At 38.5% G+C, this 144,179-nt stretch overlaps 1 pseudogene; it reads left to right on the top strand.

Moving 5' to 3' along the window:
• Positions 1-36,478: 36,478 nt before the first annotated feature.
• On the top strand, positions 36,479-117,896 carry LOC149194644 (actin-like; annotated as a pseudogene).
• Positions 117,897-144,179: the final 26,283 nt, after the last annotated feature.

Below are 144,179 nucleotides of genomic sequence, written 5' to 3'. Positions count from 1 at the left end.
AAACTAGAAGAAGAGGTGCACTCCCTCCACTCTGTGGTGGAAAGGATCGAAAATCATATTAAAGGATTAGAGTGCCTAATACAGGACAAGGGCAAGGAGCCAGCCCACGAGGAGGCGTATAAGGGTCATGAATACCATGAGGGGGAGTCTAGCCACTCTCCTCACGTCTGGCACACCCATCCACCACCCAATCAGAGACCTCCCAAGTTGGATATGCATAAATTTGACGGTTCTCACACGTCCACATGGCTAGCACAAATGGAGCAGTATTTTCAATTGAATCATATCATAGATGAGGGGACTAAGCTTATGGTGGGCACCATGTACTTGGACAGTGAACGATGGCAATGGAAGGAATGGTATCAGCGTTGCAATGGACAATTTCAGAATTGGGGCCAATTTACCAAAGCTCTTCGAAATCGCTTTGAACAGGAAGACTCTTTTTTGGGGCGTCTCACTAAGCTCCGACAGACGAGTACAGTGGATGAATATATTACCGCTTTTGAAGCCTTAGCCTTCCGCACTAAGGGTCTCACAGATGAATTCTACATGGAATGCTTTATCAGCGGTCTTAAAGAAGCCATCAAAGCTCAGGTTCTACTCCACCATCCCCCCACATGGAACGAGGCTTGCCAGGTAGCCCGTAAGGTGGAACGGGCATTAACAGCTCAATCCAGCCGCCCCAACTTTCCCGCTAAAGGTCGTCCCTCACAGGCTCCTAATATGACCCAAACACTTAAGATTCAAAAGGTGTCAGCTGCAGAAATGGCCGAAAGAAGGAAGCAAGGACTATGTTACTACTGTGATGAAAAATATTCCCCGGGTCATAAATGCAAAGAGCACAAGTTTTTTCAAATAGATGCCACTGACTACAGCTCCACCGAGGAAGATCCACCACTTAAGGAACCAGAGGCGACCGAAGAAGATAACCAACAGGAGATGGTATCTGATGAACTAATGATTTCGCTACATGCATTGGCAGGAATTTCTTCACCTCAAACTCTCAAAATCAGGGGTTTTCTTAAACATCGGCCAGTAATAGTTTTGATTGATAGTGGAAGTACCCATAATTTAGTCCACCAAAAGATCGCTGACGCAGCACATTGTTATGTCCGAGCAGTTTCTAACTTCCAAGTCCAGATTGCAGATGGAGGCACAATGAAATGTGAAGGTCGCTGTGAAAATGTCAAAATTCAAATGGGGGATTATCAATTGAAAACCCACATGTTTGCAATACACATGGGGGGTTGCGACATTGTCTTAGGGGCGAAATGGCTCCGCACTCTTGGGCCAATCACAATGGATTTCCAGGAGTTATATATGAGTTTTAAGCAGAACGACTACACACATACCCTCCGTGGGCTACAAGCGGGAGCCCCTTCTATCATAAGCTCGCATCGTATGGAAAAATTGTTAAAAAAGGGCCATCATGGAGTAGTAGCTCAATTTAATGCCATACAGGTAGTAGATACCATGTCTTCGCCAATTCATCCTGAGATGCAACAGATTTTGAATAAACATCGGACGGTCTTTGACAAACCTCATGAACTTCCACCCTCGCGAGGGGAACATGATCATAGCATCACATTGGTCCCAGGGGCCCAACCCCCAAATGTGCGGCCATACAGACATCCGTTCACCCAAAAGAATGAAATAGAAAAAATCATCAAGGAATTGTTGGAAGCAGGTGTCATTCGTCCTAGTATTAGTCCTTACTCATCTCCAGTCGTCATGGTCCTCAAGAAAGATGGGGAGTGGAGGATGTGTCCAGACTTCAGGGCCCTCAATAAGTTAACAGTCAAAGATAAATTTCCCATCCCAGTGGTTGACGATTTGCTGGACGAACTCAATGGGGCTCAATTCTTCACTAAATTGGATCTTCGCTCAGGCTACCACCAAATTCGCATGAAGGAAGTTGACATTCCCAAGACAACTTTCAGAACTCATGAAGGCCATTATGAGTTCTTGGTCATGCCATTTGGTCTCTGTAATGCCCCCTCTACTTTTCAGAGCCTTATGAATCACCTCCTCAAACCATATCTCAGAAAATTTGTCCTGGTCTTCTTCGATGACATCCTCATCTATAGTGGCACTTGGGCGACACATCTTAAGCATGTAGATATCCTCTTCCAACTACTCAACAAGCATAAACTATTTGTCAAAATGTCTAAGTGTGCGTTTGGCATGGAAGAAGTTGAGTATTTAGGCCACATTGTGGGCCGTGAAGGTGTCAAGGTTGATCCCAAAAAGATCCAGGCAATGCAAGAATGGCCTCAACCTAAGACCTTGAAAAGCTTGAGAGGATTTTTGGGTCTCACAGGCTATTATCGTAAATTTGTCCGCAACTATGGCCGCATAGCGAAGCCCCTGACGCAACTTCTCAAGAAAAATTCCTTCTTCTGGAACGAAGAAGCACAACAGGCATTTACCGCTCTCAAAACCGCCATGTGTTCCACTCCGGTCTTAGCACTACCGGACTTCACCAAAACATTTGTCATTGAATCTGATGCTTCGGGAATAGGTATTGGAGCAGTCTTAATGCAGGAAGGACGACCATTGGCCTTCACCAGCCAACAACTAAGTGGGAAGAACTTGGGCCAATCTACCTATGAGAAGGAAATGATGGCCATCTTACATGCAGTTGAGACCTGGCGACCTTACTTGTTGGGGCGACGTTTCCAAATCCGCACAGATCATCACAGTCTTAAATATTTTTTGGAGCAACGCCTATCTTCCCCCCAACAAAATAAATGGTTAGCCAAAATGCTGGGTTATGATTATGAGATCATTTACAAGAAAGGGAAAGACAACAGGGTAGCAGATGCATTGTCACGACAATTTGAGGAGAAAAGTACTTTGCTCGCAATATCCCTCCCCATTCCAGACTGGATTGAAGAGGCTCGCGGGGAATGGTTTTCACATCCTGAGCTCTCCCAACTCATTTCTCAATTACAGGCAGATCCTAATTCCAGCAAGGGCTACTCATGGCAGAATGATATTCTTCGCTACAAGGACAGAGTCGTCATATCACCAACTTCCACCCTCAAAAGTCGCATTTTGGCAGAATTGCACTCCTCTCCCATTGCAGGACATTCGGGCTTTCAGAAGACATACGCTCACACCAAAAGATCATTTTTTTGGACTGGCATGAAACAAGACATCCTTACTTTTGTAGCAGAATGAGACGTCTGTCAACGCCACAAGGGGGAAACCGTCAACACACCAGGCACATTACAACCATTGCCCATTCCGGCGTCAATTTGGATGGAGGTCTCCATGGATTTCATTACAGGTCTTCCAAAGTCTGGGAACAAATCAGTCATCATGGTGGTTGTGGACCGACTATCGAAGTATGCTCATTTCTGCGCTCTACCCCAACCATTCACACCTACTTTGGTTTCTCAAACTTTCATGGATCAAATCTTCAAATTGCATGGCATGCCCACTTCGATTGTGTCCGACCGCGACCCAATCTTCACCAGTAATTTTTGGCAGGAGCTCTTCAGAATACAAGGCACTCAACTCAAACTCAGTACTTCATATCATCCGCAAACAGATGGTCAAACCAAAGCAGTCAACAAATGTCTAGAAACCTACCTTAGGTGTTTCACTTCAGAAAAACAACACCTTTGGGCACAGTGGTTACCTCTGGCGGAATGGTGGTATAACACCAACTATCATGCCACCACCAAAATGACTCCCTATGAAGCAGTCTATGGACAACTTCTGCCGTCCCCTACTTCTTATCTCACGGGGTGCTCCAAAGTACAAGCAGTGGATCAACTCTTACAACACCGTGCAACCATGCTGGCCCACTTGCGCGAGAATCTTCATCAAGCTCAGAACCGTATGAAGCAACAGGCTGACCAACATTGCTCAGAGCGCCAATTTCAAGAAGGGGATCAGGTCTTTTTGAAGTTGCAACCATGTGATATAGGGCTTTCAAAATCTCTCTCCAAAATTCTACGGACCATATCAAGTACTTCAGCGCATTGGAGAAGTGGCTTACAAGTTGGCTTTGCCACCTACAGCAAAAATCCACCCAGTTTTCCATGTATCGTGCCTCAAGAAAGTGATTGGGAACAATTGCCGAGTTCAAACCAGTCTACCTGAATTGGATGAAGAAGGATCAATCTGGCTTCAACCTGAACAGGTTCTAGACACACGAGACAAGCACCTGCGTGGCCGCGTGATTAAGGAGGTCCTAGTCAAATGGAAAGACACCTCGCTGGAAGATGCAACTTGGGAACCAGCCGCTATTCTTCAGCAGTTTCCGCAGCTTCAGCCTTGAGGACAAGGCTAGTCTTAAGGGGGAGGGCATGTTAGGGTCCCACCCTAACCCCCTTATTTATGTCAGGGGATCACGTCATAGTCAAGAGTCAATAAAGCCCATATTAATAATTGTAAGTGGTTAACCCGCAATTAATGACGGGACCACAGTTAGTTGCAAATGGGCGGTAGTATTAGTTAGATGGTAAATGGGTGGTAGTATTAGATAGATGGTATTAATAAAACCCACGATAGTGGCTCGTGGTATTGCATGTATGAGTCATATATAAAGGATAGAGACTCCCTGCGAGGAGCATTGTGTCTTGTTTTGTAATCGAGCTCTGCTCTATTGGAGGTTGCCCCCTCGAAGAGGCCTGTGAACATTTCTCTCTGGATAATAAAATCATTGCTATTCTGTGCTCTAGGTATATTTTCTTCGCATATTTTGTGTTCTCGGTATCTTTTCTTCGCAAATTCTATGTTTGGGTATCGCTTTGCAGGTTAAGAGCATAACAGAAAGTCATGATAATGATATGACATTTTATGCAACAGACAAGTTTGACAGCATGGAAACAAAGAAACTAAATATAATAATCAAATTACCCACAAAATTGTAAAGTGATTCACTGAATAATGAAAAACTACAACTGAAAAGACTGTCCAGATCCAACCTAAAATGTTCCTAAATCTATGCCAAGCCTTTTCACAATGGCCTTTCTCGTTTCATTTGATTTGACCAGCGGCATATAGTTACAGTAATAATTACCAGAAAACCAGAATTCATATTGTTGATGATAGAGCATCTCCAAATGTGTTGTGTTTAGAATGTGGGAGATCTACAGAGAGGACAAGTGCACCTCTGAATGGAATCACATCCTGCGTTGGAGAAGAAACCAAAAAAACAATCAGAAATGGTAACCCATTAGGTCAAAACAATAATGAAAACAACGGCTAAAACTAAACCCTAGTTATTTACCTGTAGCTCTGCGGGGATTCATTCATGGTGTCGAGCTGCGCAGGTTGAGTAAATGCTGACGATCCGTCCCTGCAACTTGGGAAAGCATTCGCAGAACGACTAGGAGGAGCATGCCGGCCGAGGTATCTGTATACATGTTCATACGAAGGGGGAGGAGGAATGGTGAGAATGCCAATAGTCAAGCGTTTCATGATTAAATGATGGGATAACTACATGTTGCCAGGTTGCGCATATGTAGGGAAAACTGTTGTTCCATCCTATATTGTTTCATATTCCTTTTATTTTATTTTTTAATATTATTTTTGTTAATCCTTATACATGGAGATAAATGAGAGGCACAGTAAAATTTTAATCTCATTTGGTAAAAAATTAATTTAAGTAGGGTTTAAACACCCCTTTTAGATATGCAAGGAAGTTATGGATTTTAATTTCAGTCATTGATCTAGTGGAGACTACAAGAATATACTGGCATCTTTGAACTGTTGGTCGTACTCGTTTCAATCGAGAAATGGAAGAAGCCATACAAGGGTTTGCCTATTCTGAACACCCAAATAAATCACTACCAGCTCTCAGGATCTAATGTTATTGATCTTATGATTTTTTCATTAGTGCAGATATAGAGATCAAGGAAGCCTTCGAATAACCGGCTTGAACCCATTGCTTAATCCTGCTCATGAAAATATGGAGATTTTTCCTTATGAAGGAATGAACTAGATTGCCGGGGAGAACCAGCTAGCTCTGGGTTCGAGTGGCATTTCACCCCTAACCACAACTCATCCGCTGATTTTTCAACATCAGTCGGTTTTGGGTAAGAATAAACTCGCTATTATCAATTCTTGGATCCAAGAATTCTTCTATAGTCTGAGCGATACAATGAAAGCTTTTCTAATTATTTTAGCAACTGATCTATGTATTGGGTTTCATTCACCCCATGGTTGGGAACTGATGATCGATTCGATCTCCGAAAGTTATGGATTTGCCCATAATGAACGAATCATATCTGGTCTTGTTTCAACTTTTCCAGTCATCTTAGATACGATTCTTAAATATTGGATCTTCCGTCGTTTCAATCGTATATCTCCTTCACTTGTAGTAATTTATCATTCGATGAATGAATAAAGAATAGGTAGGTTGTTTTCTCCGACCGAAACAATTGAAACAGAATAATAAAGTGTTTTCCGTGTTCAGGAATTAGCTATTCCTCCCCTTCATTCTTCTCCTGGTGCGAGACTTCCGATTTCTTATTTTTAGGTTTGGTTGAATCAATATAGTAGTAGAATTTTTGACAGGTAACTATGATAGCTACCTACTCTCACCCCAAAAATGATTTGGAACCAATAATTGAACCATGCAAAATAGAAATACTTATGAATGGGCGAAAAAGATGACTCGGTTAATTTCTGTCCTGGTCATGATACATATCATAACTCGGACATCCATTTCGAATGCATATCCCATTTTTGCAGAGAAGGGTTATGAAAATCCCCGAGAAGCCACTGGACGTATTGTATGTGACAATTGTCACTTGGCAAAAAAACCTGTGGATATTGAGGTTCCACAATCTGTGCTTCCCAATACCGTATTTGAAGCAGTTGTTAAGATCCCCTATGATATGCAGATGAAACAATTTCTTGCTAATGGCAAGAAAGGGGCTTTAAATGTAGGAGCTGTTCTAATTTTACCCGAGGGCTTTGAATTAGCCCCTCCGGATCGTATTTCCCCTGAGATTAGACAAAAGACGGGTAATCTTTATTTTCAGAACTATCGTCCCAATAAAAAAAACATTATTGTAATAGGTCCTGTTCCCGGTCAAAAATATAGTGAACTTGTGTTCCCCATCTTTTCACGAGATCCTTCTACTGATAAAGAAGCTCACTTCCTGAAATATCCCATATATGTGGGTGGTAATAGAGGAAGAGGACAAATTTATCCCGACGGGAGTAAGAGCAACAATACGGTTTATAGTGCTTCAGCAACAGGAAGAGTGAGCAAAATTTTACGTAAAGAAAAGGGTGGATATGAGATAACTATCGATAATACATCAGACAGTAGGCAAGTGGTTGAGATTGTACCTCCAGGACCGGAGCTTCTTATTTCAGAAGGCAAATTGATCAAGGTCGATCAGCCATTAACGAATAACCCTAATTTGGGTGGATTTGGTCAAGGAGATGCAGAGATAGTACTTCAAGATCCATTACGTGTTAAAGGTATTTTATTATTCTTAGCATCTGTCATTCTGGCACAGATATTTTTGGTCCCTAAGAAGAAACAATTTGAGAAAGTTCAATTGGCCGAGATGAATCTTTAGGTCCATAGATTTTTGAACATGAAGTTTACTTATTGATTCAAAAATTAATACCCCTTCGGAGCCTTTTATCCTTCTTCTCCCTTATATATTCTTGATAAAATGTTCATTTAAATCTAAATTGGAATAAAATTGAAATAGGGAGTGACTCCATAAGCACTGGAACAGATCAACTTGTTGAACGATCCCCGATATGCTATATCGTGTACTCTATACATGCCATTCCCTCCTTTCCTTGTCCAAATGATCCGGAAAATAGAGATAGATCGTAGGGAGGAGAGATGAGGAGAATAACTAAGCAATCTTGGAGAAGATTCCTATTTTCTCTGATCCCATTCTCCTATTTCATTATTCGAAGAACTAATTGGGTTTCCGATCTTGTCCTATTCGTCAATTCCTTCGTAATTTGAAGATTATTTTGTACGTTATACTGAAAATTCCTAAAGAAGGAAGAGCAGACAACTAAGGGGCAATATCACTCATAAAAAAAAACCTATAAAACTTTTGATAGGGTTTGTTCCTAATGAGAGAAAATGAATAAAAGGTGTTTTTCCTCCTCTTTTATTTTGTAAGCCAAAAAAATAGAAGAAAATATTCTATATGCACATTTAGATTCTCATAGTTCGGGTTTTTACAAAAACTTCGCATAATCTTCCATCAGATAAATGAGAAAATATTTAGTACTTAATATTATCCGTTTTTCTGTTGTTCCTTCAACAGATATTTAAATTTGATCGATCCAAATTTTTTCCGATCATATAGCGGAAGAATAGATTGGCTCATCACTTGACTGAAAGGCATTGAATGAAGTAAATGACAGAGTCATTTTATTTGTACGAATCTTCTCTTCTAATTCAGATTAATATAGAAAGAATCTCAAAAAGAGATTTCGATAAGGCCTTACCCTTCTTTGAAGGGTAAGGCCTTATCGATTTTTCACTTTCGCATGTATACTATTTCCCACAGACAGTAATTGCATTTCCCCTACTATATGGATGACCCTAATCCGGAATATGAACCATAGAAAAAGACACCCAGTAGACCAATCACGATAATACCAGTTACAGTACCTATCAACCAAAGAGGGATCCTTCCAGTGGTATCGGCCATTTCTCTTACTCCCTTTCACATTTTCTTAAGTGGTCATACTCGAGACATAAACAGTCATAGCATAGATAATTATGCGTATTGGATCTCTTCGAATGGAGTGAGAATATTATCATTGTTCCTAATTGAAAAAATAATTGGAGAATGGAACAACAAGTACAAAAATTAGTAGCAACCCCCAGTAGAGACTGGTACGATTCAATTCAACATTTTGGTCGTTCGGATTCGGTCGTGTCATATCTACATACTTCCTCTTCCTTTAGTATAGAGTTTATCGTTGGATGAACTGCATTGCCGATATTGATCCCAAGAAAAGAATTGTAGGGATAGCTAGCCCGTGAACGGCCAACCATCTAACTGTAAAAATTGGATAAGTTCTATCTATAGTCATTAGTGCCTCCTAAAAAGATCTAGTAAATTCATCGAGTTGCTCTAACGGATCAAAACGGCCAGTTACTAATGGAACCTCTTGTCGACTTTCTGTGAAATACTCATTTGGCCGGGGGCTCCCGAACACATCATAAGCCAAACCCGTGCTTACAAATAACCAACCTGCAATGAATAGAGAAGGTATGGTAATGCTATGGATAACCCAGTATCTAATACTAGTAATAATGTCAGCAAAGGAGCATTCTCCCGTATTCCCAGACATGCTCAGCTCCATATATTATTGTAAAGTCAGTCAAGGGGGAATTGATCCCATGAAAGATAGAGATCATGAAATGGAAAACTACTGATATCTTCTCCAATCCTTGTTCGATTGTCAATGTTATACCAAGGGTATCTTTAACGTCTACTGGACCAGTATAGCTAGCTTTCTTCTGACACAACAATACAATTTTGATGAGTATCGAGAAGGAACAGGATAGAATGATTCTGTTCCTGCCAGCAGTTATTGCATGTTCCGAGGTCCGTCTGGGCGTAAGGAACCCCAAATCCCTCAATCGATGTTGTAACAATAGCATAGTGGAAATTTTCGATTGGAATTAGCTTCTGCATAAGGGTGACTTTAGAACCGGAAAAGAGGATGAGTGCCGCTTGCAAAGGATATCAATCACTATCAATAAAACTCATCCAGAATATTATTCTTTTATATTCTTCCTTTTTCATTCCGACGTGACATTATGCCTGTCTAGATGAACCCAGTAATTCAAATTGCATGGGGATCATTGGTGCTACGCAGATGTATGTTGCTTTTCCAATAGTATTATTATATAGTACCTTGTATTAACGAGTAGGTGTTACTTATTAGATAAAACCAAGTGGATAGTGCAATAGAACCTAGTCAATTTTAGGTATGTGAAATTACAAGTTACTCTTTGCAATAGGTGGAATTTTTGTAATATCGGGCTCCACTCGCTCTAATAATTAATATTGAAAAACCCTAATCCGTCTAGAGGGTCGAATGATTGGATCAATAAGATCGAGAAATGAAAGGACAAACTGGATATTCATATTCTTTCTTACACCTAAACGTGAAATTCACAAAACTTTGGCTATGTCTGTGGAGAGTTTTCTTCCGGTCTAGTCTCTGGACCGATAGCTACTGGTAAAAAGATAATGCCAGGTGATCCAATCGTACTGATTGAGAATTCATTCACCCTGTAAGATGATTACAGGCGACAATTTGTGGTTTGTCCGTGCTATTCATTAGTTTCTCGATGAATGATTTCTAGGATAATGAAGAGATTTCTACTATAGATCTCCTCTCATCCATGTCCATTCATACATATCCTATAGTAGATATATGATCATGAATTGGTACGAATTGGGACAATTGATCTTTTGTATTCTGATCTCAAGGTTACAAAAAGAAAAATTTAGGTAATTGTTTCATGAAGATATGTATAAACCATATTTCATTCAGTCCTTCCACGCCTACTATAACTATAATTAGTTATTTCGGTTTCTTATTGGCTTCTATCATTTTCACCCTAGTCCTATTTATTAGTTCGAGCAAGATACAACTTATTCAAAATGAAGGAAGGGGAAACCCTCTCAGTTCACTATTTCAATTTCAATAATTTTGTTTATTCCATCTATATAAATTTCTGATCATTGAGATTGATAGCAAATTAAGGGTACTATCCAGTATAACTATTATCCCTACTTATTCCGTTGAATAGAAATGATTGAGGCTTTGCCATCTGGAATTGTGTTAGGTCTAATTCCTATAACTTTGGCCGGATTATTCGTAACTGCATATTCACAATACCGACGTGGTGATCAATTGGATATTTGATCCTGGAATATCCTCCAATTTCATTGGCCTCCTACTTTTCCTGGGAGGTCAGATTCCATTGCTTGTTCTAGTTGGAATGAATTATTGATAATTTTGACGGTTGGATTTGATAGGAACAGAATCACTCTCTGTAGGATTTGAACCTACGGCATCAGGTTTTGGAGACCTACGTTCTACCGAACTGAACTAAGAGCGCTTTCTTTAATATTCGGAGATGAAGGAAAAATACCTTTTGTTGATACTCTTAGAGAAAAACACTTTTGCATCTGATACGATTCAATTATTTGATGTTCCCGTCGAATCGATATCAAATGATCTTTCATTCCTTTCTTTCCATAGAAAAGAAGGGAAAGGTAGGGATGACAGGATTTGAACCTGCAACATTTTGTACCCAAAACAAACACGCTACCAAGCTGCGCTACATCCCTTCTAATCATTATACAATGTTATTTTAATTTTATTTTATAGAATTCGAAATATGTTTCCCACATTTTTCCACCTTCATTTCTCTTCGGTCTCGTGAGTGAAAAGACTTTATACATGTAAGGTCTATTATCTAGAATATCACTATGAATTATGGTGATGAAACATCTTTTTCCTTTTCTATAAATAGGACCACAGCCCGGATCACATTATATATATATTCATCAGTTCCGAGTTTTCTCTAGGATTCATAACTATTGATACGGTTGAATCACTTACACATTATGATCAATAAGGAGAATTTACAATGCAAGATCTAAAGACCTATCTTTCCACAGCGCCTGTGTTAGCTATTTTATGCGTCAGTTTTTTAGCTGCCCTATTGATAGAAATCAATCGTTTTTTTCCAGATGCTCTTATTCTTTCCTTTTTTTAATTTTTTTCCTCCCCTTAAAGCCAAGGGAAAAAAGATTGTGCTAGATTGACTTCTCCTACCTCTTGGAGAAATTAGTGCATTCAACCCCAAAAAGGATCTAAGTTTAGGACTGGAAGGGGGTAGAATTCAAGTAGAAATATCGATCTAAAGATTCTTTCCACATTAAATTTTGTAAGTAAAACTGAAAACTCACTCCTGATCAATCATTTTTTTACTTTCAAATGTTTCACCGTACGATCTCCGGCTATCAACTTCTATCCCTTTTTCCCTTTTTATTTTTGAGGTCGAAAAGAAAAACCAATATTCAGAGTAAGTTTATGGCCAAGAGTGGAGATATAAGAGTAACAATTACTTTGGAGTGCACTAGTTGTACCCAAGATAGTGTTTATAAAAGATTCCCGGGGATTTCTAGATATACGACTCGGAAAAATTGACGCAATACACCTATTCGATTGGAATCAAATAAATTTTGTCCCTATTGTTACAAGCATACCATTCATGGAGAGATAGAAAAAGAGATTAAATGTACTACCCATGGATAGGAATAAATCACAGATATAAAAATAAATGGTATTTCAACAAGATATTTAATGGAACAATATTTTAAAAAGATTTGGAATAAATAGTATTCAAAAGGTTCATGAAACAAACTATGGATAAACCCAAGCAATCTTTTTGTAGACATTTGAAACCAATTCGCAGACGTTTGAAACCAATTCGTAGATATTTGAAACCAATTCGTAGACATTTGTCACCTATTAGGTCGGGAGATCGGATCGATTATAAAAATATGAGCCTAATTAGTCGATTTATTAGTGAGCAAGGAAAAATATTATCCGGCTGAGTAAATAGATTAACTTCAAAACAACAACGTCTAATGACTAACGCTATTAAACGAGCTCGTATTCTATCTTTGTTACCTTTTCTTTATAATGAAAACTAATTTGATCCATGGGAAATAAGCCTACTCCTTAATCAAATCGGAGCTGGAATATATGTTCGATAAAGATGCAGATCTTGAGTCTATTGTTGAAAAAGTCAACAGGATTTCATTTTTGGAAAAGAATTGGATTGAATTCTTTTCGTTCATTTCCAATCCAATATGAAAAAACTTTTCAATATTTCGACCTTCCCGGAGGGAATTCTCCGGGAGAATCTGTTCTATCCATTCCATCTTTACCTATTTATTTCATCTATACCTAACCTATTTCATCATACGATAAGTTGTTAAAGATGGTGGAAAAGCAATTACTATCTAATACAGCTATTTGTGCAAGTGTTTTACGATTTGGAAGCAACTGCCTCTTGTACAAATATTGGATGAATCTATTAGAAGAAACCCCATTGGCATGAGCTGCTGCATTGATCCGAGTAATCCACAAACGACGAAGATCTCTCTTGCGTTTACCTTTATCTCGGTGGGCGGAAACTAAGGCTCTAGCTTTCCGTTGGTTAGCAGTTCGAAAAAGTTTTGAATGGGCCCCTCGAGAGCCTGATACAAATGCAAGAATTTTTTTCCGATGTTTTCGAGCTATATATCCACGTTTCACTCTGGTCATTGAAGTTTACTCTCATGAATCGCTAATATTTTTCTCGGTTAGTCATTTGTTTTGTTTGGTCCATTGAGAATAACACTGATTCTTCTTATTTAGAAAATAAAAGTTCCAATGGCTTTTGCTATTGCAACCTTCCCAACCATAATTCCCTTTGGATAGGCATCTTCCTGGTAGGCAAGGACTGGGACCTTGTACTGATAATGAGAAAAAATCATGGGTTTCATCGTTTCTATGGTTCTTTCTCCAATGGTAAGGTCCTCTCTATACGCCGGAGCCTTTTATTCATTTCCGAAATATGAGATGAGTATGTTATCGGTAACTTGTACGGTTTACCATCTCCAGCTCTACTCTTGAATCATTAAGTAATAAATACTCTCATTACAAGATCTATTAATACAGTAACGACATGTAATTCTGGGGTTGGCCAGGTAGCTGACCCTGTTGTTCCGTTCTCGCGGCAATATGAGCATAAACTTTATGCTTCTTCAATTTGCATGATTTCCCCGCTCAATGGATTGATGACCATTCGCTACCAATGAGGAATTGCTTTTCATCCCACATCAAGGTGATTGGATTTGCACCAATGGAAACCATAAATTTCATCCCCGGTAAGGTTAGATGATGGATCTTTACTTGATTACAATGGGAAAATTCTTCTGTTATTCCATTGTAAGAATTTCCCAGTCTGTTTAAGTTTCTAATCCAAACGAGTCGCACATACACCCTAGCACATACTCCTCTACGCTGAGGACATCCTCGAAGAGCAGGAGATTTTTTTCTATTCTCTATTGGCTGTCTTGCATTTCTAATAAGTTGTTGAATAGTGGGCATTCTAGCTGTATTGTATGTGGAATCAACTGGTTCGGATTGATCCTAACCATACCATATCAGGTGATTATTAAATGAATCACTTCCCCCCCCCCCTTTTTTTTTGAAAAGGAACAAAGAGATCACAGTTTACAGTTCATTATAAAAATAAATTAAAAAGAGGATCTTCCGTTATGAGATCAACCTTCCGCTACGACATCAACAATGCCATAAGCTTGGGCTTTTGTTGCTGACATAAAAACATCTCTGTTCAGGTCCTGTTGAATTACCTCTCCGGGTTGGTCCGTTCTTTCTATATAACATCTGGTTATGTAATCGCGAAGCATCGTTATGTGTTTCGATTCGTTATGAAAATCTGCAGCCGATCCGTCATAATAGGAACTAGCAGGTTGGTGGATCATAACCCTAGTGTGAGGTAATGCTATACGTTTAGGCATTTCTCCCCCGATTAGGATGAAAGATCCCATTGAAGCAGCTACCCCCATGCATATTGTATGTACATCTGGTACTATTGCTTGCATCATATCGAAAAGACCTATTTAGGCCATCCGATCAAAAAGATTAATTAAGAAAATGATTAACTTGCCGATTCTGATAGGGGGGATGCCTATCGGTGTAACAAGTTGACTGGATCCTTTGAATATCAAATTCTTCATGTGTCTCTTTGACTTTTGTCATCGCAGAAATATTGAAAAGTAACTGCATTAAAAATATTTCATGCATAAAACAAATTGATTGTAAATGCAATGTAGCGAAGAATTATATTTAGAATTAATGCTCTTTCCTCAAAAAATTTGTAGGTATTCCAACATTAGACTTGGTAACATCCCCAAACAAAATGACGAATTCTCAATCTCAACATCGCATGTCAATATTAGCAGCATCGAGAAACTTTTACAATATTCTCCTTGCATCTCTTAGTAAAATTTGAATTTGTAGTTTTCTCATTCATGCAACCTTCTCGTTCAAAAACTTATTGAACAAAATTTCACTTATAGTTTAACCTTTTCAGCTTCCTTCTGCATATTTTCTTGATTTTAGTCTTCTTTTGCAGTGTTGGAAAAATCCACAAACTTTTTCAAACATCAACACATATTTTATTGGATTTCTGGAAAAATTGAAGTTGCAACATTTTCATACTTGCAAACTTCTGATTTAATTTCATCATCTTCACTTTTTTTTTGCAAGTTCAAACCACTCCATTTGCTGCTCCTATCACCCAGCCAAATGAAGAAGGCAATGTCACGAGATCTTAAAAATATACATTATGAAAAACAACAACATACATGTACATACAGAAAGAACAAGAAATATTGGGAAGGGAATTCCAATCCAAGTTTGTATCAGCCTTAGTGTATATTTATACATGATATGTGTGGTTGGAGCAGTTACCCACTCTCAACCACCTATTTACTTTAATTTACACATTTACTAAGTATTACTAACATTTACATGATACATAATGTATGATAACGAAATGGATCTAAATAACCTTACAAAACTCCCATTGTGGCTCTAACCAACTATTGAACCGATCTATCGACTCTCTTTTCTACACCATTATGTTGTGGAGTCTCTACTATGGTAAACTTCCTTTGAATGCCATGTTGTTTGCAAAAATAATCAAATTCTTTTGAAGTAAATTCACCTCCATTATCATACATTATGCAATTTATTTTACGACTTGTCTCATTTTCAACCATGGCCTTAAATTTTTTAAACTTCTCAAATTCTAATGATTTTTCTTTAAGAAACCATACCCACATCATTTTTCTGAAATCAAGATCAATGATAAGTAGGAAATATAATTTAATTGAAGGTTACTGAGCTCATGAACGACCACATAATTCCATATGTATCAATTGCAATAGTTTGGTTGATGAGTTCTCCTTGGACTTGAATGGTACTCACTTGTTTTCTAATCTGATAGGATTTGAAAATAATATTCTCTAGTTTTGAAAGATTTGGAAGATCTCTAACACCATTCTTCTTGCCCAAATTGACAACTTGATAAAAATTTAGTTGTTCGAGTCTTCTATGCCACAACCATCACTCATCAATCTTTTACAAACACCTCTTCATCTTCTCATTTAGCACATAGACATTATTTTATATCCTAACAACTTCAACTATTATTTCTCCTATGCCTATGGACTTGATTTGACAATTTTTAGCATTAAACAACACATCATTGCTTTGGTCACACATTTGAGACACAGTAACTAAATTTTGATTTAGCATATGAAAAAACAACACATCCTTCTCTTTACCTGTGCCATCATCTAGGCTACAACTTCTTTACCCACAATCTTACGAGGTGCATTATTCCCAAAGGTTAAATTACCTTTTTTGATTGGTTTCCATGAAAAAAATTACTTTTATCTCCTCACATGTGCCTCAAATAAACATTGTCAACATAACAATGGCTTCCTTCATTTTAAGCATATAAAGCCACATTACAGTTCACTATGTTTTCCTTTTCCTTCCAGGATTTAATTTGTTGGAATGTTTTCTTGATTTTTGGGTCAAGCCTTTTATTTGTAATTCTACAATTAGCTTATCTATGGCTAAAATTATGATAGGCATAACAATGAATGAATTTGTTTAAAGGAGAGAATGAATTTTTGAGGGTGATAGTGCTCCTCTATCTGGAATTATGATTTGTAGGCTAATAAATTCTTCCTTATGACCTCAATTTTATAAATTACATATTCACCCTATAATTTGTTGCCTTATGTCCATAATGCTTACAAGTAAAACAATAACCTAGAAATATGTCTTCATACTTAGAAGAGAATCGATTTTTGAAGATTGGATATTATGTTCTCTGTGAAATTTGATTTTCCTCTACTGCATTTTTTAACCTTTTCCAAGTCTATTTCCTCCGTCTATTTTGAAACAAATGATTTGTATTTCGATGACTATTAGACCATGTACTCCCTTTATCTCTTTTCCATTGCATTATATCATCTCTAGTTGCTGCGTTGTCTCTATTTTTTGATATGTTCCCAAAAATAATGGCTTTGTTTCTGTTCACATCAGTTGTTGTGGTTGACTCAGCCTCAAATCCAAGACCTCCTCCTTTATTTAAGACTCTTGAGCTTCAAGAAGTTCATTTAAACTTTCAATCCCTTTTCCAAATTTCTCATTAAAGCTAGCTAGGTTTTATCTTTTTCAAGCTCTTTCCTTGGAAAGACAATTTCTCCTTCAAGCCTTTATGCTTGAATTGTTTCATTGAGCTTCTAATTTAGAGTTTCTTGAGTCTTATTAACTTCTTCAATTTGTAAGAGCAAAAGTTTAATAGCTTCAACTTTCTCGTTGATCAAAAATTCCCTTTTTGTTTGATTTTTCTTCATCGGCCTCTATTTCTCTTCAATAGCATTGACCATCTCTCCTTCTAAGTCAACTTCAGCCTCTTCTCCATCGGAATCAACAACTTCTACTTCCATATTTTCTATGGTCATGAGCATAAATTCCTTTGAGCTACCATAGGTTTTGTCATATTCTTAATATTGGCTACCTTCATTTTCATAGGAGTTGGAGTATTGGGTGTAGAATCTTCTGTTCATAGTCTTGTTTTTCTCCTTTTTCACTTATCTAAACTTCTCTCTATGGTCTTATTCATTCTTCTTATTTTTTGGACACTTGGAAGCATAGTGACCTACTTTACCACAGTTAAAGCACTTGAAAGGTAGCTTACCTTTGTATTGTCTGAGCTTCTCTTGATATTCCTCACAAACTCAACTTCCTCTTCATCTAATTCACAACATGAATTATTATGTTCTTCCTTGGGCTTCTTATCTGCTTTGAAGGTTGACTCCTTTGTTTTTGGTTTGCCAATCAAAGTTCGCATCTCATAGGTAGTGAGATTACCAAGTAATTGATCCAGAGAGAGAGTGTTTAGATATGTCATCTCCTTAATGTATGAAACCTTGGGATTAAACCTCTCAGGGAGATATCTCAACACCTTTTGAGCTACTACTGGTTATTTTAACTCTTCATCAAGACCTATTATAGTCTTTATAACCTCATCAACTCTAATAAAGTATTTAACAATATCTTCATCATCATACATTTTCAAAGACTTAAAATTGCATTCTAAAACCTTGAAAATTTGTCTTGCTTTTCCTTGTTGTCACCTTCATGGTAGATACTCATCTTGTCCCAAATAGATTTTGTAGTAATGCAATCCATGACCTTAACTTGTTTTTATTTAGGTAGGCCATTGAGCATTACATTCATGGCTTTAGCATTGCATGTAAAATCCATCTTCTAATCTCTAGTAATCAACGCTTGAGACTTTTGATATTATTTTTCGACTACATTCCATACATCAACACTAAGTGATTGAATATAACTTTTCATTCTTACTTTCTAGAACACATAGTTTGTTACATTAAGCATTGGTTCCTTATTTGTGTATCCTCCTGTTGTAGCAGCTACAACCACGCTCCAAAATTCTGCCTTAGCTGCATTTTGGAGCCTCCTTACCAACCATCCTCGATAGCATAAGTACACAAGCTTCAGTGGTTTTATAGTAGCATGATAGCTTTGCATGAAGGCTAGTTGCATTCCCCTCACAGTATGCTTCCCCCGACCTAGTCCAGCTACAAGTTGAGAAGCTCCCTCAAGAAATTGCACAGTTATGGAGGGGAACCAACCTTCCCTCCAGAAATTGTGCAATCTTAATTGGCAGCCTGCTGGGCTCAGAAATTGCCCAATTCTTCCTGTCAACCTTCCTAGAGAAAACTACGCAATCTGGCCCAACAAGACTGCTCAGCCCAGAAATTGCGCAATCCCGGGCAAGAGTCATCTACTTAGCTCAGAAATTGTGCAATCCCTTTGGGCAGCCAGCTCCACTTCCTCCCAGAAACTGCGCAAAAGTTACCCTCAGTCAGGCAGGCTCTTGCATGTGCCATCGGGTTGACCGCTTCCACCTAGGACCGAGAAAACTTAACTTGCATGCATGGGCTACTTTTTATCAAAATAGAAAAAAGAAACATGAAAAAAACATCCCTAGAATTTAGGGAGCTATTTATAGCGGCTGGAGATCACATGTAAAGACCGTTTTAGAATATTTCCTCCCAGTGTCGCTTTTTCCTAGATTTGTGGCATGTGTGTCATGAGCTTCAAACTTATTTATTCGACGCTTTAGAGCTCACTTCTTCACATTGATCTTGGAGCTCTGAAATCCCACAACACATCCAGGAGTCTTTGACACATCCAGCTCAGCTATTTCCAGGTAAGTCTACTTAAGTTGTCTTTTGTAGCATTTCTATCGCTTTTTGTGTTTTGGCTTGTGTGAGTGCTGTCTACTTGATTTTTTTGAACCATTGTTGTTTTTTGCATGCATATTAGCTTGTACTAGCACTATTTAAATTTTTGTTAGCATCTCAGTATTCTCACATGCATGACACTGTTTTGCATGAATGGTCTCCGATTCGACGACTTGCTTCACACACATGCATGTTGTTCCATTTTCTTAATCTTGCATTCACTTGTTGCATGCATGATCATTCACCTGTCCTTACACTCAGTATCCCCATGCATTCACATTCACATTTGCTTTCAGTTTCCCATCGACAGGTCTAGGCAACCATGGCCCGGACTCTACCTCACCAAGACAGGATTGCACAATCCTGAGAGGAAGGCTTTTCCTTCCTCCCAGAAAATGCACATTTCTGCCCAGTGACCGTCCTCCAGTCTTATGTTATGAAATTCTAAGAGGCAGTGACTATTGGCCTAGGAAATTGTGCAATGCAGTCACTGGGCATGCAACCCTTGCCAGATGAAATTGCGCATTGCTCAATCCCAGCAACTAATAGGCCAGTATGGATTGCGCATTATACAATTCCGCAGCCAACCAGCCTCCCAGTAGCCTGGACTGCCTTTTGTGCAATTCTGGTAGCTAGTCTCCTGACCTATCAAGAAAAATTGCGCAATCCTTACTAGTCAATCCCCAGGTATGTTGCATGTCGTTCCTCAAGTTTCATTTGGTTTTAGCTGAAAAATTTCTTTCCATGCATGTCACCATGTCTCTAGATCTAGAAGGTGCTCATCTGGCTCTCAGCAGTTCAGGATCAATGACCTCCAAGAGAATAGGATCAAAGGACACTAACGGAAGTGCAACTGGAGCAGTAGTTGAGCGAGTGTCTACAAGTTTGTTGATCTATGAGGATACCAAGCTGATTATGGACAAGGGCATCAAATTGAAGTGGAAAGAGGTCAATGATGCATTTGCAGGCACATTTGGTGAAGACCTCGAAGACCGCCAAGTCTATGTGAACATTCACAAGTTTGGCTTGTACCGGATTGCATGCAGGTATCCCGTGTTCCCATGCGCAGGCAAGATACATTAGATCATCTCGCACGTTAATGTCGAGATGATGACATTGAGCATTGCCAACGAGACAAAGATTTCTACCTTCAGGGCACAGGATTATGAACATATGTATCATATGTCGAACCCGATGATCACCATGGAGACACCCTTTAGTATACCCAACAACAATTCCAACTCTAGGGATATCTTGAAGAACTGGGTGAAGGAGCTTCCCTAACTCAGGATGACAACCAACTAGGTTTACAAGACAAAGACATTGTGAAAGGCGTATCAATACTCGGTCATCTTTCCATGTTGCCTGTATGGCCAAGAGAGCATGGAAACCTTCCCATAGTGTTCGGTGATTGCGCTGGACCAATTGGCGAGTGAAGGCAAAGCATGCAACTAGTTCGACATGCTTTCTCACAGGATGAAGGAACAGGTAACAAGAGCTCGACAGTCGCCCAAAGGTTAGCAAGTGGAAATCTACATGTCCACATACATCTTGGATGTAATTTGTGCCCGTTAGGAGTTCCCAGTATTGAAGTGGGCATGGACATCGGTGGAGACCTCTGTGAACACTTATTGTAAAATTTTGTCTGAATGCAGCTTTAGAGGAGTTATCACACAACTGTCAGATTATTTTGTCACCCGATGTACAAGATGATATTTGAACAAGATCCACCGTGCATGTCAAAGGCAGCAATGGAGGCACTGATCGATATAACAGATTGGTATGCCTCACCGTCTAACACCTTCATACAGATGTACAGTGTGAAGAAGCCTCCTCATGTTCTAACAAAATTTTCCTTTGACAAGCTCGTCATGCAGGAAGTATCATACCACATCTCGGCAGGACTATCAGCTCATCAGAAGAAGAAGGCACCTTGGCCCATTCTTCCAATGTAGATCGGGTTAAACGAGATATGAAATTTCAAGAATGTAGGTGTAGAAGCAAAGGAGATCAAGAAATATCCATTCGACACTCGAAGGTACAATGTGTATGACCCGCATTGTTTTGTAAACGATCACAGTGTGAGAGTATAGTTTCAGTGGATCCACGGGGCGTGTCATTTGGCAAAGGAAGACCCATGGAGATATTGTTACAACTTATCCACGCCCAATGAACTGGTTGGAATCATTGTGGAATGGTTAGTGAAGCAGCATCTGGAAGAGCACCAGCAGCAGAGGTAAACACACCAGCGCATGAAAAAGGAAAGAGGAAGATTGCCGACAACATGGAGGAGGAAAAAAGCTATAGAAAGCATCTTTGGCAATAGAGGTGAAGAGGCAACAATGTGAAAAAGAGGAATGCACAAAGGCAGAAGGAAAAATGGAAAATGAAGGAAACAGAGAAGGAGTTGCATGAGTTGAAGGAGAAACTCTGGAAGGAACAAGTGTTGTGCAAATAGGAGAAGGAATCATAGGAAGAATAGGTATAGTAGGGGGCACAAAATGTACAGAAAGATGAAAGTGTGCCCATACATGTAGTCGACTCATTTGAATAGCTAGCACCAAGTAGATAGGGTGAGCAGTCACAGGAGGATGACTTCACTCAAGAGATTGAGTAAGAACTTGAGCAGATGGATACAGACATGGACCAATAAGAGTTAGAGCAAGACATCAACCTCATGCCTCACTACCAAGAGGTCGACTCACTAGCTTCACCAGATCCAGAGGCGGAGCAAGTCCCAAGCAACCAAGGAGACATTGAAATCCTTGGAGACAATCTGAAGGGAGAGATGCACAACATCTCATTCGATGAGTCCCAACATAGACTTGTGAAATCTCACAGAGTGTCAAATCTAGATGATCACACATCTCTTGTGCAGTTTGAGCAACGAGTGATTGTGTATGATGTGCACAAGCATCCAGGAGCATTGGCCGATGCTACCAGAGAACATGCCGAATTCACTATTTCGAGTGTTCACTTCTTGATAGCTAAGAATGAGTGAATGGCTAAGGATTTATAGATGGACAAGTAGGGAGGAGAACTAGTTATAGCATCCACCCGAGCAGAGTTGAAGAAGTAAATGTTGGATGAAGTATTGTCCCTTGACATAGTCATGTAGGCGTTGTATTCCAAGTTTTGTACCATGCATAAGGTAGTTGTCCATCTCAAAGGTTGGCAGCTTCAATGTGGTATGAGAGAACGTATCTTATCGAATGTGCATGATATTGTTGATTACATGTAAATATGGACAATGAGATACAAGGGAGCCTCGTTACACTTGCCCAAGGTGATGAATCCCAAAGCGCTCGAGCTGAAAGCACGCATCTGGAGTTGGGTACGAAAATATGAATATCTCCCGCAGCTCATCACTACTCTAGAGGCTTCACATGCATGGGTATTCAAGAGTATGGATGTTGCTGTGTGCGCACATGCGATCCAATCTATTGGGAAACTCACCTAGGCAAATTTGAAGGCATAGGTCCAACTAGATCTTGACTCGTACTTTGATGAGTTGATGCGCATAGCCACCAGCCAAGACTTGGTGATCATTTCAGAAAGCATGCATCAGTATGTCGCTGGTCTAGCTGCACTTGAGACAACGATTCACATGTTATTAGATGAGTTGGACAAAGGAGCTCGAGCAGTGTACCTAGATTCTATGGAGGCAAGAGTTTGTTTCTAGAAGGATATCACCTTAGAGTACACGGAAAACATCACGGACTACCAAGCTTGGCATTAGTTTTCTATTGTTGAACACCATGAGGATGTTGAAGAGCTAGTCTTGTCATATTTTTCTAAGTCATAGTGATCTCTTGCATGGCTTGCTCAAACCTATTTTGTCTCATATGTGTACATGTGCAGATTGTATGTAATTTCTTGTCAAGTGTAAGTTCAAGTGTCAATAGTTGGATGTAACAGTCTGAGAGTAGATGAAGAGTCATGATGGTAGATGAATTGTTACAAAGGGGAATGTCAAGGGCCACCCTACCATTTTCTATATATAGTCCCTCATAACTCATTGTAAAGGATTTTGGCCAACCAAGCTTCTGATAGGAGTATCTTAGAGAGAGCTTTGACAATATTTTAACAAGCCTTAGCTTCTCCAATGTGCAGAGCTAGTTTATCTCCTTGGAGGAGTAGGCGTCGTTGACTTTAACATTCCATTGTCGGAACTAGTGGTTGGTCATGGTTGTATTGTATAACTCGAATTTATGCTTCTTAATATAATATAGCCAACACGTTTCATGCATATGTCGTATTGTATCTCAACTATCTTGTTTAATCTAAATGATATATGTATCTATTTGATTACACATGGATGTGTAGCTATTTTTTGTATATGTATGTATGAATCTTACTGAAATGTGATGTTGGTTTAACCATCACTTTGGATTGCTAGCTTACTTTCCTTCCATGTTGTGATGCATCTTTTCTCATGTATTCCCTTATTAACTCCGTGCTTTCACAAGTTTCCAAGGGGTGCACTCACCTCACTCTCTATGTTTGTTGGCCTATATGGGCTTGACCCAAGTTCAGAAGAATTATTTAGCCAAAAAAATCCTGCAGCTACTAGCCCTTTCGGCAACAGCCCGCGAGGCGTGCACTGAGGTCTCACTCGAGGTAGCTAGGGAGGGTGCTGGAACCAGGTTTCCGCACCCTAGGGATGTCTTGGATGTGGTTTGGGGCTCACGTGCTATTCTGCTGCCTTGCGCTACGCTAGATCCGTGCAACTCCGAATACCCTTATCGCGTTTATTACAGATTGAATCAGTTATTAATGATTTGATCTAGTTTAAATGGTCTTTAAGCAAGCATTTATTACTTTTGGTTACTTTGCGCATCAAGATTAATCCAGTTCACATGTATTCAACCGTAGCAAATGCAAAAATCATAACAATTCATTTATCATAAAAGAATAAAGCTGCAACCAACACAGAATTTAGAAGAAAATTATCTTTATTATCAATCTTCCACAATACATCCAGATCCACCATGTGCACTCAGCTGCAGGGGTCCGTGCACATAGATGCGAACTTTTTAGGCCTCTGTTACACAGTTGTAGAGGCTCTACCTTCTACCCTACTCCCTTGACTTGGACTTACAGACGCTTTCAAGCTATTACCTTCAAGGACCCATTACATTTCATCTTTTTCAAGAACTACTTTCACTCATAGAGCCCCGCTCTATTTATACTTTCCCTTGGCCCGCAATCCCTCCGCGAGCTGACTCTATTACTATTTCTTTAAATTATTTTTGGGCACACTACCCTTTGACTCAACCTACTATAGTTCACGCTCCGCGATTTCCACGGAGTCTTTTACCCTAATATTACCCAAAATTCTGGGCTTTGCACCCCATACTTGTTCCGCGAGGCTTGCACTACCCAACAGTCCCCCAACACAATCATCATGACTCGTCGCGAGTCACTTAGCTAGTGCATCCATCTTTGCGTGAAGGTCGTTTAACAATTTTTGCACCCTGTGTGTCTCTTCAACAAATTCCGCGGCAGTCTGTTGTACCAGTGCCACTCGGGTCGTTGACGTATCTATGTCTAATGGGTTTTCTTGCTCAGAATCACAGACTGCCTGCATCTGTGCTATGTTGCCCTCCATCATTGTAGAAATGGTTAAGCCTCGCTCTATTTACATAATCCCATGGTCCGCGGTCCTTGGGTAGGCCGACATGACATTACATTACATTACAAAACTTAGGGCAGACAACCCTATGACTCAACCTATACTTCGCGCTCCGCGCTCGCAATTTGTGGAGTCTTACAATACATTTGACCAAAGCTTGGGATTTGAGCCCAAAACATGTTGTGGGGGGATTCCATGCCCAACAAGCCCCAAACAAAAACATCGTGGCTCACCCTCGAGTCACTCTGTTGGCGCGGTGATCTTCGTGCGGAGTCCCTCTAACTAGTCCCGAACGCCCTGAATGTTGGCATCGCACTGATTGGCTGCCTACTGTACCTGCTACATTTTTGCTTCTGAATCATCTGTGTATGAACTGTGTCCTTACCTTGGTACCGACATTTGTTGCATGTGTTTATAGTCCCATGCCCTTATCCAGCTCCTCGGGTCGCAAAGACTGTACTTCAGCTAGTTAGTCAGATAGCTGACCCACCCATGTAGGGCTTCAAGTGACTTTGTTTACTTTGCCTAGGAAGGGTTCTCCATTTAGTTTGACTAGCTAGACTGCGCCTCCATTTGTGACCTCCTTAACCACCTATGGTCCCAGCTAGTGCATTCTGAATTTTCCCGGAAATTTTTCAAACTTACTATTATACAACAGCACTAAGTCATTTACCTTGAAGGTGCACAGCTTGATATGGTAGTCGTGCCAAGCGTTTTCACGTTGCTTTTGTACCTGCTGATGAAATCCAACCATAAACTATTATTCCTTGAGTTCTTCTAATTGTGCGAGCCTTTCTTCCAGAGCTTCGTGGTCTGTCATGCCTGTGAGCACTGCTATTCGCAGACTAGGTATGATGTATTCCATCAGCATGACAGCTTCCGTGCCATAGACTAACCGGAAAGGTGTATGTCCCATCAATTCTTGCACATTGTCCTATAATCCCATAATACGGCAAGTACGCGTAGGTCCCTGTTGTTTCAATGCTCATTACATACTTTGGTCATCACAGTCTCCAGTATTTTGTTGAATGCCTCTACTGTCCCATTAGCTTGTGGGTGGTACGGTGTAATTTTCTGATGATACACCTGGAACTCTTCAGTGACCGCACTGATGGCTTCATTCAGGAAATGTGTTCCGCGATCACTCATTAAGAGTTTTAGATAGCCAAATTGTGTCGACACATTTTCGAACAAAAACTTCACAGTTGCAGCGGCTGTGAAGTCTTTGACCGGCTGTGCTTCCACCCATTGTATCAGGTACTTCGTCATGGTGATGATGTAGTATGCCCATCTTTCCCTGAGGTTTGATCAGTCCCACAAATGGTTGCAGTGTCATTTGTGGATTTAATGGCATCTCGTCCCTTTTTATGGTTTTCTAGTCCTTTGACATATATCGTAGGCCTTACAGTGTGCTTTCGAATCCTGGTGCAGGGTTGGCCACCATAACCCTGCACAAAGAATCTTCTATGTAGTTGCACCCTGCATAGTTTCCTCCTACAGTGGCCCCATGTGCTTTTGCGAGGATCTGACCTCGTTCAAATTCAGGTACGTATCTTCGCAATATCTCATCATTGCCCATTTTGTAGAGGTACCCCGCGATGACAGAAAAGTCCGTTGCGCTCACCACCAATTCCTTGTTCTGTTTGACTGAGTATTCCTTCGGCATAGTCCCTGTTGTTAGAAAATGGATTATATATTTGAAGTGTCCGTCTGCGATGCGCACTGCAAAGAGCTATGCATCAGGTAGTTCCTCCTCCAAATTTGTTGGTTCCTCCCCTGTCTCAATTCATGACAAGTGATCTGGTCCTGCATTTAGTCATACCGGCTTGACTATGAGCTCAAAATCATATTCTTGAAATAGTAAGAGCCATATTCATATTTTCCCCCCCAACATAGGCTTATTCACCAGGTATTTCAACGTGTAATGGTCAGTATACATCTTGAAATGTCCTCCGAGTAAATAGTGTCAGTATTTTTGAAGCACGTACACCATTTCCAACCCCTCGTGCTCGGTGGTAGAATAGTTCTTTTCTGCTTTAGACAATCTCTGACTTGCAAATGCGATCGGGTGATCCACGCCCTCCGCGCCCTCCTGTGTGAGTACGACTCCCAGCGTAATACACGACGCATCAACATGCACATGAAATTCCACATCCCATTTTGGGAAGACCAAGAGTGGAGCGGAGGCTAGTTTCCCCTTTAGGACATCCAAACTCTTCATGCAATCATCATTCCAACAATATGTAAAATCCTTTTTCAATAGATTTTCCATCGGTGTTGTTATTTGGGCATAACTTTTGATGAACTTCTTATAGTATCCAGTGTGCCCCAAAGTAGCGTGCAGTTGTTTAAGACTTTGCGGGGCTTCCAAATTTAGAATAATGGCAATCTTTGCAGGGTCCACCATCAGGCCTTGTTTGCAGACCACATGTCCTAGCAGGTTTCCAAAGGGAATGAGGAATGTGCACTTTTTAAGGTTCAACGCAATCTGGTATTGGTGGGAAGTATCCAGCATCAAGCATAAGCTCACTACATGGTGCTTAACTAATCCAAAGATAGTCCAATCATCTAGATAGACCTCCAAGAACTTGTGTATGTATTCTTTGAACGCAGCCACAACGATGCATGAAAATATAGCTGGCGCGTTCTTTAGTCCAAACGGCATAATGGTGTATTGAAAGCAGCCCCATTCTATTGCGAAGGTCATTTTGCTCCTATCTTCCGGCACGGTCTTGATCTGATGGTAACCTGAGAACCAATCCGTGAATCAGTATGCTTCCTGACCGCCAACATTCTCCAGTACTTCATCTATGAATGGTGTCAAGAATGGATCATGTACATAGGTGTCTTTCAGCTCCCTGAGGTCCATGCATATTCTTATTTTTCCCTTCTGTTTTTTCTCCTGTACTACCATAGGACTCACCCAGTCAGATTCTTCCACTGGTTCAATAATTCCGACTGCAAGCATTTTGTCTAATTTGTCACGGACCTTTTCTTTATACTTTGGATTCAAGTGGTAAGGCCGCTACTTAACTGGCTTCGTGTCGAGTTTCAGGGTGATCTTCATCATCCCTAAGTTGCCAACGATCCCTTTTAAGTCCGTAATTTTGGTTGGGAACAAGTCTTGGTATTCACAGAGTAACTCAACGACCTTATCCACCATGGCATCATCCCAATAGTCCCCAAGCATTGCGTACTTCGGATCTGCCTCCATTCCAATGTTTACCTGCTTTGTCTTTAGTGGTGCGGTGATGTTGGGGTCTTCAAGTGATGGTCCTTGAATCTTGTGAAAAAATTCCGTTTCTGAAATGTTAATATTTCATGGGTCCTCATTATCCTCCTCAACATTTATGTTGTAACACTCTAGCATGCAGCTCAACTGTGTCGCCCATTCTAGCTGAAGTCCTTCCATTGGTTCTTGGGGTATTTTGAAGATAGCTTCTTTTACTGCCTGTAGCTCATCGTCAATAGTATCTGACCAATGATCTTCAAATGTGAAAGTTAACAAAAATCCCTCACGCAAGACATCCCATTCGCTCATATCATGGCAGAGCTCCGTCTCAGCATACCAATTCATGGGTATGACATCTAGGGTATGATAGAATAAATGTACCCATTCAGGCTGTGGCTCTTCCCTGTAGACCTTGGTCCATCTCGCAAGGTGTGTGTGTGGATCATCTTGTCCGTCATATTTTTCTACTAACCATATCTGTAGTTTCCCAAATCATAGGCGCATCATTCTTCTACATCCATGCTAGTCCTCAAAACTTCCTTGATGCGTACCCCACCATCGTGCAGGTGTTGCACATAGTGCCCACTTTAGAGCATCAAACCGATTTTGTTCTGGTACTGCGCTTTCAAAGTTGTTTGGGAATTCATCCATCGTTGTCAACCCATCATATCTAGGTAGATCCCTTTCCTCTATTGTCACGTAGCACAGTGATCTAACCATCATGTTGCAATTAAGCATTGTTACTTCGTGCAACTGATTCCACCATCGCTCTATCTCTTTGTCTGAATCCAAAGTGTAGGAGATTTTATGCTCCCAGGAAATCCTTCCATTTGTGGTCGAATTCACCCAATCCTCTTCTTGCATGGTTGTCTTGTAAATATAATCGAAATCGTCATCACTATCATTGTCGTGCATTGGTTCAGTGTATCACGCTCCTTCGGATCGATCTAGCAGTACTACTACCTGTAGTGATTTTTTTTCAAAGATCATTTTGCGCTTCTTCAGATTTATGACTCTATTCATATCAGCGGCCCAGTCTATTCATAGTAGTGTAGGATAGGGATTACTATGATTGACAATCTCTATCACTTCAAAATCTGCCTACGCACTCACACCTTCAATATCTAGTGTCACCACTTGCAATCATCCCATGGGAAAGATCTTCTGTTGGTTCGCCATTTGTAAATGAATAGGGGACCACTGTAGTGTGGGTCTGCCCATGTGTTCACATGCTTGTTTTGGCATTACATTCACGTCCAATCCGAGATCTAGGATTACCTGATCCATTTCATACTTGCTGATTTGCACAGTCAACCTCATTTCCCTTCTTGTCCACAGTGCATGCTTTCCAAGTTTTCGAAACACATGTGGTTCTCCTGACCCCGTACACCTAGTGATAAGTTCCTGTAGTCCTTTTACTACCTTGCTGTCACGTAGAAGTTTCATGCATGTCTCCAGAAAGGTAGTGAGAATTGAAGGATCCATCCCTGGTTCTAGTTGATCCTTACTACTTGAGGTGGAGGCCTCCGTGAAGCTCTTCTTAGCTTCCATGAATGTCTCCTTTGCGCATTCTAAATCAAATTTGGGTTCCTTTGTAGGAACCTTGCGAACCCATGCACTTTCTTCTGACTGCTTACCTTTATCATCGCTAGTGGTCATACCGCTCCTGAGCATCATGTTTACATTCGAGTCTTCTTCGCGTAGCTTAGACCTCATCATCTGCAAATTCTGAGTCGGAGGGGGCTGAAGTACCCCTTTTTCGTGCAGTCTCGCTATCAATGTAGGGTAGTCTTCTACCTCATGATCAAACTAAGTACAGTACAAACATGATGTCCTTGTCAGGTTTGTACAATTACGGGCATAGTGCCCTGGCCCTCTGCAATTGTAACAAATTAGCTATCTGTGACCCCTTCCTGGTCCCATTACACCTCGACCATGACCGCCCCCTTGAAATCCAGCGCGTGCCATTCCTACATTTGGGTCGAGGGCTCATGTTTCGGTCTGCACCCTGTAGGCAGGAGTTTGATCCATCATTAGTTCGTAGCTTCTGCAGGTGTGTTCATCATGGCCTACTGACTTGCAGAAATTACAAAGCAATTGTTGGGACGTCTTCGTATACTTCTGCAATAGATGACAATTATCTATAGTGTGTTTTCCTCCTATTTGATAGATCACGCACCATAATTTAAGAGTCATGATTGGTCCTGCATGTGCTTCAGGTCTTAATGGCATCAACCCTCCTCTTGCCAAGTAATTTGTGAGCACTGGATAGTGGTCCTTGTCATGCCCCTGGCCTTTGCATTTTATGCACCATACCTCCTCGCGTGCCATTGGCCAAGGTGTTTTGTCCTATTTCAAACTCTGCATCTCCAGACACATATTTTGTGGTTGCACGTGGATTTGTTGGACTCCCAAACTAGGGTCTTGTATAGGGGTCTCATGGAATCTCATCACCATCTCCAAAGCTTCGGCCTGGGTTGAAAGTTTTTGCTGTGATAGCGTCGTCCTTAAGTGTAGTGTTAGTGACGCTACAAACCATGCATGGTGCTGTCCATTCGTCAACGTCATGTTGGCTTCACAAATCATACCCTTTAGTCTTTAGTCCAAATCCCAGGGGGTCTCGCTTGCGAGCATCGCGATCTCCTTAAACCCGATGATTGATTGTGTTTCCAACTTTGGCCTGCTAAATTCCCTGTTCAACGCAGTTTGGATTTCTGCATTTCCTGTGTTTGGATGGTCATTAGAATGCTTGATGTACCATGTTAATTCAAGATCCTGCAACATGCTTACCAGCGTAGCCTTTTTGATATTTCCATCCACGACTCCATGTGCTTCCCATACCGCTCTTACCACAAACCAGAATTGGTCCGGATGTTCATTCCCTACGCCTCTGAATACCGATAGTTTGATCGCACTCACAATAATGAACTATGGTGGTGACGGAGGTGGGGTGGGTGGAGATGGAAGTGAGGAGGGTGAGATGGGTGGTGGTGTAGGTGGAGGTGGTAAGCACAAAATTCGCTGCCTTATCATACTGACCACACTTCTCGGATAAACTTTTGTGAGTTTTTCCTCACTTTCCCGAGAGGGGGAAATTAAGGGACTGGTTTCTAATTATTCACTACTTCCACTTCTGTAGATCTTCCCACTTCATGTAGCCCCAAACATTAATTTATTCGCATAACCCACTTTTCACACAATAACATCTTAATCCAAGTGTTCAAAGATTCAATATACTTACCTCCCAGTCCCTTGAGGAAACGTCGCTCTGCTTCACTGTAGTTGAGGGTCGTATCTACCATGAACTTAGTGATAAATCCTCCTATACTTCGGTCGAGCCAATGGTCCACAACTCACGCGATCTTATCTCTTGACGCTTCTAGTTTGTGCACTAATTCTCGAGTCCACACTATTGGTTTGTCGACCCTACACCTTCCCTGATTGTCTGCTAGCTTTGAGATCCACTCATACAGCTCAGAAGGAAAGGATGCAAAGAAAATTTTGTGGATTTCTGTATACAAGTAGCGCTCCAACCACTGTTCCTTAATACTCGTAGATTTTTGTTTTCCTGCGCCATGAACTCGTGAATCTTCTTGTCCAACCACCCTTCAATTTATTTCTTTGTTGGATTCCAGTGGCATGACATTAGACATCCCTTATGTAGATCCCAGTCCCAGAAATGGAGCCATTTGTTGGCTTGTATGGGCTTGACCCAGGTTCAGAGGTCATTTAGCCAAACAAATCTTGGTACTACTGGCCCTTTTAGCAACAGTGCACGGAGCGCAGGACTGAGGTCTCACCTGAAGTAGTACGGGAGGGTGCTAGAACTAGGTTTCCACACCCTGGGGATGTCTGATGAGCTATGGCGGTCTGCGGTTTGACCTTGTGTGCACATTGCTATGCACATATATTAGTCCCTCGCAACCCATGATGCTACCTTTGTGCAACCATACTTGGGGCGCGATTCGTATTATTACCCAAGTTCCTTACTATTAACTTGTTATTATATGATTACTTGGCTTATATGTGTAATTCTAGTGATAATTAACAGTATATCCAACATTCATATAAGTGCGCGCGATAAACAAAACAATATTAATGTATAGAATGAAATATACAAGCAGATGCATAGAAATTGGAAGCAACTTCTCTTTCTTATTCTTCGTTCAAGGTTATAGACTCGACACCGCCCTATGCGCTCAGCTGCAGGGGTTCGTCCACTCAGCTGCAGACTCTACTAGACCTCTGTGCACTTAGCTACAGAGCCTCTTCCTACTACTATGACCCAATACACTTAAACTCTTACTCTATTCTCGAACCATTCATATTCATCTATCTCCAGTTTGCTATCTTTACAACTTAGAGCCTCGCTCTATTTGTACAGTCCCATGGTCCGTGGACCATGGGTAGGCCGACATGACATTACATTACATTACAAAACTTAGGGCGTACAACCCTATGACTCAACCTATACTCTGCACTCCGCGCCTGCAATTCGTGGAGTCTTACAATACATTTGACCAAAGCTTGGGCTTTGAGCCCAAAACATGCTGTGGGGGGATTCCATGCCCAACAGAGAGACACAAATCTCCTAAAGTCCCTCTTGCTTGTCCACTTCAAGTTCCTACACTTAAATTAGCCCAACACTGCTCCAATTCCTGCAATTAATGCATATTAGGCCAAATGACATAACATCTCTCATGTACCCTTATCGCTAAGCAAAATATAATAAAATATGTAAGTAAATGTGAGAAACGTTAATTTTAATAAGATGGAGTGTGGCATTAAAGCCCATATAGTTTACCTATTGATGAGCCTCATTAATGAGTTTCATGGAATACCTTGTCACCATTAGGAAGAATTCCCTGTAGAAACTTTGTCAAAGCTTCCTTCAAAACATTCATTTATGCTTTTAAACCATCCTTCAAACCTTCCATTTATTTTTTAAAGCATCCATTTTCCTTCTTAAACAATCCATCCTAATATTCATCACCGCTTCCATTTCATTTTTGGTTACTCTTTGTGATAGCGAAATTTGTTGCACTTGGTCTCGTAATTTTGATATCGTGATGCATTTCTTCCTCCTATTCATGCGCCATAGAAGAGAATTTTAGTTTCTTTATAGGTGTGTCCATTTTTTTGTTTCGAGGAATTTTGGAATGAAACAATGATATCTATTCTTCTCTCTGCCCTTTGAATCACTTCAAATTGGTTTTTCAAACAAAAGTTATGCAAAATTTAAAAACAATAGACATATTTTTCTTACTTTTTAGTAGCTTGATATTGAAAGTATTTTATCTCTGCAATTTTAGATCTCCAAGGTCTAAAATTTGTTTTTGGTAATCCCTTTTAGTCTTCTTTCCAACCCCATAAGTCATAGTTATATCAAATTCTTCAAGAAATAGTTATTCCCAATCTTCCACAATGACCTGATTATCGATTGGTTCAGTAGAGAAAAATTGTATGGCATGCCGCATGTCACTGCTTCGACCTTTGGCCCTAAAAATGATACAAAAAACACTAAATTCCATGTAATTTAAACCACTCTTTACAAAATTCAAATCTGATTCTCAGAGAGAAATTTATGATTATTTTCCCTAGGTTACCGATTTGATATTGAGTTTTGGAGCCTGCAAAAATCCTAACTTCCTCGGATCATATCTCTGAAAATATAGTGAACCAAATTTTGAAATCCATACACAAATTTCACCAATATATCGGTTCCATGTGCTTGTAGTCTTATCTTTTTAAGCATTGTGTAAAATATGTTATAGAAAAAATACCAGCATCATGGAAAATTTTAGTAATGTTCGCCCAGTGGGCTATTTTCCATTTTTTCCACAAAAAAGATTCGCCAATTGACAATTCGTTTTAGAATATAAAATTATTTTACCTTAAAAATCGCCAACATTATAGAGAGACTATATATAAAATAATTATAAATTTGATTAAACAAATATATCAATAAACATTTATAATTTTCATATTAGGGATTAGTGAGATTCGCCAATGTTTTAAACTTCAAGAAAATTTTCCATCCTTAAAATTTTCCTTGACCAGCATGACTTGCTTGAGGAAACGAAACCCTAGAATCCAAAGCTCTGATACCAAATGTTATGTAATCATCTCACAAAATAGAAGAAAATATAGATCAACGACTTAAAAATTAGCCTCTTTGATGGGGAAACCTCCTTTACATTACATAAATGAAAATTTTTAGATTATACAAATGATAAGACCTCCTTGGTTTATATAGGAGTCTAAGGGGTCACAATATAATCAGAGCCTACATAACAATAATAATGTAAGGGAACAACAATAACAATAGTGGGCTTCTATGGGGCACAACAATAACAACATGGGGGATACATGGGATTAACAATAACAATAAGGGGAATACAATAGTATTATAGGGAGCCAACATGCCCATCTCCTTCAAAAATGTTTTCCTCAATGCTTGAGTAGTCGATGTGTCGTTGTATTTGAAAAAGAATGTTGCAACTCCCAAGGCTACCAAATTAAATTATCAACATGAGTTTTGTACAAAATTAAGAGGTTTCAACACTATATGTGCAACATACACTGTGTCCTTATTTCATTCATCTGATGTAAAGGAGTGAATGTCATGAAATCAAAGCCTAAACTAATTGCAGAAATGTAAACGTTTCTCTATTTGTGAGAAATGGAAAAACTAATTGCTCAATTGTAAACACTAATCCTAATTGCAATAAGGTAAAGGTTATTCCATTTTTAGGAATGAGAAATACTTGTCTATTGGCATAATGTAAACCTTGTGCTACTTGCAACAACGTGAATCATTAGTCTAATTACAGAATGTGAAAATTTTCCTTGAAAAGAAACTAATCCTATGCAAGAACAAGAATTTGTAATTGAAATCCTAAGAGAATGAACTCAAAGAAATAACCCTAATATAATTTGTAAAAAAGAAAGTAATAAGTGGTGTTTATTCCTCCCCAATCATGTATTTAGAGCCTACAGGTCATTATTCAAGCCTAAGAAATAAATGTTGGCTTTATGATACAAGTGTTGTTCTTGATGGAAACTCACTCGCAGTTCAACTCAAGTTTTGGTAAAAGGCAACTCACAGTACAACATGTATATTAAGAGGTAACAGAGAAATGGTGCAGAAGAACAGGAAGATGGAACTAAGGCCTACTGATTAGAATAAAGAAGGTAAAGGAAAAGATTGATGTAAAGAAGTGTTGTGCTGTACAACGACCCCCCCCCCCCCCCCATTTCATAAAATTTTTACTTAAAAAATCATAATATGAAATGGGTCCCTTTTAAACTTAGACGTGTGAATAAATTGGTATTAATTCATCATTAGAAAAACCCTCATCAAAAGGTTCAATGGAAATGATATATTTTAAAATAAACCTTTTTGAATAGAAATAAAGTCGGTCTTTTAAATGAATATAAAGTTCTTTGTTATTGCGATAAAGTGATCGCAAGATCGCATATCGCAATGATAAGGAAAACATATATAAAGACCCATTGACTCACTCCAATCCGAAAAGCAAATAACTATCGGATATCGGGAAAGGAAAATCACAAAGTATAATGAAAGAGCCTCCCTCATTTCTCCGATGTGATATCGCCATCGGCAATCGGCGGTAACAACCCAACACATGATTAATGACACATTCAAATCCCCCGATGCGATAAGGCATATCGCAATCGGTGATCGGCGAAGTTACAATGGCATAAGTAATAAGACCCGAATCCATCCCCCATTGCGATGTGTTAAATCAAGGTGCATGTTTCAAAAACATAATTAAAAGGCTTGCATGCATTGTATCACCTTTTGGTGATCGAAAGATATTTTGGACAAATCATAAAGCCTTTCCATTCACATTACCAATCGCCGATTGCGATTTACTTCTGATTATCTGCCAAAGAATCTAAGCCATGCTTGAATGGATCATTCGTCATATAAACAACATAATGGGTATTTAAAAACTCCTTTACCATGATTGACAAGTTAAACAACTAATTAATGAAGTAGTTATGCGAGATTTTCCTTTAGATTGTATCTGCGACAATTTCACTATAATCCATTATTATCCGCTGATTGACACAATTCTTTCATATTGGTTCATACTAGCTATTCTCTGTATCATGTTGGTTTCATTGCTTGTGTAAAACTCTGCCGAAATAACAAATTTGAAACAAATGGGAAAGAGATTAAAGAAATCCGTAGCAACGGCAGCTCTTACAGTAACAGTGCAGCCAGCCAATGATCCAGGACCAAGAAAAAAAGGATTAATCTCAGACACTACGTGTCTCGGCCTTGGAAATACTAGTTCGCAAAACATCTACAAATTAATTGAAGCAAAGGAGCCTGAGAAAGTATCGGAAGAAGCTACTGCAGACTCAACTAATAAATCGGAAGCTTCCCTCAAAGATTTAGCTGATTCATATTTGCACAGAATAGGAGCGCGTGAGAAAATTCTTCCATACACTGATGTAGTGAGATGGGTGGTAGAAGAAATTCCAGTTTCAAATAGAATGATTTGTACAGTTGACGGAAGAATTTTTGGCTCATTTCAGCCTGATGACTTAAGGAAGATGTATCACTTACCCAAACCTGAAAAGAAATACAACAAAACCTTCCTTGAAAAGTTCGCAGATGAGAACGAGCCTGAATCGGCCCCAATTAAGCAGTGGAGACAGAATCCTGCAAAGCACAAACACGAATCATCACGTAAGTACTCTGTGGAATCATTGTCTTCTCCTTATTGTTATGCAGGGGCAATGTTGTGTAGAATGTGGGGAATGCATGACTATGCAAAGTTCACTATTGAAATGGTTCCTTTAATGGAAGCAGCGGTCAATAGTTATGTGATGGATTGGGCAAACATATTGTCCAACAAATTAGCCATTGAAATTCTGGAATTTAGATCAAATTCACGCAAAACCACCAGGACCATTCCCCCTTTTTATTACAGTTCTTATATTATGGATATTATTTTCTTTAATTCTAAATATCCGGTGCTCGGGTGGAGATGGAATCCCCAAGACCCTAAGCCAATCCACATTTATCATCAGATGTTATGGAAGGCTCACTATAAAGACCATTTGTACCAAATATGTAATGGTTTAATGTTGCCTATATATTATGCTATTTTTAATAAGCCCGCCCCAAGGATTTCCGAGGAAGCAAGGATCAACTTGACTACTATAGGAAATTGGTTCGGAGAAGACATGTTCACATATATAAGGCTTTATGGTAGCCTTGCAAGACCCCATGTCCTTCCTCTGTATGTACCTGATAAGATGTTAGCTCGAGAATTGGCTTACCAGATAACAACAGCAGGAACATTCAAAACTCTTAGAACTTCTAAAAGGTAGGTATGGCCTACATTCCCTTTGAGATGTGGTGTTTACTCTACATGATTACAAACATGTTGAAAAGGAGGCAGGAAAAATAAACATGCTCAATCTTGCAACCATTCCTAATAGGCAATATGATCCAAGGAAAGTTGCCTATAATGTTCTTGAACAAGCCAAACTCATAAAGTTTGATCATGAAAAATATGAATTTGATGACCTGTTTTCCTTAGCAGAATCATTATTTTAGGTAAAAACATTGGCCAAGATGAGATATAAAGATGAAGGGCTGGTAGAATTCAATATGCTCAGAGAAAAAAGGTTGGAAAATCTGCCTCTAGACTTATTAGCTACTACCCCAGCAATCCAGTCAAGCGAGCCTGAACAACAAATTGTTGACAAACCTCCTGCTATGGAGAAGATTCCTGAGAAAGGAAAAGAGCCAGAACATGAGAAAGAACAGGAACAGGACAGTGAATATATCAATATAGATACTCAGATTGATCCCAAACTCCTTAAAGAATGGCAACAATTTGATTCCATTATAAGCAATCCTGAAAGTTCACAAGGTTTCAGCACACCTCAAGTAACAATTGGTCAGGAGACAACAACAACTACAGTTCCAATCAAAGGAACCAGCGGCCTACCCACCAGCAAAGATGTTGAAATAATTCCTAAGGATCCATCCGATCAAATTGTTTTGTAGATAGAAGACATACCACGATTAGATGTCTTTACAATCCCAAACATAGGGTTGTAGTAAAAAGACAAAGGAAAAGGAGAAGACTTGATCAGTCTTCCCTTTTACCAGCACAAACAGAGATGGCTAATGTGGTATGGAAAGAAGAATTCAATCCTTCCGAAGACCTCACAAAACTTTCTCAGTATGCTAGAGCCTACTCGAAAGCTACTATGGATAAAGTATCGGAAGTAAGCAATTTACTTAAGTAAAAAGACCAAACAATTGTTTCATTACAGTCATAGGTATCTGAAAAACAACAAAAAATAGAACAGTTAGAACAATAGCTATCAACATAGCAGCAGATAAACAACAAATTAAATTAGCAATTTCTTAAGGAGAAGCAGAGGATAGACCAAGGCGCAGTACAGAAACAAAAAGAATTATCTGCAGCATTGACCAAGCTGAAGACAATGAATGAACAAATGAGTAGGACAAAAGATGAGCAATCGCTCAACTATCACACCCAGTAGAAAAGTTCAAGAGTCTTCCTCAACTAGAAGACTTTAGGTTCAAAGTTCTCCAGATCAATAAAGCATTGGTTAAACAACTAAATTTGTTATGTCATAATATTTCCCTTGTTGAGCCCCTCTGTGAGATTACTTCATCAATAATTGACAAATCAGTCGATGCCAGGTGGGATTTGGAACAGGCCGATGAGACTTTAACCAACTTTCTTTCTTGGCAAGAAACCAGTGAAGGGCAAGCCGCAAATCTACCTAAAATTCTAGAGTCACACAAAGAGATTCTTTTCCTAGAATGGCAGTCACAATTGATGAAAGTAGAAAGAGAAACCTCAATATGTAGATCAGCAACCAGTAATTTAATTGAGTTAATCAATGATACTCTTTATCTGTCTAACTTGATTTCACAGTGCACTCCAGGTAAATTGCCATCAGCCAAAGTATTGGAATAAACATGCAATCAAGAATTGGAGAAAAACGAAAGATTAATTGCTGGCATCCAAAGTTTAACTTGGGATACCTTTTAGTTTTTCCTAGTTAAACCATGTGTCAAAGGGAAGCACTCAAATGTTTAACCGATGCAATCAGTTACATGATTCCTGAAATCCATGATGCCACATATTCAGCCCAACTGCATTATTGTCTGAGTCACCCTCCAGAATTGCAACCAATGATTGCTATTTGCCAGCTCAAGCCAAAGAAAGATCAGCCGAAACAATGAATCATGCTGCCGACTGCAAATAAGCCTATTTTGAGGAGATTCTCATGATTTAGTTATACCACCTAATAGCTTTTTTATTTCATAATTAGTTAGCTTAGATAGTATTTATAGACCCTTTCATTGTTTTAGAAGGGGTCCTCAGTTTTTGTATAAACTCAAATTAGGAAGTCACACTATTGTGCTTCTGATATATTTTTATGAAGACTGGGCCAATATTTTGAATTTTAACGAAGAAAGCTTTGATGAGATGTGCACTATTGCTTTGTTGTGGAAGTGTTTCTAAGTTAGAAGAAGGAATTTGAATGCGATTGATATCGAGAGTGATCCAAATAACATATGGTACTATTATCTATGCTTTTGCTTCATTCTTTCATGTGAATCAACATTTATTTAATCTTGCTATCATTGGATATATGTATGTGTTTTAACAGTAGTCCTTATACTTATCACTATTGAATGTCTAAGGAGTGTTATTCTTTCAATCATATTTATGTCAATGATATATGAAGAATAGTGTAATAATGTTTTCAAGATTAATTTGTTCAACTACTTGAACAAAGTAATTATCATATGAATAAATGTCTTTGTTTACCAATAGAGTCATCTATATGCCTGTTTATAGATAAATATCATCAAACATTACACTAAAGCAGAAATTTCCCGGGATAGGATAGTTGTTTACAATTTTACTTTTTAGATTAAATCATTCATCCATTATAACTATATATTAGAGAATCAACCACTTATCCATCCGATCTACAAATTATTGGGAAACTGGTCCCATTATTCCTAGTCGGAGCGACCACACCAAACAGAAAAGGAGCTGCCTTTAAGGTCCAGACGGGGTGGTTTTCCCCGATGTTGTTGCAGTGATTTTTGAGGCATCAACAAGAAGTTTAATAAGTATACGTAGATCCACTTAGCCAAAACAACATATACACGTTGGTCCATAGAACAAAAAAAGCATATACGTATACACAGACTCCCATGGGAGGAAAAGCACATACATGTTGGAAAACCAAGGTTTTGGTCTGAGGTATTTGGTCCAAGGTATTGACCGTAGGTATTTGGTCCAAGGTATTGGTCCTAAGTGGTTTTGGTCAGAGGTATTGATAAATGATATAAGTATATGAGGAGTGTATGGGTTTCTAAGGAATACTTCTATCTGAAGTATATTTTATGTTGCAGGGGCTATGTTTGTGATTTGATCTGAAACACCTTGTGCACCTTGAATTCAATATTGGATCAGGATCATGAGACCTGAAATGACTTATTATTGAATAATTTGATATTGGTTGGGATAGATATGATTATGTACACCTTTTTTATTCTTTAAATATCATGATCTAGGTTTGTGTGAAGTCTGGAAGTGCAACAAAGTTATGAAGTAAGTATTTGCAAATCTATACGCTGGTTTTCTTTGGTTAAGGTGCGTATACACACTGGTTTGGCTCATCTAAGTAGCGTATTCAAAAGAAAAGCTTGATGTTCAAGGATGACTGATCTATCAGATTAGTGCTGGTATTTTACTTCTGTCTGTCAATGAAGTCTTCTTAGATCTGAATGTAAAACTGAATGAACAAGGAGTTTGATATCTGATTGACTGATTATATAAGTGAGAAGGGTGATCTTTGCTACTCCCTATGTAAAGCTCTATAAATAGACAGTAGATGGTTAGTATATTGCTGGTTGGTATAGACTTGATTCAGAAGTTTAATGTTTCAGTAGTTTTGAAGGTATGCGCAGGTTTGATTACAGGAAGTAGCATATACACACAGGTTGGGTTTAGTAAAGCAGCGTGTACATTCTGATGCATGGTTTTTGAGGTTACAGTTGATTCTGACTGATGATGCAGGTTTTTGGGTTTAGTAAAGTAAAGTGTACATTCTGATGCATGGGTTTTGAGGTTACAACTGGTTCTGATTGATGATGTAGGTTTCTGGGTTGAGAAAAGTGTTCTGGTGTCAGTGATCTAACTGTTTAGATTAACTGAATGTTGGTTGATGTAGTTTAAGTTTCAAAGTTTCTAATGAGTCCAGTATGAAAATTTGATGAAACGAGGCTTTCATGTGTATTGTTGTGTACTAGGAGCATCCAGTCAGAAAATTTATGAAACGAGGTCCTTGGAGGAAGAGAGAAGGGCATAGCCTTCTGTAGGCCAGCATCTACTAGTAATCACATTGGCTAGTACAAGAGCTAGGGAGTTGTAGCTCCCTTCCAGTAGAAGCTGGAAAATGATAGAAGGTTGTAGCCTTTTGTAGGTGGGTGCCTGTGTACTGGTATGAATCTGCATCAGTACAAGATTGTAAACATATTTTCTTATTATTAAAAGAAGACAGAGACGACAATAGCAGGTGGTTTTCACCCACAATGGGTTTCCACCTTAAATCGTGGTGTTCATGTGTGTTGCTTTATTCTATTTTACTGCACTATTTAAGAAGTTACTGATACATTGGTTAAAGATCAACACATGATAAATTTTCTAATTCACAAGTTCTCTGGGTATACGCTTATTTCTCTAATCACAGTTGCATGTACACACTAGTTCACTTCACAGAAGTAGCATATATAAATCAGTTTTGGAAATAAAATTATTGATCTGATAATACTGATATATTCACCCCCCTCTTAGTATTATTTCCAACAATTGGTATCAGAGCAGATCATTTAGAAGAAGCTTGATCACTTGAAGATAAATCTTTCAAGATGAATAATCATGAAGGCATGGGATCGAATAGACCACCAATCTTCAATGGGAGCAACTTAGTATATTTGAAAATAAGAACCAGAGCCTATCTACAATTGCTTGGAGTAGATGTTTTGGAAATTGTGGAAGGAGGATATCAATTCCCAGTAGCAATTCCTACAGACTTTGCCGGTAAGAAGTTATACGGAATCAATGCCAAAGTGGTCAACACATTATTGGGAAGTCTGTCAGAATCAGAATGTGTCAAATTAATGCAGCTCAAGAACTTTTACAGGGACCTCAAGTTATATTGAATTATTATCCTCCACTAAACCTCAAAATGTAAATGAAGCATGCAAAGATAAATGTTGGGTCAAGGCCATGGATGAAGAACTTGAGAAAATTGAAAAGAATGATACTTGGTAATTAGTTCCTAGACCTCATGGTAAAAATATTATAGGAACAAAATGGATATTTAAGAACAAGCTTAATGAAAATGGAGAAGTTATTAGAAAGAAGGCTAGAGTTGTTTGTAAAGGGTATGCTCAATAAGAAGGTATAGATTTTGAAGAAACGTTTGCACCTATTGCTCGACTTGAAGCCATAAGGATGTTTCTTGCTCTTTCTAGTTTTCATAAATTCAAAGTATATCAAATGTATGTAAAATCATCCTTCCTTAATGGATATTTAAAAGAATAAGTTTATATTGAACAACGAGAAGGATTCATTCTTGGAAATGATGCAAAATTCGTATGCAAGCTCAAATGGCTCTCTACAGTCTAAAACAGGCTCCAAGGGCTTGGTATTACCTCCTTGACAAATATCTACAACAACAAGGCTTTACAAAAGGTTCTACAGATAGCAATTTATACACAAAGATTAAAAATGATAAATTGCTAATTATTGTTGTTTATGTTGATGATATAATTTTTCGTAGCAATGAAGAATCCATGAGTCAGAATTTTGTTTCAGTAATGAAACAAGAATTTGAAATGTCCTTACTTGGTTAACTTACTTATTTTCTTGGTCTACAAGTTAAGCAAACAAAAAATGGTATCTTTCTTTCACAAACCAAATATCTCTAGAAGATCTTGAAGAAGTACAGAATGGAAGATTCTAAACCAGAATGTTCTCCAATCATAACATGATGCAATCTCAGCTATAATGATGAATCACCAGCAGTAAACCAACCAACTTACAAATCTATGATTGGAAGTCTGCTTTATCTAATAGGTACCTTACTTAACATCATTCATGTAGTAGGAATTGTTGGAAGGTTCCAAGGAAATCCAAAGGACTCACATCTCCAGGAAGTCAAAAGAATTTTCCAATATCTTCAAGGAACTCAGGACTTTGGACTATGGTATCCTAAAGATACAGAACTTACTCTTCATGCATATACAAATGCAGATTGGGCAGGAAGTGTTGATGATTGAAAGAGCACTAGTGGAGGTGCATTCTATATGGGTTCTCTGTTAGTGTCTTGGTTCAGCAACAAACAAAGCTCGATTGCTTTATCTACAACTGAAACAAAATATGTGGCTGCTACATCTTGCTACACACACATGTACTCCACCCATCTCCATTCTACGTGATAATACAAGTGACATCAGTATTTCAAAAAATCTAGTCACACACTCCAAGACCAAGCACATACCCATCAAGTACCATTTTTTATGAGAACAAGTGCTCAAACAAAAGGTCAAATTGGAGTATGTTCCCTCCAAAGAACACGTTGTTGATATATTCACTAAACCACTGCCCAAAGAAACATATGAATATCTCAAACAAAAGCTAGGAGTAGTTGCTGCGTCATCCCGTTGTTAAATCCAGTTTTTAGAAGAAGGTTATTATACGTGGGTTTCATGAAGTATAGTTGCATATACACATGGTTTTCTGTGTCTGAAGGAGCGTATATGTTTTTCTGATAGAAAAACAGTGGTTCAAACTCTGATATGGGTGCTCTGTCTGATGTTGATGATTACAGTCCGACGATATGCTCTTTTCATTGATTTTTGTCTGACTAACAAAGATGCCTTGATGAATAAATTGTTCGAAGAAACTCTGACTGTAGATGAACCTGATAATGCAATATAACTAAAGCAAAATAATAATCTACTTCTACAATCAAACTTGTGGAAGCTTAATAGATTTGAGCAAGATCAAGCGGAACACATATAACCAGAAGAATAATCAATGCACATGAAACCCAGAAGAATACTCTGGGGAAAGCCTCAGCTAAAAACCCTGCTATCTGTATTATCATACAAGTGGAAATATATCATGGATACACAAAGATTTATCTCTCATAGCTAGCCAGCTCTCAGTACAATCCCTCACTAATGATCACAGACAAAATAGACTGCTCATATGCCTTCTCCTCTACCCTCCAAGCTCCTATTTCCTTGCCTATTTCTCTTGGGTGATCCAGTTTTTACCAAGTGTAACACTGATCTCACACCCTATAAAACTGCACAAATCTTAAGGAATGAATTCCTTCTGCATGGATGAGTTTTGTTTATAGGAAAACTTATGCAACTAATAGTACATTGTCGCTGTCTTTAATCTTGACTGGGTCTTTCTCTGAATATACATGCATGAGTTACTGATGAGAGAATCTTTATTTATCTGGAGTACACTAGTTGGATGCATGCATGCATTAACTGAATGGACTCACAATTAGTTCCTCAAATAGTTTGGAACTAAATTAACTAGACTTAACTCAGTTAATTAAGCTAACTACTTACAAATCAAATATAACACATCCTTGTCTCCTTAATTAAGGGATAATCTCCTTAATTGAAGGAATAACTGTTTCATGACTTCACAGATACTTCTAGGTTGAATCTCTCCAATTAATTAACTCAAGATGAATTAATTAATTGTTTTTCAAGCAACTCGTGAGGCTAAATTCGAATTTTAATTCTCAATTTTAATTCAAGGAAAAATTAAAATTGGAATATTTTTGTTGCCACATTTCAACACTCCCTCTCAACAAGAAAGGGATTATCTGCCACCTCGATCTTGTCTCTATGGAACTCGAAGTTACACTTTGACAATGCCTTTGTCAAAATGTCAACATGTTGCTCCTCGGTCAAAATATACTACAACAACATGATCCTCTTTGCTACATAGTCTCTGAGATGATGATACTGGATGTCTACATGCTTATACCTATCATGAAATTCTGGATTCTCAGAGTGTTTGATACAACTCTGATTATCACAATATATCACAGTTGGATCCATCCGCGAATCAAACAAACCAACTAGAATTTTATGCATCGAGATGGGCTCACATGCTGCCTGACTTGCAGTCATGTATTCAACCTCTGTCAAGCTGAGTGAAACTAACCTCTATTTCCTACTGTACCAAGAAACTGCAGCTGACCCAAGGTTGAAAATTCCTCCTGATGTGCTCTTCTGATCTGATGGACTCCCTGCCCAATTGCATCAATGAAGCCCTGTATCTTCACTCTGTTTTTCTGTCTGTACCATAATCCATGTTGAGATGTGCCTTTGAGGTATCTCAATACATGCTTTGTTGCCTTCCAAAACATCTTGGTAGGCTGAACCATAGCTTGACTCAGCTGGTTCACAACATATCACAAATCTAGTCATGTGTTTACTAAGTACATCAGTGAACCCGCAAGTTGCTTGTACATAGTAGCCTTTACTACCTCTCCTGAAGTAGCATCCTCCTTCCTCAAGTTACTTGCTAGAGGAGGCTGCATGGGCTTGCACTTATCCATGTGGAATCTCCTGAGTATCTCATTGGCATACTTTTCCCTAAGACACAAACAACTCCCCATCCTTCTGCCACACTTCCATGCCAAGGAAGTAATGCATGAGACCCATGTCTTTCTTCTCGAATTCTCTTGCAAGGTCCTCCTTGCAAGACATGATCAATTGATCATCACCTATCAATATGAGATCATCAACATAAAGTACAACCATCAACTGCTTACCTTTCACCATGATGTGGCACAGGTTTGCATCTACTTCACTCTTTGTGAAGCCCAACCCGGTGAAGTAGTTGTTGATCCTAGTGTACTAAGCACGAGGTGCTTACATCATCCCGTACAAAGCTCTCTTGAGTCGACACACATGCAACTCACAATTGAAGGAATCAAAACCTTCCAACTCCTCTATGTACACCTCTTCCTCAATCTTTCCATTGAGGAATGCAGTATTCACATCCATCTGATGGATCTTCCGACCCATCTGTACGGATAGTTCTAATATCGATTTGATAGATAATTACCTTGATACAGGAGCAACGGTCTCATCATATTCAATCCCCTTGATCTGTGAGAAACCACAGTTAACAAATCTTGCCTTATACTTCTCCACACTACGATCAATAGCTTGCTTTACCTTGTAAAGCCAACAGGAACTCACAATTGACTTGTTTTCTGGTCTTGGAACCACATTCCAAACACTGTTACGAACTATGGATTCATACTCCTCCACCATAGCATCAACCCAAATCGGCTGCTACACTACTTACTCAAAGGAAGATGGCTCGGTCTCAACACATTTCCCAACAACGGCCATGTATCCAGTGTAGCTCTGAGGTGACCTCCTCTGTTTGCGCTAAGAAGATGGTTCTCCCACATTCTCTCTCACATCTGACAACAATTTGTTAACTTCTCTTGTGCGCTTCCATCCATCTCTAGAAGACTTTGCTTGAGTGGATGTCTCCACTCCTGGAAACTTTGCACGTAGCTACTCCACATCAGTCTGAGGCTCCTCCTCCTTAGGAACCAAAAGTTCCTCCGCAAACTCTAGTTGGAGCTCCCTCTCAAGGGAAACTTGCATGGCCTTCTACTCATCAAACTTGAGATCTCTGCGAACCACTATCCTCCGACTGGTAGGTAAATACACATGATAGTTGTGTGGTGTATCAGTGTACCCAAAAAGTATCCACAACTCTACTGTCAGCTCAAGCTTCTTCCGTGCATCCTTTGTCACATGGCAATATACTGATGAGCCAAAGATCCTGAAGTGACCTACATCTGGTCTCTTACTAGAGAAAGCTTCCTTTGGTCTCTTCATCCCAAGTATATGATGTGGGTTTCTATTCTGAAAATAGACTGCTGTGTTGCATGCCTCAACCCACAAACGAAATTGTAGGGCTTGGTCATGCAACATCGCCTTAGCTGACCCTACAATCGTTCTATTCTTCCTTTCGGCCACCCCATTCTGCTATGGGTTATGAGGTGCTATCAACTCTCCTTTAATTCCTTCCGCTGCACAAAATTCCTTAAACTCATGAGAGACATATTCTCCACCATTGTCTCTTCTCAAGGCCTTGATCTTCTTCCCTGATTATTTCTCGACCAAAGCTTTGAACTCACAAAAATTTGAGAAGGTTTGGTCTTGCTTCTACATGAAATAAATCTAGCATTTACGAGAATAATCATCAATGAAAATCACATAATACCTTTGATTCACAGTGGATGCCATCAAGAATGGTCCGCAAAAATCAGTATGAACTCGCTCTAATATTTCTTCTGCTCGACTGTCTCGATCATGAAAGGAAGACTTGGTGTACTTTCCTAAGGTACAACCTTTGCATGTGTCAACTTGCTCAAGTTTACCTTTGGGAAGTCCTATAAAAATCTGCTGCATTATCTTCAAGGCCCCATGATGCAAATGGCCCAACCACCTATGCCATAACTCACCAATGTCTTGGCTTTGCACCAATTCTGCTTTCAAACTCAATGCTGCACAATCATCTACCTCTAGTTTATAGAGATTCTTCACCCAAATCCCTATCCTCTTGGTCCGACCAATGGCTATGTGTCTTCGGAATGCCTTTCCTTTACTGAAGACAAAATCATAGCCTTTGTCCTCCAACATCGTGACTGATACCAAGTTCTTCTTCAGTCCAGGCACATACTTCACATCAATCAAAGTGAGAGGAGCTCCATGCTCCCTTTGAAAAGAAATCATGCCTTCTCCTGAAACACAGTACTATCTGTCGTCACCCATCTCTATGCACATCTTGATGTCTTTCTCCTCCGAGGTACTGAATAAACTTTTATTGTCTGTCATGTGGAATGAGACTCCAGTGTCAAGATACCTAACACAACCCACCATCAATGACACCATGCATGCGATGAGGGTAAAGTCCATTTCAAACTGAGAGGCTAATGCCTCACCTCCTGATCCTTTTTAGATCCCTTCTTGGACTTCTTCGATGGGAAATTAGTTGCATAATGTCTAACCTCATGACAAGTAAAGAATCACTTTAGACTTGTTAACCTTCTTCCCTCCATGAGAAGAATTCAATTTGGAATGGGAAGCCTTCCCCTTTCCTTTCCTTGCCTTATTTTCTAAGGCCAGATTTTCTTTATCATCATTCTTTGATGAAGAACCATATTGTGTGCTCCTCCTAATCTCCTCCTGCATGAGATCCAACTACAGTCGTTCCCAGTCTGACAGTTTCTCCCTTCCATTCACAGAGTCCTGGTAGTTATTCCAGCTCTTTAGAAGGCCGAGGAGAGCGAGGCTCACCATATCATTATCAAAAATAATTATTCCCACACTACCAAGCTCATCTTTGCATGTGGTGAGATTGTTCAGATATGTGGAAATAGTATCGCCCTTCTCCATCTTGATTTTCCAAAGATTATCCTTGAGCTCCAATTTGCTCTGGTCGCTACTGTTCTGGTAGAGGTCCTTCAATGTCTTCCACATTGAAAATGGAGTATCCTTCCCATGGAGAATCAAGAAAATATGGTTTGAACTCCCTCTAGGGTGATCCATCTTGCCTTCACCACAGACTTCTTCCACTCAGCCAATTCTTGTGCATTAGCTGCAGCTGGCTTTGGGATTTCTTGATCAATGAAATCCTTCAAGCCATTGTCTTCTAATGAAGCTTCCATTTTATCTTTCCATGCTATGTAATTTGAGCTACCTTCCAAGGCATACTCGAGTCTCAAGCCATAGAATGCCACTGACCAACTTGAAGTATGAGATGAATTCGATGTGTACCTGCAACCCCGAACTTCAAACTTCAAATTCTCTTCTTAGTATACTGTTCACAACTCTGATAACCTTTGCTCTGATACCATGTAGAAATTCTGACTATAGATTAACTTGATAATGCAATATAACTAAATCAAAATGCTTTAATCTACTTCTACAATCAAACTTGTAGAACCTTAATAGATTTGAGCAAGATCAAGTGGAACACATATAACCAGAAGAAAAATCAATGCACATGAAACACAGAAGAATACTCTAGGGAAAGCCTCAACTAAAACCCCCACTATCTATATTATCATACAAGTGGAAATATATCAGTATTACACAAAACTTTAGCTCTCACAGCTTGTCATCTCTCAGTACAATCCCTCACTGATGCTCACAGACAAAATAGACTGCTCATATGGCCTTCTCCTCTGCCCTTCAAGCTCCTGTTTCCTTGCGCTGTTTCTCCCGAGGGTTTGAAAACTTGCAGGAAACATGTCATTACAAAGTAACGACCACATCATAGAGAGCTGACTAAAGGAAATGAAATGAAAACATCGGAAGGGGGGGAGTGATCCACTCCTACTAGAACGTAGTAGTTGGGGATTCAAGTGGAAAATCCAGCAAGAAATTGAGTTCCCAGGAAGAAGCAATCCCCAAAAATGGATCTGTCCTAGGAGCTAGATGGAAGGCCTAGAGCAGAGGACAGCGCTTTCCACGTGCAGTAGAGAAAACCATATTTATAATACCCATTAACAAACTGGAGAGATACCGCAGCTACATGAAGGACCATGTGATGATCTGAAAATTCATTGGTGTCTAGCCAATAGAGAAGGACCTGATCAAATGGATCCAGTAGAAATGGCAACCAAAAGGACATGTAGAACTCAAGCTAGGAGCCAAACGACTTTTTATGCTAATCTTCTCAAACCTGCAAGATAAGGAAAGAGTCTTCGAAAATGGTCCATATTTTCATTATAATGCAGGATTGTTTATGAGGTACTGGGAGGAATGTTATAATCCTGATAAAGAGAAATTCCTAGTAGCCCCTATATGGGTGAGACTCTTTGGCCTCCCAATGGACTTTTGGGATCCGAAAATACTGGAAGGAATCAGAAACTCAATAGGATGATTTGTTAAAATCACAGAAACCACACGAAGGGGCCACTACACTTCCTACACCAGGATCTGTGTGTACATGAATATCTCATAGCCATCCCTGAATCAATAGAACTGGAATATCATGAAGAAATCTGGCAACAAACCTTGGACTATGAGCATATACCATTTTGATGCCACTGATGCCATGAATATGGACACTTATTCAAATAATGTCCATTGAACCAAGAAGAAAAAAAATGAAACCCCCAGAATAGACAAATGAGGGATTCAAAGAATTCAAGCACAAAAGGAAGACCTTGAAAGGATAGCAAAACCCAGAAAACAATCAAACACAAACGAACAACAAGAACAGATATGAGGTATTACAGGAAGAAGAGGAAGGAATGGAAAATGAGACAGAAACAATGGACTACCAGGATAAAGAAAAAGAAAGTAGTCAGAGTAAAACAAAAATAACCCCAAAGAGGAAAGCCCAAATGGATCCAACAGAAAAAGAAGAATAGGAACAAACAAATCTCACCATAATGGAAGTGGATGTAGGTAGGGGAGAGGAGTTAAGCATGAAGAGGAAGTTTTGAAAATACTGTTAAATGAATGGAGGCATATGGATGAAATATTCATCCCAGAGGACCAAAATAAATTATATAAGGAAACCTTCCAGCAATACAAGGCTAAACAAGGATAGAGACAAGTAGATATAGCATATAAACTAGGTATGCAACAAGAAGAAAACCCACAAGAACAAAACAATAGAAGTAAAGGAGGCAAGAAAAGTGGGAGAAGAAATATGCAAGAGTCAATCCAAATAATGGGAGAGATGTTGGTAAACACTGGAAGGGTTGTACCACTCTCAGCGGTATTCCAACAACTAAACAAATTTAACCAATGATAGTACTATCATGGAATATAAGGGGCCTTAACAGCTGGGGAAAATAGATATATCTATAGGAGAGACTAAGAAAGGAAAATCCTCAAATAGTTCTTCTCCAAGAAACAAAGATAATAGGTGAAAAAATAGAGGAGATTCTACAGAAAATGAAACCAAGATATGAAGTAGTTGCACTGGATGCAAAAGGCAGTGCTAGGGGAATACCCGTGCTCTGGAACCCTGCAGAGGTGATGGCAGACTACTGGGTCGGAATGTCTTGAATTCTTATTGTCCATTTCCAGAACACAAGAACTAAAGAATGGATCGTAATCTCAGTAGCGTATAGGCCACACATCCTTGCAGAGAAGGAAAAATTTATACAAATAATTAGGAAATTAAGCCACCTACATGTAGAAAAGCTCTAGCTAATACCAGGGGATTTCAATTTAATAACCTCCTTGGAGGAGAAAAAAGAAATCAGAAGAGAAGAACTTGAAATGGAGCAGTTCAGGGATATGCAAGAAGAGCTCCACCTAGTAGATATCCCCACCAATAATGGAACTTACACCTAGAATAACTGAAGAGGAGGAAATTGTCAAATTGCATCAAGGCTAGACAGATTCGTGGAAACAAAGAATTTAATAAGTAGAGATGTTTACTATGAAGTGTAAATCCTGCCATGCATGGGATATGACCACTAGCCAATAAGGCTAGAAGTAGATATGAAACAAAGGAAAAATAAGCGACCATTCTGGTTCAAAGCCTTCTGGCTACGGGATCCAACCTTCTTAGAAGTAATAAAGGAATGGTGGAGATCAAGCATAGAACAAGGGAGGAACAAAATGCATACATTCCAGTTATGCCTCAAAGAGCTCAAAGGAAAAATAAAAAATTGGAACAAAGAAGAATTTGGGAATATTCACCAAGATTAGGAACTGCTTCAGGAAAGGATGAAAAGGGTGCAACAACAAATAGTAACAAATGAACAATAAAAAACAATAGTGGAGGAAGAAGGACAACTACTGACGAAGATAGAAGAAAGGAGGCAACAAGAAAAAAAAATTGTGGAAACAAAAATCGAGAGTCCAGTGGCTAAGGGAGGGGGAAAGGAACACAAGATTCTTCCACAAAGAAATGATACAACACCGAAAATATAACATAATATTTTCTTTATTAGATCAAGGAGGAAACTGACTAATACAAACTTAATAGATGGAGAACCTACTAGTTCATCATTTCCAAGATATAATGACTGAACCAAATCAAGAGAGAATAGAGGAGATAGGAAATATAACTAGGCATATACCCCAACTGATCAATAGGGATCATAACCTATCCCTAATGAGAATAATAACCGTGGAAGAAGTGGAAGAGGTAGTCAAAGGATTAGCAAAGAATAAATCTCCAGGACCAGATGGATTTAGTGTGGAATTCTTCCAGGCAACATGGCCTATTCTAGGAGAGGATTTCCTAGAAGTAGTAGAGGATTCAAGAAGAACAAAAAAGGTACACCTGACTCTTAACTCAACCTTTTTAGCTTTTATACCTAAATATGACCACTCCGAAGGCATCAGGGTTTAGACCCATATATTTATGCAACGCAATTTATAAAATTGTTTTGACCATCATGGTCAATTTTCTCAAATCAATCCTCCCAACCTTAATTTCACAAGAGAAAATTGGCTTCATTAAAGGGAGGAAAATAATAGACGAGATAGTAATAGCTCAGGAAGCAATACATTCCCTTAAGCACTCCAAAGCAAAAGGAATGATGATCAAATTAAATCTATCGAAAGATTATGATTGGTTAAGCTGGACTTATCTCCAAGGAATCCTGAAAGCCTTCAGCTTTGACCCCCATTGGATAAATTGGATCTATTCATTGATATCAACTCTTGTATTTTCAATCCTCATAAACAGAGCTACAATAGAGGCGTTCAACGCAACAAGGGGGCTCAGACAAGGAGATGTGATTTATTGCTTCCTATTCATACTAGCAGTTGAAGGTCTTGGAAGATATGTGGAAGAGAAGGAGCAAGCAGGACAATTTAAAGGCCTACGCATCTGGGGAAATGATCTGGCCTTAACACATTAGCAGTTTGTTGATGACATTATGATGTTCTACTAAGCAACCCTCAGGGAAGCCAGAGCCCTCGTCGCCATTTTGAAAGACTTTATGAATGCCTCAGGAACGCAGATGAACAAAGAGAAGTTGGACATCTGTAGATTTTAACCCCGTACAGAAATTACCTGCATACGAATTCTAAAATACAAAAAACAAACAATGTGACAACATAACACATAAAACACATTTACACAAATATTTTCCGCTGGATCCCAAAACCAGGACTACCAGCGTGATTTTTCATTATATTCTTTTCAAATGTTACAATATATATATATATATATATATATATAGATATATATATATATATATAGATATATATATATATATATACATACATATATATATATATACATACATATATATATACATATATATATACATACATATACATATATATACATACATATATATATACATACATATATATATACATACATATATATATACATATATATATATATATATATACATATACATATATATATATATATATATATATATATAGATATATATATACATATATATATATATATATACATATCTATACATACATACATACATACATACATATATATATATATATATATATATATATATATATATATATGCCGAAGCATCGAATACCATGGACCGAAAACCATCGTGCCCAAAACTATGTGCGAAAACCATGCACAAAACCATAGGTAGGTCCGCCCACCTAATATAGGGTCTAATTTTTTTTTCCCTGGGGTGCTACCCACCCCTTCTAACCCCCTAGACAAGGGGGGATGTCGCCCCCTCTGTGACCCCCTCACTACGCAATCGGCACAACTAACGTGGAGCTCTACCCTCTCTCTAACCCCCTGGTTAACTAGGGTGGCTAGTCGTGGAAAGAATATAACATAACCTAAAATTATCCCACTTGTTGTTTTCTTTCCATAGGGAGCCACAGGAGAGATTATTCATTTATCTAGCCTTGCAACACCCATTGTTTCTCTACAGCAAGAGAACTTGTCAGAGCTCACAGATTTTGTCAATGCATCTGTAGTATTCTTCAAAGTGTCCACCTTTATGAGCAACACCTTTTTGTCTTCTATCATATCCCTCACAAAGTGATACTGAACATCAATGTGCTTTGTATTTGAATGATAAGCAGGGTTCTTTGCCAAGAAAATTTCACTTTGTCTGTCACAGTCTATCCTTATAGCTCCCTGTACTAACCCATGCTTGAACACAATCTTTGCAACCAAACTGCCTCCTTGCTTACATGAGTGGCTTCCATGTATTTTGCCTCTGTAGTTGATAGTGCCACTACATATTGTTTCTTACTCATCCAAATGACAACACCTCCAAATAGGTTGAAAACATACCCACTTGTAGATCTTTTCTGATCCAGATCTCCAGCCCAGTCTACATCAACAAAGACACGAATATCCAAAACTCTGTCCAATCCTGATCTTCCTTGGTAGCACAAACCATAATCACTAGTGCCATGCAAATACCTAAAAACCTGCTTCACTGTTGTCCAATACTCCTTCCCTAGTTTTGACATAAACCTACTCAATACTCTTACTGCATGTGCAATCGCTACTCTAGTACAGACCATCGCATACATCAGGCTAACAACTGCACTTGCATATGGATCACATGATATTTCCTCTTCCTCTTATTGTGTCTTGGGACACTGTTCAATAGATAACTTTACACCTACAGGAATAGGAGCCTTCACCACTTCATTATCCTGCATATTAAACCTCTGCAGTATTGTTTCGACAAACTTCCTCTAGTTTAACCAGAGCTTCCTCTTTTCCTGATCTCTTTTAATTTCCATGCCAAAAATATAGTCTGCACCACCAAGATCTTTCATGTCGAATTTGGAGGACAATTGGGTCTTCAAACACTGGATAATTTCTTTGTCATTTCCAACCAACAACATATCATTAAAATGCAAGAACAGATATATAACATGGTCACCAATTAATTTAAAATACACATAGTGATCTTCTTTCCTTTTGGTGAAGCCAAGTCCTTGTATAAATGTATCAAATTTCTAATACCACATCCTTGGTGACTATTTTAACCCATACAAAGACATTTTTAACTTGCATGCGAGTTATTTATTACCCTTCACGACAAAGCCTTCAGGTTGCTTCATGTAGATCTCTTCTTCCAGAACCCTGTGAAGAAATGTTGTCTTCACATCCATCTATTCTACCTCAAAATCAAAAGAAGCAGCAACAGATAAAAATAATCTAATAGAAGCTACCTTTGCAACAGGAGAAAAAATATCACCAAAATCAATTCTCGACACCTAGGAATAACCTTTTGCTACCAACTGAGCTTTGTATTTATCCACCTCTCCTTCTGCATTTGTCTTCTTCTTGAACACCTATTTGCTGCCAGTGGGTTTCCTTCCAGTTGACAACTCCACTAGATCCCAAGCCTCATTTTTGTGCAAAGATGCCATTTCATCAACCATGGCCTCTTTCCATAGTTTTCCATCCTCTGAATCTACTACTTCCTTCATAGTTCTGGGATCATCACCAGTAATAGATAAAGAAAAATTTGAATCGAAATCAGATGGACTATACCTTTCTGGCTACCTTCTTTGTCTAACTGATCTTCTCATAGCTGGAGTTTGTGGCTCTTCATCTTTTGATTCCTCTTCTGCTGTAGAGTCTGATTTTTCCTCCTTTAGCTCAAACTCTATCTTATCAGGTTCCTTTGATGGGACTTGATGTTTAATAACATTTTTGACCTCTCTGAACACCACATCTCGGTTTTACACAACCTTCCTTGTTACTGGGTTCCAAAGCTTATAACCCTTTAAACCATCCGTATACCGAATAAAGATGCACTTTTCAGATTTACTGTCCAACTTTGTTCTTTTCTCCTTTGGAACATGTACATATGCATCACATCCAAATACCCTCAGATGTTAAAGAGAGGTTTTCTTACCAATCCACACCCCTTGTGGAGTCTTATCCTCCAACGCTGCTGAAGGTGATCTATTGACCAGGTAACATGTTGTCTCCACTGCCTCTGCCCAAAATTCCTGTCCTAACCCGGCACCACTGAGTATGCTTCTTGCCCTTTCCATCAATGTCTTGTTCATTCTTTCTGCAACTCCATTTTTCTCAGGTGTGTATGGAGTAGTCTTCTATCATGATATACCACACTTCTTATAGAATTCTTCAAATTCTTTGCTGCAAAACTCTCCACTGTTATCTATCTTCGACACCTTTATCTTCTTCTCTGTCTGGTTTTCCACCAGAGCCTTAAATTCTTTAAACCTGTCAAAGACTTTAGATTTCTTATTGAGGAAATATATCAATGTATTCCTTGAGAAGTCATCTATAAATGATACATAGTACATAGACTTACCCAGTGATGGAACCTTCACAGGTCCAAACACATCACTATGCACAAGCTCTAATATATCTTTCACCCTCTTACCACCAGAGGGGAAACTCACCCGATTCTACTTCCCACATACACAGTTTTCACAGAAATCAAAATCCAGAGAGCTATTAGTCATACCTTCTACCATACCATTACTATGAAGTATTCGAAGGCCCTTCTCTCCAATATGTCCAAGCCTTTGATGCCGTAGCATGGTCTTTTCTCCAGAGACCACTAGATTTTCTGCTCCAGTTTCAGGAACCACAGAGCTGTTGCACCCATCAATAACAGTGCTACCTTATAGCTTGTATAGAGTTCCAATCCAAACTCCCCACATCAATACCAGTGCTCCCGAACCATCTTCCAGGTATCTTTCTCGAACACTATTTTTACACCTACATCATCCAACTTGCTTACATAAATATGATTTCTGGCCAATGTAAGAATATGCAGAACACTAGGAAGTGTTCTAACCCTTCCACCATGCAACTTCAACTTTACTTTTCTGCGACCAATGATCTAGCCTTCATATCATCCCCTAAGAAGACATCACCACCATCATATTTCTCATACTAGCAGAACCACTCTCTATGGGGAGTGAAGTGAAAGGATGAACTTGAGTCAATCAACCATGCCTCATGATATACATGTGTACTTGAAGAAGCCAAGTATACATCCCCACCTTCATCTAAGGTGGTTTTCGCCTCTGTAGAAGGAGCATCATCAGATCCATGTCCTTTGTTAGGAGTTTTAGATTCAAGTCCCTTTTGTAGTGCCCTTCCTTTTTGCATTTCCAACACACCACCTTTACAAGTTTTCCTGGAGATTTATATCTCCCTCTAGATTTAGATCTCCCACTCGATGACTTTTTTTTTTTTTGTTCTAGGACCATCCTCGTACAGACAAGGTATCACCATTCCGGCTCTCCATATTTTTCAATCTCATCTCCTCCATCAGCAAGGATGATACTATTTCATCAAACTGCAAGGAATTTGCATTGCTACCTATTGCAATAACCAGACTATCCCATGAATATGGTAGAGAACACAACAAACTGATGCACTTATCTTCATCTAAAATTTTAATATCAATAGATAATAACTGACTTACCACAGTATTAAATGCGTTCAGATGCTCTGTCACTGAGTCTCCATCTTTCATCCTCTGGTTATATAGCTTTTTTTGTAGGAACAATTTATTCACCATAGATTTAGATTGGTACAAAGACCCTAACTTTACCCATAAAGCCTTAGCTGTAGCTTCCCCTGATACATTCAACAATACTGAATCTATGTGCTCTTTGCCTTCTAATCCAACTTCTTCCATTCTTCATCAGACACTCTTGTTGGTTTAGTACCCAGATCTACTGTGATCCACTGATCTTTATCTACCAACAGATCCTGCATCTTGAGTTTCCATAACTCAAAACTCTAACCATTAAATTTCTTGATCTCTATCTTTCCACTACTCACCATCTTCTTTCACCACCAGAATCGATCTCGCAGATCTCCCACTGAACAGGGTCTACCATAGGCCAGAGCGAAACCCCTCAACAATAAAGGCGTCCCCTTGAAGACAAAACAACTATGATACCAAATGTAGGTTTTAACCCCGTATAGAAATTACCTTCATACAAATTTTAAAATATAGAAAATAAACAATGCGAGAGCATAACACATAAAACACATATACACAGAGATTTTCCCCTGGATCCCAAAACCGAGACTACCAGCTTGATTTTTCATTATTTTCTTTTCAATGTTACAATTATATATTATATATATATATATATATATATATATATATATATATATATATATATATATATATATATATATATATATATATATATATATACACATGCCTAAGCATCCAACACCATGGACCGAAAACCATCGCACCCAAAACCATCTGCGAAAACCATGCACAAAACCATAGGTAGGTCTACCCACCTAATATAGGGTCCAAAACAAAATTCCTCGGGGTGCTGCCCCGAACTCCATAGAGGGGGGCTACCCACCCCCCTCAAACTCTCTGTGACCCCTCCGCTGTGCAATTAGCACAATGAAGGGGGTGCTCCACCCCCCCTCTAACCCCCTAGTTAACTAGGGGAGCTAGTCATGGAAAGAATATAACACAACCTAACAACATCTTCTTCTTCAACACAACAGACCAATTCCAAACATTTATGGCAAGAAAAATGGGATTTCGTATAGGAACCTTCCCATCAAAATATATGGGTATTATGTTAAGCCTTCATCCGATTAGAGTGGAAAATTGGAAGGTACTCCTGGCAAAGATCCAAGGTCGCCTACAGAACTAGACTTTCCAGACTTTAAACATGGTGAGTAGAGTTATACTCCTTAAGGCAGTGCTACAATCAATACCTATATACCAGCTATCAAGCCTGGCAGTTCCTAAAACTATGTGCAACATTGTGACAAATATATTCAAGAAATTCCTATGGAAAGGACCATAAACAGTAAAGAAATGGGCTTTATTATCTTGGAAATGGCTAATTAAACCAATCAAAGTAGGGGATTGGGCCTCCATGACCCATACACTCTGAAATAAGTCATGGGGGCTAATCTATGGTGGTGATGGATACAAGGAGGAATAGATCTATGGAAAGAGATATGGGGTAGAAAATATGGGATGCCCAAGTCGACAGAAGGAATACTGAGAACTCAGGATAACATAAAAGGGTCAGCAATCTGGAAACTGGTAGCAGAAAATAAGGAACTAATAAGAACTCATAGCTTCTGGGAAATTAGAGGAGGAGATAAAGCAAGGTTCTGGCAAGAATCTTGGTAGTAGAGAGAAAACTTATTCAGTAAGCCCAACTTAGCGGAAATATTCCTAAACATGAACAGCCCAGCAAACCATATGGTGAGGAACTTCTGGGAAATGGAAACAAAAGCTTAATGGAGAAAATGGAAGAGTAGACAACACTGGCCAAAAGCACCTAATTCTATATAGTGGGAAAATTATGACAAAGAAATGGAAACCAGAAGAATATCGATTGCGAAAGGATCTAATATTATAAGATGGCGATACAGAAAAAAAGGGATGTTGACCATCAACGAAGGATATTATCTGCAAGAAGAACACCAACAAAAACAAGGGTAACCCATATGCAAACGCATATGGAAGGATAAACTGTGGCCTAAAGTAGCCTTCTTCCTATGGGTGGCTTACCATGGCCGCACCTTAACATGGGATCAACTACAAGTAAGAGGGATGAAACGATTGAACACCTAATGAATGCTTGCAGTTACTGTAGAGTCTTATGGAAAAACCATGAATTACTCTTTGAACACACAGACAAGGATCAGTAAAGAACCAAAAAAACAATGGAAAAATGGAGAAGGAAAATATACTAGAGCCCTATCTTGAACCGAGCCTAGAATATATCCTTAGGATTCCTTCTATGGGCAATATGGAAAGAGAGGAACGAAAGAATATTTAGAGGGGAAAAAAACAGGGATGGATTTGTGGGAAATGACAGTTCAAAACATCCGAGAGACGATTCTAGCCGAGAAATGGTACCTAGATGATTGGGAAATGACACCACAGGAAAGACGAGTCAGGGACAGGCTAAAATTGAATTCAAAAATGTTGATGCTAAACTCCTGGAAACAATAAGCAATACATCGTGACTCTTTAGCCCAATTCATGTTTCCTCCAGTTCACTTTCTTAAACTAGACTTCGATGGTGTAGTTAAAGGCAATCCGAAAATAGCAGGTGCAGGGGGAGTGTTCATAGATCACCAAGGCAACACAATCAGGGAGTTTTCACTGGATTGTGGAAAAAAAGTAACAAAGAAGTGGAATTGTACGTGCTGAAAAAAGGGTTATAAACTCGAAGAGAAAACTACCAGAAGATGGTAGTGGAAGGAGATTCAACACTAGTGATAGATACAATGAGAAAACTTCAGTAAGGAACTCCCTGCAAAAAACTAAGCCAAAGTTGGAGAACATCAAGACTAGTATAGGAAATAAGAAGTTTGATAGAAGGAATAGCCTACATCATCCCGACACATTCATGCTAGTCAGGAAATGTGGCAGCAAATTTCTTAGTAAATTGGGGATATGGCAGACCTGGGACCAGCTTGGATATAATGGGAGAAGCTATAAATCAAATAGAAGGGTTGAATAACCTCACAAAAATATTGAGAAATAAGAAAGAGAAAGAAAATAATCCATGATTAAGGTGTGTAGGGACATGGGAGCCAACAAGTGGAGCAAGTCTGGGATAGATGGAAGTAGGATGAGAAAAGAAGCAAAGGGAATGGGGGAAAATACAATGTATAGATCATCTGGAGAAAGGTAGGGAATGATGGAGGGCAATCAATGGATGCAAGGTGAGTGCCTCAATCGAGGACCTCACACGGAGGAGGAGGAGGTTGAAATTAGAATAGGTAAAGGGGCAAGTACCTCAGAATGAGGACAGGTAAGTGGAGGAGAAGGTTAAAGGAAATGGTGGCAAGGCAGCAGGGCATCAGAATGTAGGGTGATCACGTGGATGAAGAAGGTGTTGGAAGTTGGGAGAAGGAAGGTGATGAGAAGCAACTGGAATTCATTGGCAAAAACTGGTATGTAGTTACAAAACCCTTATGTGGTGATAGCGTAGCACTACCTTGCAAATGGAGAAGAATGCGGAAAATAAGGAAAGAATGTTTGGTATTTTTCACAATAAGAATGTCTAGTTCAGTTAGGAAAAGAAATGGAAATCTCTATAGCTTTAAGTATAATTTCCTACAAATGATATATGGGTTTGAGTGGATAGAAGTCCTGGAAGGGTGGGGGGGCATTTTGAACCCTGCAAGGGGCCTGGCTAGTCCCGCGGCAACAAAAGACTGTCTAGTCTCGTTGCAGGGGAAAGCCATGGTAAATCTCATGGTTTCAAGTATAATTGCTTCCTGGGAGGGTGTGGGTATACTTGGATGGCTATCCTGGAGGGGTGGTGGGAGGGAATTTGAGACCTGTGAGAAACCCAGAAGGAATTCTGAAACTGGGGAGAAAATGAAATTTCCCACCTCTCGAACTTACGGTCAAAGCGAGTAGGGGAAAACCCCAAAACCTCAGTGAGTAGCAAGGAAAGCTACTGCTACCAGAACTAGGGGAGGGGGAGGCAAAAAAATCTATATGGGGGGGGATAAAAAGGAGACAGGAGGGATTTTCTTGTCCTGAAGAGAGGAAAATGACCCAGAGAGGGTTCGTCTAGGTAGAGAATTGGCAGGAAAACTATAACTCCTATGAGGATAGCAAGAAGGCCTCCAACCCACTCATCCATAAGAGGGGAAGGGGATACCAGGGGAAGCCTTGGGGAATGGGAACTGGGGAGGGAAACGAGTAGAGAAGTGAGGAAATAAGAGAGAGGCCTCAATGGGAGGGAGAAAGAGTGATTAAAGAACAAATTGAGAACGAGAATGCTGAAAACCAAATCAAAAAACAAAGGCAGAATATTAAGGAGGATAAAATTCATGGTTTTAATAAACTAATATTGGTTCATATTACAAGTATCACTAACCTAAGAAGTCACCATTCCCTAGAATGTTGGCATTGAAAACACCAAAAGTTGCAGTTAAGCAGAGATCGTGGCTGGAAAGAACAGGAGAAAATGGTAGAAGAAGGTGAGTAGGGATGTAGATGGGGAGGCAGAGTAGGAAAGAAGGCCACCAGCAAGGCATCCACGAGAAGATCATCGAGGAAACAAAGAAGAAGAATAGGAAAGGAGAGCATGCAAAATCTAATGCATGCCTACCATGTAGGCACCCCAACAAAGGTCAAGGCAGTGATAGCCTCATGGGAAGCGGAGCTCAATACCAAAGTGGTAAATGAAGAAATCCCAGAAACTGGCTGGGAGCACATAATTTAGGATCTAGGACATATTTGCATGCGTGAAACATTATTCCGATAGACCATTCAACTATATTGGGTCATGAAAAATCTACTAGCAAAGGCCATGACAACATATAAAGACCGAGAGGAGCCAGAAGAGGACAGACATGAAGAGCTCAACTTGAAAGACATCTAGAAGGAGATCCAATCAATATAGATGTAGCAATACCACCACAACTTAAACTTAAAGAAAGTGGAAAAACAAATTCAGTCACTGTTGGAGAGTGAAGTGCCTGGGTCAAGTGCGAAAGATCTGGCTCCAATAGACTCTTCAGATGAATGAACCAGTGATACTATTAGTTAAATTTTGTTATGATGTCGAATAGCATTTACTTTTCAAGAATTAAGCATATAATAGACATAGCAGCAAATGTAGCATGGATGATAAGAATTAAACTATTTAAATTTTGGACAGCCTTTGATTCCAATCGGTGGCCAACAAATCTGGTTTCCTCTGGGTAGGTTGAGGCCACCAAGTATATTTTGAAAGACATATATTACTACATGTTTATGGAAAATTAATAGAAAAGAGAAAACTAGCAAGCTTACAAAAAAAATTTACATGCCCTTCCACCTCAAAGAAGTGTTACCCTCAACATTTGACTATATGTGGGTGTTTCTACATGAAACACTCATCATCCCATGTCACTTCTTCCACTGGTAGGTTTTTCCATTTGATCAAGTACTCAATAGTTTCCTGATTCTTCAATTTCTTAGTCCTTGTTTCCAAAATTATTTTTGGTTCTATTATTACTTTCCCTTCTTCATTAATTTTTATTATAAGAGTTTGTACTGCAATCTTATCACCAATGGCTTTTTTTAAGAAAGGAACGTGGAAGACTGGATGTAGACATGAAGATGGAGGCAACTCCAATTTGTAGGCCATGCTTTCAATCCCCCCCAACACCTTATATGGGCCATAATACCTTGGAGCTAATTTATTGTCCTTCTTTTGATACTTGAGGGACATCTATTTATATCGTTGTAGTCTCACAATTATGCAATTCCCCACTTCAAGTTCCCTTTCACTGCAATGTTGATCTATGTGTTGTTTCATCCTATTTTGTGCCATAACCAAGTTGTCCTTAAATAGTTTGAGAACCTCTTGTTGGTGTTTGACATGGTCCTCTACTGCTCGAGCCTTTATAGTCCCTTTCAAGGGTGATGTGATTTATGGAGGATGATATCCATTAAATTCCATACATTGTGACATTTTTTATATAGCATGGAAGGATGTATTGTACCACCATTTTTCTAAGGGAAATCATTTGACCCATCTTTTTTGTTTATAAAATGAAAAAAACTGTATAATATATCCTTATAAGAATTTATTCACAATATTTGTTTTCCCATGATATTGAGGATGATAATATGAGTTGTGAGCCAATTAAGTACCCAAACAAGAAAATAATTCATTCCAAAAGTTTCTAGTGCAAATTGGATCTCTATCACTTACAATAATATTTTGTATTCCATGTATATTTTGGACTATTTCCATGAATTATTCTACCACAATACTTGCTTTAAGAGGATGAGAAAGAGAGAAAAAGTGGTCATACTTTGTCATTCAATCTACCACTACCATAATTACAGTCTTTCATTCATCTTTTGGTAAACCTATAATAAAATCCATTGCAACTTCTTCCCAATGTTTCCTTGGTATGGTTAATAGCTGAAGGATCCTAGAGGTATTAATAACCTCTCCTTTATTTTTTGGCATACTACACATTCCGCCACAAATTTTTTCACATGTGACTTAAGAGCTTACCAAAAAAATATTTCTTGATCCTATGCTCTGTATTCAAGGTCCTTGAATGTCCTTCCATAAGGGAAGTGTATATTTTGAACAGGACCTTCTGTTTGAGTTGAGAATTCTTACAAAAGTATAATCAATATTGATACCACAACAAATAATTTTTCCATGTAATTTTTTCTACTACATCATGGTCCCCCTATAGTTGTCGACTGGTATTTCATATCTTCTAATCTTTCTACAATGTTATCCTTGCTTCTTCCGCCTAGTTAGATTGCAAAATAGAAATAGCACATAGTGAACCTTTTGTGTCATCCTCTTTCCTTGAGAGTGAATTTGCCACAATATTTTATTTTCCCTTTTGGTAGATAATTTCAAAGTCATAACCCAGCATCTTTGTGACCCATTTTTGTTTCTATTCTGAAGATATAGTTGGTCCAAGAATTACTTTAGATTATCATGAATGTTTTGGAACACCCCACCCCACATTTACCAACTTTTACAAGCTCACCAAGGTAAACATGCGTTGAGAGTTACTACACATGACCCAAAATCCAATATCCTATTATGAAAATGGGTTTCACTTGCCCAAAAAACCTTCTGGAAAACCCAAGGACACATGATCACACTCAAATCAGATAATGTTTCTCTAGTAATCACTTTCGATGAGCATAGGCCACTCTTCAACCTAGATTTAAAACCCAGCCACATGTATGAAGGCATGTTGGTGTGGCCAGAGGGATCCAAGTTCATGGATAAACTTCCTTCAGTGTGTCTATGATAGAAAAATCCCTAAATTGAGAGTGAAATCGTGAACATTGTTTCAAATTTTCAGGGCTAGCCTAGAAGACAACTGCCCAAATATGTCTAGAACATTCCAGAACTCTATCAATGATAATGGAAAGTCTTCATATTCTATTCTTAGGTTCATATATTTCCCAATATTTCCCAATCCATATGAACACACTTGGTAAACATGGTACCTCTATGTCATGATTTCATAATTAGTTAGTGTTTCATTAGTTTCATCAGGTGTTCATGAATAAGGCTTACTACCCTCTTAAGCTAGCTACAACAAACTCTTATTATCTCGTGCATTCATATAACTATTCAATAACTTATCAAACCATGAGAAAGGTTAATAACAAGAGAATATCATATAATAATAAGTATACCATGCATGTAACCAACATTTAACCAAAATGAAGCCATGAAAAACTAGTCATATAATCACACATTAAACTAGAAATTATGCTCATTGGTCTCAATAAATAATAACACATATTAACATATGGATAGTTCCAACCAAGTCAGGGACTTCCATGTACCACCCGATGATAAATTGGGCTAAATCAAATATTTCTTCCATCCAATCACCCCGATGCCATATTACAAGCATGAATGTGAGATCACATGGGATAAAAAAAACATAACCATACAGGGAATCCAGAGGAACCACCTACACCCTCATACTATAGTGATTTCACCCAATACCGGGTCTAGAAATCACTAAAACCAATACATGCTTGAATGCCTCATAATTTCTTCACCATACTAGGAGAGATATTCCTGTCTCCACCTACCTGTCAAGATCTTCCTAGAGAAAACCAGCTCCACCCTCAACCCTTGGTATTTTCCTCAGACCACCTCAACCAAAGCTCAACCAAATTGAGAACCCACTACATCATGACTATACAGGAATGGCATAGACAAAGTTGTACATTATTGTCAAGCGAGGAAAATATCCATGCGCATGACAGAAAAATAACCAGTAAAACAATGCATAAACTGTGCATCAGAATCCTAACAAGATAAATCAACATGCACACTATTACTGGAAAAAATCATCCTGTTGGTTGCTCTTTTTGTGCTTCATTTTCTGCCCTTGCTTACTCTTATCAGATTCTTCCTCTTGGTTGCCACACAAATTCCTATTTGTCTCCTTTATTTCCTTATTTATTCCTTTCTTGTGTCTTGTTTTTTCTTCTTATGTATTTCTTGTGTACAAGTTCTCCCAAGTGCTCTCTCCCTTGTTGTAGTGGTATTTTTCTTTTAACTCTCTTTTTCCCCAAAAGAGAATGCTAGAATGATGTCTCTCCAATTTTTTTTCTTTTTTTTTTCTTTATCTTCACTTTCCCTTGCATGGATATTCTTGTACTATTTTTCTCCTTTTCTTGTCTCTTCCTCTTCCCCAAATACTAAAGTGGAATTTCTTTCATTTTCTTTTATTGCTTTTGCACCTTTTCCACATGTCCTTTCTAGCTTGTAATCAATAATTTTCCATTTTTTTCCCTTTTCCTCTTGCTAATGTCAATGCCAATTTACATAGCCAATAAATAAATAATTAACCACGAGTAGATCCCAATATAATGTTTTCCCCTCATTCAGTTTGGAATACATGTCTCATGATCTTGGTTTGATTTATTTACATGGAAACTTAACCTAAGGCTATTACACACCCCTCCCCCTTAAGGGATGTTGGGCATGGAATCCCCCCAAGGAATGTTTTGGGGCTCAAAGCCCAAGTTTTGACCCGATATTATTGTAAAGACTCCATGAATTGCAGGCACAGAGCACGAAATGTATGATAGAGTCATAGCGTTGTTCGCCCTAGTCTCATAATGTAATATGGGCCTACCCATGGTCTACGGACCATGGTATTGTATAAATAGAGTGAGGCTCTAATTGTAAAAGATAAAAAAAACTAAGGATAGTGAAGTAATAGAGGTGAAGAGAAAGAGTCTAAGTATCTAAGTGTGTCTTGGGTTGTAGGGTAGGTGTTCGCTTGTTGGGGCTTGACCCAGGTTCAGAGGTGAATTAGCCAAACACCTTGTACTATAGGCCCTTTTGGCAACAATCCACGGAGTGCGGAATGAGGTCTCACCCAAAGTAGTATGGGAGGGTGCTAGAACTAGGTTTTTTCACCTTGGAGATGTCTGATGAGTTCAAGTGGTTCGTGGTTCGACCCTGCATGCACATTGCTACGCGTACTTCCCTGTCCCTCGCAACCTGTAATGCTGCCTGTGCACCGCCCTACTCGGGTGCCGAACATTGTTATTACCCAAGTCCTTACTAGTATTTCTCTATTAGTTGATTAACTTAGCTTACTTGCATGTGTAAAATATACTTAGAAATATAAATCATTCATACAAGTGCACGCAGTAAATAAACAGTATATTTGCAATTGATATCAAACATGTAATAATTCAAGAATAGATACACAGAATTTGGATAAAACTTCTTTTATTATTCTCTTCTTCGGTTACAAACTCAACTCCACCCTGCGCACTCAGCTGTAGGGGTCCGCACACTCAGCTGCGGAAAACTAGGCCTCTGTGCACTCAGCCGCAGAGCCTTCTCCTACTCTACAACCCAAGACACACTTTACACTTGCTCTATGCTTCTACTTCTCTATCTCCTACTTCTTTCTTACTTCCTAAATTTTACACTTAGAGCCTCGCTCTATTTATACAATCCCATGGTCCGTGGACCATGGGTAGGCCAACCTTACATTACAAACTAGGGCGAACAACCCTATGACTCTAACATACTTCCGTACCCACAATTCATGGAGCTTTACAATCATATTAGACCAAAACTTGGGTTTTGAGCCCCAAAACATGCTGTGGGGGGATTCCATGCCTAATAGGCCCCCAACACAAACATCGTGACTCACCCTTGAGTCACTCTATTGGTGCGGCAATCTTGGCACGAAGTTCCTCCAACTATCCTTGAATTGTGTTGATGTTGGTAGCGCACTGCACTGCTGCTTGTTGAATCTGTTGCATCCTCTGTTCTGAAACCTCCATGTCTGGGTTGTTTCCTTACATCTATACCTGCATATGTTGCGTATGTTTATAGTCCCGTGCCTTTGTCTGAATCCTCAAAGTGTGAAGACTGTGCTTCGATCGGCTAGTCAGATAGCCGGCCCACCCATGTAGGGCTTCGGGTGGCTGCCATTTACTTTACTTGGGAAGGGTTATCCATTTAGTTTGACTAGCTGGACCGCGCCTCTGTCTGTGACCTCCTTAACCACATATGGTCCCAGCCAATGCATTCTGAATTTTCCTAGAAATTTTTCAAACTTACTGTCATACAGTAGCACTAAGTCATTTATCTTGAAGGTGCGCAACTTGATATGGCAGTCGTGCCAGGCGATTTCACGCTGCTTTTGTACCTGTTGATGAAACCTAGCCAAGAACCATTCTTCCTCAAGTTATTCAAATTACACAAGCCTTTCCTCTAGAGCTTTGCGGTCTATCATCCCTGTGAGCGCTACTATGCGCAGACTAGGTATGATATATTCCATTGGCATGATAGCTTCCACGCCATAAACTAATCAGAAAGGTGTTTGTTCCATCATTTTTTTGCACGTTGTCCTGTAAGCCCATAGCACCACTGGTACGTGCAGGTCCTAGTATGTACGTCTCACATGGTGGACCGTGTTTAGCACTTCTCACACCTTGTCAAAATCTTGCCCATGATTAATCTTTGGCGCGCTTGGTCTTATCATACTTCATCGTTCGCACCCTCATCTTGCCCGCTCCTACTTGTTGTTCCTATTTCCTATCGTGAGGATGGTGTGCATTCATTCAGGTTACGTACCATACGCTTGTACCGATATGGAGAGGTGGGTGTGCAGGCTGTTTCATCCATCATACCCGGCTTCCATCCACAGCTGAGGCTTTCCAAACCGTATAACCATCATTCTTCTACAGTCGTGCCAGTTCTCAAAACTTGTTTGATGCGTACCCCACCATTTTGCGGGTGTAGTATGCAGTGCCCATTTCAGAGCATCAAAACATTGTTGTTCTAGCACCTCTCTTTCAAATTTGTTCAGGAATTCATCCAATGCTATCAACTCATCATAGATAGGCAGATCCCTTACCTCTGTTGTCACACAGCGCAGTGATCTTATCATCATGTTGCAATTAAGCGTGGTTACCTCATGTAACTGGTTCTAGCATCGTTCTATTTCCTCATTCGAATCCCATGTGCAGGAGCTTTCGTGATCCCACGAAATCTTGTCACCCGCTATAGGATTCACCCAATCCTACTCCCGAGTGGTTATCTCATAGATACAGTCTAGATCACCGTCACTTTCATCGTTGTGCACTGGCTCTGTGTAGCACGATCCTTCCGCAGGGTCTAAAGGTACCACTATGCATAGTGACTTTTTCTCGAAAATCAATTTTCACCTCCTTAGATTTATCACCCTGTTCATATCAGTGGACCAATCTATTCCCAAGTAACGTGGGATAGGGATTGCTATCATTGAAAATCTCTATCACTTCGAAATCTGCAAGTGCGCATGCTCACACCTTCGATATCTACCATTATTCCCTGCAATCTTCCCATTGGTAGGATCTTCTGCTGGTTCTCCATTCACAATTGAATAGGATACCATTGCAACGTGGGTCTGCCCATGCACTCCCATGTTTGTTTTGGTAGTACGTTCGTGTCTGGTCCTAAATCCAGAATCACCTGATCCATTTCATATTCCCTAATTTGCACAGTCAATCTCATCTCCCTTCCTATTCACGTTGTGTGCTTCCCGAGATTCCAGACTACGTGTGGTTCTCCCAACCCAGTGCACCTAGTGATGAGTTCCTGTATTCCCTTCACAGCCTTACTGTCATAAAACATCTTCATGCATGTCTCTAGAAAGGTAGTAAGCATTGATGGGTCCATCTTCGGTTCTAGTTTATCCTTACTACCTAAAGTGGAGGCCTCCTTGAAGCTCTTCTTAGCTTCCATGAATGTCTCCTTTGTGCACTCCAAATCAAACTCTGGTTCCTTCGTAGGAGCCTTGTGAACCCAAGCACTTTCTTCGGGTTTCTTGCCCTAGTCATCTCCTATCGTAATACCGCTTCGGAGCATGATGTTTACATTTGGGTCCTCTTCGCGTGGCTCAGACCTCATAATTTGTAGATTCTGAGTTGGGGGAGGCTGGAGTATTACTTTATCGCTCAACCTTGTTATTAGTGCGGGGCAGTCCTCTGTCTCATGATCAAACTGGGTACAATATAAAAATGATGCTCTCATTGGATTTGTAAATCATGGGCATAATTCCCCGGCCCTCTACAATTGTAACAAATTATCTATCTGCGACCCCTTCCTGGTCCCATAGCACCTCGACCTCATCTGCACCCTTGAAATCTAGTGCACCCCATCTCTATATTTTTATCGAGGGCACGTGTTTCGATCTGAACTCTATAGACAGGAGTCCAATCCATCATCAGTTCCGTGTTCATCATGGCCTACTGACCTGCAGAAATTACAGAACAACTGCTGGGACATCTACGTATACTTTTGTAATAGGTGACAGTTATCTGTAGTGTGCTTCCCTCCTATCTAAAAAATCATGCACCATAATGCAGGTGCCATGCTCGACCCTGCTTGTTCCTCTGGTCTCAATGGCATTGGCCCTCCTACCGCTAGGTAGTTCGTCAAGACTAAACAATGGTCCTTATCATGCCCCTGGCCTTTGAATTTTATGCACCATACCTTCTCATGTGCTTATGGGCGAGTTGTCTCGTCCTGTTTCAAACTCTGCATTTCCAGACACAAATTTTTCAGTTGCGCGTGGATTTGTTGGACTCCCAGGCCAGGATCTTGTATTGGGGTCTCGTGCAATCTCATTGCAATCTCCAAAGCTTCGGCTTGGGAGGATAACTTCTGCCGCAACAATGCTATCCTTAGATGCGGCACTAGTGATGCCAAAAACCATGCGCAGTGCTGCCCATCTATCAAGGTCATGTTGGATTTATGAATCATGCTCTTTAGTATTTGATCCAGTTCCCAGGGGGTCTCGCCTAGAAGCATCAAGATTTCCTTAAACCTGATAATCAAATGTGTCTCCGATTTTGGCCTGCTAAATTCCCTGTTCAGTGTAGCTTGGATATCTGCGATCCCCATGTTTTGATGGTCATTAGAATGCTTAATGTACCATGTCATTGTGCAATCTTGCAATGCCCCCAATGTTTCCTTTTTTATATTGTCATCCGTGACTCATGCTTCACGTACAGCCTTTACCACGAACAAAAATTTGTCCGGATCTTTTTTCTCTACTCCTTTGAACACCGGCAATTTTATCGGACTCGCCATATTGAACTATGGTGGTGGTGGAGGCGGTGTGGGTAGAGATGGGGGTGAAGATGGTGAGACTGGCAGTGGTGTAGGTGGAGGTGGTATGTGCAGAATTCACTGCCTTATTAGACTAATCGCACTTCTTGGTGAAATTTTTGCGAGCTCTTTCTCGCTTTCTTGTCGAGGAAAAATCAAGGGGCTATTCTCTATCTCTGCGCTACCTTTGTTTCTATAGATCCTCCCACTTCGCGTAGCCCCAAAAATCAATTTATTCACATAACCCACTTTTCACCCAGTAGCATTTTAATTCAAGTGTTCAAAGATTTAATGTACTTACCTCGCAGTCCTTTGAGGAAGCATCATTCTGCCTCGCTATAGCTGACTGAAGTATCTACCATGAACTCGGTGATAAACCCTCCTATAATTTGATTGAGCGAATGGTCCACAATGCACACAATCTTATCTTTCGATGCTTCTAGTCTACACACCAATTTTGGAGTCCACACAATCGGTTTGTCGAGCCTACGCCTTCCTTAACTATCTGCTAGCTTCGCAATCTACTCATTCAACTAAGAGGGGAAGGATGCAAAGAAAATTTCGTGGGTTTCTGTATATAAGTAGTGCTCTAACCACTATTCCTTCGATACTCGCGGATTCCTATTTTCCTACGCCACAAACTTGTGAATCTTTCTATCCAACCACTCTTCAATTTCTTTCTTTGTCGAATTCTAGTGACATGACATCCGACATCTGTTATGCAAATCCTAGTCCCAGCAACGGAACCATTTGTTGGCTTGCTCGGGCCTGACCTAGGTCTAGATATGAATTAGCCAAACAAATCCCGATACTACTGGCCCTTTCGACAACAGTCCGTAGAGCACATACTGAGGTCTCACTCTAAGTAGTACGGTAGGGTGCTAGAACCAGTTTTCCACAACCTAGAGATGTCTGATGAGTTCAAGTGGTTCGCGGTTCGACCTTGCACGCACGTCTCTACATGCACTTACTCGTACCTCGTAGCCTGTGATGCTTCCTTCACGCAGCCCTACTCGGGGGCAGCATGTTGTTATTACCCAAGTCCTTACTAGTATTTCTCCATTAGTTGATTAACTTAGCTTACTTTCATGTGTAAAGTATATTTAGCAATATAAATCATTCATACAAGTGTGCACAATAAATAAACAGTATATTTGCAATTGATATCAAACATGTAATAACTCAAGAATAGATACATAGAATTTGGATAAAACTTCTTTTATTAGGAAGGCATTTGCAAGCAACTGCTGATGCTTATATCAGCTACCAGATAGGCAGTATGTCCATAACCAAAGGGAATGATGTGAAGAATCTAGCTTTATACCCTCCTGCTCAGCCAAGCCTAACCATTGTAAAATCTAGGAAGCAACCTGTAACATATTTAACAGAAAATATTTGGTCACCATTGACTATGGCAGATGCCCTTGAATTTAAAAACAAAACAGAAGATGATGTCATTAATACTTTTATCAATCACCCTGCTACAGTGTCTAGTTTGAAATGTAACATGATTAAAGAAGTCCTTGACAATGAAATTGAAGAATATTCCCTAAGATATATCAATGATAAACCAATACCAACAATCACTGTCTATAATAGAAAACCTATCGAAATCGAGCCAGGAAAGATCCTGAACATTAACAGTAATCTAAGTGATGACCAGCAACAAAAACTTATTCAAGTCCTTAGGAAATATAAAGGGGCTTTCTCTTGGGATTACCCAAAGATGAAAGGGATTGACCCTTAGCTATGCATGCACCACATATACACTGAAAAATATGCAAGACCCGTTCAAAAACCTCAGCATAGATTAAATCCTCACCTAAAGGATATTGTTAAAGATTAACTTCAAAAACTATTAGATGTGAATTTTATCTATCCTATATCTGATAGTAAATGGGTTTCTCCATTAGTTGTGGTCACCAAAAAGAATGGGAAATGGTAGATATGCGTCGACTATAGAGAATTCAACAAGGTAACGCAAAAAGACCATTTTCCCCTTCCATTCATCGATTAGGTCCTAGATACACTGGCAGGGAAGAAATTATTCTCTTTCCTAGTTGGCTTCATTGGCTACAACCAAATTCAGATTGCCCCTGAAGACCAGGATAAGACTACTTTTACCTACCCGTGGGGAATGTTTGTTTATAGGGTATTACCTTTTGGATTATGCAACAAACCTGCTACATTCCAAAGAGCGATACTCATTATTTTTGCAGACTTGATAAATGAAGGATTGGAAGTGTACATGGACAATTTCACACCATATGGAGATGACTTCCAACAGGAATTACAGACATTGGAGAAAGTCCTGGAGCAGTGTATTGCTACTAGGCTATGTTTAAGCCATGAGAAGTGCCATATGATGATGAAAAAGGGCCTGATCCCGGGTCATTTCATTTCAGCAACTGGAATTCAGGTAGATCGAGCAAAAATACAGGTAATCCTCTTATTAGCTACTCCCAACACTCAAACAGAGGTATGTAGCTTTCTGGGATTTTCTGGATACTATCGTAGATTTATAAAGAACTTTTCACAGATTGTTGCACCATTATATGCCTTAACAGGAAATATTGATTTTATATGGACTGAAAAGTGTGATATTGCCTTTACAGAGTTGAAATGGCTACTATCAACAATACCAACATTACAAGGCCCGAATTGGTATATACCATTCCAGATTTCATTAGACGCATCAGATACAACCATTGGAGTAGTTCTTGGGCAAGAAGAAGACAAAAAACCTACACTATATATTACATTATCAAAAACTTAACTCCTGTTGAGTTGAATTACATAGTAACAAAGAAAGAGTTTCTAACTGTTATTTATGCTATTAACAAATTTAGACAGTATATAACTGGATACCCTGTACTTCTGTATACTGATCACTCTGATATCAAATTCTTAGCTAATAAACCCATTACGAATGATAGAGTGACATGTTGGTTACCACTTTTGTAGGAGTTCGACATAACTATAAAGGATTGAGCAGGGAGGGAAAACCTTGTGGCAGACGTCCTCTCTCGAGTGCCAAGAACAAATGATGCAATAGCGGTAGAAGACCAGTTCCTGGATGAACACCTATTTGCTATGGCTGTAAAAACACCATGGTACACAAATGTGGTGAATTACTTAGCAGCGAGAAAATTTCCCAAACATATGACACCCAGAGAAAGGAAATTAATAGTGCAGCGCAACACTCGGTTCTCCTGGACGGAAGGATACCTTTTACACACAGGGGTCGATATGCACATTCGTAGGTGTATCAGGGAAGATGAAATTTATGATATATTAAAAGCCTACCACGATGGACCTTGTAGTGGAAATTTTGCAGACCACAAAACTGGACATAAAATTTTGTAAATGGGCTACCACTAGCCCACAATTTTTAAGGATGCTAATAAATTTGTCCAGGCATGCAATAGTTGCCAAAGGATGGGTCGCCTTGGACAATCTGATGAGATGCCTCTGCATCCATAGCTGGTGATAGAACCCTTTGAGCGATGTGCATTAGATTTCATCAGGCCAATCAACCCATCATCCAATCAGAAATCATATATATTGGTTGCAACAGAATATGTGACTAAATGGGTGGAGGTAGTAGCGTTACCAAGAGAAACAGAGGAAACAATGATTAATTTTCTTTTTGAAATTTTTGTACGATATGGCTTACCCAGAGAAGTAATAACTGATGGGGGGCCACAATTTGTAGGCCAAAAAATCGCTACTACACTGAAGAATCATCACATTATGCACAGAATTACCTCTCCGTATCAACCAAAAGAAAACGGGTAGGTGGAGAGTACCAACAAAGTTATTGAAGCTATTCTAACAAAGATAGTCTCATCACACAAATGAGACTGGGTTACTCGACTACTAGAGGCCTTGTGGGCATATCGCATGACTTGGAGGAACACTACTAGGCACTCTCCATATCAGCTGGTATTTGGTGAGGAACCTATTTTCCCTATAGACTTTGAGATACAAACACTAAGGATAGCCCAGGAAGTGGGACTAGACTTAATTGAAGCCTAGATTAACGGACTACAACAAATAAATGAATTAGATGAAATTTGGCTATTGGCTCTACAACATACTGCACTCATTCAACAACAAAGAGCCAAATGGCACGATTCCCTGATTAAGAAAAAGACATTTCATGAGGATGACTGGGCACTTCTTTACGATTCCAGGTTTCAAGACTTCCCTGGTAAACTGCAAACTAGGTAGTTAGGCCCCTATGAAATAAAGGAAGTGCTTGACAATGTCACTCTTACATTAGCCACCATTGATGGGTTTGGTTTTTCCTTTAAAGAAAATGGGCATTGGGTGTGCCTCTACAAAAAACTACTCACAAGAGAATCTTTTTACCAACAGATACACGAGGACACCACCATGCAAGTTCTAGCTACAGAAGGCAATCCTTTGGCAGCTTCATTTTTGTAAAAAGTTATTTCTTTTTGTAAAAACTGTAAATATGATTGTTGATTTGATTTTCTACGTTTTTTCTCTGTTTGTTTTTGTTCCAACTTTGGAACAACACTTTTTCGTTTTGGTTGTTCCCACTTTGGAAGAACACTTTTCCATTTTTGTTGTTCCCACTTTGGAACAACACTTTTTTGTTTTTGTTGTTCCCACTTTGGAACATCATTTTTTTTTTTTTTTTCTTGTTCCACTTTGGAACAACACTTTATTGTTTTTTCTGTTCCCACTTTGGAACAATACTTTTTCGTTTTTGTTGTTCCCATTTTGGAACAACACTTTTTCGTTTTTGCCATTCCCACTTTGGAATAGCACATTTTTGTTTTTGTTGTTCCCACTTTGGAACAACACTTTTTCGTTTTTGTTGTTCCCACTTTGGAACAACACATTTTTGTTTTTATTGTTCCCACTTTGGTTAACACTTTTTTGTTTTTGTTGTTCCCACTTTGGAACAACACTTTTTCATTTTTGTTGTTCCCACTTTTGAAGAACACTTTTTCATTTTTGTTGTTCCCACTTTGGAACAATACTTTTTTGTTTTTGTTGTTCCCACTTTGAAACAACTTTTTTTTTTTTTTTTTTTTCGTTTCCACTTTGGAACAAGACTTTTTCGTTTTTCCTGTTCCCATTTTGGAACAACACTTTTTTGTTTTTGTTGTTCCCATTTTGGAACAACACTTTTTCGTTTTTGCTGTTCCCACTTTGGAACAACATTTTTTCATTTTTGATGTTCCCACGTTGGAACAACCCTTTTTCGTTTTTGATGTTCCTACTTTGGAACAACACTTTTCTGTTTTTGTTGTTCCAACTTTGGAACAACACTTTTTGTGCTTTTTACTATTCCAAATTTGGAACAACACCTTTTGCATTTTTTGTTGATCCAACTTTGGAACAACACTTTTTGCGTGTTTGTTGTTCCAACTTCGGAACATCACTTTTTGTTGTTTGTTGTTCAAACTTTTGAACATCACCTTTTTCTCTTAGCGTGTTTTGTTGTTCCCACTTTTGAACAGCTGTTGTTCCATATTTGGAACAACATTTTTGCTTCTTGAAGTTGTGTGTTTTCTAAACAGCATCCTTTTCCTTGCATTATTTTGATGTTGAACGACACTTGGGGGATTATTCCTGGCTCATCTCAGCCCCATTTTTCTGATTCCCTTTTATGGCATGATGTACGATACTTTTATGAGGACAAGAATTATGGAATAAAAGAGGGAGTCCATACAGGTTGATAGAATTTTATTTTATTTTATTTTTTATTTATTTATTTTTTTTTATTTTTTTTATTTTGAGGAAAAACCTGTGAACAGATTTGAAACCAACGTTTCAGACTAGCTTAGTGAGTCCATCATCAGGGCAATGAGATTTGTTTTTGAGAAGAGAGAGCGAGAAAATTACGGAGCTTATTAATAGTTATTTGAAAAATATTGCTGTTATCTTCATTAGTAGTCGGCTTATAAATGGTAAATTAATTAATACTTATTTAATTTATTTATTTAGATAGGTATTTATTATATTATTATATTTATTATTATTTATTTATTTAGTTATAATTTTATTATATTATTGTTTATTTATATATATATAATTTATTATTTAAATTTCAAATAAAATAACTCTATTATCTATTTATTATTTTATTATTATTATTATTATTAATATTATTTATTTATTTGTTGATTTATTTTTATTTATTTATTATAAAAAATAATTAATGAATACCTATTTATTTAGATAGGTATTTATTATATATTATTATTGTTTATTTATTTGGTTATAATTTTATTATATTATTGTTTATATATATATATATATATAAATAAATAATTAATTTATTATTTATATTTCTAATAAAATAAATCTATTATTTATATATTATTATTTTTAATAAGTACTCATTTGTTTAGGTAGGTATTTATTATATATTATTATTATTTATATATTTAGTTATAATTTTATTATATTATTGTTTATTTATATATATAGAGTTTATAATTTAAATTTCAAATAAAATAAATCTACTATTTATTTATTATTATTTTTATTATTATTATTGTTATTATTTATTAATTATTTTTATTTATTTATTATAGATAAATAAAAATAAATTAATAAATACCTATTTATTTAAATAGGTTTTTTATTATATTTATTATATATTATTATTGTTTATTTGATGATGATGATGATGGTGGTTAACGTCCGCTGAGACCAAATAATGATCTATCGGACCTAAAAAGACAAATTATTTATTTTGATTTAAGATTTTATTCCTATTCTCAAAAAGCTTGGAGAGAAGCCCCCCGAGTTCACTATAATTTTGGCATTGTAAAAGGCTAGGAAGGTCAGTATTGTAACAAAGGTTGTGAAATTGAGATCTAATGTGGTTGTATGCAGGGCACTCTAAGAGGAAGTGGTTTTCATCCTCGATGCTCCCATTCTCACAAATATGGCAGATCCTTTCCATACATGGCGTTTTAGGAACTACCCAGCGGCCAGTTTCGCTATGGAGCTCATGAGAATTCGTTCTAATCTTTGCTATATTAATTTTCTTTTTTGAGCTAGTTAGAAAAGAGAGATACTTTTGATCTTCAAGGGTGGGGTTGATGACCTTCTTATAATAACTTAATTTTCTTTTAGATGCTAAATCTTTCTCACACCACAATTTTTCTTTGAACTTAGAAGTAACAATATCTTTAATGTTATTTATGTTTTGCAAAACATCATTCTCATTGATCTCCCAATAGTTTAACCAGGCCCTTGTGTCCTTATGCCATCCTCGGTTAAGCCTTAGGTGATTTTGGCTGGAATTTAAAGCTAGCTTAGGGAGTCTATGATTGTCTATGTTATTGAGCTTGTGCTTGTACATCAGAAACCTGAGCATAGCTAGGCTCTCAATAGAAGAAAGACCTGCTTCTATAAGGTTATAAATTTTATTATATTATTGTTTATATATATATATATATATATATATATATATAATTTGTTATTTAAATTTTAAATAAAATAAATCTATTATTATTATTATTATTATTATTTATTTATTATTATTATTATTATATATTTATTAATTATTATTATTATTATTGCTTTTTTATTTTATTTAATAGGGTTTCCAGGTATCACTTAATATGAATAGAAACGATGGTCTAAAGTTAAGTGATACCTGGAAACCCCTATTAAATAAAATAAAAAAGCAATAATAATAATAATAATAATAATAATAATAAATAATAATAATAATAATAATAATAATAATAATAATAATAATAAATAAATAAAAATAAATTAATAAATAAATAAACAATAATAATATATAATAAATATAATGAAAAACCTATTTAAATAAATAGGTATTTATTAATTTATTTTTATTTATCTATAATAAATAAATAAAAATAATTAATAAATTAATAAATAATAATAATAATAATAATAAAATAATAATAAATAAATAATAGATTTATTTTATTTGAAATTTAAATTATAAACTCTATATATATAAATAAACAATAATATAATAAAATTATAACTAAGTATATAAATAATAATAATATATAATAAATATAATAAATACTTATCTAAGCAAATAAGTACTTATTAATAGATTTATTTTATTAGAAATATAAATAATAAATTATATATATATATATATATATATATATATATATATATATATATATAAACAATAATATAATAAAATTATAACCAAATAAATAAACAATTATAATATATAATAAATATAATAAATACTTATCTAAATAAATAGGTTTTCATTAATTATTTTTTATAATAAATAAATAAAAATAAATCAACAAATAAATAAATAAATAAATAAATAAATAATAATAATAATAATAATAATAATAATAATAATAATAATAATAAGATAATAGAGTTATTTTATTTGAAATTTAAATAATAAATTATATATATATATATATATATATATATATATATATATATATATATATATATATATATATATATAAACAATAATATAATAAAATTATAACTAACTAAATAAATATAATAATATAATAAATACCTATCTAAATAAATAAATTAAATAAGTATTAATTAATTTACCATTTATAAGCCGACTACTAATGAAGATAACAACAATATTTTTCAAATAACTGTTAATAAGCTCCGTAATTTTCTCGCTCTCTCTTCTCAAAAACAAATCTCATTGCCCTGATGATGGACTCACTAAGCTAGTCCGAAACGTTGGTTTCAAATCTGTTCACAGGTTTTTCCAAAAAAAAAAAAAGAACTATGGATTCTATTGAAGCAGGTGAATACCCTTAACGTTATGATCTTTAACAAGACAACTTCTTGATGATAGTTTTTTTTTTTTTTTTAAAGGGGGACACAATTATTTATATATTACTTTATTGTATTGATTTCTGCTGTATATGATACTGATTGATCATCTTTACCATGCTGGTTCCACCCCTCCTGGTTATAATCCTCTCTGTTTATTATAAGTGAGATTATGGGTATATTTTTTTCTATTGACATGTTCAACTTCTTCGACCATCCCTGCTCTTAAGGAGTACTGAGCCTCCCTCTATTTATTATAAAAATGTGTAATAACAACAAAATTTTGCCTATACCTAGAGGATAGGGGGTGTCATTAAGAGTCAGCCTACCATGTTCATAGGGATGTAGCACTGTGACATTCCCACTATGGCCACCACACCAGGGTTATGATCCATTGGATGGCTAAAATATCCTTGGAGCTGGAGGTCTCATCACTAGCCGGCTTAATCACTTTTGTTACTTCCCAGTGAATGGCAATGTGGTCATCTAGTTACCATGCCAGCACACTTATATCTTCTGTAGAAACAACAATGGAATTCCCAACTATAAATTGAGGATCCTGGCTCATATGGGTTAAAAAGAAACTCTGTCTAGGCTATGGATTCCTGCTGGCAACAGAAGCTTTGCTTACGGTATTGAAGTTCTATTTTTAATATCAATAATTATTATAATACCCTCTTCTTACTTTTCTTTTTATCAGAGAGATTATTTCCCTAATTTCTCCCTACCTTGAACCTTGATGCATGAGTTAATGTTTTTAATCAATCATATCATTTCCAGCCAGAATACCGTCAGAAAAGCATATTTTTCTTGCATATTGCTGTCCTTTTTCCTTACTGCATAACCTATCATCAACCAAAGCATCTTGCCTCTTATTAATAACCATCATTACACACCTCACCTTCATTATATCCATACATTTTATAGTCCTTTCATTAATATATGTACTTTGTCTCATTTACTATCATATCTTTCACCCTTGTACGTTGCTGTCAGAACAACATTTCCCCGTCCATTCAATCATAGGCAACCTCTCATCTTGAAGGAGGGAAGGGACCTCCATTACACTCGTGCATGCGTTGTAGTTGTTTTATTGGACTTCATAGGTTGATATGGTATTCCATGCTCATGCGGCATGTGGAAAAATAATAGTCCTCGAATTAATTAATTCTCATAGAAACATCATTTAACATTGTAAAACTTAACTGTTACAACTACTTACCATTCTATCTCTATTTTGTTATTTTTTTTCCACTGCACTAATCCTTTGCAATAGTAGGAAGAACTCAAGCATTATGGGTGGTAAGACAGTGTGCTGAGAACCTTTAGTGCTGTAAGTCTCTGACAAAGGTAGGGAAATTCTGTTCCGCGCAGGGTGGATATCATATTTCACAAGATTTTAACCCCCTAGTGAGGAAATCGCTATTGAGTTTCTACAACATCTGTAGAATGGACAATCCCTACTGAGAGGTAGAAGAATCATAGTATCAGATGCTATAATAGCTGAAGTATCTGGGTTGCCAGCGGAAGGAACTATATGGCCAAAAAAAGTTGTAATGTTGCAAGACGCGATGGACATTTTTAGAGATGCAGGTGAGGAATTAACCAAGAAAGGCAAGGGCATCCAACCATCTTCTCTAGAAGAAATAGGTCGTGAGTTGGCAAGTGTTGTCCAGAGGTACATTACCTGTGATGGATGACGAGACGTGGTAAGACCACGAAAACTGAACTCTTAGTTTTTTTAAAACCAAAGCTCACTATTAATCTGCCATCTTTCTTGAATTCATTGCTACATGATACCACCGATAGAATAAGACGGGCTAGGCACCCTAAAACCATAGTTAGCCACCATGGATTGATTACAATAATTGTTAGCCATAACCTTGTTCAACAAAACTCATCTTGGGATGGTCTCATAGCACCCATAAAGATTAGTCAAAACCTTGTAATCCAAAATTTAGCAATCTTGGAGATGAGCCACCGGAGCCCTGTCCCGAAAAGGAAAAGGACTACCCACTCAAACATTGAATCCCATAAGCGCGGGCAGTCTACAAGGCTAAATCTAGCCCAGAGAATGTGTGTAAATCCATAGGATAGCGTTGAATAACCTGCGGAGCCATCCAGACCAGTTAATATACAGGAATTTGAGTCAGAACTAGAGGACAATGCAATTCTGAGCCAGAACTAGAAGAAAAGGATAATTTAGAACCCAAGTCAGAGGAAGAACCTGAACATGGGGAAGGATGTCATTCAGAATCAAAACCTAGGGAAGAGGCCAATTCAGAGCAAGAACCCAAGGAAGAGGATAGAATGGACTTAGAGAAAGAATGGGAAAGGAACTTTGATTATGAACTGGCAAATGAAGAAGGGCCTCCTCAAACATCAACCATGAGCCCCCAAAATGATGTTTTGTATGATTTTGAGACAGGGATGGCCCAAGTCCTGGAAAATCTGAATGCATACATGTAGCTGGGAGGATCACTTGATCCTAACCTAATGGAAGCCCAATCCCCAGAGGATTCTGGGCATACAAAAATTTTTCCTTCTTCAGAGGCTACAGACCAGGAAAAGGAAGTAGACACAGAAGTTATTAATGAATCTGACAACCAGTCTGGTGGCACAGCTCTATTGGAGATGTTGGGTCCCTATAACACTAGTAATTACCCCATTACTATTGTAGATGCATCCCTTATTAATATTGTTGTGCCCCTGTTATCCCCATATTGTTATTACTGTGCCCCATAGAATCCCTCTATTGTTATTTTTGTGGCTTTATATTATTATTGTTAGGTCGGCTGGGTTATATTGTGACTCCTTAGACTCCTATATATAGAAAGGAGGTTTTGTCATTTGAATCATACAAGAATTGCTCATTTATGTAATGTAAAGGAGGTTGCCCCCTCAGAGAGGCTGAATTCTAAGGCGTGGATCTCTCTTTTCTATCTTTTTGTGAGCTGGTTTCATAACATTTGGTATCGGAGCTTTCAATTCTAGGGTTTCGCTGCTCCAAATAGGTCATCGTGGAATTTTCACTATAACTTTTTCTCTCCGATGTTTCAAAAGTTTCAAAAAAAACCCATTTGAGAAGAAATCGCGCTGAACCTTGGGTCGGAATTTTAGAGCTTTTCACACTATATTTGCGGAGATATGATCTGAGGAAGTTGGTCTTTTTGCAAACTCCTGAATTACATTCCAAACAGGTGACCTGGGGAAAATTGTCATAACTTTCTCTCTGGGGATCGGATTGAAATTTCATAAGAAGGTATAGAAATAGGACAGACTCTAGTTTCGTGTATGCATTTTTTAGATCCAAAGGTCGAAACAGTGACTCGTGGCATGTCGTTCAAGTTCTCTCTACTGAACTAGTCTATAATCAAGTCACTGTGGGAGATTTCGCATATCTCTTCCTTGGAGAATCCAATTTGGGTCAGAATTGTGGCATTGGAAAGAGGACATAGAGGGCTACTGCAAGTCACAAATTCAGAACTAGATGATCAGAAAGTACAGAGATACATCAGAGGCAATATCGAGCCCCTACAAAGTGAAAAAAATTGTGTAGATTTTCTTAAATTTTTGCTTAAGCTTGGTTTGAAAATTTATTTTGAAGGAATTCAAAGGGAATAGTAGAGCATTATTATCAGTAAATGATGCCCCAAGGAAAGAAAATGCAAACACCTAGTAAGGAACCTGAAAGCTCTAGCATGACTCATGAAGAAGAGGAAGAAATGCTACATGATATATCAAAATTACAAGAACAAGTGCAACAAATGTCATTGTCACAAAAGCTAACAGAAGCTAAGATAAATGGCGTGGAAGCTAAGATGAATGGCATGGAAGCTAAGATGGACAACTTGAAGATAGATTTGAACACAAATTTGAAGACAGGCATGGCAGATTTGAAGACAGATTTGACAAATTTTCTACAAGAAATACTTACCAATGGTGAAAAGGTAGTAAAGGAAACTCATGATGTGAACAAAAGAAATGTTAATCATGATTTTTTAGACTCTAATGTGGGATCAAAAACCCAACATTTTCCAAAAATCGATATGAGGAAGTTTGATGGCAAGGATCTCGCAACATGGATATTACAAATGGAGCAATTTTTGGATCTCAATAATGTGCAAAACGCACAAAAGGTACGTATTGCAACTTTATATTTGGAACCAAATCAGTTTTTATGGTATCAATGGCTTTTCTCTCGTAAACAAATTATCACTTGGGAAATTTTTATGGAAGAATTGATAGCACATTATGAGGATACAAAAAACAACACTTTTTTTAGCGAATTGATAAGTCTCAAACAAAAGGGTTCAATAATGGAGCACATTGAGGAGTTCCAAAAATTGAACATAAGGATAAAAGATATTCCAGAGGAGCATAGGATTGATGTGTTCATAGGGACTTTAAAGGATAATATCCAACATGATGTTCGCCTTTGGGAACCTGATTCATTAGAGAAGGTATTCAGGTTAGCAAGAAAAATGGAAAGAAAAATTATGGCAACCAGGAAGCATACCACTCACAACTATAAAGATGGAAGTGTGGTTGCTCCTAGTCTTCCAAAACCCATAAGATTGACACCACAACAATTGGAAAAAAAAAGAGCAAAAGGGCTTTGTTACAGTTGTGATAGAAAATACACTAAAGGTCATAAGTGTGCTAAGAAGAAATTATTCTACATAGATTTTGAAGAGGAAGAAGAAAAGGAGCAAGAAAGGTCAAAAGAAGAGGATATAATCCAGGAACAAAGCCAAGATAAAGAAGAAATGAATCCGACCATATCTTGTAATGCATTGGCGGGAAGTACCACTCCTCAAACCATCAAGATAGAAGGACAAATCAAGAAGAAAAAGGTACTAGTGTTGATTGATTCAGGAAGTACCCACAATTGTATTCATTGTAAGGTAGCAAAAGGATTGAATTTATTTTTATACCCAGCACCAGAGTGTCAAGTGATGGTTGCAAATGGAGGAACAATAAATTGCTCTGGAAAGTGCCATAATATCAAGCTATCGACAGGAGAATATGTATTGACTAGCCCAATGCTTTCCATTCCAATGGGAGGTGTTGATGTTGTACTAGGAGTACAATGGCTACAATCCTTGGGTACAATAGCTTTCAATTTTCAAGAACTTTTTATGAAATTTTTCGTGGAAGGAAAAGAAGTTGAATTAAGGGGTATTGTAGGGAAACCAGGAAAGATAATTAGCTCTAATGGTATGACAAAGCTTCTAAAAAAGTAACAAAGGGGTGTAATTGCACAATTATGTTCGCTAGATGTTTCCACATTGCAATCATCTATTTCTCTAGATCTCCAAAAAGTATTGGACAATCATTCCAAGGTATTTGAGACTCCCAAAGGTCTCCCACCTATTTGTGATCATGATCATGCTATTCATTTGATTCCAGGAAGTGTTCCTCCAAACATTAAGCCGTACAGATATCCCTATGCCCAAAAGAGTGAAATTGAACGTATGGTTGCAGAAATGCTAGAGGCTGGTATAATTCAACCGAGTCAAAGTTCTTTCTCTACTCTAGTAGTATTAGTGCACAAGAAGGATGGATCATGGCGCATGTGTCTGGATTATAGGGAGCTCAACAAGCTCACTATTAAAGATAAGTTTCCCATTCCCGTCATTGATGAATTACTAGATGAATTGCATGGATCAATTTACTTCACCAAGTTGGATCTTCGTTCAGGATATCATCAAATCAGAATGAAGACTGAAGACATTCCAAAAACATCATTTAGAACTCATGAGGGTCATTATGAATTTTTGGTCATGCCTTTTGGCCTTACCAATGCACCTTCAACATTTCAAGGTTTGATGAATTCCATTTTCAAACCATTCCTTAGAAAATTTGTGTTAGTATTTTTTGATGATATACTAATCTACAACAAGTCTTGGAAGGATCATGTTGAACATGTTGACAGGGTGCTACAACTATTGGAGGAGAAACAATTATATGCAAAAAGATCCAAATGTTTCTTTGGAGTACAAGAGGTGGAATATCTGGGTCATATTGTATCTCATGAAGGAGTTAAGGTAGACCCTAGCAAAATTAAAGCCATTAAGGAATGGAAAATCCCCACATCCATAAAGCATCTGCGAGGATTTCTCGGGTTGACAGGGTATTATCGCAAGTTTTTTAAGAATTATGGGAGAATAGCAGCACCTCTAACAACATTATTGAAGAAAGATGCATTTTCATGGACTCCAGAAGCAACAAAGGCCTTCGAACATCTTAAAGAGGCAATGTGCCAAGCACCGGTCTTAGCTACACCAGACTTCACAAAAACCTTTATTGTGGAATGTGATGCTTCAGGAAATGGAATTGGTGTTGTTTTAATGCAAGATGAAAGATGCATTGCTTTTGAAAGTCGTCCAATCAAGGGAAAGTTTTTACACAAAGCTATTTATGAGAAGGAAATGTTGGCAATACTCCATGCACTTAAGAAATGGTGACCCTACCTAATGGGAAGACACTTCAAGGTAAAAACGGATCATGATAGCCTTAAATACTTTTTAGAACAAAGATTATCCTCTGAAGAGAAACAAAAGTGGGTCAAAAAGATGTTGGGTTATGACTTTGAAATCATCTACAAAAAGGGAAGAAAAATGTGGTGGCAGATGCACTCTCAAGAAAGGATGAGGATGTGGAAGCATTGTTGTGCGCCATTTTTATTATCCAACCAGATTGGATAAACGAAGCAAGGGAGGAATGGAAGAATGAAGAAGAAGTGTGGGCACTTATTCGAAAGTTACAACAAGATTCCAGTACATCTGATACATTTAGCTGGCAAAATGATTCTTTATGGTACAAAGATCGCTTATACCTCTGTAAGAATTCCCAACTAAAACAAAAGATTCTTATGGAATTGCACACTTCTCCCTTAGGAGGGCACTCAGGATTTTTAAAAACTTACCACAGGGTTAAGAAGGAATTTTTTTGGGATGGCCTTAAATCAGATATTCAAAAATTTGTGGCGAAATGTTTGGTTTGCCAACAAAATAAAGTTGAAACAGTTAAGACACCGGGTCTATTACAGCCTTTATCCATTCCAAGCTAACGTTGGGAGGAGTTTTCAATGGATTTTATCACAGGTTTACCCAAGTCTGAGGGAAAGAGTGTCATCATGGTGGTAGTTGACAGACTTACCAAGTATGCACACTTTTGTGCATTATCACATCCATTTAAAGCTAGTACAGTTTCTACTGCATTTATGGAAAATTCAAAAGCTACATGGAAACCCAAAGATTATTGTAAGTGACAGAGATCCCATTTTCACTGGAAATTTTTGGACAGAATTATTTTCTTGTCTTGGTACTCAGTTAGCTCATAGCTCATCTTATCATCCTCAATCTGATGGGAAAACTGAGATAGTAAACAAATGTTTGGAAGGGTATCTTCGTTGCTTTGTATCTGATAAACAGACACAATGGGTCAAATGGTTGCCTTTGGCTGAATGGTGGTATAACACTTCCTTCCATACAGAAAAAAAATGACCCCATTTATGGCACTTTATGGATATCAGCCACCATCCATCACATCATATTTAAGAGAAAATTCTAAGGTTCAAGCAGTGGAACATCACATCGAACATCAACAACAAGTCCTCCAACTCTTAAAGGATAACCTCGTGTTGGCACAGAATAGAATGAAACAACAGGCAAATCAACATCGCAACGAAAGAAGTTTTGATGTAGGTGATTGGGTATTCCTACAGCTACAACCATATAAGCAAATGTCCCTCAAGCAAGCTAAGAAGGATAATAAATTATCACCAAAGTATTATGGTCCGTACAAGGTGTTGCAAAAGATTGGTACTATGGCATACAAATTGGAGCTTCCTGCAGCTTCTTGATTGCACCCAGTTTTCCATGTTTCATGTTTAAAGAAGGTTATAGGCAACAAGCTCCAAGTTCAAACAATATTGCCAGAACTTGACGAGGAAGGAAAAATTATATTGGAACCGGAAGCAGTCACAGAAACAAGAACTCGACAGCTACGAAATCGATCAATTTCAGAGTATCTTATCAAGTGGAAGAACTTATCCGCTGAAGATTCCACATGGGAGGATGAGAATTTTATACAGAAGCATCCAGAACTACTCAGGTGTTGAGGACAACACTTTTTTTGAAGGAGAGGGGCATTTTGGGTCCCTATAATACTAGTAATTACCCCATTACTATTGTAGTTGCATCCCTTATTAATATTGTTGTTCCCCCGTTATCCCCATATTGTTGTTACTGTGCCCCATAGAATCCCTCTATTGTTATTTTTGTGGCTTTATATTATTATTGTTAGGTCGGCTGGGTTATATTGTGACTCCTTAGACTCCTATATATAGAAAGGAGGTTTTGTCATTTGAATCATCCAAGAATTGCTCATTTATGTAATGTAAAGGAGGTTTTCCCTTTGAAGAGGCTGAATCCTAAGGCGTGGATCTTTCTTTTCTATCTTTTTGTGAGCTGGTTTCATAACAGGAGCACAACCATGTTAAACAATATGAATAGTTAGATACAGAAGCTATTGACAAGCCCGTTAGTGTAAAAGATGCTCCTCGGAAGAGGCCAAAAGCCAGAGAAAAACTAAAGAAGCTGAGACAAAAATACCAAAAGCTTCAAAAGACAGTTAAAAGTCTACGTCAGAAGATTAAAGAAATTGCAAATGGAAAAGCCCATAACACTACTCCCGAGGTAGTCACTGTGGCTACGAAAACGTAAATATGTAAGGATAGGGCAACAGAAACCCAAACTGAACTCATTCCTACTCAAACAATAGTCACCCAGGAAAATTTGCATGTAGACTTAGTGGATGCAACTATTCGGACAGAGGGTTGGTCCTCCCACAATAAAGAAGTCCAAACCGAGGACATATCCTCTCATAGCACAAGCACTCAAACAGAAGAGCAAGCCAAGGATATCCTATTAAGCAAAGACCCTATTCTTCTGAAGCTACAGGAAGAGCTGATGCAAGCCCAACTTGCTTTAGAATGATGTGAACAGGAGACCATTCCCCTACAAAAATATCAGGAGTTACAGAAGCATTTTAGGGAATTAACCATAACTGAGAATGGGACTTTTGATAGATTTAGACAGGAAGAAGAAAAGCTGGATAGAGTTAGGAATCAGATAGACATCATTTTCTTGTTATATTCAGATGTCTTCACATGTAGGTCTCCCGCCACAAATTATGCCCTGTTCTTATTATAATGATAATTATTGTTAAATATTAAAGCTGTAAGAGCTGGCAAGCCAATCGAATTAAAGACAACTGAATATTTTATAAGTTGCTGTAAGGAACATGGGGAAAAAGTCCAAAGACTTGTTTGCGAATTTTATCTACATAATTTCATATTAGAAGAAGAAGTGGATAAGAATCCTAGCCCTTTTGTTGGAGATATTCAATTCCAGGCTTTTATCTCTTTTGCAATTAATCAACTTAAGTGGTTGAAGGCTTATAATTCATTCCAAAGATAGGAACACGGGTTGGATCTTTGGGTAAGGAGTGAGCCAGCTCACCCTTTGCAAATATTTTCTAAACATAAAAGGCTAATGACACAAGAAGGCGCGATTAAAATTTTAGGGCCCATACATAAGGAAACTATATAGAAAGGAACAACATATTTCCTCTCCATTCATGAAAGATCCCTGATTGCATCCAAAATGAGATGGATGGTCTCAACTAAAAGTTCTTAGGAAAGAGAACCATTTAATTATGGGAATTTCAAAGTTGCTACGATCTGGTTAATCACATACAACAATCTTATCTTGACAGAAGGGCCTTACTGGTTCGGATGTCGATTTAGGTGTCCCATTATTTGGTATCCTCCTGAAGGGTATCAGTCTGACTATGAGTTACTTGAAGGACGCGAAAAGATAGCCTTTGCAAATCTGGCACAACATCATGGTTTCAGGCTTGATAAAGAAACATTTTTTCCAGCTTACTCCTTAACTACATTACATAGGAACTATTCATTTTTCATGAGGACATGAAAAAGGTAAGCAGGGGAGTATGTTGAGCCTTGCAATAGGTATGTATTTACTCTTTATTACTATCTTTTTCCTCTTTTCTTATCCATTTTGTGCCATGATATAATAACATATTGATAGGATTTTGATAAGGAATGAATGAAACTGCTCTTGATACGATTTGATCGACCAAACTAACTCTCATTGCTTTTTATGTAGAAAAATAGCAGATGGAATAGCTGATGTTCAAAAGTCGGAACAACAAAAGCTAATCAAGGAAAATGAGACGCGTCATGTGCGGCTGAACCAAGGAACAAATCAAGAAGATCAGTGCAAGATGAAAGAATTTTCTGAAGATAGCATTTAGTTGTGAATTCCTCAGGATCACCTGATCCTGAGGGATCACATTTATCTTTTTCCTTTTGACTATAAAGGGGAAAACTGAAGAGGGATCTCTTGTCTTTTACTCCAATTGTAATTTTAATTTACAAAAGTGTGATTTTGAAGAACGAGATTGTATTTTAATGAAAAACGACTTTGATGATTAATATATAACTTGTGTTGTTGTTAATTCAGATATTTTGAAGTAGTTAAGCAGTATTCGCTAGTGGCTAGGGCTCGGTCTTTGGTGGATCTTATTTCTATTCCTTGTTTTATACTTTTTCCGTTTCCTGCAAGTTTATTCTGCTTTATAGCTTTGTAGTTGATTTATTTTTGTTAATTAGGATTTCTAGTATTCATTTCATTAATGCGCAATCCTAGTTGGTTTTTATTTATTCATGTCGTGGATTGAATTAGTTATCAGTTAAAGAATCATTTCTGGTTAATTAAAGAATAGAGCGTTATTGATTAAATGCTTTCCTTCTTTCCAGTAGTTTAAGTCCATCTGAAAGAGCTCAGTTAATGCTATGGTGCTCTCGGTTGATTATCATTCGAATTGGTTGACTAAGATTCAGTTATGGTTTTGTTTGAGATTGAGTCATGATGCTTAGATGAATTATTTCCCTTAAAGTTACAAGCTCAAGATTTATGATTGCATCCATTTACTCTTGTATTGAATTTAATAACTTAATTTAAAGAATTACTCTCTGGAATTATAGCTTGCACATATTGTGTACACTCTTGGAATAAAATGACTTACCCAGGTTGATAATTAATGTGAGGCAATTAGGAGTTTTAAAAAGACACCTTTTAGCACCCAATGTCTGCATTGATGATTGCCATGACCGAGCAGTGCGCGGAGGGGATCCAGTTTAACTGGGATGAATTCCTCTGCACGGAATTCTTGAAGAATTGTCTCGAAGCCCATGAGCAGGATAAAACCTTCCACTATGCATGGCTGTTGCTGTCTATAGTGCTCATAGCATGGGAATTACCAGACGATAGTCAATTCCCCATAATTGTCAGAGATTTACTGGAGGCCGCAAAGTATGCTTCGCTCTGGGCCATGAAGGATGTGAAAAGGATACGCGATAGCAAGATCTTCTGGGTGTTCATGGAAGTGAACATCGGAATGTGGATAAACTGAAAGCCGTGCTTTTCGCCCACGGTGTACAATAGTCTGCAGAGTTTTGCAGAATTTAAGGCAGACATGCACAACATCTTTATCAAGGCACGAAAGGTTCCAATGAAGCAGTGGGCAAAGCTACCTTTTGTAGCCACTGATGATGCCATTTTTAATCTCTTGGAGACATGGCCTCCGAATGGCGTGCCCTAGATCTTGTAGAACTCAAGAGGGCGGTAACATAGAAGAAGGAGGACGATGCCAAGCTGCGCGTCACATAGTTGGTCGATAAAATGTCAAAGGAAACAGCAACAGCTGAGGTACGAGAAGCGTAGGAAGTGACACAGAAGGCCACTCAGCAGAAAAAGGCCACAGAAGCAGCAGCAGCAGCACAAGAAGCAACCGTGAAGGTAGGTGAGGGCCAAGCAATGCCCTCACAGGGGTAGGAGGAAGAGGAAGTGGAAACAGCAGAAGGAAGCACGAACCTAGGGACCTTGCCCACACAGTTGAAGTGCTCACACATGGTAGAGTGAGCAGGACTAAGGAAGAAGGTCAAGGCCTCGAAATTGGCCATTGACCTAATCACCCTAAGCGAGGGTGATCTACATGACATCGGCGAGACAGTGCGTGATGTCACCAATGAGGCTCTTCCAGATTTTATGCAGGAGCATCAGACTGTGTTGGGGGCCCTCAGAGTGCAGTTGGAGGAGTTACAGGTGCATCCCCCTCAGGTGGGTACCCTTTCAACCCACCTCGTAGTAGGATCCTCAGCAGTAGTTCAAATGCTACGTGCACGGATGGCAAACAAAATAGTGTTGCCAGAAGGGGCCCCAGTGACATCGAATGAGGCCAGTCGATTTTCAATTAGAATGATGAAAGGCCTTGGCCTTAATCTGGCTGCCCTTCCACATGAGACACTATATATGTTACAGGATGGGATAACGACAGAGCTATGTGCTAGGTACAACTGTGCGATCCAAGTTCTCAGCAAACAAAAGATAAACATCGAACAACTCAGCTTGCAGTGCGATGAATTGGTGTTGCAAAATCAACAGTTGGTATAGGTGGTATGCGATGTTTTCTGTAGTGTCCCAGAGTGGGCCATCCCAACAAATCTACCAGTCGAGGTGCGGATCCATAAGTTAGCAGCAGGAGTCTGCGAGGCTAGGGAAGAAATGACAAAGGTTCAGCTGGAGCTGAATCTTTAGATTGTCGAGCTACAGTTAAAGGTGCAACCATCCACTCCCCTGGAAGTTAGAGAATAGTTCTCTAACACTATCACAATGGGACTGGAGGAAATCAGAGGTGCAGTGCGAGATTGTACCGGCATGTTGGAACAAGCACTTCAGGTCCTCACAACTTTGCATGAGGACCCCAACATCTAGCGCTTGGAATCTGAAGTGTGAGAACTCCAACATCAATACGATAGTGTCAGAGGAACTACATAGATAATAGTCCTCACCCAAAGGCTTGCGAGGATGCAGAAAGCTAAAGCACTAAAAGAGTATGTGGACATGGCGTGACATAAGGAGGCATCTCTCAAAGTGCACGTTCAGCCTTGGATCGACGAGGCCTTCACTATCATGGCAAAACATCGAAGGAAAGCTCGCACACATACAGGGGATGCACACATTGATGCAGAGAAGCACCCGAGACATAGAGGTCTCGGAACAACGAATGCAGCAGATCCAGCAAGCAGCAACTCAGTGCGCTGCGGACCTTAGCACAATTCGAGAACAGTTAGAGGGACTCTGCACCAAGATCGCTGCGATGACTGAGTGACTCGAGGGAGAGTCATGATGTTTGTGTTGGGGGCCTTTTGGGCATCGAATCCCCCCAAGGCATGTTTTGGGGCTCAAAGCCCAATTTTTGACCTGATATTGTTGTAAAGACTTTGGGAATTGCGGGTGTGGAGTGTGAAATGTATGACAGAGTCACAGGGTTGTCCACCCTAGTATTGTAATGTAATGTCGACCTACCCATGGTTCACAGACCATGGGATTGTAAAAATAGAGTGAGGCTCTAAGTGTAAAAGATAAAAGAAAACTAAGGATAGCGAAGTAGTAGAAGTGAAGAACAAGAGTCTAAGTATCTAAGTGTTTCTTGGGTCGTAGGCTAGGAGAAGGCTCTGTAGCTAAGTGTGTAGAGGCCTAGTAGTCTGCAGCTGAGTGTGTAGACCCATACAACTGAGTTCACAGGGCAGAGTCAAGTCTATAACCGAGGAAGAAAATATAAAGAGAAGTTTTATCTTAATTCTATGTATCTGTTCTTAGGTTATTGCATGTTTGATATAAATTGAAAATATATTGTTTATTTACTACGCACCTGTATGAATGATTTATATTGTTAAGTATAACTTAAAGCATACAAGTAGACTAAGATAATCAACTAACATTGGAATATCAATAAGGACTTGGGTAATAATAGTGTTCAGCCCCCGAGTAGGGCTACGCAAAGGCAGCATCTCAGGCTGCAAGATATGGGAAAGTGCACATAGTGATGTGCGTGTAGGGTCGAACACGGACCACTTGAACTTATTAGACATCTCCAAGGTGTGGAAACATGGTTCTAGCACCCTCCCATACTACTTCAGGTGAGACCTCAGTCCGCGCTCCACAGATTGTTGCTAAAAGGGCCAGTAGTACCGAGATTTGTTTGGCTAAATCAACTCTGAACCTAGATCAGGCCCCAATAAGACAATAGGGGAACATCATCCTCGATGTTCTATGACACTTATGACAATGTTTTTTTTTGAAAACATGACAACATACTACTTATGGAGCTTTATAAACAAAATGTGATACATTATTTACAATGGCACACACACACACACGCACACACACATATATATACATACATATACCTAGCACATTTGCTTCAACTAGAAATTAAAGAAAGATATAATCCCCACATCTGATCAACCATCTACCATGTAGCTTCACTGGGCCCAAAGGGCTTCCACTACACTTTAACTTTCTCTATTGCTCGGTTCTGTAGCATAAGTGTCTTTCATTGTAGAATGCATTGAGGCACTGGCTATAACTTTCCTTTTGCTTCCACCTGCGATATAGCTCAATCAATCACATGATCAACATTTCGTACATATATTTTAAGCAAAGAAACATGAAAAAAATTAATGCATTTTCACTTGTGGTAGAAAATAAAGTTTGTATGCAAGTGGTCCAATCCTCTCGAGGATTGTAAAAATACCATAATAGCAAAGTGCCAACTTGGCACATGATCCAATCGTCAAGGATCTCTTCTTGGGCTTAATTCACAAGTATACATGCTCTCTAACCTGAAAATCCTTGAATACCCTATGCGGATCTGCATATATCCTGTGTTGCCTTCAAATTATTTCTAATAACTTGCATCTCCTACTCCATCTCTATCAACATATCTGGTCCAATCAAATCCCTTCTCATTGGATCACTCTAGCTGATAGGAGTATTACAAAATCTCCCATAAAGAGCCTCAAATGGACTCATCTTTAAGGATTCCTGATATCCATTATTAAGTAAACTCCACTAGTGAAAGGTACTCCTCCCACTTCCTTTGTTGATACATGACATACATCCTCAAAATATATTCAAGAATCATGTTAATCCTCTCTATCTACCCACCAGTTTGTAGATTACAAGATGTACTGAAGACTAGTTTTGTCCCCAAGCCTGCAAACAATTCCTTCCACAAATTAGAAGTGAACATGGCATCTCTGTATAATATAATCCTCTTGGGAACCCCATGCAACCTTAATATCTCCTTAATGAATATTTGAGCCACTTCACTAGATAAATTAGTAGACTTTACTACAATGAAGTGAGATACTTTACTCAACCTGTCAACCACAACCATGATGCAATCATGTTGACTCGATGTCCTTGGAAATCTTGTAATAAAATACATGGGAATGACCTCCCATTTCCATTCTAGAATCAAAATAGGTTGTAACGAACTAGCCTTATGGTTTCATTTAGATTTCACATGTTGACAGTCCAGGATCTTAGTAAGAAACTCAACCACCTCTTTCTTCAAACTAGGACAATAGTAGAACTTCTTGATATATGTCAAAGTATTTTGGCATCCTAGGTGTCCTGAATCTGGATTGAAGTAAAACTCTTGCAATATAAGCTTATTCAATTCACCATGGTTAGACACATAGATACTACTCCTAAATTTAACCAAGCCATCTATTGTGAGGGGATACTCCTCATCCTTATCAACCTCACCTTTTTGTTGCAATATTTGCTTCAGCTACTAGTACCTCTCATCATGTTGCTTGCATGCAAGATACGCACTTATAAATTTGTTCCATAAGAGCTCATAGCTGAAATATGATTAACCTATATTCCCCTACTAATAGCATCTGCAACCTTGTCCTGCTTGCGTTTAATGTACTTGATTTCAAAATAAAACTCACTGAGAGTAGCCAACCATATTAATTTCCTTTCTTTCAAATTGGGTTGGTCAAACAAGTACCTCAATCCATTATGTTCACTCATCAAAATGAAGCTCATGAGATAATGTCTCCACATCTTCAATGCATGAATGATCGTTGCCAACTCAAGATCATGAGGTGCATAATTATGTTCATGCTCATTCAAATTATGTGATTCATAGAAAACCACCTACCCTTCCCACATTATTGTTAGGACTGTGGACACCACATATCTCCACAATGGTATGATATTGTCCACTTTGGGCCTAAGCCCTCATGGATTCATTTTTGGGTTTTACCCCAAAAGGCCTCATACCAATGGAGATATTTGTCCATACTTATATACCCATGATCCTCCCCACTTCTAGTCAATGTGGGACTTTGGTCGTATACAAACAATCCTCCCCTCGAACAAAGGACCATCGAGCCTCCCCTCAAACGATTATCCATCCGTCCACTCTCTACCAACCAGGATTCTCCGCTCCAATGCGTTGGAAGCACACGCCTTACATGGAAGCACCACTTGCCTCAAGAGCTTGCTCTATCCCAGGTCAACTCCTCTTCACCGTGTTGGGACCAGGACACGTCCATGAAGAATCCGGAGCACACCGCCTGTCTAACTGAGCTTATCCACGGATCCCATCGTGATATTACCGGGGCCCACCACCTTCGTTCAGCATTCCGAGGATTCATCCACTTGGCTAACTTCGGGGCATGGCTCTGATACCACTTGTTAGGACTGTGGACACCACATATCTCCACAATGGTATGATATTGTCCACTTTGGGCCTAAGCCCTCATGGATTTGTTTTTGGGCTTTACCCCAAAAGGCCTCATACCAATGGAGATATTTGTCCATCCTTATATACCCATGATCCTCCCCACTTCTAGTCAATGTGGGACTTTGGTCGTATACAAACAATTATGACTCCACCAAGTCCTTCCTTGCAAGCATATATACAAACCAAAAATTCCTTATTAGGATCTATAATCCTCAAAATCACAGCATTGGTAAGCAATTGTTTCAACTAATCAAAACTAGTTGCACACTCACTCAAACTTCTTTCCTTTCCTCTCCAATAATGTGATAGGATAGCCAATATTAGAGGAATTCCTAATGAACCTCTTGTAATAACCTTCTAGTCAAATAAATGATTTGACCTCATCCACATTCTTCTGAGCTGGTTACTCCATGATCGGCTTAATCTTTTCCAAACCCACTGTTATCCCCTCCTTGAAAACAACATATCCCAAGTAATGAATCGTATACTAAAATAAGCTACACCTTCTTGAGCTTGGCATACAACTTATGGTCTATCAACAATCTCAATACTGTTGCCAGGTGTTCTGCATTTTCTTCCTCATTCTTTGAATATACCAATATATGATGAACAAAGACTATCACAAAATTATCTAGGTAATGGAGAAACACATTGTTCATCATACACATGAATGTGGATGGATAATTTGTACGACCAAAAGTAACCACCACCAAAAGTAACAGTTCCCATACCTTGTACAAAATGCAGTCTTATATATTTCTTCTTCTTTTATGCGCACCTAATGATATCCTGATCTTAAATCAATGTTTGAAAATACTGCAACTCCCTTCAGCGGATAAAAAAAAATCATCAATCTGAGGCAATGGATACCTATTCTTGATGGTCACCTTGTTTAATTTTCTATAATAAATGAACAATCTGAGGGTACCATCCTTATTCCTTGCAAACAACATTGGTTCACCCCAAGGAGATACACTTGGCCTTATGTACCCCTTATCAAAAGCATATATTTAAGTTGAAACTTTAGTCCCACCAACTTGGGCGTGCTCATCTTGTAAGGTGCCTTAGATGTCGGTGCTAATCTTGGCATCAATCCAATAGAGAAGTCCACTTCCCTATGAGGAGGAAACTCTCAAATCTATATAGGGAACACATACTAAAACAATTATCCTATCTTATAATATTTTTAGTATACCTCCTCAAGATTTCACCATCCGCATCCTCCAACCCTTTGTCACTAAAGATATGTATTGCAAATAATAAATGTCATTTTCTATGGCTACTATTAGATTTCATGGTTGTAACCATCATCACTAATGTAGGCTTCTTCTTCCCCTACAAGACTCTCTTTACTCCATCATCATCCAGACACTTAATGGCCTTCTCATAAAAATCTACCTTGGTCTAGTGAATAAACAACTAACCCATGCCCAAAGGTATGTTATATGCACCCAAAGGAATAAAATTCAAGTTTGATGTTGTAAGCATGCCATCAAGCTCAAATGCATGAGAATCCACCCAATGATGAACTCTGCTCTTGGTCCCTGTAGCCAACTGCAGTAGTCAATATTTTGCATGCACTTCCTTATCCAAATGTCACTAATCCACCAGTTCGAGACTGATATAGCTATAATTTGATCTAAGGTCAATCAAAATAGAAACACCTCGATCACAAAGCTTACCTTCTATCTCGATAATGGATGCCTGATGGTTTACTTTCTTATTATCAACTACTGCATAGATCGGGGGAATTCTATTACCTACATCCTCAACTATCTCTACCTCCCAAGTACTGTAAATTTGAGGCCCTCCACCCTAACACAATGGAAAATAATTATTGCAATGATATCTACCACAAATCAAAAACTTCGATGGTTCCTCGACCTTTATTCTGCTGCTTTGAAGGTTGAGACCCACATCCTTTCTTAGCTACATTTGACTTCTTATGAGGAGCTATATTTTCCTTCTCACCTACATCTTAAAAACTTCCTCACTTCTTGGGCCATTTTCCTTTTGTCTTCTCATTACCCTTCCAGCCGTGCTTGAACTTAGGCTTTCACTTTAACTATTCATAACAATGCTTCAACTTCTTGATGGCTTCCTCCAATGACTGGGGCTCATCAAACACAATCCAGTCTTGGAATGCTAATGGAAATCCGTTGATGAACCTTCTGATATTTTCTTTCTCATCCTTGAGATATGGAATATATCTCAATAGCTCTAGAAGTATGGTTGTATATTATTCATATGAAATGTAACTCCTCTTGATATCATACAATTCCCTAACCTTTCCATCATAATACTTCTCATACATGTACTTATTTCAGAAGAGTCCTTCAAATATTTCCCAAGTCAACTTCTCTTCTCTAATTCCCCTAACATGTCTGACGTCTTCCCACTAGATATTTTATTTTCCTTTGAGATTGAAAGTAGCTATATTGGCTTTCATATTCTTTTAGTAATCATGAAGTTTGAAAATTTTCCTCATTCCAAGTAGCCATGCTTTTGGATCTTCTGATCTAATCATCTCACCATCAAAATTAGGAGGCTTGGCTTTCGTGAATTCTTCTAGAAAATATCCCTTCTCACTCCTCCTATGATGTTGGTGGTAATGTCTCATATAAGTAGAACTAAAATAAAATCCATGCATATTATCCCTACTCTCAAGTGTATACAAGAGTCTTCCATTATTTAGTGTTATATCATCCCTATCCATCCTTTACCTTTTCTGAGACTTGGTTCCATTTGCGCCAGTAGTATTTTATTCCTGTCTGTCTCCATGTCTAGTTCCTAGTTTTCGTGCTTATGTAAATGTAAAGGGCTTTGAAGAATAATTGCATTAATCTGAGCTTTCTTTTCTTGAGATTTTACAAGCCTTTCTTGGGCCTCAATCAATCATTCGTTATCATATTTACAACTTATGATCTCTACCTTCAAACTTGTCAATGTATCTGCTAGATCAGGAGAGTCCCCCTCTCCCTGTTGTTCAACTAATTTCTCCCATCCCACTAATTTCTCTTTTGTATGTATGGGGAGCGATATGAATTGTAATCCACCAATCCACTCTTCATCTCTTAGCCTTCTATTTTCTTGTAACCTACCACTATTAGATAAATTAAAAATCATAAACAAAATATTACCTCAATTTACTACTAGCGAAGCTATTACATCTCCATGGGTCAATGTAGATTAGCACGATACATAATAATAATATCAGGAACATATAAGTACATGCATAAATCAAAATACTAGAACAACATTCATAATAAAATAACTGCCATGCGTGCATGATAACTTATAGATTTGTATAGCCATCTGCATTTACCCTGAGGTTCAGTGTTGTGAACCTACCTTTGATACTACTCTATAACACGCCACCCCATATTTACCCACTTTTACAAGCTCACCAAGATAAACATGAACTCGGAGTTACTATGCATGACCCAAAATCGAAGATCATGTTATGGAAATGGGGTCTACTTGTCCAAAACCTTCTATAACACCAAAGAACACATGATCACATCGACATCATACAAAATTTATCTAGTGGTTAGTTCCCTGAGCATATCCCTCTCTTCAACCTAGATTCACAGCCCAACCATATGCATGAAGGCTTGCCAATGCGGCTAGAGGGCTCCAACCACATGGATAACCTTCCTTCAGTGCAACTATGGCCAAAAAATCCCTAAACTGAGAGTGTGGCCACAAATATTGTTCTATATTTTTAGGTCTAGCCTACAATCCAACTGCCTAGGCTTTTCCAAATATTTCAAGATTCTATTCTTAGGCTCAAATATTTCCCAAGCTTTCTTAACACATATAAATAGTTTATATAAATACTTGGGAAACATGGTATGTGTGGGTCATGGATGCATAATTGTTCACTATTTCATTAGTTTCATCATATTTTCATCAAGAATCCTTACTTCCCTCTCAAGCTAGCTGCAACAAACACTTAATATCTCATGAATTCATATAACTATTCAATAGCTTGTCATACCATGAACCAGATCAACAAAAAGAACATATCATATAATAAGAAGTATACCATGCATGTAACCAACATTTAATTGGAATGACACCATGAAAAATCAGTCATATAATCACACATTAAAATAGAAATTGTGCTCATTAGTCTCAATAAAGAATAACATGTATTAACATATGCATAGTTCCAATCAAGTCAGGGACTTCCACCTAGCACCTGACCATAGATTGGGCTGAACCAAATCTTTCTTCTAGCCAATGACCCTAGTGCCATATTCCAAGAATGAATGTGGGATCACATGGGATAAATCAAAACATAAACATACAAGGAATCCAAATGAAACCACCTCCACCCTCATACCACAATGATTTCACCCAATATCAAGTCTAAAAATCACCAAAACCATTACAAGCTTAGATTCCTTGGAATTTCTTCACCATAGCCAGAGAAATTTTCTTGGCTCGATCCACCTATCAAGATATTTTGAGACAAAGACATCCCCACCCTCAACCCTTGGGATTTTCCTGAGACCACCTTAACTAGGATCCAAAATCTATTAAAAATTCAAAGCTCAACCAAATGGAGAACTAACTACATCATGGATATCCAGGAAATGGCATAGGAAAGGTTGTACATAAGTATCAATCCAGGAAAATATCCATGCCAATGACAAAAAAAAAACTAGTAAACTAATGCATAAACCATGCATCATAATCCTACCAATATAAATCAACTTGCACACTATTACCTACAAAAAGCTTCATGTTGGTTTCTCTCTCTCTCTGCTTGATTTATTTCCATTGCTCATTGATGTCCAAGTCTTCCTCTTAGTAGCCACACGAATTCCTTTTCTTCTCCTTTCCTTCCATGTTGGTTCCTTGCTTGTGTCTCAAGTGCTCCCAAGTTCTCCCAAGTGATCTCTCCCTTATTGTAGTGTTCTCTCTCTTTTTCCTCTCTTTTTTCCCAAAATAGAATGCTAGAATAAAGTGTCTTTAATTTATTTATTTTTCTTTTCCTTTTTCTTCATTTTCCTTTACATGCATATTATTTTACTATATTTCTCTCTTTATCGTCTCTTCCTCTTCCCCACCTGCTAAAGTATAATTTCATTCATTTTCTTTTATTTTTTTGCACCTTTTCCACATGTCCTTGCTAGCCTGTAATAAATAATTTTCCATTTATTTCCTTTTGCCTCTTGCCAATGCCAATGCCAATTTCCATTGCCAATAAATAAATAATTAACCACAAGTAGATCCCAATATAATGTTTTCTCCCTCATTCATCTTAGAATATGTGTGTAATGACCTTGGTTTTATTTATTTACCTGGAAAGTTAACCCGGGGTTGTCACTCTTTTCTTAGTTTGAAGTATTTTCCTATTAGGTATAGATGCAATTTATTAACTACATGTAGTATGGCCAACATTTATTTCGCATAGATGGGTATGAGTAAGTTATTTCCATTAAGTTCACTACTTTTAAAGTGAGTGGGTCTTCCTTCTTGCACCAAAGCTACACCAATGCCATGGACAGAGGCATCACACTCCACAATAAATATTTTTTTGAATTCAAGCATTAACAAGATGATATTTTTACACATAGCCTTTTTAAGTTCTTCAAATAGTTTGGTTTCTTCTTTAGTCCAAGAAAATTCTTCATTCTTCAATACTTTTTTAGAGGGGTTTCTATTTTCCCACACTTCTTCACAAATTTTTGTAATATTGATGGGTCTCCCAATCAGGTAAAACATAAGGCCTGTCTAAAATTCCCTAGGCACATAAAGGTTGTATTAAACCTTTATTGTGCACTTAATAATGATTTCTTATATTAAATAGTTTCTTAGGAAGTTTTGAAAGATTTATCATACTTTATGTGCGTAATGTGCTTATGATGCAGGATATAGCAAATATTTGGCACATATCATGAGGATATCCAGTCATAGAGATTTATGGGACCTATCCCCTACTATAGGAAGATAAAACTCAGCTGGCTTTAGGCACCAATTACTCCTTCCTGTATTTATGAGGTCAATCAAGGAGCATGATCCCACTTTTAAGGAGTTTTGGAGGGAAGGAAATCCTCCTCTTAAGGAGGCTTCCTTTCATTGATCTTGGATAAATAGAGTGCTCGAGAAGCCCATTAGGAGTCAGAGGAAGCTAGCAGTAGTTGAGTTAGAGGAAGAAAGAGCTTAGGAGTTTTTCAATTCTACAACTTTTCATGTACAAGAATTTTTTCTGATTAATGAAAGACATCTTTGGTTCCTAGACTATTGTTCCTTCTGTTAGAAAATTATATATTACGGAGCAATGGAACACATAAAATATTGCAGAAATATAAACACAGAAAACGCACAAAACAAGAGAGACACAGATATACGTGGTTCACCCAGTTTGGTCTACGTCCACCCCGAACAGCCAGTCCTTCCTTTTTATTATCCAGCAAAATGAAGAGACACAACCTACAGCAAATCCGCTGTAATATCCTCTGTTTTCTCTCACAGTCTCACCTCTCTGTTTCTCACTCACAGAATACATATCTATCACATAGCCTCAAATACAATACCCTCATACAAAGAGAGGGGTTTCCTTCTAGGGCAAAAAACCCTAAACTAAACATAAGTTCTACCGTCAGATCATCCGCCTAATGAACGGCCCAGATTGACTAGAAATTACTATACTTTTACAAGGCAATTTTACAGCTGTTTTTAGCTTCGGGGGCGCTGCCCCCGCAACCCCCCGCTAGGGGGGGCTCCCAAAGGTCGCAGCCGCCCCCATTTCGAGCTGGGGTCCTATGTGGCGATACCTTTGAGTATAGAAGATAATCAGGCTCCACACCCAACAATCTCCCACTTGGAGACTGATTGTAGCAACTCCACCGCTGCTCCATTTGCTGGACAATGACTCCTCTTTGGACCTGGCTGTTTCTCATCTTCATCGTCATCCTTGAAGACCAACTGAAACTGAGCATATTCTCAGTTTCTCCCTGGTTACAACTTTTGTTAGCATATCTGCAAGATTCTGGCTAGTGTGTATCTTTTCCAGCTTCAACTCTCCATCTTCCAACACTGATCGTATGAAGTGGTACTTGAGCTGTATGTGTTTAGTCTTGGAATGAAACGCTGAGTTCTTTGCAAGATGAATGGCACTTTGGCTATCACTGTATAACGTGCCCATATCATGCTCCTTACCCAATTCACCCATAAACCTTTGTAACCAAATCATTTCTTTACTAGCCTCTGTAGCAGCGACATACTCTGCTTCTGTTGTTGAAAGTGCAACAACGCTTTGGATTTTTGAAACCCAACTGACAGTTGTTCCTCCAACAGTAAATACATATCCTGTAGTGCTCCTCCTGTTATCTCTGTCACCTGCCATATATGCATCAACATATCCTTGTAGGGAGATATTTGAACTACCAAAGCATAATGCTTGATTTGTGGTACCTTTCAAATATCTAAGAATCCATTTCACTGCCATCCAATGTTCCTTTCCTGGATTGTTCATGTACCTGCTCACAACTCCCACTGCATGTGCAATATCAGGCCTTGTGCAGACCATTGCATACATTAAGCTTCCAACTGCTGATGCATATGGAACTTTAGACATATAATCCATGTCTTCTTGGGTCTTTGGGCACATTTCCTTGCTAAGTTTGAAATGGCTAGCAAAAGGTGTACTAACTGGTTTTGCATTGTGCATGTTAAATCTTTTCAACACCTTTTGTATGTACTCATTCTGAGACAATGTTAATTTACAATTTTTCCTGTCTCTAGTTATTCTCATACCAAGGATTTGTTTCGTAGCTCCCAAATCCTTCATTGCAAATGAATTTGCCAATTTTCTTTTGAGCACATTTATTTCCTGCATGTTAGATCCTGCAACAAGCATGTCATCTACATACAATAATAATATAATATAGCTGCCATCATTTTGCTTTTTCAAATAAACACAATGATCAGAGTGACATCTAGTATAACCTTGTTCAGACATAAACTTGTCAAATTTTAGATACCACTGCCTTGGAGCCTGTTTTAAGCCATACAAGCTCTTCTTCAACCTACACACTAGTTTCTCCTTACCTTTCACCTCATATCCTTGTGGCTGCTGCATATATATCTCTTCCTCCAAATCCCCATGGAGAAAGGCTGTCTTTACATCTAACTGCTCAAGATGCAAATCTTCAGCTGCTACAATACTTAAAATAGTTCTGATTGAAGTCATTTTAACAACAGGAGAAAATATTTCATCAAAATCAATACCTTAAACCCCTTCACCACAAGTCTAGCTTTATACCTCTGTTTTCCTCCATCTTCTTCCTTCAGCCTGTAAACCCATTTATTCTTCAATGTAGTTTTTCCTACAGGCAACCTGACTAAATCCCAAGTCTGATTATGCATTAAGGAGTCCATCTCTTCTTCCATGGCTACCTCCCACTTCTTCCTGCATTCAACCTGCATTGCTTCTTCATAACATTCGGGTTCACCAGAATCAGTCAACAATAAATAATATAATGAGGGAGAGTATCGTTCAGGGGGTCTACCTATCTTGGTAGATCTTCTAACACCACTTTCAGGTGTTTGGGGTGCCTGTTGCTGTTGTGGTGGTTGCTGTTGTTGTGGTTGTTGATTATTATTATTTTCAGGCACCTTTACTTTTTCAGTGATTTCATCAAAAACTGCGTATTCCTTGTTTTCCTTTTCCTGCAACTGATTCTTATACAAGACCTTTTCATTGAATATTACATCTCTTCTCCTAATGATTTTTTGATTTTCGTAATCATATAAGCGATAACCAAAATCATTAACACCATATCCAATAAAGGTACATTTCTTTGACTTTGCCTCAAGCTTTGTTCTATTTTCTTTATCAATATGGACAAAGGCCTCACAACCAAAAGGCTTTAAAATAGAGTAGTTTACCTTTTTACCTGTCCATGCTTCCTCTGGAACACCACCATCGAAGGAACTTGAAGGCCCTCTGTTTATTAGATAAACAACAATATCTACAACATCTGCCCAAAACTGTAAAGGCAATCCTGCATGCAATCTCATGCACCTTGCACGCTCCATGATTGTTCTGTTCATCCTTTCTGACACACCATTTTCTTGTGGTGTCCTTGGAACTGTCTTCTCTCTGCGAATTCCATGCTCTGAACAGTACCTATCAAACTCTTTGCTGCAATATTCACCTCCATTGTCTGATCTAAGACACTTCAATTTCTTTGCTGTCTCAATCTCAACCAAAGCTTTCCATTTCTTGAAAGTATCAAATACATCAGATTTATTCTTAATACAATAAATCCAAGTTTTTCTAGTTGCATCATCAATAAAAGTAACATAATAACGAGAGCCACCAAGAGATGATACCTGAGCAGGTCCCCATACATCTGTATGCACAAGCTCTAATTTTTCATTCTTCTTTTCTTTCCCAACTCTGAGAAATCTGACTCTCTTCTGTTTTCCATAAATGCAATTCTCACAGAAGTCCAAATCAACATTCTTCAAACCCGGCAACAAATTCCTTGAGTGAAGAATCTTCATCCCCTTTTCACTCATGTGTCCGAGCCTATGATGCCATAATGCTGCATCTGCTCCTTTGGAAGTTAAAGCATTAACAGAGTTAGAAATACCATTGCATAAATACAATGTACCAACCTTTTCGCTTTTTGCTATTACCAGGGCTCCTTTGGTGACCTTCCAAGCTTTATCTGTGAAAGTTGTCACACAACCTTCACCGCCTAACTGCCCTGTTGAAATCAGATTTTTCTTTAGATCTGGAACATGCCTTACCTCCTTTAATAGCCATTGGTTTCCATTCTGTTGTTTTACAAGAACCTTACCCATTCCAACGATTTTACAGGGTTTATCATCACCCAGACGAACTTGTCCAAAATCTCCTTGAACATAGTCATGAAAGTATTTCTTATCAGGTGTGGCATGGAATGAAGCCCCTGAATCTACCACCCAGGAATCAGTAATATTTTCAAAAGAAAGAATCAAAGCATCTTGTAACACCTCACCTGTCACATTTGCTTCATGATTGTTTTCTTGCTGTGCATCTCCTTCTTTTCCCTTCCGAGATCTACAGTCTTTCTTTAGGTGTCCTTTCTTTCCACATTTCCAGCACACTATCCCCGATCTGGACTTGGATCTGCCTTTCCTTGATTTACTGCGATATCCTGAGCTCTTTCCTCTTTCCATTTTTCTTCCTCTAGACTCTGCACTCAAAGCATTTCCCGATGTCTCACCGGAGCTTTTCCATCGCATTTCCTCGCTAAGGATAGCACCGACAACATCATCAAACTTTAAAGTACTAGATCCAGAAACGGAGTTACTAATGGCCATTACCAAACCATTCCAACTTTCTAGTAATGAGCACAAGAATAACAGAGCTCTAACTTCATCATCAAAGTTTACCCCTACAAAACTTAACTGGCTTGTAACTGTATTAAAATCATTTAAATGGTTTGCAAGAGATCCACCTTCCGACATATTCATATTAAATAACCGTTTCATAAGAAATACCTTGTTTGAGGCTGAGGGTTTTTCATATAGTTTCGACAACGTCTGCATCAAACCCTCTGTCGTGGTTTCCTTCGAAATGTTGAAGGCGACTGACGCAGCAAGGCACAACCGTATTGTTCCGAGTGCCTTTCTGTCGAGAAGGTTCCATTCTTCGTCTTTCATACCCGTCGGCATCTTTGTTTTTCCGCCCAATGGTAGGTATAGATCTTTCTGATACAGATAATCTTCCATCTGCATCTTCCATAGCGAGAAGTTTTGGCCGTTAAATTTCTCGACCCTAAACTTACCATCTTCCGCCATTGCTCCCACTCGAACCAGGAACCCTTCTTTCCTGCGAGTTTATTAGCCAAATAGACCTTCGGCTCTGATACCAGTTGTTAGAAAATTATATATTACGGAGCAATGGAACACATAAAATATTGCAGAAATATAAACACAAAAAACGCACAAAACAAGAGAGACACAGATATACGTGGTTCACCCAGTTTGGGCTACGTCCACCCCGAACAGCCAGTCCTTCCTTTTTATTATCTAGCAAAATGAAGAGACACAACCTACAGCAAATCCGCTGTAATATCCTCTGTTTTCTCTCACAGTCGCACCTCTCTGTTTCTCACTCACAGAATACATATCTATCACACAGCCTCAAATACAATACCCTCATACAAAGAGAGGGGTTTCCTTCTAGGGCAAAAAACCCTAAACTAAACATAAGTTCTACCGTCAGATCATCCGCCTAATGAACGGCCCAGATTGACTAGAAATTACTATACTTTTACAAGGCAATTTTACAGCTATTTTTAGCTTCGGGGGCGCTGCCCCCGAAACCCCCCGCCAGGGGGGGGCTCCCAAAGGTCGCAGCCGCCCCCCCCTGGACCCCCCCTGCAGCGAACATTTTACGAGCGGCGTTGCCGCCCCCATTTCGAGCTGGGGTCCTATGTGGCGATACCTTTGAGTATAGAAGATAATCAGGCTCCACACCCAACACCTTCAAGGATTTGAGATTTCTTTGGTTAGAGCCCACCCTAGGTATTCATGACCCCTTCGATATTATTATCTTTCATGCACTTCTTCATTTCAAATTTTCATTCTTGGGTATTGTTTTATGCAGGATTAATTAGTGAGATTTTTTATAATATTTTTTTGCATAGTACTTTGAGGAGTATATGGTTGTTTTAGTAGTGGTTATATTACATATCAAGCATCTATTTTCATGCATTATGTTCATTTGGGTTGTTGATTTTTAATTGTTGTTCGTTATTTCTATTTGTTGTAATTGTACATTTCCTATTTTGCAGAGCTACAAGAGACTCTACTATCACCTATTTGTTGAATAAATCCTTCTTTCATGGACACAATTATACATAAATGCACGCTTCATCATTTTTTAGTCTCCCCTTACCTTATTTTTCCTTCAAACCACAACCTTAGCATGTTTTCTTGCTCAATGGATTGTGCTTTGTAGAAAAATAAGGACTCATGTAGAAGTTTGCATTTTGTGTCTAAAAATAATAAAAATTTGCATCCAACTCATCATTAATCTTCTTTGATGAGTTATAGTGTCACTGGAACCTTGAAGATGGAATTTACAATCCAAGAGACCACGTAGATCCTCTGACCTAGTTTCTATAATTGGCCTTTTCTTGCGAAATTAGGGTTTTATGTTTACATGGTTTATTTTAGTTTTGAGTTTACTTTCTCTGTACAACAAAATAAATAAGATTTTTTTCCTCATAGTTATGATGGTCTATTTCCTATTCATGAAGATAGCGTAGAGTTACTTATTTCCTTTCATTTCCCACAATCCTCAAATTTTCCTATAACATAGGATATCTAGTATGGTCTCTTGGTAATTAGATCCCATCTCAATGTTTTTGTATAATTCAGCAAAGGAAAAATATAAGTACATGTTACACACATAGTTTTGTCAATTATTAATTTTTTATGAACCCTGGGTTAATAATTAAAGTTGAGGCACTTAGGTGGTGTGGTATCGTTGTTGCAATATTTAGGGCCATCACATTTTGGTGCCTGTTGTAGCTGCTACAATACCCTCCAAATTGTTCTCTTGAAATTAAATTTTGGAGCCTTCCTTGGTCTTTCTCTTTATGGTTGAAAACACTTGAGTTGATTCCATGATCTCTCTTAGAATATTTACACCCCTTTTTCTTGTTTGGTGAACTGTCGTCTTTTGGCATGTTTGATTGTTTGACATTGCTTGCGGTCCTTTTCTGGTGATTTTGAAGGTTGGTATTTTTACGCCGTAAGGCGTTCCTCTGGGAAGAACTCCCCTCCAGTGCCACTCTGTACCTTCCTGCGCCATTGATTTCGTTGTTAGACGATGGAATTAATATTCACCGTTTGATTCAAAGTGTTCGATTCATTATCCCTCGCCACGCATCGCATCTAGCATCTAGCCGCGCATCACATCTGGCATCTGGAAAGCATGCACTGCACTCCGAATCCTCCTGTGCTCTCTGTTCATTAAGAAAAAGCCTCTTGCGCTCTCTGTTCATTAAGAAAAACGAGAAACTTCCAGGATGTGGATATCATGCCCGAGGGATCCATGAGCATCGTGTGAGAAAGCCCTACTACTGCCATTGGTCAAATTCAAGGCCGAAAGTATCGAGCCAGCCCATCACCATACCTTTGGGCATGATCTTCTTGTTTTCAAATTCAAGGCTGGAAGTATCGAGCCGGCCCATCACCATACCTTTGGACATGATCTTCTTGTGCTGTCTGGGTGATCCCGTTTGATAAAGTCAGTTTTCACACGGGGTAAGTGGTATCTTAGAATAAATAGGAAGCAAGCAAGCGGCATAGCATTGGAAATATGGTAGAAAAAGATATGGCCAGGTCCAAACCCCCGCATATCCTCAAAACCTAGATTTTTCCACAGTTCTTATAAGTTTAGTAGGTTTATTCTAGCATAAGGAGCCTCAAGGTACTCGAGATATTGGCTACCCGCTTTTCGCCGGTTCGATTCCCAAACAAAATACAGACCCTCCGCCGCTGAATTTCCGAGGGTTTCAGTGACAAATTATCATGCAGGCACCCTGTTAAAGGTACAACTTTTTTACAGCTCGTTTCAGATCCAGTTTTGGGGTTCTGTTCTTTTGTTGTTGGGCTGAAATTGGGTTTACTCAGTGTTAGGTTATTCAGTTGTGTGGGCATATTCTCGGTTTTGTTAATTGAGTGATGCGAATTGAATATAAAACAATCTGGGTTGGGTCTACAGTTCTGAAAAATCAGAGCAGGCATTTTTATTACTATTCAATTCAAGAAGAAATGACTAGATATTGGAAACCCTTGTTTTTAATTTATGGGCTCTGATTGATGTTTGGAGTGTCATGTTCTCTGATTTTGTCCCTTGTAGATCATGCAGAAATGCTTTTGCTATTTTTTCGTTTGACGGGCATTTTAAATAATTAGGCTTACTCTTATGCTGAGGGAGTATCAGCCACCCACAAGTTCAGTCATCATGTCATTTGATCAGAAATCAAAATTTGGTACAAATTGACGAAATATGTAGCCTAGATCATGGTCTGCAGAGGAACCATAATGACCGCATCCCACTGGCTGTGTTGTATGCTGAGCATCACTATACTCTACAGCGTGATGATCTGAAATTTGTAAGTGGTTGGGTCCGAAGACGTGGTGAGAATGTGTGTGCCTAAAATAAACATAGTATTATGTTTAAGCCCTCAGGGAAAAATCATAATCAAATGAAAAGAAAATAGCACTCATTCCTAGGAGGTCAGCCCTCTTAGTATTGCTCTAGGATGACTGTGTGTAGCCATGGAATTTCATCGTGATTTCTTTAAATAGTGAAACTTCTTTAGAACCACTATGTCTATTTAGAGCTAGGTAACTAGTTCTTACCATATAAAGGCCACAGGAAGTTTTTTTTTTCCAATGAGTTGAATTGCCTCAATTGAAAATTCTTCCAAGAAGACGCAGAGGAGGTAATATGATCACAGCATGGTCCTCTATGATGGAATGGAAACTGAGTTGGGCCTGTTCCTCTCTACAGATTGGGTCTCCAAATACAGGTTTACTTCTGGGTAATTATTGTGAAAAGGCAATGTCTAGTGGTTCTACGACTGTTGTCATGAATATCAGTGTAATATCTGTAGTAGCAGCGGCCATGAAATCATCGTTCATTGTAGGGAGTAAAAAAATAATATATGCAGTTTTCATTGTACTCAAGAGAGTTTTCAAGGTGACCACCTCTTTGAGGAGCAAATTGAAACATCTCCAATCGAAGTATTTGTAAAACATGGATGGAAACTCCCTCAAATCCTTGGAAGGGAAATCATATTGCGTCCTGATATAATAGATTGAGCACTTAAAAAAGATAAAATTCTCTTCAGTCTCTGCCTTCCATAAGGGTCAAAAGCTTACATACCCATTCCTCACAAGAAATGTGATGGACAGTCTTTGCTTTCTGCTTTTGAGAACATGCCCTGACGTTGAGGATCATCGAGATGAACTATATGGCTAGCATGAATTTGAAGGATCTTCTCGAAGTGTGAAGTCAACATAAGACCAAGAAGCCTAAAATGGGCAACCTAAGAATTAGAATGGAGCTTTTTAGAAATCATTCCTGATAATGACATCTTCGGGGGGTGAAGAGAATGGGGAGGTTGAAGATGAGAGAATATGCAACCAGATTTAGTTCCCCCGCCTCTTTCGAATGGATGTGAGATATTCCAATCGCGATTAATCAGAGTAGTTGTGATTAAGAGTACAAAGGGATTATCATCACTATTATAGATAACATTCAATCCAAAAATACGAAAAGAGGGAGAAGATAGTAGACAATGTTTCTGAATATTATGTTCATTGGTCAATGGGAATTTCTAATTGCAAATGTCTATTCTTAAAGGGGAGGGGTGAAGGAAGGCATGGTTATGTCAGCTCACTGTTGAGGTCAGCTGGTGAACTTGTTCACGTCAATCAGGTAGAGATCAAACCTCTCGTTTTTGAGGATAGTGTTCCTCCATCATCTGGTCCACCAAATGAGGGAATTTCTTTTGAGACTTGAGTTGGTCTTCGAGAAACCACTTGCTAGTTCAATGGAGTTGTCCTTGTCTTCAAATCTAGTGTATTTATTGCATTTTGTTCTTGGTTCATTCTCCCTGACTTGTAGAATGGTGTCTTTCTCGAAAGGTTGATACATCTAACATTGATGGTTCAAAACAATTAGTTTATCCACACTGAACAAAATGGAAGAATGACTATGTATTGTGATAGATCCAATTTGAAGGCACTTTTACCACTTTGCTTCAGAATTTGAAATAGTCCATATTAGTTTGTTTTCAATTTAAAATTCTATCCCTTCATCCATTCTTTTCCTTTGGCTTAATATTGTGGTTGACTCGTTGCTTATCAAGAGATTCCTTATATTTCTGATTCTTCTGCAATGCCCACTTCCACCCATCGATGCATTTTGTTGATATGCTTGATGAACTTTTCAGCTTGTCATTGAGTAAATTTCTTTTTTTGTTTCTACCATCTAGCCAAAATACTTTCTACTCTGGAATCTCATGCATGTCTCAAAGCTGAAAGGACAATTTATTAGTGGAGCGATGGATCAGTCTATTCTATGCTAAAAATATAAGAATTGATCATCTTCTATCGTCAAATGTTGATGGCCGTACATTCTTAGCAATCACACTATAGTCGTATAAGGTCCTATTGGCCACTTATATTTTTTCATGTGTTGGAATTTAGAAGATGAAGGTTGTGCCCCTTTTCAAATTGGTGTTTATTAATGGTTGTAATGCATTTCCAAAGATGTCATAGAATTTTGTTGTTTCTGTCATATTCAGTGGGTGTTAGTAGTTTGAAATTCACTCAAACATGCTTGAAAAATAGATGTGCAGTTTGCTGCCTTAGTATGGTCTTCGTACATTGCCAAAGTGTAGTTGTTTTTCTTCCAGGCATTTGGCCCCATGATATAGTGTTATTGACATGGGATTAGATACATGTCTACTAATATAATAGCTCTTTTGTAATTGCCTCCTTTTAAACTTGATTAGAAATTTTTAACATTCCCATGAAATGACTCACTATGTTTGAGAGTGTTTCCAACCTCATCAGACTTCATATGGAGAAAATAGAATTTCATAACCCATTCAAAATTTAGCAGACTTAACAGTTTTCGGGATTTCAAGATCAACGGGATTGTGGCATTTCATTAGATTATATCATGTATGAGGATAGGTGATTGGCATTTAATCAAGAGCACCAAGCCCTATATGTATCCCAGTGTTTGGTGTTGATTGTTGAACCCCTTTGCCATGGCCTTAGCAAAAGTGTACCCTTCACTCAAGTCAAAATCATTGATCACACACGTTAAGCTTTCTCTACCATATTATAAGGCTTGGATTAAGACGTTTGATCAAAATTGGGCAGTGTTGACTAATATCCCTAGAGAATTGAACTAGAGGCAAAAACTAGACAAGAGGAGAGGAATCTAGATTCTAGATGGTTGATTCTTAAATAATTAATCATTGATGTACAATGGATGCCATATTTATCTTGATTTATGTACAAATATGCATGTTTTCATATCTTCTACAACTAATTTGGCATTTTGGATGTTTTTTTAATATAAATGCAAATATATAATATATATACACACACACACACACAAGACGCTTCGCTTCTGACGATTTTTGGAAAATAACACTTTCGACGCTTTGCTTCCAAAAAACAAACCTGCTTCATCCCTGCTTTGAGCAACATTGCTCAAGGGCAAACCATTAACCTGATGCACTTCCTTTGGCTAAGCTACTGCTATGACATGGGCATATTTTGGTCAAAATCACCCAGACTTTCACCTTACCCAGTCTGCTTCCTGCCATTGGAGAAGTTGAGGCCTGGTGCATGGTTTGACATACATCCATTGTTCAACATCAAAATCTGCTAATGCAATTTAATATAATACATTTAAAAAATACATGATATATTGTAGACTAGGATGAGTACGTTAGGATTAGAAAGCAAATGTATCAGGTACCCATCATAACCAGATCCTCCTTTAGTTGAAATTGCACTTTACCCTAGTTTCCCTGTCCCTTATAGAGTGAAAGAGCAGCCTCCTTGTCCATAATTTGAGGCACATTTGGTAATTTGATTTTAGTACTGCTGCTGCTATTTCTTTCTGTGATTGCCCTATTCTGAAACTGTCAATCACACTTACTTCCACAGGGTTGCTTGAACATTATTAGTAGTGTTCGGCCTCGTGCCATCATCTCAAGTCATTTTTATGTCATGTATAATCGCTTTTCAGGTGATGAGCCTTAGCAAATTTAGAGATTCCTGATTATGATCATGTCTGGTGGGTAAATAATTGCAAATAATGACTATTTTGTGTCTTATGTGCTAATAACCTCATTTTGCCAACCAAAGTTTTCACGGTGTGCACTCTCAAAAGTTCTGCTTGTTTTTGCATAAGTTAGCAGATTGATTTCTCTGCTTGAGACAGTAACTATTAAGATTGAGCCTATATTTCAGAAGTTAAAAATAAAATTAAGTTACAGTTTTTGTTCCCAATTTTGATGGGAGGCTTTTCACACGGCGTATATTTATATCACTTATTTTCTTATGTCAACTCGTGATGGATAGTAGGTTGAATCTATGGATTGTCAAGTCTGTGGCTAGCTCTAGCTAGTGGAGCTTAAGATGCATGCCGTTTTACTGTAGACGGTTTAAAGCTTTGTAGTTATTTGATTTTTAAGGTGTACCTCTTTGCATCCAATGTACAATGCTGCAGGTTTTTAGTTTTGTTTAATTTGTTTTCTTTGCTTTGATGCAAGTAAATTGTAATTTATAATTAGATCACTCATGACTTTAAAAATTTGCCAAAAATCACCAGTTCAAATTGAACATCCTTAAATTTGTTAGATCCAGAGTACTTGGAGCACTGACTTATCATATGTATGCAGCTTATGGAGGATTTTCTTTGTTAACCTAGGTTTTAATTTAGGATGTCTTGAAGCATGCAACATAAGTGGTTTTGAGCACTTCTATAATCTTCATTTATAGTCAAAATGGCAAACAGAAGTTGGCAAGTGTTGCAAGAGCCAAATTATTTTTATTATTTCTTTTGTGAGATTCTGGCATTGCATTGTTTTTATTTTTATCTAATAGCCATTTTATTCTAATTCATTGGTGCTCATTTTTCATGGGCCTTAGATGTTACCAAGAATATAGATGTCCTATTGCTGTTAATGAAGTCTTCATGCCTTCACAAAACTTTGTGCATTTACGGAACTTCTTGGAAATCCATATCCCAAAGCTCCCAGAATTGCCCTAATGGAGTATACATGGCAAACATCCAAAAGGAATCCCTTGAGCAAACAAATATAAAAGGATAAGTCAAAGTTTTCCAGGCTTCAGTAAGAGACAAGCCCAGAGTTCTCTAATTGCCAGACCAAGTACCACTTTGATATTGATACAAGTGATGTTAAGCTTGATACTTATTTTGGTTTTTCAAAACAAAGAGTATGTTTAAATATTTGAATTCCAAATTCTATTTTCAGGTATTGTTCTAGATTTAGGAGATGGTGTCACTCATGTTGTTCCCATCTATGAAGGCTATTCCCTCCCACATGAAATCTATAGAGTGGACCTTGCAGGTAGAGACTTAACTAATGCACTATGCAATATCCTGACTGAGAGAGGTTACTCCTTCACTACAACAGCAGAATGAGAAATAGTTTGAGACATAAAGGAAAAATTGGGATATGTTGCAATGGATTATGAAAAGGAGATGGAACTGGAAAAGACCTCTACTGCATTGGAAAAGACTTATGAGCTTCCAGATGGCCAAGTGATTACAATTGGCTCTGAAAGATTTAGGTGTCCAGAGATTTTATTCCAGCCTGCTCACATTGGGATGGAAGCTCCAGGGGTACATGAAACTACTTACAACTCTATCATGAAATGTGATGTGGATATCCGAAAGGACTTGTATGGTAACATAGTTTTGAGCGGGGGATCCACTATGTTTCCAGGCATGGCTGATCGGATGAACCAAGAGATCACAACACTTGCTCCAAGTAGCATGAGGATCAAGGTGGTTGCTCCTCTAGAGAGAAAATATAGTGTCTGTATTGGAGGCTCCATCCTGGCTTCTCTCAGCACATTCCAACAGGTAGTCCTGCCCACCACATTCTTGAAATCAGAAATATCAACTCAACCATATTTCAACACTTGAACTATAACCTATAGCTTAAATATTTGGAATAATGGATCATGAGACTCCAGAAAATAGGCTTTATTTAATTGCCAATTATTTTCATTAGTATCCTTCATGCTTATAAAAAGTATGTTATTGTTTTGAGATCTGAAAACACCTCCCAGGTATTGTTTCTGATAGGGGAAGAAATTTACAACCACACATTTTTAAGTTCCTTAAGAAACATACTTGAGGCGCTGCATCACAAAGCACAGACTTCCTTAGACTCTTGTGTCAGGTTTGACCTATAGTTTTTCCACCAATTATCACCAAGGACTTGCACTTTGCCTCGTCCCCTTGAAACTCCCTTTTCAAAAAAAAAGCTCCCAAAAGGTCTTATCTAAGCAGAGCTCTGGTCTTAGAAGGACTATACAAGGTTGGTGTTAGATGGTCTTTCCTGAGCTTTCCAAAAATAAACTTCCCTTTGCCAAAAGAAAGGTCCTGAAAGGTCCTATGTAAGTAGAACTTCAGGTCCTGAAAGGTTTTATATAAGTAGAGCTTCAATCAGAGAAGCTCAGCCCTTAGTAGAGCTCTGGTCCTAAAAGGCCAGCCTGCTAAGTCATGTCCCAAAAATACCTTACCAGGTCTTACTTGAGCATGGAAAAGAGTTAGTCCTAAATGGTCTAAGCTAGAATGTTCGATTGAGAACAAGTTGATGTATCCAACTATGGTATAACTTGATTGACATAAAAAATGTAAGAGGGTAGTCCAGACTCCAAATTGATAATAGAACCTATGTGAATGGCTTGATGCTAGTCATGAACCAATGCCTTTGGCTACAAGTATTCTTTGATTTTATTAATTTAGACAGTGGAACTAGTCTAATAGAAAAAATGAAACCCTAACCTTAGCAATTTCATTCTAATACCCGTTGGACCCAACTCTACTCAAAGATATCTCTGGCTAAGGAACTATAAATTTTGTTGTTTATATTAACCAATACTAAGGTTCTAACATCAAATAACATTATTCTGATTATTTCATATTTGGTTCATTGATTCATCAAATACAAGCATGTTTGTGACTAATTTCATTGTTGGTTTGTACAGATGTGAGTAACACGAGTAGAATATGATGAATGTGGCCCATCAATTGTTCACAGGAAATGCTTTTAGTCCATCCTGTAGTTTCCAGTAGAGAGTTCATTGTTTCCTGAATCTTGTCGAGTAGTAGTTATTGTCGAGTAGTAGTTATTTTGTGAGAAAATGGTTTGTTGGCTCCAGGTTTGTAAAAGTATGGTTGAGGATATTGATTTCGGATTAACTACATACAACTCAGAGACAACTAGATTTCTACAATATTTATGTTTTGGGTTGATCATTATGGTTTGGCAATTATGTAGGAAGGAAAATGGGTTGTCTATTTATTATTTCTTTTGAGATGCTTTAACTATTACTTATATTGAACAAATAATATAATGTTCCTTTTGTCTCCTAAAATGTGCTTGGATGTATGAATTGGTCACTCCATATTAACTTACAGAATTTCAATTCTCATTCTTGGTTGTTTGAATTGGTTACATGTATATTAACTTACAAAATTTCAATCTTCATGAAACAAGTTTTCTTGCCAATAAAAAGGCACAATATATGTTGAATTGGTTACATATATATTAGCTTACAAAATTTCAATTTTCATGAAACAAGTTTTCTTGCCAATACAAAGGCACAATAAATGTTACTTGGGAGTGGGAGCGACATTTTCAGAAGCTCCCGGTTTGGGAGCGAATCCTAGAGCAATTTTTAAAAAATATATATTTTTTATATTTTTTAATTTTTGATACATATATGTCAACAAAAACATGTAGAATGATGAATTAGATATAAAAAACATAAAAAAGCATAGATTGATCATTGAACCATATCACATCAATTATCTAGACGTTATAATCTTCATCAACCATGTCCAGAAGTTAGTAACATACATATTACAACTGCAACATATTGAGTCTCATGAATCATGATTCATCAAATTCAATCTTAAAGTTTCAACTTCAAGCTTTCAAAATTGAAAATTAAATATATAACATTTATCATCATTGATCACCAAAGTTGTACTTGTAAGCTAAGTTTAGCCATTACAAGAAATAATATCTTAGATATTTCTAAGTTCTAAGTTCTAACTGTTAACATGAAATGAAACGTTATAAAATGAAACATGAATAATGAAATGAAACAACTTTAATCTTTCACGAAGCATCATATTCATAATTCACAATCATTACCAATTAGTTATAATTGCCAACTTCAAATTTCAAATTTTCATTGTCACAGTCATATATTGTTTACAAAAAATATCATTATGATATGAAAGAGTCAAGAGTCAAGATTCAAGGACTCAAGACTCAATAGTTATGAAAACTAATAGAAATTAGAAAATACAAGTAAACTGTAAATCTACATGTGGCCCTTGCCACAAGAGTCTCTAGGAGTATAAGTAGGTTGTGGTGGTCTTCTAGGAGTCTCCCGCACAGACCGACGACCAGAAATAGAAGACACATGCCCTCCATGTGAGGGTGTAGATGGAGGTGGCGACAACAAAGGAACCATACTCAGAACTCAAGCACTGCTACTGGATGGTGGAGGTGGCATGGCTGCTACAACTGCTTCATCTTCATCCCTTATAAATTCCTCTTCCAGTTCTTCAAGATGTATAATTCCATCCTTCAAATTGTCTTCCTTTGGGTGGTTGTCCCAGATTTTATATGTGGGATCCTCATAAGCCCGATCACAGTAATGAATCAACAACCTCAAGTTGTAGTGCACATAAACCAAGCTTTCTGCCTGGTTTTCATTGAGTCTGTTTCTTTTCACATTATGTATGAAGCTGTAGGTGCTCCAACACCTCTCTGCAGAAGAAGTATTTACAACTTGTGATAGTACTTTTTTTTCCAATTTTGGCAAAAGTCCTTGGACGCCATATGTTTCCCACCATGTGAGAGAATCAAATCTGTCTCTCTCTTCCATTGCATGGAAGTTACCAAACGAACTAGTGCCACTGAAGTATTTGCCTATTTCAAGGCGCACAACTGCACATTCCTCCCTGTCAGGTATCAACTTTTCTAATGCTTGCAAACGTCCATTAGTTACCTCTGCATCTAAATGGGGTTTGGTCCTAATCCCACCCCCTAGTGCAGGTTGGCCCAACCAAGATGTAGAGTAGTATTTTGGTGTAAGGATATATGCCAAGCAATGTAGTGGAAGATTAAGTCTATTCCACTGTTCACACACACACAATCGTGAATCAGTTTGTACAAGTCGGCATCTCTGTTATGAACAATATCTTTTATTTTCCACAACATGGTATCCATCTACTCATACACCTCGAAAATCACTGGTTTATCTGTATCTGCAAGCTGAATCATGTGATAAATGGGCTTGGTGAAATCCAATACTTGCCTCGCACTTGTCCAAAACTGACCATCAAGAGCGACCTCCTCTACCAGTTCAAAACCTCGCCTGTCAGCTGCATTTGTAGCCCTTTCCTTTAATACCTGCCAATGTGGACTTGATACCATGCTAGCTAATGACTCTCTTACCTTCAAAAGGCATCAGAAGGTGAGGTAATAGCTACCAAATCTGGTCTTCGCAATCTTCAACAACTCCAATCTTGAGTGACTGCGGAAAAGGTCATGGGTATTGCTATGATTTGTAATAAATTTTATCATTTGTTTGCCTTTCTTGTACAAATCACCAATCCATTTGTATTGTGCATTTTTGTTCTTGACAATATCATGAATCAAAAGGTTCAATGTGTGAACCAAACATCTAGACCAAAATATGTTGGGGTATTTATCCTTAATACTTGCTCTCATTGCCTTACAATTAGGAGCATTATTAGTGATGACTTGGATGACATTATATGGTCCAATATGGTCAATTGTTTCAAGTAATGCTTCTGCAATGTTGATGGCAGTATTGAACTTGTCTGAGTAATCATGTGCAGTTAGAAAGATGGCACCACTAATAGACACAGAACACTTATCAATGGCTTGCATTTTACATTTGTCCATCCATCAAATACAATGGACACCCCATGGTTAGTCCAAGAACTTGTCATTCTATTCAAAGAATGTGATATTTTTGCTTTTTCATGATCAAGGCCAACGGTTCTTGCCTTGTCATACCGAGGGATCTTATATCCTTTAGGGGCATCATTTATGGAAGAAACCATTTCATGCCAATAAGGTGAGCAAAGAACATTGAATGGTATCCCATATGTATAGAGAAACCTTTAAACCTTTGAATCCACATCATTCCTACACTCCTCATCAAGGAAATCTGATATGGTTCTACGCCTTAAAGCTGATGACCCTATGCCTCCATATCCACTGCCATGGGAGGATGCTGAAGGAGTTCTTTGTGCTTGTGATTGTGAGCTTGGTTCAAAGAAACTCCTTGATTTTAGATTTGTATTGGGCTTCCTCCTCTTCCCTTATGTATTTGGCTCTATCTGCTGCTGACACAGTTGCACAAGTTTTGATTCCTATTTGTTTATATCCATACCATGGTCTTTTCCCGCAGAGGTGTTTTTTAGCACAGGTGTATGAACCTGTGTAATTATTGTTGCAATGGGGGCAATGAAATTCAGTGGTTCCACCCCCTTTCCCTGCTTCAGGCATGTTAACATATTTCCACAATGGGGTTTGGTCTTGTTTAGATTTTTGAGAGTCATGTTCACCCTCCTCCAACTCCTCCTCACTGGGGTTTTCATCAAATCCACTTTCTCCAGCTTCTTCATCCCCCTCTTCATTTTGGCCCCTCCATTTCCTACTCTCCAGCACCATAATAACCATAAAAGGGACCAAGAAGAGGAAAATGCCAAGAAATATAGCCAGGTCCATGATGTTTGATATTTGTAGGCTTTTGAATTTGCAAAATTTAATGGGAATGGGAATGAGAATATGAATGAGAAAATTAATTTAATTTATTTAGATTATTTAATTTAATTTAATTTATTTAGATTCATGATCTTTTTACTAAATAAACTAAACTAAACTAAATTACTAAATTACTACCTAACTAAGGTTTAAAATACTAAATTATTAAGTTACTAACCTCCTTACAGGCTTGCTCCTTGCTCCTCGGCGCTCGCTCCTTGCTTCTCCTCACTCCTTTGCTCAGTCTCCTTTTCTCTCCTCAACTCATTCAAGTGACAATGAAATATTTTATTGCCCCCAAGTCGTTTTAAAACAATTTTATTTATTTATTTATTTTTTTTTTTTTTTTTATGTCCACGGAAATTTTTTCACGCGAGTCGCTCTCGGCGTCGCGCGAGTCGCTCCCGAAGAAAAAAATTAAAATCTCGGGAGTGATTGGGAGCGATTGCTCCTTGATCGCTCCCGAGCTTGAATTTTCGCTCTAGGAGCGACGAGAGCGACACTCCCGATTTTGGCAGGGAGCGGAAACTTTTTTATTGGGAGCGCGCTCCTAACCCGCTCCCGACCCGCTCCCGCCTGGAGCACGGATTGGGAGCGGGTTTGAAGGGGTGGGGCGAGTGCTCCCCCACAACTATGGGCACAATATATGTTTATATTAATAGAAAATGCATATATGTATATGTTTCAACACTTTTTTAGCACAATATTAGGAAACATATAATTCCTTTCATGCTTAATATGGAGTTAAAAAATGAAAGTGAAAAAATATTTCAACGAAATTATAAATAAAGTATTTTAATATTCATTTTAACTAAAATAATGTTATATCAACTTTGTACATAGAGAGTTTTTATTCCACTCACAATTAGATTTCTGCACATGGGGTTTTGGAAAAGGTATTATTTACAAAAATATATTTCAATGTGAATCATAAATACAATATTTTAATGTCTACCTTAAATAAAATATTTGAATATCACCATGATGGGGGTGGATGAGGGGCATTATGAGGGGCACGAAGGCACACCTCATATCCTCCTCGAGAACTGAATCAAGGTACATATGGCATGTGTGACGCATGCGACCACAGTATGGATGTTCCACGATGGCTAGTGTTAAATCTATATGTACGAGGGTAGGTGGAGGGAAGTTGTTAGTGAGTATGGGCATGCGTTTGTGCAGGCCACCAACCTGTGCAAACTTTTTCGATTGTGGATTTCAGGGATATAAGTGATGTTTGTAAGTGAGATTGTTCTTGGCACTCTATAAGAGGTTGTCAAAGTCTAATATGGGACCCTAGAGAGGATTGTAGCTGGAAACTCCATTGTGACAGGCTTAGCAAGGAAAGTGTGAGGAGATTGCATAATTGGTTTATGAGAGCAAAGATATTGTTCTGGTGCTTGTCTCTAGTCATCCAGGAAAGTCCATAAAACAGATTTCTCCGTCTCTATAGTGTCATTGTATATTGTGTTTGGAAGGAGGTGATTAATAGTCAGGCTAGCCTCTAGGCCTTACAATTTCTGGCTAAACAAAGCTGGGCCTTTCGAGCATACTAATCCTATTGTCATGAAGTTTGTGGGTTATTCGCATTTGTTTGGAATTCAGGGTCAGTGACTTTCATGTGGGAGGTTAGATTGGGTTTACAAGATCATTTAGTTCAGTCAATTGATAGTGACGGGAAAGATCGTTGGTGTGGTGCTCCCAAATTCCTTCTAGTGGAGTATCTTTGTTCAAGGGTTGCTTGTGGGAGAGGATTGTCACAAAATTGGGCTGGAAAATGGGATCTTTGGTGCAGGATCCAACTTGTTGGGGTTGGTGGAGACAACCCTTGCTAGAGATTATCACCTACTAAAGTAGAGCGACCCTCGAAGCGTGGGAATGTTGTAGTTGGTCGTTGGGTGTTGGCGGACTCTTGGGCTCATGGTGTAGCAAAGGAGGCTTGAAGTTGGAAACAACAGACTGGAGGGGTGGGGAAGATGATTAGGCATAGGGGCAAAGTGAGGATAGGGATTGGACCGCAAGGGAAGGGGGCGAAGCATAAAAGAGAATATGTGGTAATGGAGGGAGGAGACATCCAGGATGTAGAGTTTGATGAGATTTTGGCCCATATCTTAGTCAGTCACCTAGTCATGTTCCCCTTCCTACACTCCTTGACACCTTGGAAGCACAATTGCAGCAAGTTACTCTGCTCCTCGAGCAGATGAATCATGACAGGCACGAGGATCACAATGAAATAATTAATTTCATGAACGATCTTCAACGCAATCAATGGAATATGTAAGATCGACTATCATCACTCTGAAGAGGCTAAAGGAGACTAGGTGAACACATGGAACATATTGAGGGGCACCTACCACATGTAGAATTTCACATTCATGGGGAACTCGGGCATCCAGAGCCTTCAGGTAATGATCCAGGTCCTCCTGTTCACTGATGTTTACGGGTTATGTATATATCTTAGGGTTTTTTGGGCACACTGGTGTTTCCAGTTCTCAATTTCAAGAAGGTTTTGGCATTTTGGAAGTATTTTCTGTGTTGTTATTTTGGCCAACAAATTTGATGGAAGTGAGGTCAAAAGAACACTAATTTATGGACAAGCACTCTGTAATCTTTTGACAACTTAATATAAGTCTTTGATTGGCATATATATATATATATATACAGATATTTTGAAAGTATATATGTGTGAGTAAAGCAATTGAAAATAAGAAAGTTCTTATAGTTAAAATGTTTCAATAGTGTGTTGCTCAACATTATGGAGCTGTGTAATTCCTTCCATGCTCGTGACACATGTCATGTTTGTATGACTTCTCCACAAAGAAAAATAATATTTATAACATTTTAATAAAAAAAATAATACATGATATTGTCCATTGTTGAACTTGAAACACTTTTTCCAAAAAACACATTATGGCTAAGACCAATCAAATTATCAAGGAAATTAATCCTGTAATCTTACTATAATAGAGATCAAATTTTGTTACTTTTACGAGGTGCCCTAAAGATTTGTTGCAAACGCTGGTCATAATAGGGCTCGCATAGTGTTGGTATTCTAGCCTTTTGAATTCTTATTGTACATCATAGATTTATTTCATGTCAAATATAATAAATCTCAGAAGCCACTAACTACTGACAGACATTCATTTTGAAGTAATAATGTTACTGTTATGAAATATCTTCTTAAAGTTGCTCCAGAATTTTGTGTCATTCGTACTTTTTGCAATAAACAGTTGGGAAATCCCATGAAGATGAGACAACTCAGGTAGCAAGATGCGTGCTTGGAAACAAAAGAAATAAATTTAAAACGCGGTTGGGAGAGCTCAAGAAAATATGTTAGCACAAATAGGTTAGTACCCATACTATAAAAGGAGACTGAAATTAAACGCAGGGTGCACACCGAACATTAAATGATAGTATCATGTTTAGATCATCTTCTATATTTTTGCATTTTTTGAACAGATTCAAATGGACATGAAGTTTTTCGGGGTAAAAATCCCAAAAAGTGGCCCAAAATCTAGTGATAAGGAGGGGAAGCAATGCAGGTAATTTCCACTACAACTTGATTCCATATTTTTACAAGTTCTTAACATAAATGGTAATTTTTTATTAAATGGCTGTTCACAAGTCAACATCTCTTTCTACCTGTTGTAGAGCTTCTTTAACTTTAATTGACCTGTTATTATAGTTAGAAGGTTATTTGTCAAATTTCATATCATAGCTATTTAAGTCTTGTCACAACCTATTGCTTATTTCCCATTTCATATCTATGATATCTTTGTCTTATTGCCACCTCATTATATGTAATGGTTTTTTCTTCAACGAAAATGGGCACAAAGGTTCTTTAGCCAAAATTTAAGTTTCTTTCACACGCCACACCCTCATTATTTGAGTATCCTCATCCTACAACACCTCCAAAAACAACTTCTACAGTAAAAATGCCAACGGTTGTTTTGTATCTATTAGCAAAGGCTAAAGTGAGAACAAAGAAAGAAACAAATCAGAAAATTGCTATGGATGAGGGAAAGATTTTTGGTGAAGAAAGACCAATGAAAGGCCCAAAATCTAGTGATAAGGAGGGGGAAGCAATGCAGGTAATTTCCACCTACAACTTGATTTCGTACTTTGACAAGTTCTTAACGTAAATAGGATATTTTTATTAAATGTAAGTTCATAAGTCAACATCTATTTCTAGATTTTGTAGAGCTCCTTTTCCATTCATTGAACTGTTATTATAGTTAGAAGTTTATTTGTCAAATTTAATATCATAGCTATTTCAGTCTTGTTGCCAATTATTGGTTATTTCCCTTTTCATCTCTATCATATCTTTGTCTTATTGTCACCTTATTATATGTAATGGTTTTTTCTTCAGTGAAAATGGGCACAAAGGCTTTGTATAGAATATTATAGTTGAGATATAGGAATGGAGTGTATCACACCATTGTTGTTCATGGTCATGGTTGTATTCAGAAAATCAGGGTCAATTTAACATTGTTATTTGAAGTTTATTTCTCCTTCATTTTATGATCTTGGGCTTCTTCTCAATTTTCCCATCTACATAACCCACTCTTCCTCTATGCTTATTCAGGTTAATTTAATTTTTGCAAGTGGATATTGCATCTTCAGTAGCCATTTTGTGAAATTATCTCAAATGTACCTTCAACATTATTATTTGTGTCCTCATAGGGTGATCAAAAGCCTATTTTCCAGGTCTTTATATTGTTATTTTTCATGGTAATAAATGTTGACTAAATGATCTTGAACATTGTAAATATATCATTTTGAAACATTATAATGTTGTGCAAAGATTGCATTGATTTTACAAGACACTTCAAGCTACTATTTCATTTTCTATTGGCTTGCCTTACGGTGTTTTCTTTGCAACATCAGGTGCAAATGCTAGTTGTATTCATGTTGTACTAGCTATGAAAACATATATCACACTCATACACAAATTTTTAAGAACTGTCAAACAAGTGTCATCACGCTCATCCTAAGTCCACCCTATGTGTTGCACTTATCGCTTTTGTCCTAGGACAGTCTCAGAGAGGGTAATGCTTTGTATTGTTGTTTCGGTGGTCTATGTTGTCATGTCAGTGAAGTATGATAAGTGTGTGATCACAAGTTTAAGTTCCTAACAAGTTCACCTCTCTCCCACACTTAGTCGTTTCCCTGAAAATCCTTCTGCCAGGGAAAACTCACCTTCACTGGACCCTGACTAAGCTATGCACTACACAGTCTCAACCCCCAGTGATTAAAACTTTTTTCTTGGAACTGTATAGTGCACAATCAATGTCCGCCAGGGTAGCTGTATTGTGCAATTCCAGAGCTGAGTAGCCTGCCTTCATCCCCAGAATTGCGCAGTAACTTCTTCCAGTCTGACCTGAACTGTAAATTTTTCCAGATCAGTGATCAAGGTTCTTCCATTCCTATTGGAATCCCACAATGCACAAAATACCAAGCCTTCCTTGCCTCCCAGAATTGTGTAGAAGTGCCTCCTTAGTGTCCTCCCTCAGCCGAGACTCACTGATCTAAAGAACTATCCAGACCTATCCTCCCAGGCCTCTCTGCTACCCAATCCTACCTTGTCTTTGAAAATTGCGCAATCCTACCTCCCGATGTCCTTTGCACAATTTTCACCAATAGTAAGGACTGTGCTCCGAAGCTCCTCATCCAAGCCTGAGCTGCACTCTGTGGAGTCTCAGTGACCAACCTTGTTATAGATCCATTTGGGTACATCAGATCCCAACATCTAGATCAATGTTTTAGGGCTCATCAAACCCTAATTTTAGTTGCTTCATGCCCTAAACAAGTCATCCCTTTGAATTCCTCCTTCTGAGAAAATTTCATGACTTGAAGACATCTAGAAATAGCCTCTAGAGGGACCAGCACAAGTAAGCCCTTGTAAAGGTGCACTGCAGAGTAGTTGAGTCTACTACCAGCGTGCTGTGCAGAGCACTTAGGCTTCCTTTCAGCTGCGCTGGGTGAGAATGAGCGAAATTCACATAGGGTTTGGGGAATATTATTATCTTTTAGAGTCATCTAGAAGGTTCCCTCACTTATCAAATCTTATGAGCTCGAAAATCGATGAGGAATGAGTTAAGGTGCATCATATCTTCTCATCCCATCCTCCATGGAACTAATTCTAAGTACGGAAGGCCTTTCAATGCCACCATATATGACAAAAACTCCTTCATCTTCCTATAAATTGACCACTCATATAAGTGATCAGGGGCTGGATTATATTGAATTGTAAGGAGATAATGCTACTATGAGATTTGTCTTTGAAGCAAGTATTGTAATGCTACAAGTTTGTCATGATTTTGATGTGATGTGGATGGGATCCAAGCTGGAGGAATGGCTTTGAATCAGACACCAATGGTTCTAATTCCTTCTTCTATCTACTAAAGTGTTTGAACCTTTTTCCCATATGTCTGTATTGTTTCATAATTATTATATGTGTGAATTGTATCTGATTCCTTTCACTTATATTCAATAGATCGTGTGCTTTGATTGGTTCTTTGTTTTCTGTTGTGTTTGTAGGGTACTTCTCAAGCGTATTAAGTGCTGGAATGAGCGACATAATCGTTACAAGGGAGACGAGAGGAAAGTGGAACTACAAGTAGGTCTTCTTATCTTCTCATCTTATCTATTGCTTATAGGAAAAGTCGAAAAAACTTTAAACTATTGTTCTAGATACAACTACTTATCTAGGGAATTAGTATTTATCCATAGATACCAAATTCTCCAAAACAAGTTGGCGACTCCACTGGAGAAGATCCTCTCTCCTAGTAGCTTATCCACCTCCTAAGACATACTTGTAGACCTTATTTGTGTTCATATATTGTAATTCAGCTCTTTACATTGAAAAATTGGTCAAAACTGTGTCAAATTGCCTCTTGAAATGGCTTACTATCACCAGCGTAGGCTTGTGAGGGACACAGTGCACTGCAGAGCACCCCTGGCTTAGGGACAGTGCTCTGAAGTGCACTGTCTCCCACTCTGGGCTACGCTGATCCTCCTAGGATCAGTTTCCCACCTTTGGAAAGTGTTTTTGCCAACTTTTCTCTGTTTGTTTGTTTGTTGATTGATCAATGAATGTTATGTCTCAGAAAATAAGTTTCTATCTCTTGGTCTAGCCCAACTTTGATTGGATTGATTAATGTTTCTTAATGTTTTCTTTGTCATTATCGATCGATAGTCAAAGTTAGAATATAGTTGATTAATCTTCATTCGAAAGAAAGTGTCGTAAAGTCTTCTCTTCCTTTGAATTAGAACTGTCGTAAAAGTCTTTGTTCTTATGAAAGATTGATTGATTGTATGTGCATATTTCCTTTTGTTCATATTCAAATTATGGAAATTGAAAAGAAATACATGCATGTTGCATTGAAAAAGTTTGTGTGTGTTCATAGGAATAATGTATAGAAATTTCATTTAGATTGTGCTCTTTGCTCTTTGATCGCAAGAAATCTGATTGCTCTATCCCTAAGTAGCTAGGATTTTCATCATTAAATTGAATGAAAAGAATGCTTATCATGATAGTTGCATTCCTAGGAATTTCAGAATACATCACGTGGTGAACTTGAAAGGCAAATTCCTAAGCAAGATCAACTTAAAATTAACATCAATTTACCTAGTGGATAATTGTCATTAACGAGAACATTTAGTGGTTCTAGGCTAGAGACATGTTCCGACGTTGTAAAACAAACCAGCTCTCGCTAAATTTTCTACAATACATCCCAAGTGTGATACTTTATTCCACGTACATGAATATATCGTAGCTCATCCACGTACCTTTGAGTATATAGGGTAGTTTTATAGTATGTAAAGTATATGGGAATGTTCTCACTGTGCGGTTTTGCATTAGACAATGCTTATATAGATTGGGCCTCCATGTACCTTCGGGTATATATGGAAGGAAAACTCTAGGTTTCTATCGATCCTTAAGTAACCGAATTGGCCACCTTGTACACTGTGATACACTGAACACTGCATTCGGGGAGATTGCCTTCCTGTACTTCTTGGTTTGTCAGGAGGTATTCTGTAGTTCACAGTTTCTTGGTAAACCTTTTTCCTAGTATACCCCTTTTTGTTTATATCTCTTTTGATAATAAAATTAATTAGCAATTGTGGAGGAACATCAACCCTTACCCCGTCGTTCACAGAGAATAGCGAGCAAACCGCCTTTGCTGCCCGAAGCTACACCTATTTAGTCAAAGAAGTCTTGCTTAACTGAGTCTAGTACATCAAGAACTCCTATTTCTTCATCTAAATTACCTGAATCATCTATTTCGATAAGTACTGAGACTCCAGTTACTCCAACCATTTCTGATACATCCATTTCTGAAGAAGAAGTTTCACAATTACCTGAGGACATTAGCATTGATCCTAGTGAAAAAGTAACTAAGGTTTTTCAACAAAAAATTGATCCTCAACTTGAAGTTACTCAACAAGAAATTAATTCTAAACCTGAATCAGTTCAACCAGAAGTTAATCCAAAACCTATCCCATTTCAAACAAAAGTTACATATGAACCTAAAGTTGTTCAAGAACCTCTTTTTGAAACTATTGTTCATTTACTCGAACATCTGGACTTCGAATTTGAACATTCAGAAGTTGTTACTTTACTAGAAGACGATCAACCGGTTACCCCTCAGACATCAGTAACTATTGAAACTTCAACTTTATCAACACCAGAAATCTTTTACGGACCAGATGGTGAAGTTCTTCCACCAGGTTTAATTGCTATAGAGGAAGAATTGGAAGAATATTCTACACCTGGAACCCCATTCCACTTTGGAGCTGGGCTTTATCTTTACCCTCATACTCCTCATTTTACTGCTCCATTTGATCTTGCTTATTTTCAAGTACCCGTTGATTCTTTAGGAAAACTTTTGGGTCAGTTAGCTATGGTTGAACAACCATCAACATCCCAGACTATATCATCTGATGCAACTGTGGTAAAATATTCTATTGCAACCTCTTCGATGTTTTCTACCACACCTGTGACACACCTATATGGTGAATCGTCCGTCCTGGTTGGTTACCAATCTTTATCTCGAACCCACTCAGGGGTTGCTTCTACAGCATGGTCATCACCCATGTCCTCAACCGAAATTCTATCTGGTTCTTCTCTAACAGGAACTCAATAGTTTGATCCTACATACCAATATCAAGATGGGAAATCTGGTCAGCAAAGTCCTATGTATCCATTGAATATTGGATTGCCACCATATGGAGTGAAATATGCTTATTAACCGTATCCTCCTTATTCTGGAGGACCGTCATATGGTAATATCCTGTAGTATTTAGGTCAACTTGGAATTAGAGTTTGTCAATGGCAACCAACAATGCTAGTTCAACCAAGGTTTTTGTATCCAACACAACCAATGCAAACTGTGTCATATATTCCTACTATACTTGTTGTTACTATTGTACCTTAGTCACAAGCTCGAACTATTGTATCTCAACCAGTACAATCTGGTCCTTCTACGCCGCAACCACAGGTTTTGAGTCAAGAGGTTCAAGTTTCTCAGGTTTTTGTACAACAACCACTTGTTTCTGAGGTTCAACAACAACCTCAAGTTAGTATGCCCTTATCTGGACTGACCCAAGCTTACACTGGTATAGTTTATTCACAACCTAGCCAACCTTTCATTGATGGGCAACAAAAACCGTTAAATCAACAACAATTGTACCAACAACAACAACAGCAGTTGATTCAACAATCGTGGCAGCCTCAATTTCAACAACCCCAATTCCAACAATTCCAACACCAATTTGGACTTGCCCAATAGGCTCAACCTGGGTTTGGGCAATATCAAGCTTACCAAGGTCCTGGTCAGCAAGGCTTTGCAGGTTATGGACAACCACAAATTCAAACAAGTTATCAACAACCACCTTATGCCAGGCTTGTTCAACAACAACCTTACCAAGGTTATCAAATGTAGATGCCCTATGTTGGTATTTAAAGACCTATTGCTCAGAAAATTCCATCATATCCTGGGTATGCTCAACCTGACTTGAATCAACAGTTGCCATTTGTAGCGACTTTAGAATTACCAGATTTAAATCGACTCACTAATGATCCAATCTTATATGCACCTTGGTGGCCGATAATTCCGCATAAGTTACCTTCTAACATTTCAAAATTCAATGGAAATCCCAGAGAAGACCCATCAAATCATGTGATTACCTTTCATTTATGGTGTTCATCAAACTCCTTAAATGATGATTCGGTTAGACTCCGTCTTTTCAGAAGAACACTGACTGGACCGACTGCTAAATGGTACATTGAGTTACCAAGATCTTCATTTGACAACTTTATGACTTTAGCCACTACATTTCTGACCCACTTCCAGTTACCTATCAGATACGAGGCTAGAATGAAACTCCTAACCAACTTTAAACAAACTACTGCTACCCATATATCAGATCATATTCATGAGTCGCGGCGTCATCGTCGAATGGTTAAGACATATGTTCCGGATTAGCTTTTAGCTAAGTGGTTCATAAAATCCTTATTGCCATCAATCACCGAGGATGTGGCAAAAGGTGGAGTTGTCACATAAAAGAAAGTAATTACTCGTGCCCAATACTTGGATTTGATTTATGCACAATCCAACATGCTATATGACAAAATTCCCAATGCACCCCAACTAGCTTTCACTGTTCCTCCTCCTCTACAATCGAGTAAGGACTCTCATGTTAGCGATGGTGTGATTGGTTCTTCGAGCACACAAATGGCATGAAGACCATTTGGTCAAACTCTTGCCATTACTAATCAAATTACCAATGCATCAGAAAATACCCTTGCTTCCAAAATTAATGTCATGTCATCTGACAAAGGAAGAAATCAAAAGCAACCAGGAGGTAAGAAAAAGAGGAAAAACAAAAAGAAATAAGATAATTCCCCTCAAGAAAAATCATCTGATTCCTCTACTTCGGCAAGGAAACCTCGTTATCCATGTATAATTTGTAATGACGAGTATTTTACAAGAGATTGTCCACACCACTCAGAGGTCTCTAAAATTATAAAGACTTCAAACACATCTACAGTGTTGACTGATCCGTTTCCAAACTCGGAGACACATTTGGATGTGACAGGCCATGCTTCCACATCCTAAGTACTCATGTTATCCATCACAAATCCACAAAACAAAGCTTTGGTGTCAACGAGAAACAAAGATTATGGGAATCCACCGTTATCGTCGAATAATCAGGCCACTGATCAACTTAATCCTTCGACTTCGACTTCATCTGAAAATATTCCACCTATTATACCAAAATTGACAATAAAACCACCAAAGGGAGTTGTGTATAAATTGACATTTAACCCTTGGGCTTGAGCAGCTCAGAACTATAACATAGTGGAAGATCTTGCTCACTCACCTTCTGCTATGTCGACACTCGAGGTGTTACAAAATTGTCCCTCCCAGAAGTAGGCTTTACTATCAACAATAGGTGGAGTAGATCCTACGGATTCCAATCTTGTGGTTTTTAACCATGCGGAATATACACCACAGTTATCAGTGCAGTTAGCTTTCCTAATTCAAGTAAAATCTCTCAATAAGAATGTTCACCAAACTATTATTGATGAGGGGGAATCTACGTGTATTATGTCAATGAGCTACTGGAAAACACTTGCTTCACTGTCATTGTCATGAGCACCAACCATGTTAAAAGCTTTTGATGGAAGAACATATACTCCTTGTGGGATTTTTAGTAGCTTGCAAATTGAACTAGGGGGAAAAATAGTTACTATTGAAGTTGAGGTAGTTGACAGACCCCTCGATTACAAAATTTTACTAGGAAGGCCACGGGTATATGCTATGGCTATTGTGGTTTCGTTGTAATTTCATGCTATTGCATTCCCTCATAAGGGTGGAATCACAGTCATCGGTCAGCTAGCATTCTTTGCCAATAGTTCAAAAGATACAGGAAGCATTCCATTGGTACACTAACCCCCGCCGTCACTTCAAAGTGTTGGAGTAGGTCTTTTTAAAGGTCCTTCCCTAATGGGTACTTTTATGCTACAGTCACCATCTGATTTGGCAAAAGTGGCAAGAGTAGAGAGTTGCAACATGATTTCCTCCATCTCATCTGGTTTAAGGAGGATTACCAACGATTTTGAAGTTGATAGTAACATTGGGGTAATGTCGCTAATCCCCATTGAATTAGCATAGCAATCAATTTTTCGGGCTAATGTGGCAAACCCAAATCTGCATTCACCAATTGTATGGGTAAACCATTCGTTAGAATATGGTACTTCTTCAGATCCTTTCTCACATATACATACTATGGATGAAGGAATCATCCAATCAATGATGATAGGAGAAGAACCTTGGGAAGATTAGCATCATTGTTCCCATCTTCCAGATGACATCGAAGATTATTCAAATGAACTAAACCACCCTTCAATTTTTGATTTCCTTTCGAATTCAGTTTTCATAGACACAATAGAATCTGAGCGAAACCTGTCAAATATTGAAGAAATGATTTCTATTAATATTTCGACCAAGCCTAATATTATAGAGAACATTCATGTCGACAAATCTTGTTCTCCATCAGAACTCGATAGTTTTTTTTTCCGAGGAAAAAAACCGCGCTTTTCTATTAATCAAGAATAAAAAAGCTACAAAAAGGAATGAGTAAACATTCCGCAAAGAGTGCTGGTACCCAGATGCATGGAAGCAATCCGTACACTGCCGCAAGGGCACGAGTGCTATTGCACCCCACACAACGTTAGGAAACTAACGTGCACAAAGAATAAGAAAAGAGAGAAGAGGAGAGAGAAAAGGAGGCAAAAACTGACATCCGGCAGTGAGTAGGACTCACGCATCAAGTTTTTCGCCCCTTTTTCTTTTCGACCTTACGCCACACTCCTTGAGAGGGTTCGATCGAAGCGATGACTATCTGTGTTTCTGTATTCTGTGAAGCAAGTTCTTTGTCCGAATCTGAATTATCTGAGAGGTGGTGCCGTTTTATGCCGCCCGTGCTAGGTTGCATGCTTGTCTCCACTGCCTTGATGTCTGATGAATTGTTGTCTGATGCGTTTCCTTCCTGTTTCTCCATTTCTTGAGTTACCTCAGTTTTCTCTGCTGGGGATTCTTCCTCTGCTGCTTCTGAATCTTCATCCTCTGAATCTGGGGGAGAAAAATTCCAACCTTTCCTCTGCTTCCCTTTCTGCTTCTTTCTATTCTTTGCTTCTGGACATGTGCTTTGTAAGTGACCTGTCTGTCGACAGATCCTACATCTGAAAGCGGTGTTTTCATAATCTAGAACCTGCAACCAGTTCTGTTGTTTGTAGATCAACCTTATATTTTCCGGCAACCCTTTACTTAAATCCACTTCCACACAGATGCGTGCGTAAGTGTAGATCCTTTCATCGATCCTGTCCTGATCTGATTTGATGTATTTCCCTATGCTGTTCCCAATACCTTCCAGCACCCGTTCATCCCAAAAGTGCAATGGAAGGTTGTGTAGTCTAACCCAAACCGGCATTCTAGTTACCGTCATTTTATTTGGATCAAAATCTGGGAACCATGGAGTTACAAACAGCCCTGCTGTTCCCCAAAACCATGGTCCGGCACTCATGACTGTATCTCTGACTTCCTTGGATGTAAATCTAACTATGAAAAAACCCTTTGCACATAAATGAATGTCACACTCCATGGTCCAGCTGGTGAAGATCCAATGGAAAAGATCCATAGGTTTAGGCCAAAAGCTATTGAAACGGCATATTAAAGCTTTTGTTTCATAGGACTTGACGAAATCATCAAGCCCTGAGGAATCTAAGTTTAAAGCTGGGGTTTTCTCTGACTGATCTACTATATATGGCCTGGGCATGTGTCCTCCTTGATCTGGGGGGGGGCCTGAATTTCTGCTGCCCTGTAAAATGTTTTTATAGGATCCTCTTGATTGATGCTGAGCTGCAGCTTTTTTCCCTTTGTCTACCCCAGAGGAGCTTGGCTGTCCCTGAGGCATAGCCCCTCCTCTCAATCTGAGATTTAAAAAAATAATTGATCCTGGCCCAATCTCATAACTTGCCAGAGATCTACCGTCCTGCAAGGACCGCCTTCCACTGACCAGGTGCTGGGCCTGAACTGGGTATCCCATTTCTGCCCAAATTTGACGTTTAAGCTGCATGGGGGTGTCTCCTGCATGAACCCATACTAAGCGAGATTTCCCCTGAGGGGGCTTAATCAGAATCTGAAAACAAAAATTTGTTACCTGCTTTGTCTGTAGGCAATATTCCAGATCTGGCTCCGGTTTGCTTCGTTTTTCCTTTTTCTTGTCTAGATCTGCATAAACCCTATCCGATCTAGGGTTTATGTCTCCATTCTGCCGCCTGGACTCCAGCTGTGCTCGAATATAGGCTTGATCGAGTTCGATCTGGTGCCTCAGATCATTCTGTGGTCGGATATGGCCTAGATCGTATGGATCTGAACCAAAACTGCTCTGATTGAGCCCGTGTGATGTAGAAGGGCGTGGATCTGCCTCATGCAGTCTCCCCCTGTCGGTTCTCGGCACGATCTGTGGTGGGCTGCGTCTTGCCTCTATACGCCGTGAGCCAGACGGGCTTCTTTGTTCCGGGCTGCAGATTTGAGCCTCAAACTTTCGCAGGAACTCCTCGTACCTCCACGCAACAATGGAGAGCTCCGTTGGTACCTTCACCCCGTCGTTCTGAAAACTATACGCAGCACCATACAGATCTGTGTGTTTTCCACCGACAATCTCCGTTTCCCCGGTCCGTGTTTCACCCTCGGCCCTTGCGGCAAGCCTGTGAACCGATTCGGCAGCGAGCAGATCTCTGTTCAAAACCCTCGCCATCGCCATCGCCCGCTTTGTCCAGATTCCTATGCCTAATTTTTCTTCCGGCCATCAGAACTCGATAGTTACCATACTCTCTTTCGTGAATTTAGAGATATCTTTTCATGGTTTTACGAGGAGATGTCGGGCATTGACTCTAGTGTTATTGAACACGAAATCAAAATGTACCCTAATGTCAAGCTAGTTCGACAACGGCTTCGACCTGTTCATCCAAAGAAAGCCACTACAATTAAAGTAGAAGTTGAAAAACTTTTGCGGGCTGGTTTTATTTACCTTGTACCTCTTACTGAACAACTTTTGAACCTTGTTCCTATCATGAAGAAACAAGGGAAAATTCGAGTGTGCATCGATTATAGGGATTTAAATTAGGCATGTCCAAAGGACAACTATCCTACTCCTTTTATCGACTAGATTATTGACGAATGTGCCAGATGCGAAATATTCTCATTTATGGATGAATTTTCCGGCTACAATCAAATTAATATCCGCCCACAGGACCAATCTAAAACAACTTGTATTTGTCCATAGGGCACATTCGCCTGTATGAAACTTGCATTTGGTTTGAAAAATTCAGGGGCCACATTTAAGAGGGCAATGAATTATGCCTTCCATGACATCAAGCACATTGTTCAACCTTACCTTGATGATTTACCAGTTCATTCACGAAAGCAGACTGATCACCCGCAACATCTGAGAGCTATATTTTACGGTGCCGACACTACAAGATAGGACTCAATCCAAACAAATGTGTGTTTTTCATTGGTTCTGATTGATTTCTCGGATTTGTAGTGTCTAGAGAGGGGATTTGACTCGATCCATTAAAGGTTCAGGAAATTCTGGATTTGCCTCCATCTTCAAGTCTTTTAATGTTACAGAGACTCCAAGGGAAGGAAAACTTCCTGAGGAGGTTCATTCCTAATTACCTGAGATGGCTAAAGGTTTTACACATCTTTTGAAAAAGGAGATACCCTTTCATTAGGATCAGGTTGCGCAAGCTTCCTTTGAAGCTCTTAAAATTACCATGATTAGAGCTTCACTAATGTATTTGCCAAATCACCAAAACGACTATTACTTGTATCTCGCTAATGCAGATACAACCATTGGCATGGTTTTAGTCCAGGAAGAAAATGGGATTGAACATCTGATTTATTACTTGAGCCAAAATCTCAATGACACAAAAAGTAAGTACTCTTATGTTGAAAAACTAGCTTTGGCAGCCATGCAAGCTGTTTAAAGATTTCACCATTACATCTTGCTACGAAAAACAACTGTCATTTTTTATTGCAACCCTATGACATACATTTTGTTACGTCAATTGTTGGGGGGAAATACTCAAAATGGATAGTTATTTTATAGGAATTTGATTTGGAATTCATCAAGTCCAAATCAAAGAAATATCTAGTTTTTGCAGAGTTATTTTGCGACCTTCCCTCGACCTCCATGGATTCAACATCTGAACCATCAATTTTGGATGAGTCTCTGTTTCTAATATCGTCATCTAACGTGTGGTATGGAGATATACTGATCTATCTCCAAACCCAAACTTTCCATCCTGATATCTCTCACTCGCAATAGCGACGTATTCATTAGCAAACCAAATATTATCTGATCATTGGCGACACTCTTTACCGTTGTGGTATTGATACGGTTTTATGGAGGTGCCTCATGCATGAGGAAGCTGAGAAAGTATTGAATGATTGCCATTCAGGTGCTTGTTGTAGACACTTATCTGGATATGCAACCGCACAGAGAATTCTCCATGCTGGTTACTTCTGGCCAACTATATTCAAAGATTGTATTATTTCTATCAGAAGTCATGCATGTTAGATATATGACGAAAAATCTAGATTACCACATGCACCATTGCATCCAGTGGTTGCTGTTGGCCCATTCGCCAAATGGGGCATTGAATTTATGACATGTAACCCCACCTCAGCCAGGGGGTATAGGTATATTATAGTCGTTGTTGACTATTTTACCAAATGGGCCAAGGTGATGCCAACATTGAACAACAGTGACGAAATGGCTTCTCTTTTCTTTTTTAACCATGTGGTTGCCCGGTTTGGTGTACCACAAGCCATAGTTACAGATCATGGGTCACATTTTCGCAATCACATGATGGCTGAATTGACTGCTAAGTTAGGACAGTCACATGATAGTTCTACCCCTTGTTACCCACAAGCAAATGGATAAGTTGAGGCTATCAACAAAGTCCTGAAGTGGATGTTTCAAAGAATGGTAGGGGTTCATAAGAGAAATTGGCACTTAATCCTATACTCTGCCTTGTGGGCATATTGAACCTCGGGGAGAAATGTAATTGGATTCACACCCTTTTAGTTGGTGTATGGTTTGGAAGCAATCTTACCGATACAATGCGAAATTTCATCACTCAAACTCACGATTGACCTATTACCCGACACTTCTGAAGAAGCAGCGTGTTTCATGGAATTAATCCATCTGGATGAAACATGTCGTAATGCCACATTGGCTAAAGAAGAGCATAAGAAACATATTAAGGTGCAATATGATAGAAATATTAAGCCTCGTATCTTCTTAGAAGGGGACCTGGTCTTGCTTTACGATCAGGAATCTGATAAACTTGGAGCAGGGAAATTCGAACCAATGTGGATGGGTCCTTATATTGTCAAGTGTGTTTTGGCAAAAGGTGCCTATGAGTTAGTAGATTATGATGGGATTCCATTGTCGCATCCCTGAAATGGGTTGTACCTCAAATGTTACTATGCTTGATTAAGTGTAGTAAAACTCGTTGTATATATGCATTCATTACATGTGTGTGTGTGTGTATCTTTTAGAGATTTTTATCTGGTTCGTAATCCATTTTGCATTTGTTGCAAATGTCAGAGTGTTAGGAACCTTTTGTTGGTTACACCAATGGTGTTAGTCATAGTACACAAAACCTGTCTTCTGCAGCATGGGCTATTTTTGCTCCAAGTGGTGAGTTAGTGAGTTTCCAAGGGATTTGTATCGGTCAATCGAAAAACAACATCGTTGAGTATAACACATTGATTGAACTACTCTCTGATGCCATTTCACTTGGCATTTTCCAAATCATCGTTAGGCTGGACTCGCAACTTGTTTTACTACAACTAACAAACATTTATACTATCTGAAATCCAACAATTTTTCGTATGTTCCTTAGAGTTTGTATTTTGGAAATACATTTTGAACACATTCAATATCAACATATTTCCAAAAATATTAACACATTAACTGATTCTCTATCAAATTATGTGTTAAATAGACATTTGCAACACATGTAAAAGTAATATTTTCAATTCACATCATCAGTTGAATAGGATTGCATATAACCGTAGAAAACTCAGAAAGTAAAATAGATAGGTGTTTTAAATTTTTTTACAAAATTTGTGTCCAAGACACGTTTGGTCATCTGACCCAAAAACTCAAAATGCATGCAAAACATCCTAAGTAGATCTAGTGGTGCTCATGATAATAGGTCACAGCCTATGCTATCATGCGCAAAAGCCTCGCCCAACGAGTAGGAACACCAATAGTGTGGCATTGAAGCCTCATAGGTAACTCCTCAATCCAGACATCCAGAATACCAAGGGTTAATCCCTTTATGTGATCCTGCAACTCTGCTAAGGTCTCGGCCAAATCCAAGTCCTGGAGAACTACTCTCCCAATGTTTCTCCGCGCTGGCCCACCTACAACCTGTTGGTGTCCCACAGGTTGAATAGTACCCACATCTGCATGCATAAGAGTAATTTTAGTTTAGTCTTGGAAACATTAAAAAACCACAAAAAACATGTAGAAACTTTAAAAATAAAAAAACACTTTGGTCAAAAAGCTTACCCATAGCACCCCATTGTGCTCCAACTGGTAGAATCAAATCCAGATCTCCACAAAAACCCATCCCTGAGTATGGATGTTCCTCGATGACGAGATGTTGTCACTCGAGCAAACTAAAGAATGCAGTGCAAAATATGATTTTTTATTGACCCGCATGTCGAGCCATCAATTAAACCCACCTTTACATACGTGGATCTCTAGGACTAGCTACACTCGATGATACATGTTGTGGTTGCATCAATGGGATTCTCTCTAAGGTAAAAGAGATTAAGATCGAACCATAGTAGAAATTCTTCATCTTACCACATTTTACCTTGGTCAGTTGTTCTTTCAATGAAGAAAGCATAGTCTCGAACCAGTTGAAAACTTTTGGCTCTAGACACTCCAGTGCATACTACATATAAGATATGTTCGCCAGATGTAGTGTCACACTACCAGCCAATTTTGCGATTGTGAAGAGGATCGTTCTCAAAGGAAAATCACCTACATCCCTGATGTTTATTTTTCCATCCTTGCTAGGTTGTGTACCTAGCCAACAAAACTGTCTAATATAATCTCTCACCCATTCACCTCCACAGGCAGATCCAAAAAATGAGATGGGGGCACCATGCTTCGATAGTCCAGTAAGAAGGTAAATATCATCAATGTTAATAGGGACCATCTTCTCCCTAATGTGAAAAGTCTGATATGTTAGATCCCATGCACAAACATGGAACTACAATAGTTCTATTTGTTGCCTCATTCGGGACAACTTAAAGTATTTGAGTAACCCGCAGTTTTTGAGGGCCTCAATTGTACCAAGATAGTTTAGGGCAACCATGTCTTGTTCTTCATGCTCTATTTCTTGCCATGTAATCAACATTCTAATCCGATGAAAGCCTGAAACATAATCATAAGCTTAATTAGGATCCTTTCCATGCAAAAAAAAAGACAAACTTTGGAGCAAACAACTAAATCAAACTTGGGAAACTTTCTCGGTGCAACTTATGCACAGAGATAGTGCGCTGCAGAGCATGAAACCTTCTATTTGGGTGCTCTTCAGCGCATTTTTCAATGTGAAATCCTGCACTGATCCCAGGGAAAAAATGAAACTCGAGGGGCCCCAAAAAACCATAAAACTTGCATGAAATGACAAAAGAATGACTTCAAAAGAAAGTAGAGAGGTTTAGTTCCTACATGGTCCAAAGAGCTCGAGAAATGGTCCGTAAAATCTCTCGCAATCAGCGGGTGAACATCGAGGTAAAAACTAAGCTCAGAGCACAAAACTGAATGGTAAGTTCCAAACGGTAAAAATGTCATTGTAAAAACTTGTTTTATGTTTATTTCATGTTCATTAATTGGGTAAACATTATTATTTACCTATTTTTGCCTATGAAAGAGATATTTTTAATCGATTTGGTGGTGTTTTTAGTAGGTTTTGCAACTGACTTATAGAATTCAATGTGCTTGATTGTAAATTGTACTTTTGACCATAGAGCACACTTTTATCTCTTTTTCTAGCCCTGTTAAAAATGAAAAAGGAACCCCTTGGAGTCCCCTTTAAGCTCTTTTTAGACTCTCTAAACATGAAAAGATTTTTGAGCGCTTGTCCTTTCCATCTCATTAACAGATTGGAAACGATATCTCTCTTGTATTATTTTACCCTTTTTCGGGCTTGAGAGATTAATTTACGAAAAAGAACTTGTGGAGTTTTCTTTTTGTCCCTTTTCAAACTCTCTAAACATGAAAAGGACCGAGCTATCATTGTCGTTAAACTCGTTAAAACATCAAATAACGACAAACTTGTCCATTTAGACAAGACCGCGTTTCACCTTCACTAGACTCATTTAAACATCAAATAGCAATGGATTCGCCCGAAGGGTGAAATTATACAACAAGCATATGTTATCCTCCTCAATATTGATAAAAATAAAGAGTTATTGGTCAGCAATGACTGGGGAAAATGGGAAAAAGGGGAAAACCACTTTATGGTAGCAGGTCTCTCTTGAACATGACACTTTCACTCCATCACCGTGACTATTTGGGTCGGGTTATTAACTTGATGGTTATCACACCATTGGTCTATCATACCATCCATCACTTCGTTTTGGGTCAATGCTACTAGTTCATTTCAGTGTCGCCGACATGTTCAAGAGCAGTAATTCAGTCAAAATTCATCCTTTGCAATACCATAAACCTTCATTTTCATGACCGCCATTCCTGAACCTTTTGTTGTCAGTCAAATTCCATATCTAAGATCACTACACTCATTTCGTTTCGTTGACGTGGGATACATCAAGGCTCTCTTGCGACAAGTGGCTTCTTGTCAACTTCAGCTCATTATCCAAGAAGTTGACTTATAAACACCCTTCCAGTACCTTGAGGCTTGCATGCATTAATGGCAGGTTTCTCACTTCCGGTGAGAAGCATACATCAATGGTTTTCGACTAAAAGACTTTGTATGGTGTTCGACATCAAATCATCCATTCACACCATGCAAAATGTACTGCAGTACCTTGAGGACCATTACCATTATCGGTGATTTCTCTCGCATCTGTTAAAAACTTACATCATTGGCTGGTAATCAGATGGTGTCTTCCCATGTTCGACTTCAAATGACATATTTACATGGTTAAAATCATACTTGAGTGAACGATTGAACGAGATAGAAGACCTAGGATCTAGTTTCATCCATCCGAGTTACGATTTCAGGAGTACTAAATCATATGTACAATGGCTTTACATTGATGCTCATTCTAATCGTGGGTCTATATCTGTAGACGTCTGTTTATGTGCATGTATTGAAAGTTTATAAGTTGAGCATCGGTATGCCATCCCTCAGAAATTCATGTAACATGAAATATCATGATATATGTATTGTAATTGATGCAGGTCACCTTCCACTTTGATACCTCATCATCACATCGTAAAGCATTTCATTCAACATTAGCATTTTTCTGACTTCATACTTTAGGGGGAAGATGTTACAGAACCATTTGGCCAATCAAATCCCAACATCTATATCAGTGTTTTAGGGCTCATCAAACCCTAATTTCAATTGCTTCATGCCCTAAACAAGTCACCCCTTTGAATGCCTCCTTTCAAGACAGTTTCATGACTTGAAGACATCCAGAAATAACCTTTAGAGGTACCAGTGCAGGTAAGCCCTTGTAAAGGTGCGCTGCAGAGCAATTGAGTCTACTACCAGGGTGCTCTGCAGAGCACTTAGGCTTCCTTTCACCTACACTGGGTGACAATGAGTGAAATTCACATAAGGTTTGTGGAATATTCTTATCTTTTGGAGTCATCTAGAAGGTTCCCTCACTTATCAACTCCTATGAGCTCGAAAATGGATGAGGAATGAGTTAAGGTGCATCCTATCCTCTCATCCGTTCCTCCATGGAACTAATTCTAAGTATGGAAGGCCATTCGATGCCACCATTTATGACAAAACCTCCTTTACCTTCATATAAATTGACCACTCATCTAAGTGATCAGGGGCTGGATTATGTTGAATTGTAAGGAGATAATGCTGCTATGATATTTGGCTTTGAAGCAAGTATTGTAATGCTACAAGTTTGTCATGCTTTTTATGTGATGTGGATGGGATCCAAGCTAGAGGAATGGCTTTGAATCAGAAACCAATGGTTGTAATTCCTTCTTCTATCTAATAAAGTGTTTGAACCTTTTTCCCATATGTTTGTATTGTTTCATAATGCTTATATGTGTGAATTGTACATAAATCCTTTCACTTATATTCAATAGATCGTGTGCTTTGATCAGTTCTTTGTTTTATATTGTGTTTGTAGGGTACTTCTCAAGTGTATTAAGTATGGGAAGGAGCGACATAATTGATACAAGGGAGATGAGAGGAAAGTGG

Source organism: Pinus tabuliformis, chromosome 2_2 (assembly GCF_031772625.1).
Source record: "Pinus tabuliformis cultivar Carrire ecotype Pingquan chromosome 2_2, CPIR1, whole genome shotgun sequence".
Classification (NCBI taxonomy): domain Eukaryota; kingdom Viridiplantae; phylum Streptophyta; class Pinopsida; order Pinales; family Pinaceae; genus Pinus; species Pinus tabuliformis.
This window is presented reverse-complemented; position numbering and strand designations above follow the sequence as displayed.